Source organism: Haemaphysalis longicornis, unplaced genomic scaffold (assembly GCF_048455015.1).
Source record: "Haemaphysalis longicornis isolate Haplotype H1 unplaced genomic scaffold, Haemaphysalis longicornis Haplotype H1 scaffold_265, whole genome shotgun sequence".
Classification (NCBI taxonomy): domain Eukaryota; kingdom Metazoa; phylum Arthropoda; class Arachnida; order Ixodida; family Ixodidae; genus Haemaphysalis; species Haemaphysalis longicornis.
Genome location: NW_027526323.1, coordinates 175,001 through 298,549, shown reverse-complemented (window position 1 = coordinate 298,549; position 123,549 = coordinate 175,001). Strand labels below are relative to the sequence as shown.

General features: G+C 49.5%; 4 protein-coding genes across 4 annotated transcripts; 3 read left to right on the top strand and 1 right to left on the bottom strand.

Moving 5' to 3' along the window:
• Positions 1–8,768: 8,768 nt before the first annotated feature.
• LOC144172898 (uncharacterized) lies at positions 8,769–26,050 on the top strand (the record flags this gene model as incomplete). The annotated part of the gene is given in 2 exon segments (XM_077701488.1): positions 8,769–8,991; positions 24,272–26,050. Coding segments are annotated over 2 exon segments (1,486 nt in total), but the record flags the coding sequence as incomplete, so codon positions are not given.
• Positions 26,051–42,115: 16,065 nt separating this feature from the next.
• On the top strand, positions 42,116–52,606 carry LOC144172897 (uncharacterized). The gene is made up of 2 exons (XM_077701487.1): positions 42,116–42,627; positions 51,218–52,606. Exons 1-2 carry the CDS (start codon positions 42,340–42,342, stop codon positions 52,478–52,480), a joined length of 1,551 nt encoding a protein of 516 aa, XP_077557613.1. The 5' UTR covers positions 42,116–42,339; the 3' UTR covers positions 52,481–52,606.
• Positions 52,607–61,099: 8,493 nt separating this feature from the next.
• Positions 61,100–68,674, bottom strand: LOC144172899 (uncharacterized). Its single transcript, XM_077701490.1, has 4 exons — positions 68,243–68,674; positions 66,896–67,973; positions 64,244–64,363; positions 61,100–61,176 (listed from the first exon to the last, which is right to left on the bottom strand). Exons 1-4 carry the CDS (start codon positions 68,672–68,674, stop codon positions 61,100–61,102), a joined length of 1,707 nt encoding a protein of 568 aa, XP_077557616.1.
• Positions 68,675–95,955: 27,281 nt separating this feature from the next.
• On the top strand, positions 95,956–102,031 carry LOC144172896 (uncharacterized). Its single transcript, XM_077701486.1, has 2 exons — positions 95,956–96,377; positions 100,619–102,031. The coding sequence occupies exons 1-2, from the start codon at positions 96,090–96,092 to the stop codon at positions 101,882–101,884; spliced, it is 1,554 nt and encodes a 517-aa protein (XP_077557612.1). The 5' UTR covers positions 95,956–96,089; the 3' UTR covers positions 101,885–102,031.
• The last annotated feature ends 21,518 nt before the right edge of the window (positions 102,032–123,549 follow it).

Sequence of the window (123,549 nt, the reverse complement as noted above, 5' to 3'; positions counted from 1 at the left end):
CGTGTTAACGTTCTTCTTCGTGAGGCAGCTGATGTGAATGTCAGCATTAGTGACCGCTCTTGGAAGCACTTTAATCCTGAAGACGCCCATTAATAGTTGCTCGCAGCCCAATATCATGCCCTGATTTCGGGCTGAATTTTGCAGCGTCCATCCGAGAGTGCTCTTCACAGGGACCAATCCCTGCACCTCCGTGCTGTGAATTATTTCGCCACTCCCTAACTTCCACAGCTGGTCGGACCCTATGAGTAGGCTGATGCCTCTCTCACCACATCCTCGAGAGAGAGAGAGAGTGAGTTGGTCCGGCAGTCCGTAGATTTTTTCGCGCAACTTGGCTGCGAAAACGCATTCTATGTCGTTAGCAGGGATATCATGGCAGATTGTTAACATTTCGTTAAAAAGTGGTTAAGATTTCTCCCACAGAAGACGATGTTGCCAGCAAGGCTTATACGGGGGCTACTTGGTTGCAGCCAAATCTTCATGGTCTATAATATTCGCAACAGTGACAGCTTCGTTGACCCTCGTTGCGGCAAGCATCAGGCATAAGGAAAACAGCATTCTTGCTGCCTTCACGCTGCAGTGGTCACTTTGCATCATACGTGAAATGGCTAAGTTTGATAATGGTATTTTTCCATCCTAGGATTAAGCCCAGCGCTGCGTGACCTCTTTTTAGCACAACACAATTTTTGAAGGTGTGCCGAACCAACGCAACGCACACTGTGTGAAGTCTACTTCACCTGCAAGCTTGTTCTGGGAGTACTTTTTTTTTTAGGGGGGGGGGGGGGGGGCGACATGCAGTAATTTAGACAGGGCTTTGCTCTAAGAAGCAATTTTTTTGCCTCTTCAATGCTCCAAATCCGCATATATGCGCTACTCGGCCTTACTTTTAGGTTTCTCGCCAAGCTTCAAAACTATTTCAGAACGAATAAAGAATGTATGCTCGGCCCCGGAAATTTCTCTGAACTAGCCATATAATTTCGCATCGGAAAGCCTCATTATGCTTATTCGCACGTGAAAGGCAGGTGTTCTGAATATTTCGGCAGTGTTTCCCAAAATGGCCCTTAAATTTTCAGTGCATATCTCTTTAGGAAACAATATTTTGAGCTTTTTTTGGTGGCGCAATTTTCCAGAAAATTTATGGTCGTAGAAAAATATTTTCTTGGTAAAGTTGGTTTTCAGCTACGGAACACATTCTGGGAGAAGTAATTCTACATCGCATACGGCTGAATGTCGCGTAGACGCTCACCATCACCTTTAAGGTGAAACAGACCACATCCCCACTCTCCGCACGCTGCAATGTGCGCGAAACCCTGCACCACCTGATCTGCGGATGTTCTACGAAAGAGTGTCCCCCGCAATGTCTTTGGAACTTCTGCTTTCCGTGGCCATTCAACTCAAAGACGCCTTAGGCCCGTGGGCGTGTTACAAACGTGATTCACGGGCCACAAAACCTCTGATCGCGTATCTGCCACAAAGGTCTTGACGAGTCTCTGCAAATGACTGATCGCTTTCATGCGCATCAACTTCTTTGACATCATCCTCATCATCTCTATGATTGTCACCCCGCGTATCTGGCGTAGCAAGCAAGGCGTTTTAGCCCAGCTAAAATTGCCAGACTTTATTACAGGTAGTTCTCTCTCTGTCTCTATCACAATTTCTCTTTGTCATTAAAGCGCTAACGTCGACAAGGACTCAGAAGACTCATGTGACAAGCGCGGACTTTGAAACGTTTATTTGATGGATAAAACAAGTACACATATCCTGCAAATACGCTCAGGCGCGACGTTATTTTTCAACGTGTGCGCTGTAAGTCGTTCGGTAGTTGATGGCGCTGTTTTAGGGCGCAGTCTTTTAGCGGCCGTCTCAGGGTAAACCACGTCGCCGTCGTAACCGAGTGAACGATGCCAAGACCGAATAGCGAAATAAATCACAGGAGAAGAGTGTGGCGAAATTGTGGGGGGACGGCGCTTTGCCGTGGCCGCGCGAGCGCTCTCCGAAAGTGCGCGGTGGGGGAGGGGGGGTGGCATATGCTGTAACGAGGAGAGTGTCGCGAAAATGTGAGGGGACGGCCATTCGCCATGGCGGCGAACATCCCTCGAAGGGGGGGGGGGGGCAGTAGGCTGTGCATGCACGAGACGCTCGTCTACGCGACACTGGCGAAAACGTGAGGGGGTCGTGCGCGTGAAGTTTGTGTGCGTTACCTGCCTAAGACGCGGTTCGCGCTCCCTTTCTGAGACGTACTTCGCGCCGCCGACGCAGAGGCTCATCATCGCTGCCGTCGAGAGAACCACGAGTGAGTGCTGCCTCAACGCACTGCTGCTGCGCCAAAATCTCGCATCAGGGAGTATCGTAATCGCCAGCCAATTGTCGTTCTAAAAAGAATTTGCTTTAACGCATCTGCCTGGTTAAGGTTACTTTTAACGCCTGCTTATTTAAATTGGTTGATAAATTGTACGAAAGGCTTGGTGCGGCCGCCACATACCGCGCATGGTAGTTTTTCTTCTTTCCCGCTTTATAAAATAATTACCGACTTATCAACCGGATGAACGATGAAAAGTGTGCTAATTTGAGCCAGTCTACGCAGTGCAAGCGAAACCGGGAGCTTGACAAATTCACTTCAGTGTACCTTTAAAGGGGCCGTGAAGACATAATGCAAGTTTGGTTCGTTCAAAAAAATGCCTAGTAGAATCATGCTGACACCGCTTTTAACGTAAACATCGCTCAATTAAGCTGTATAATTAGGAAAAAAAGGAAATAGCCATGCGGCCCACTAGCTCATTTCCCTCAACAGAACGTATCATGTCGTACGAGCCAGCTCTGGGATTGGCGGAGGCCGGAAAAAACAAACGCCAATTAGGCAGAGCTTGTAAGCTTGCCGAACGTGCGATTTGCGCTTAAAGTTAGGGCACATTCTTTAATATCAGTAAGAATGGTGGGACAAACAGGGGAAGTTACGAAAGAACACGTAAACATAGAATTGCCGATGCGTACTGCTGTTGGTACTGCGCGCACTATGCTTGGTTTAGAGGCGCAGCACTGCGGGGCTGTGGGGGTGTCTTAGACGACGCTGGCGAATTGACGCAAGCCACGGTTTCTTACGCGACCATATCTGTCGCGCGAGCACCGTGTTTCACGAAACGAATATTGTCTTCATGAACAAAAACAAGCCAGGTTTAAATGCGGTTACCAACAAACCATAGGCAGAAAACGGCTTGCTTTCCGCGGTGTGGTGGCGCAATCTAGGTTGACTAACAGTAAGCCAGTCTCCACTCCACACCAAGTTTGTGTTAAAGACATGTTCTTTTGATGTCATTGCAAACGTCGTTCAAACATACATTTTGGCGCGAGAATCAAAATTCTAGCTTAAATTGATTAATTTCGCAGTGAATAAAGCGTCGTTTGCTCCTGGACATGCACTGGGGGCACTATATAACACGAAATCTTTCGAATAAGGCAAACTTGTATTTCGTCTTCGTGACCCCTTTTAAAGTGGGCTTCACTTCTGGAATGAATGCTTTCCTGGGAAGACATTTTATGGGTCAATGTGATGCGTTTTATATTACAATATAAAACCTCTAGGATCTTCCCTTTAATTTTTAGATTTTCTAACCTATAGAAAGCTGCTCGTGTCATGGTGTCACGCTCTCTGTTGAGCAGGCTTGTGGAGCAGCAGTATTAATGCGGCTGCTAACACCTGGTTAGGTGACTTGGCAACCTGGTTACGGGTGAATCAACTGCAGATAAATGTTGCAAAAACTAAATATGTCGTGTTCAAGTAGTAAACCGGATGATACTGAAATCGAAATACATTTTCAAAATTGTGTTGTAGAACGTGTCTATTCATACAAATTCCTTGGAGTTGTTTTGGAAGAAAGCCTGAGTTGGACGCCCCATATAGACAAGCTACATGCAAACGTGTCAATATCTATAGGAATGTTGTATAAAATTAGGCAGCTGGTTCCTGAAACTATATTATGACAATTGTATTACGCATTGGTGCAATCTCACTTGCACTACTGCTCGTTATTATGGGGCACGGCGACTACAACGAAGATGAAACGAATAATAGTACTACAAAAACGAGCTGTTCGATGTATTGAAAGACTTCATTACTTGGAACATACCTCACCAGCGTTCTCTGAAATAAAATTGCTAAAAATTACGCAGCTATTTGATTTCAAGCTCTTAATACGCATTTTCAACAAACATAAACTCTATGAACCCGCCTTTTATAGGCAGTATCAACCACCCAACATGTATTATACATTTAGGCACGAACTATACAAAACCCGAATGATCAGACAAATTATGGTACCCAAACATTTGCTTATTTAATACCTTGTTTCTTGAAGAAACATCCTGATATTCCGAAAATGATCCACGAATCTCGTTCGATACAATCCTTCAAACGCGATGCCAAGCAGTATCTTCTTTCCCGTACTATGGAATGAACTCTGCTGATGTTGCACCGGTGGTATGATTGCTGTTTTGCATTTATGTATATTTGCTTGGCTGAATTTTTCTTTCAGTGAAGTTCTTTGCTATTGATGTTGTTTTCTTGCATTCTGTACTTTGTTTATGTTCGCTGCTACCGCTGTTAGCAATGCTCATGTACGGGTGAATGGGCCTTAGTCAGGCAGAGTCTATCTGACTTTAGCCCATTCACCCTGGAAATTTTGTCTGAATAAATCAATTTGGATAAAAAACAAAAAACAAAGAGAGAGTAACACAATACGAGAAATCTGCAACATGCCCATTCTCATGGGCCGTTTGAAAGAGTTCGGCAATCGTAATAGCAAATATACGGTACCCATTCTTGGCCTGAACGTTTCATATGAGCTCTAGGGCTGGCTTTGAGTATGAGCAGGCAACCCACCTAGCACTTTCGTGGCAATAACTTTTACAGCCTCTAGAATGGCACAGAGTTCCGCAGTTGTCGAGGTACGTGGGGCAGTCTGAACATGCGCTCCTCACCCAATGCAGGCACTGCGAATACGCAAGCGGACATGCTTCCATTGCATAACCAACCGTACACACATGTAGCTTGTCAACATGAGCGCTGTACATATGCACCAGCGCTAGTTGGACCAATCCGGCGGACGGAACATTCGCCTTCTTGTCGATGATTCTCTTCAAAGAGTGATGTCAGGCTGCGGAAGAAGCCAGGACGGGCTGAAGTAAGGCCAACGTCTGAATCCAGGAAGGAGTGCCTTATAGTGGCCCGGCATAGCGGAGATCCTAGAACCAGTTCGCGCGGCTTTATCGCGTTTGCTAGTGGGTGGCAAGCGTGTTGCGCGAATGTTCTGAGCGGGTTACGAATTATTTCTCATAGCCGCAGTACCGCAATGCCTTGGAACACCCCTTCCCCCCGCGAACTCTGGGGATTTCGCGGGCAAGGTTCTTCTTCTCTTGATTCACGAACCACGTGCAACTACGTACCGAAGGAACCACCCTTGCGGGCCGGGCGTTCAAAACAGGGCTGCCCCTGCGGGGCACCGCGGGGTTAACGGGACTTCCAGCAAGCGCAAACCCCCGAGAAGCCGGGCGCGAGGCCGTGGAACGCTCGTTCCCATTTTTACCGGTGGGTGTCCGGCAGTGGGTTTCGAACCAACCACCCCCCGAAGTCGCGACAGACGCCCGAGGCCACTCGGCAACTCAGAGACTTCTCGCTAAGAATACGATGAGTTTTTCTCTCCAGAAGGTAACAAACCATTCAGAACTGGCGAAGCGTATACGATAGCGGATCTCACAATGAGCACCATGCAGTTTCAGGAGAACATCCGTGGAGGTTCCCCAATATATTGAACAAGAGTTCCAAGCTGGGCGAGTAGGTAAGGATCCATGATCAAAACAGCGCAAGGACAGGACGAGAAAAGCTGACCAGTACGGGCGCTGACTGGCGACTAAATTTTATTGAAATATGCATGGCCGTTCCGTACAAGCCTGACGATAAGTCAGGTAATGCGCCCGCCTTGTGGCAAATCGTATCATAAACAACGAAGAAGGCGCGCAATGCTCGTGGCCGGCGCGACTCCCCTTCCCAACTTCTCCATGGACCGTGCTTCCAACGCAGTGATTTGTTCTCTTTTTGCCTTTTTGATATGCGCGGCCGTGTTTCCAGGCTGGTGACAACGTCAAAGAAATACCAGGCGCAAGTGGAAACTGTACGCCAATTCGAAGAGAACCCGAGGAGGAAGCGCGTGGAATTGGCGTGTGAGCTCGCCTTGCCAGCGCCAACGCTCAACACTATTGTCGGTCAGCAAGAGTAACTTCTCAAGAAGCAGCAAGTTTTTGTACCTGGTGTAAAACAAACACCAGGTGCGAAGCATGAGCAAAAGGAAAGCATCCTGCTTACATGGCTAATACCCGTGCTACACGAGCGTTTCGAAGGCCTTTGAGTCAAATGCCATTTGACTCGAATGACTCCTTTGAGCTGCTACACGACGTTTTTCAAAGGCATTTTATCAAAATGCCATTGGAGTGAAAGGAGGACGACATCTGACCTTTGAAATTCTCAAAGGCCTTCGAAACGCGAATGGTCCTACTCTCGGGAGCAGTTTCTGCATTCCGTAATTACAAAAACAATTATTGACGAGTAAAAATTGGGGTTTAAAGTGCACAATATTCATAATATCTCCCTTGTTTTTGTTTTCTGTCCCTCGCTTTACGGTCACAAGGTAACTTGATACTCTCAACACCAGCGCTGCAAAAAAAAAAAAGAAAGAAAAGAAAATCTGGCTGTCAGCAGATGCTTTGTGCACGATTGTAGAATGTTATAAATTTAAATGCTAATAACTGTTTTTTGCTCATTTTAACTTTAAAATCAAATTATTGTCAATAAGAAAACAGGGCAGCAGTGCCGACACTGAAAACATGGCGGGCGAACGCGGAATCTTTCAACTGCCTTTGAGAAATGTCGTGTAGATCGGTGGAACTCTTTTTAGTTCGAGTGACTTTTGAAATTTCGAAGGCCATTCGACTGAAATGTCCTTTCAAACGCTTGTGTAGGACAGGTATTAAGGAAGTAAGAGCTTCAGGTGTGAACTTCGACGCGTCAGTTCTACGCGAAGCAGTTCACAACATCGTGCTCTCCTTGGGTATTCAAAACTTTCAAGCATCCGGAGGCTGCCTTCACCGATCTACGGCACGACACGGATTGTCGTACAAAGCAGTGTCTGATACAGCAACAAATACCGGCATCTTCTTTTTGTACCTTTTAGAAGAATGTACTCCTGGACATTTAAAGAAGAAATGGCAGTATAAATTGAGCAGTTACTTCAATGTTGCTCCATAAAAGGGAGTTCCTGATGGAGCATGCATATTTTCCTTATTTTGTACCCTATTTGAATAATACGATTTTCGGATAATACGCTTTATTTTCCGGTTCCCGTGAAAAATGTATCAACGAGATTTCACTGTATATATTCCCCTTTTTGGTTACCCCGAATTGGTTGCCCTAATAGATAATATAAGTGAAACAGGTAGAGTCAACCAAAAACGCTCAAAAGGGTCCTTCAAAAGCAGTTGTCTAGCGGCCGAGAAGCGGTGAGCGAGAAAAAAATGTTGAAGATCTCCCCGACCACGGCACGCGCACTGCGTGTACCGTCTATACGCCGACTCCTGTCCTCTGAGAAGCGCCTCCTCGCACAAGTGAAAAATCCCAAAACAAATCCGTCCTGCACATCTGCATCTCGCATCTTTGCGAAAATACAAAATTCGTTAAGGTGGGCCCGTAGTCGCCATAATGTGTAAATGGACAATGTGGGCGAAGACAGGCAAAGGAAAACCTTCAAACAATAAATACCCCAATGTATTTGACTACTCATCGTCAAATCTGGATATGAAAAACTCAGAATGAAGACAAGAAGCTCAAGAAAGCTACGCACGCACGTTGTAGACAACTTCCTTTATTTCTACACAGTAACCCATCTGACACGCACGCACGTAGGCGTGCACGCACGCACATTGTAGCCTCCGTGGTGGAATAGTTGGTATGGCTTCGTACCGCGTACTCCAAAGGTCGTGGGTTCGTAGGTCCTTCAGGGGAGCCGTCTTTGTCCGCTTTCCTTCGTCTGAAAAAATGAACGTACTTCGACCAAGCTCAAAAAACTGTTGAATTTCTCCTTCGTCTTCCTCGGTATTATTGACTTCTGGCCCTCATTTTTTTTTGCTCCTTCAACACGCCGCTCATGCCGAATATGACTCTTCGCAAATTTGTTTTTTTTTAATTTCCGCCGTAGCCACCCTTTTATTGCACTTACGTTACGCCTATTTCAGTAACACCAACCCCAAGTTGGGAAATGTTTGCCTAGTTTTGTGGTGTAGGGATGTTTTCATGGTACCCGAAATAAGTAAAGTATGTGCGCTTTCGGGGCGACTACATCGAGCAAATGGAGCGCTTTAAATCCTGCTATAAGCACGTACGCTTGCCTCAGTGACTTGGCTACACAGGATTTTCTATCACAGAAAGGTGTTTCGCCAATCTCGCTCACATCGCGTGAGTGCACACCACGGAGAGGTGCACACCGCCAGCACAGAATAGATATCCGGCGCCGGTCTGCTGCGACGGTTATCTGAGCTGTTATCATTCAAGGGGCGTTTCGCGAACCCTGAGCTGCTTGTCAGTACTCCGTTTCATACTCCGCCCGTTGGCTGAGTGCTGCCGTAGGGCGTACTACTTCGCCAGGAAGCGTCGCAGACGGAGCTGTCGCAGACGGAGACGCCCCACTTCACCGAGTGCAAGGCCTCGTCAGTGGCGCGAGCTGGCGAGTCACCAAGTTCGCTGCACCAGTGCCTTCTCACCTTGCGTGCGCACTGTGCGGCGTGATTCCTCAGAGGACGGTTATACTGCCTTGTCTCCACACCCTGTGCGAGTCGTGCGAGAGTCACAGCGTGGAGGACGGAAACATCGTGTGTCCGCTTGACCAAGAGTCACTCGCTGTTGGCGACAGTCAGAGGTTGCAGTTACCGCCAGCAGCTGTTGACAAACTGAAGGTAAGGACTTCCTCCTGGTTTAGTTTGAACATGCCACAGTTTTCCTATGCCTACCATACTCCGCACCAGGCTACATATTTCTATCTTTCCTTTTTAAGGCACGTTCTTGAAGCGTATTTCAGCTTCGCACAGGGAAGTTTGCGAGGGTTATGCATAGGCATGCTGGTTTTGCAATCCTGATATCTAAATAGTGATGAAGTTTAATCTTTAACTGAAATGCCCAGTACGTTAACGAAAATTTTCCTGAGCCATTCAACGCTGCTTGCGCGTTTTAAAGGCGAAAGCACGATGATACTCATTTCAAGATTTGGGCTGAAACGAACCGAGTCCTGATCAGTGTGAAAAAAGAGTTACACTGTGAAATCCAAAAACTGCACCACTGCCCCGGTGCTCTAATTACTCTGTCCCTTTTCCTTTCCCCTGTTTTGACCAGCGCTCTCCCGTTTCAATAAAATTTTTACTACTACTACATCTCTTGTGCTTTTCTTTATTTCGTGTTTCTTTCGTGTTTTTTGCCTTTTGGCGCGTGTTTCTCCGTCCGGCTGCTCTTCTGCTACAGCATCTTTGAGTCACTTTTTTCGCTTTCTATGACAGCGCGTGGCACGTAGTACTATGCTACAGCGTTTAACTTTCAAATTAACAGCTCTTGTGAATTTTCAGAACCAGGCGTATTAGCCACCTAAAGGTCCTTATTTCTAGCCGTCCTCCGCAGTGAATATGCGCAACGGAAAAAGAAAGAAGTATAACTTCTTTTCGACCGCTGGCAATTTGCGCTGAAAATGGAACACCTAGGTTCCATTGGAACCTAAACAATGGAATTCTCTCCATTGCTTCATCAGTTGTAATATCGAAACCGATGCATTTTGCTTGGGATACCGGTTTTCAACGCAGAAGGACGCGTACAGATGCCGTTAGGAGTAATTGGAGCGCGGGAGCTGTGGCCGAACCGCATAGGAGCGCCGTGTAGCTTTACCGGCGGTAAACGAAAGGACGAGAACACGCATGCGCGCCTGCCGACGGCGATAGCCCTTTTATACCTCGCAAACCACTTCTTTTAACTTAGCTTCGAACATTATTCGCAGCATACTGGTCTCGGTGATAGCGCTGATAGCGCACACACATAAATATGCTTGAAAGAAAAACTGTGACTGCAGATTCCTGTGATAGCGCGCCGTTTTTCCGGCCAGCTCGCGTGCGCTGGAAGTGCGCCAGAGATGTTTTGGAGATGCGACTCTGCTATCAGCGCCATCGCCGAGACCAGGGGCCCTATTTCCGACTGCACAAATTGCCGGCAATTCAGGCAATTTTCCGGAAGTCTTTTCTGATTGGCTTTCAATTTTGGTCACGTGCTTCCGGTTGACAAAGCGGTTGTGTGTGCTGTCGTCATTTTGACGTTTCATGTCGTTTACGGACACCAGTTCTAAAGTTTGCCTTATTTCTCGTTACTAAAGTCGCATAATTCTTGGCCGGCAATGAAAAACCAGACTAAATGCAGCGGACATGACAACGTAAGCCTGTCTTTGCTATTCAAGAACAATCCTGCTTGTAATACACACCCCCTCTGTGATTGGCTGAGAAGGCGTGACGTATTTAAACAGTTGGCGGGAACGATTACGCCATGCATTGGCAACTTCAGGCTGCGTAAAAGTGACGTAATGCTACGTAACAGCTTGAAACTGGCGGCCTGCTGCAACTTGCCGCATTATTCGCGGCGCCGTAAGCCGGGGCCATTTTTTGCCCTATTTTGCTTGTATTTTTCGACATGTTTGTCGCAAAATACAAGCAAAATATGGCCCCGGCTTACGGCGCCGCGAAATGTGCGGCAATTTTCAGCAGGCGCAGTTTCGCATGCGCGCTGTGTAAAGCATGTTTCCTAGAGAAACAAATTACAGTTTCAACTGCTTCCAAGTCAGCGATCATGGAGCAAACAAATAACGTGCAGTATTTTGCTTTTATGTTTGGCAATAAAATAAAAATTATTTGTTTGGCGTAACCCGTGCGTAACCGCAACGTAAGAGGGCAGTACAAGCCTCTCCATGACAAAGAGAACCCAATGCTTGGCATTTGTCCATACTCGCCCTAGTAAGCTGTTGCGTCACATGATCGAACTCAATAGAAAAATAACAAAGAAAAGTGACTATTTGGTTCATTACAGCGCTGATTGAAGTCGAGCTTGACGAATGAGTGTATCGGCGACATCGGTGCGCTCCGCGGTTATCAGGCGTAGCGCTTCGCTGCTCTTATGTGTCATACAAGCGATGGTATCGGCCGTCTTTTTCTCTGATCACGCCATAAACTTGTAACATAGCAGCAGACGATGGCGTGGCGGCGGTGGCGGCAGGGAAGGTGATAACGCAACAAAGCTTGCATTGGAGCAGAGAGCCCAGCTATGTTACTAAAAGCGATTGAAAGAAATAAATAGATAGGGTAAAAAAATTGTGTGATGTTCTTGAGCTTGAAATCCGCCTTTCGCTTGCTTTTGGATCAACGTTACTCGATTGCCTTGTGGTGTTGACGCCAAATTTGACCTCCAGAAATGTGTTTTTTTTGTCAGCCCCAGCTACCGTCTTAATTTTTATAGTACATGCCAAGTGTTTTTATATCTTTCTGGCACAATATCTGATACCTTGGTAGCGATCTTTATGAGTGACTCGTCAAATTACGCTGCATGTCGTCATAGCTATATAGGTGCAGCACGTCACTGATTGCTTACGTCGTGCTTACGCAAAAAAACATGGGCGAAATGCCAGCAGTTTGTGCAGTCGAGAATAGGGCCCCAGTATGCTGCGAACAATGTTCGAAGCTAGGTTAAAAGAATTGGTTTGCGAGGTATAAATGGGCTATCGCCGTCGGCAGACGCGCATGCATGTTCTCGTCCTTTCGTTTACCGCCGATGTAGCTACACGGCGCTCCGATACGGTTCGGCCACAGCTCCCGTGCTCCAATTACTTCTAACGGCACCTGTACGTTCAGATGGCAGCCTACGCGGTAACAGGGCATTGATAGGTCAGCTGGCTTGTTTTCGCCGTAGAAATGAATAAGCATACTACTTTTAACTACGGCACCTTGTTTTAACTATTGCTTCTCATTCCGATCAAGAAGTAACAAGCTCTACATCGCTTTTCGAAGCATAAATAATCCCTCAACGAAACATAGGTTATTCGTTGTTACTGTAAACACAGCGCCTTACTCACAACTGAAATTTTTAATGAAAAGTAAGCATATAAATTCATTAAAAATTTCAGTTGTGAGTGCAGCGCTGTGTTTGTAGCCTTCCTCGTCTTCCTTGCGCTGGTTGTTTTTTCCTTATGAACCCGTACCAACTCGCCCAAATCTGCACCTTGGTTTCACCGTGATTACTGCCCTAGAAATAGATTCCTTATATAACAAAATTATATTTTCTTCAACTTTGAACAATAAGTTCGCTCGTTTTATGGGCGTGTTCTCTCAACATGCTTCTACTGACCAACTGTGAGAAGCAGTGGTAGCCTCTTACGAATTAGCAGCTGAATGTTTTGCCCGTGCGCTCCTGTAGTAGTGCGGTGCCTAAAAGAAGTCAGGGCGCCGTCGCAGAGGACTGGCAATTTGCATTATCATTGGTGAATCACTTACAATAGTTCACTGGTTTTGCAAGGAATCAAGAAGCAGTGGTTTGGAATAATTCGAAAAATTCACCTTTCATTACAAATCGCCCAGCAAATCGCCTGATTTGTAATAGATCACTAACAATAGTACATTAAATTGCGCATTTTTTAAATTTTTCAAACGCTGCAATTAGTCAATCAGGCCAAGTACTTTCGAACGTGAATTTTTTAAGTTCAACTTGTACAATGCTTAAATCATAAAACACCTGTTTGGGCGTGGAACCTGCAGCTTTGAACTAAAATATTCAGTGACCGGGTCACTTTAAACCCATGTGTGCGTGCGATACAGTTGCTTAGAACCTGGTCAGGCAAGATATTGTCGCGAAAAATAAACGTGGATGTCCCCAGACAATTGCGCCTGCTACTCCATTAGTTCGAACCAGTGTTGCGGAGTTACCAGTCCGGAATTGGAATGAATCCGGAATCATTCCACATTTTCGCGACCCCGGAATGGAATGGGAATGGAATGACGACAATACTTGAAGGAATGGAATGGGAATGGAATTAAGCGCATTTTGCGCGGAATGGAATGGGAATGGAATTACGTGCATTTTTCCTTCTACGCGTTGTTTTTTGTCAAAATATGCAAATATACGCAAAAGATCCCACCAGCCCAAGTTCAAGCATTAGTAAGCCGGAGCCTTCCAGTACTGTTAAAATCGATTGGTTGATTACAAGCACGGTATATTTATAAGCAACGATTCTACTACAATTATGTCCTTAAATACAGCGCTGCTACGAGGTTCGTCCCGATTCTCCGCCTAATAAACGCGGCTCTAAGCCGTTGGTATCCGTCGTGGGGAACTACCGCGGTGGTATCCCCACCCCCTATATCTCCCACCAACTTCGCCTTGTGATTTTTTACCTTGGCGGCGCCTTCGCCCCGGCTGCGAGCTGTCTCCCCACGCTTCACTTTTGTTTTTTGCGTCCGGATCCCACCTCGCCGTCATCGGGACTCTGGCGCGGTGCTTGTGTTCACTGCGAAATTTCGCATATCAGCTTACGCCCCATCTACCTTCGCGCTCCCCCCTCCTCCCCCAGGACGTTTTGCAATACTGGCCCTCCTGTCTAGACACTCGGACGCCTTTGCCCGAAGCAGCGTCTACGAAGGCCTAAAATATTGGTTCGAGAATCCACCCGAAACGGGAGAGCCCATGCGATAGGAACTGCGGTCACGCCTGCGCCTGCAAGCTGCACGCTGCAAGCTTTGTTCCTAAACGGTCCCGACCTAACGGAAAGCGAACGCTAGCCACTTTCCATTGCTTTCCTGACTCGCAAGGGCAGTTTCCGTTGTAAATGTGACGTCAGCTGACGTGGAACGCGTGTTTTACACGGCATCTCTGTTAGTGACAGACGAAGCAAAACCGGCTCTCAAACACCTCTTTTAAGCAGCTCGTTTGTCAAGCGCAACACACAGGCAGAAGGCAACTGTATTAGTTTACTTCTTTTTGTTTTTAGAACTGATCGTTGAAGCAGCCGTCATTTACACTTCGTGTTTTCAGAACTGAACGGCGAAACGCCCATTTGGCTCACACCATTTTGTTACGTAATTTTGATGAATGAAACCAAAATAAACTTTTTTTCGCCCTTTCAGGCAGCTTGAGACCTGTATTGCAGCATATAAAATTCACGAGGAGACCTAATTGCGCTGCTGAGCACGAGGTCGCGGTTCGATTCCCGGCCGCGGCGGCCGCTTTCCTGATGGAGGCGAAAAGCAAAAACGCCCGTGTGTACGAGATTTCGGCCTAAGGTGGTCAAAATTAATCCGGAGCCCTCCACTACGACGCGCCTCATTGCCTGCGTTGCGTCGGCGCGTTAAACCCTACAATATATCAACGAGGACAACTACGCACTTTTTTCTGGCGTAGGGATTTCCACAACACTAGACTGACCGGCTGCCGAACGTGTCATTATCGTTATCATTTTCCTTTACATCTTTTCTTTCAGTTGATCGCCCAGACCAGATGACACTTGGGGGACCTTCATTGCTACTCCACTGCATGCAAAGTCTCAAATTAAGTCTACAGGTCTCGGTTATACAATTAGTTACGCAGGCCTTGGACTCAGTTTTGCTGAGTCCATGGCCGCAACGCATTCTCTAAGTCCTTCTTCAGTTAGCTAGAGCCAAAGGTTGCGTGGTGCTAAAGTGGGAACAATCTCCCAATTTCTAAAAGAAAAAAAAAACAAGACGCAGATTAGTATACGAATTAATGCAGTATCCCAGTATACACTAACGAGAGAAAAAAGAATTCTCCCTGCGCATTGGTTCTCATCGAGACACCCATACAAAGGTCGCGCATACTCTATAAGCACAGCCTGTTCGAACTTTCGCTCGTGCGCAGTGGATGATACCTGACGCACGTAACTAAGCTTTTCGACAAGGGTGACATTGCGTGCCTACCTATACGCACACGCAAACACAGGAAGTTCTGAACCTATCCGTGCTTTCGAGGCGCGCTTGACATGCGCGAGTGCTGACGACCTGTGCGGCCCGTGATCCGTATTTGGTGCAAAGGCGGGAAAAGGTGCTCGAGCGGTAATTCTTCCAACTGATACCACCAGATCCGGAGATTCTCTTCCTTGTTAATAAAACTATAGTTCTAAACATGCTCACGACCGCTCCATACGCGTGTTAATGTCTTCTTCAACCATACTTTTGTCAACACAAAAATAGAGCATGTCGTCACGTTAGCCTTAAAACATTCACACTTAAACAACATTAAAGCATTGCAACTCGTAAATACGTGCTGACCATGCAAATACTATAATAACTACCTGGAGAACTGTCCCTGTGGGAATTAGTAGGGTGATTGCACTGAACGAGATATGCCACAAAGCCACTATTTCTAGACCTTGGTTACGTGTTTTGCGTATTTTAGCAGTTCTTAACGCGTGTAATAACATCAGCTTAATGGTGGGTTCATTGGTAACTTGATAATCACCCGATAAAACGTTGAGGAATTAGAGGAATGGAATTGGACTGCCCGGCAATTCCCGGAGTGGGAATGGGCGAAGTTCCGGCATTCCGAGGAATTGAAAGGAATGGAATTTAGTCAACATGTAATTCCCCGGAATGGAATTGGAATGGAATGGGGACGCCCATTCCGCAACACTGGTTCGAACACATACCTTAACTCTTAGTTCGAGTACATACCTTAATCGGTAAAGGTCAGGTAATGGTTAATGAGAATGAACAAACTATATTCCGGAAAGGGGGGGAAACAACATCTTTACTCGCCGGCTAAAAGGTCACGGTGGCTCTCACTCCCTCGCTAGGAGGGGGGTGCCGGCCGCGACTGCTGGCGTGTGATCGCCGCCAGCGCAAACTGCGCGGCGGCTTTCTGTGCGTCCTTGTCCGTCTCGCGCACCGCACGCGCGAGATGGGGCGGTAGTATATTCGTTCCCGCTTCCGCGTCGTTGCACTCCCACATCATGTGGGTCATGGTCGCCCTCGCGGCCCCGCACACCGCACACTGGTCCGTGATGTATCGTTCGGGCGTGACATGCACGGCCCACACCGGGGTCCACGTCGCTCCCACTTGGAGTTGTCGGAGGAGCGCCGCCTCCTGCCGGGTGAGGTCCGGGTGCGGTGCAGGGTAGCGTTTACGTTGCTCCCTGTGCCATTCCAGGACCCCTCCATACGTTGTAATCGGGGCGGGCTCCTGTTCTTCCACCCCCTCGTCTTCTGCGTTGTCGTTGTCGTCTCTGGCGTCGTCGTTTTCTTTGGCCGCACGAGGTGACGCGGCGCGCCGGCCGACGGGGCGTCCGGTTAGCGCCCTCGCCGCCCTGTCCGCGTCCTCGTTGCGGTTGCGAACGGGTCCCACGCTGCCCACGTGGGCCGGGAACCATCGCAAGGTTATCGGCGTCCGCGAGTCCAGGGCTCGACACACCCTCACTGCGTTCACACACACTTGGTTCCTTGCGAAATTGGCGATTGCCTCCCTCGAGTCACTTAGCACCGTCGTGCATCCTCTGGCGGTTGCCGCCAGCGCTATGGCCGTTTCCTCCGCCTCCGTGGCCGTCTCGACACGCACGCTGCACGCCGCGACGACTTTGCCGGTGGTTGCTTGCACGACCGCCGCCGTGTAGGCATGTCGGCGGTTGTCGGGGTATCGGGCCACGTCGACGTACATGGCGCCGGCGTCGTCATCGTACGTCTCTGCCAGGGTGCGAGCCCTGGCCAGGCGACGCTCATGGTTCTCTGTTGGGTCCATGTGCCGTGGGATCGGTGCGACGCGGATGCTGTCGCGGGCCTCGCGCGCCAGCGGCAGCCGCCTCTTGCTCTCCCGCAGCCTCGTTTCGTGTCCTACCGCGACAAGGATGGCCCTGCCCGTGCGCGTCGTTTCCAGTCTGGCTATCTGCGCCGTTGCTTGCGCCTCTATGATCTCGCTCAGCGTGTTGTGCAAGCCTAAGTCGAGCATGTTCTGTGTATTTGTGTGGGTGTATAAGCCCAGCGCAGCTTTGTATGCCCGGCGTATGAGAGCGTCGAGCTTATTGCGTTCGGCCGTGGTCCAGTTGTGAAAGGCGGCCACGTACGCCAGGTGGCTTATGACGAACAACTGGACCAGCCTCAGCGTGCTGCGTTCCTTCATGCCGGCGTGCCTGTTGGCAATCTTCTTGACGAGGCCGAGTGCTCGGCTTGCTTTGATTTGCAGTAGCTTGACGGTGTGAGCGTTGCGTCGTTGTTCGTGGATGTGTAGTCCGAGGACTCTGATGGTCTCTACCTCGGGTATGGCCGACCCGTCGCCCGTGCGCACTTGGATGTTTGCCGCCTTCCCGTTCTTGGGGCTTCGCGGGGCCTTCAGGATTAGTAGTTCCGACTTGGCGGGGGAGCATTGCAGCCCCGTTCCCTCGAGCTGGTCTTCGACCGCTTTCACCGCGCACTGGAGCGAGTCTTCGATCTCTCCGTCGCTGCCGCCCGGCACCCAGATGGTGATGTCGTCGGCGTAGATTGTGTGGTTGACGTTGGGGGCGGTGCCGAGGCGTTCCGCAACCCCGATCATCACCAGGTTGAACAGCGTCGGAGAGATCACCGCTCCTTGCGGCGTGCCCACGCTGCCCAACGTTTTCGTTGGTAGTTCTAAGTCTCCGGCCACGATGGTCGTTGTGCGTGCCGTGAGAAAGTCTCTAATGTAGGCAAACGTCCTCCTTCCCATGTTGAGGCGGGACACCTGCCGTAGTATGGCGTCGTGGCGAACGTTGTCGAAGGCGCCTTTTAGGTCCAGGCCCAGGACGGCGGCGTTGTCGACGGATCTCTTATTATCAATAATATCGTGCTTGAGAAGCAGCATGGCGTCTTGCGTGCTGAGGCCCGCACGGAAGCCGAGCATCGTGTTGGGATAGTGCTCGCCGTCCTCGAGATACCTTTGCCATTGGTTAAGTAGTACATGCTCCAGCACTTTGCCCACGCACGACGTGAGCGAGATGGGACGCAGGTTCTCGATGTCTGGCGGCTTGCCCGGCTTGGGTATTAGGACCGTGCGAGCCTCCTTCCACTTGGGGGGTAGGATGCCGCTCCGCCAGCACGCGTTGTAGAACGTCGTGAGCGCGGTGATGGCCTCGTCGCTCAGGTTTCGTAGTTCCTTGTTGGACACGCCGTCCGGGCCGGCCGCCGACTTGCAGTTGAGCTTTTGCAGGACCGCACGCACCTCCCACTCTTCGATGTCGGCGTCGAGCGCCTCGTTGGGCTCGCCCTCGTAGTCCGGTAGCGGAGTCGGCGGCGTGGCCGGCAGGTACTTAGCGTCCAGTCTGCGCCGCACCTCGTCGTCCCCTAGCTCCCTGCGAGCCTTGAGGAGGGTGCGGGCCAGGACGTGCTGCTGCTCCCCTTTGGTCTTACTCTCGTCGAGGAGGTGGCGCAGCAGCTTCCAAGTCCTACTCTTGTGTAACTGTCCGTCGGCCTCTTGGCATACGGCGTGCCAACGTTGGCGGTTGAGCGCTGCGCAGTGCTTTTCGATTTCCTTGTTAAGGAGCGCCACGCGCTTGCGAAGCGTTCGGTTGCGCTTCTGAGTTCGCCATCGGTGTTTCAACGAGTCGCGCACCTCGATGAGGTGCGCGAGCCGGCTGTCTACCTCGTTGACTTCGTCCTCGGCTTCGAGCTCGGTGGTGGCCCTCTTTGCTTCCCGGCGGATCGCCTCCGTCCACCTCTCTATGTCGTCTATGACGTCGGGTACGTCCGCGAGGTTGGTCCGGAATGCGTTCCAGTCTGTGTGCTTGTGTGTGCGTTTGGGGCTCGCCCTGCCTTTTAACGGAACGGTTAGCTCGAGGAGACAGTGGTCGCTGCCGAGCGTCTCGGTGGTGTTTCTCCACTTCACCTTCGCGTTGTTACTGAAGGCGAGGTCCGGGTTGGTGTCCCGGTGCACCGACGTCGGGGCGTGTCTCGTCGGGATGGAAACGTCGTTGACGAGGTGGTAGCCGGCCGCTTGCGTTTCCGTCAGCAGACTCTTTCCTTTTGCCGTGTCGTGGCCGTAGCCCCATTCCGTGTGCGGCGCGTTAAAGTCGCCGCAGAGCAGCGTCGTGTGGTCTTCGGCAAGCCGCTTGAGCTTCCCCACGATTGTTCCGTATGGTTGTTGCGCGTACCGGGGTTTCGCGTATGCGTTGGTGACGTAGACGTGCTCCTTCTTGCTGCCGCGGCCTACCACCAGCTCCACGGTTAGGTGCTCGACGTTCGCGGTGTGCGCGAGCGTATGCTCCAGGCTTGTTATGCCTTTCTTGACGAACGTGCAGACCCCGCCGCTCACTCGGGCTCCGCGTTCCGGGCCCTTGGGGTGTGCTAGGGCGTAGGTGCGGTACCCCGGCAGTGTCGGGGCGTGGTCGCTGTGAGTCTCTTGCAGCAAGATCACGTCCGGTCGGCGTTCCGCTTGCGTTACGTATTGCGCGAGCGTCGCCTTCCTCCCTCGCAGGCCGTTGATGTTCCACTGCCATACGAGGAGGTCGTGTTGTTTCGGTTGCGTCGTCGTCGTCGTCATTACGGGGACGGTCTGGGTGACGGTGTTGTTGAGCGCGATCGCGACGTGAGCTTCTTGCACAGGACCGCTAACATGTTCTCTATCTTGTCGGACCGGGCTTTGAACCTCGACAGCATCTCCGCCTGGGCCGCTTCCACTACCGATAGCCGGGTGTTGAGCGTATCAAACTGTCTATTGGTGGCGTCTTGGTAGCTTTGGAGCTCTTCCCTCGTTACGTACTGTTGCCGCGCGTCGTCTTTCGCCTTCGACTTGAGCGCGCGCCTCCTCTTGACGGGCTCGTTCTCGGCTTCCATGTCATCGTGCATTGCCTCGACGTTTGCGCCTTCGTTTGCGGAAGGGTCGTCGTCTTGTGCGTCCTCGACCGGTTCGAGTGGTATCCTCACGCGCGAGCGGGCGGCCGTCGGTGGCGTCGTCCTCCCCGGAGAGGATGTCGGGGTGCTCGTCTCCGGCGACGATGACGGTTGCCATTTCTCGAACACTTTCTCGAGCTTGCGGCACAGCTCCGCGATGGTATCCTCTTGGCGTTCCATTTGGGCCCTTAGTATTGCGTTTTTACGCCTTACACTTTGTAGCTGTCTTTCGAGCGCGGAATCGCGTCCGAGGCCGTTGTTGCCATCGCGGGTCGGCTTGCCCATTGTTCCCGCTCCCGATGTCATCGCCGCCCACGTCACTTCGGTTGGCGGGTGCAGTTGCACTCTCCTATTTTCCATTGTTCCGCTCGCTCGCGTTGACGCGGACATTGGCGTAGCTGCTGACGTCGTTGCCTTAAAGTTGCCGCCCCTCTGGCCCCGCGGTGTCGCGAAGGGGGCGTTCCCGCTTTGCAGCTCTGGAAAGTTCTCCGCCGTTTTGCGCGGGGGGGGGTTTGCTTTTGTTGCTTTACTGCTTCTTTCTGTCGTTGCGCGCGCTCCCCGCGACGCTGCGCCACCACGTGGGGAAGCTTGAAACGGTTCGTGCAGCCCGTGGCGCCCGTTGCGTGAGCCCCGTCGCAGAGTTTGCAATGGGGTCTGCACGTGGCCTCGTGGTTCGGCTCTGGCTCGCGCTTCCCACACGCCAGGCATACCCTGGTCTTCGGGTTGGGGCATACGTCCGCGCGGTGTCCTAGCTTGCCGCAGCAACGGCAGAACTCGTGGTGTTGGCGATATAGGCTACATTTGACTATCATAGCGCCGTACTTGACGGAGTTGGGCACCTTGCTGCCATCGAAGGCCACTATCACTGTGGAGGTGTTACCTATCCTGTGCGCCTCGAGCGCTAGTGGGTTGGCCGCATTGACTATGTTGGCTTGTAAGTCCTGATACGATTCGGACGTTAATATCCCTCTGGTAAATTGGAGTACATTTTGGTTCTTGCTTCCTTCAGAAGATGCACCGCCGTGTCTCACCTCACCGTCAGGACAGCGGCAGATTCTGAGTCGTCAGCATGTATGTACAAAATTGTATACAGGACAACTAGCAACCTCCCGCAGTGGGGCCTACAAAATGCTTTCCTGAGTCCAACCGCCGTCGACAGGACACTTTTCAGCTCGGCGGGGGAAAGGGACCCTCGGCGAGGCAATGGGAAATACAAAGGAGAAACGAGACACCAAGGCCGGGTACCATACGCACTGACGGAGGAAGTGGCGTTTGGAGAAAGTACTTCTTGGTCACACCCACCATAGTAAAATAAATGGAAGCTGCTTAGCTCAACTAACCTTGGATGTGTAAAGCAAAAGCTTCGCTTAGTCTGTTTAAGACTTGGTTTTGCTTGGTTAGCATTTGATGTAGCTGTATTGCCAACCACAGCTCACAGCCGTTCGGTCCCGTGCAATGCTCACAGACGGACGCCGTGCCTGGCTTTTATTCTCGGCGAACGTGGCGTTTCTCTTTCATGGCGAACGTGGCGCAAAATGAGTCACATCGCCCGAGACGCCCCAAAGGCGCATGCGTGGGAGGCTGTGGGTTTGGTCGGCTGCCGATCAGCTGAGCCGCCACTCCGTCGCCGCCGCGACGGGAGTGGCCGCGATCTGAGCAGAACGACTTACAATGGGGCCTTGAGTGCAGCGCCGACAGCGGGCCCGGCCAATCACGCGAGGCGCTTTAAGGGGTGTGTCGTCGGGAATGTGTCTCCGGTCAAAAGGTCACCTTGCGCGTCCTCCGCGAAACCGCTGGACGAAAGTAGCAAAGCTTTGCTTTAACAAAAAAGATGAATTTTTTCCCCAGGAGGACGCTGCCGTACTCGCTTCCGCACGCACCTCGCTTCCAGGCGACGTAGTTGTAGCCCTTTTAAAGGGTGACGACGTCTCCGCATTTGAGCAGTACAAAGACGAAATTAAACCACGGCCCTCCGCGGAAAAATATTTACACGCGGGGAGTACAGGGGCAGCCGTGGTGTTTTTCCTTCGGTGAATCATTCATGACCTCTAATATATCGTGCCGTTTTTTCAAGCGAAGCTTGAACGGGCTGACTTGTGCCGTCGGTGTGGCCCTACCTCAGAACCCTCCCTCTCCTCATGCCTTCCACGACCGCCTCTGGTGCTCCTCATCCGTAGCTGGTGGCGGCACCCACAGGTGGCGTGCCGGATCACGCCATACTCCCAGGCAATCACTGCCACTCCCTCACTCGGTAGGAGGGAAAGGGGAGTTAGGTCGCTCCGCGCGGCTTTCTCGCCAGCCAGGCCCATAACGGCTCTGCCATGCACTCTAAAAAAAGTCGTGGCACTTACTAACAGAACACTAAGCAGTTACTTGTCACAGTATCCATTAAGTATGCTTAGTATTTTACTAACTGGTCATTCATAACGCAGTAAAAAGAAAAACATCCCCCTCGCGAGGGGCACGATCAAATGCAGAGCATTTCCGCGGGGGGCGCACCTGCAGATCGTATGGATTACGTATTGGTTGTTGTTGTAATTGTTGTCTTCCAGCGTAGACATTGTCGATGAAGTCGCTGGTGAAACGTGAAACGTGCCGTGAACCCCCTGCCGCGGCTATGGCGCAACGTGGAGCGGCTATGACGCAACGTGGCGCGGCTATGACGCAACACAATCCAACACAATCCAATCCAATCCAATCCAAGCCAAGCTAATCCAAGCCAATCCAATCGAATCCAATCCAATGCCCCTCGCGAGAGAGTGTTATAGCGCCAAAATCGCGCCACCACACGAACGCGTGATGTTGACGTCACGATGACGCCACAGATATTAGCGACCCGAGCACGCGCGAACGACGTATGTGGTTTAAGCGCGAACCGACCGCGGCGAGAGAGCGCGATGCGAGCGCCCCCACCTGTTCTTGCGCGCGAACCGACTGTTGATCAGCGCGAACCCAATGCGATGAGAGAGGGTGTTGCGCACGTCCCCACCTCTTGTGCGCCCGAACCGAACGCGGCGAGAGAGGGCGTTGCGAGCGGAGAGAAGGCGAGGAGGACGCGGGGGAGAGGGCGCACCTGTGGCCGACGGTTGAATGAGTCAAGGATATAAGGCGTGTTCGTAACCTTCCATTCTGTGTCGGCTTTGTGGTGCAGTGGGTAGAGTACCATGTACCTTGCGTTCCGCCCGCAGAGTCGTTGGTTCGAAACCTGGCGCCGGTAAGTATTATTTTTTTATATAGTGTAGGGGGAGCGATGCGGACTACGGACCCCAACGCGGGTGACATCGTGAGTTACTGAAGTGGTCTGCATTTAAAAGCTACGCGTGACAATGTGGATAGCCTGAGCGCGCAGCACGACATGGACGCATCCGACATGCACATATCACACTTAGACTCCAATAAATTGAGCAAGAAACCAACGGGACGCATGAGGAGAGCGAATATAACTTAGTTACCTTAGAAATACGTCTGCTCTTCCTTTTATAGCCCGCAGCGGAACGTCCTGTCAAAGGCATAAATCAAATAATTTAGTGATTATTTTAGAATTACGCATTTTAATGTGAGCATACACAAGTGAGCTCGTGGATTTGCAAAACCTTCTTACTCGTGATTTGGAGTGGAAAAAGTGCTGTATTTATTACGTTCGATAATTCATGTCATTTCGTACTATCAGTGGAAGTTAGTATCAAACAATCACCTTTTAGTAAGTGCATGGTCCTGACTAGTAGCGATAGCTTTAAGGTTTGCATACTTAGTGGCAGGAGCTGCGTACCGTTCTGGGGGTAGTAAAGTTCGTAAAGAGTTAGTAAATTTAACCCGTTGCTACCTTTCTATTACATTTTTTGTTCAGAGCATGGGTAGGCTGCGCCGTCCGCTCCACCGAATGGCAGCCAGACCAGCAACAACGCCAATGGGAGCGGGCCCGTAAATGTCCACCAGCTCGGCGAGCTAATCGTTAGTTCCGGCAGTCAGAAATCCAGGCAATACGGAAACGACGGGCGGCTGAAGGTGTTTGGCGAGCAGAACCAGAAGCAAAACGACGATGGGTCACTTTAATCAGACCTACGCCAACAGTTTCACGTGCACCCCTGTTGCCGATAGCGAAATGGTTGGGAATCTTGCCAAACTCATTTTGCACTTTCTTATTGGCAGGTGGGCGGTTTCAGCTTGAGCTCGGTCCGTTGGCGTTATAAAAAAAAACGAAGAAGAAATACCGAGCGCACGTGTGTGTGTTGCTACATAGCACTCCCCCGCGATTATAACTTGTGAAAAACAGTCAACCACTAGTGCTAATTTCGTATTCCTCTATTTTTCTTTTTTCAAGGCTTGCTGCTGGAACGAACCACAGGGCTGCACATTCGCCGGCACCCTTCAAGCTGTCCTGACACATTACGAGCAGCAGTGCACTTTCCACCTGGTCTCATGCCCCCGCTGCAGTGGCTCTGTACTACATCGAGACCTACCAAGACATTACAGGGCCGGATGCCAAGGCGACAGCATTGCGAATCCGCCCGACCAACCAGCGTTGCGCCACGGGCTTATGCTTAGCCCTCATGACATCACAACTACCATGAATGAGTTGAAGGCGCTCTTCAGGGACCCTTACCAGGATCGTCTGCCGGAACTTCAAGGCAACATAAACGAAGTTTTCGAACAGGCGAGAAGAATCTCCACCCAGATCGAGACAGTCGCGAAGGCTATCACTGACACTGAGCAGAGGCTCGCGCAAGCCTTAGGGGAGCAAGCAAGGACAATTGGAGTCAACCTTCAAACGCTAGTAGCTAAACTGCGCAATAATCATAGTGATGCCATTCCCAGGGCATTGAGGGAATCCGACCAACGGCTGAGTGAGCAGATCGCCCAATCTAGACAAGAGCTCTCGACAACCTTTGTCCAAGAGCTTCGATCTCAGCTACGGGAGCTGTCCACTCATCTGACGAAAACTTCAGACCAGAGGACGGACGACGCCCGTGAGGAACGGACGGCGAGTGTGAGTGACATGCCGTGGGAACTGGAAAAGAGGCACATCCTTCGAAAGTTGGAGCTTGTGGCAACGGAGTCGCACGCTTACCTCGAATGGCTGCGTTATAGGGCCGATGATCAACGGAAACAACCTATGGCAGAAGTAGACTCTTTCTTTTCTGGAAATTTTGAAGGCATGAGAGTTGGCATGTCACCCTTCATCAGCCAACTGGAAACAGAGGAAAACGGATACGTCGTGCGTGTCACCAACGTCGACAGCATAATTAAGTCCAAGAAGGTTGTTTTACTCTTTACACGATGGTATCGCCGGGATAAGTATTTGCAAGTGGCCGCGGATGGAGACAGTCCTGGTTACCTCAGTGTCTATTGCAAGTGGGGTGGAACTGTGCAAGGCTCTTGCTCCGCATCAGGCCAGGTGGACGTGCACCTACGACATCCTGAATACCCATATAAGAGCGATCGCCCCATGGCGCGCAGCTGCGTTGAGAACAGAGCAGCTGTGTTAGGATTCCAGGATTGTTTTTTTGAGTTCATACCAGCGCTCAGTCGCTGGGGATATTATAATAGCGATATTATGACATTATTTGTCTCTTTTAACAAATAGCACTGAAGATTCGCGTGCCAGAAGGAGCTGTGCCAAATGCGAACAATTTGTTTCTGTTCCCTTGAAAGATACAATAACTAGCGTGCTTGAAGCGCGTGACTTCTGTGTAGCAGTGGTTTTATTTTAGGACTTTGGTGATTTAGAGCTAGGGAGTCTCACTGCACAATTTGTAGTGGGTAAATTTCACCGGAAACTCATCAAGCAGCGCGTAAGGTTCAATATATGAGAGTAGGGCACCATTTTTTTCTGTCAGAAACCTCAAAACATATTTGAACAACCATAATTGTACGTTCTCAAATTACATTTCAAGCCTTGCTGAGCCGGCAAACACACAGCAGTAACCCAATCACAGCGCCGAGTAAATTAATGCTTTGTCGGACTCTCGATGGCGGCACCGTGTGATGCGCATTAGCCCATTCCTGATTATCCAAACCAATGAGCGAGCATTTTTAGGATGTTCATATTGTTTGTGTCAGCTCTGTTAAAACATACTTCAGCGAAGGGTTGATTCGAAATGTGTTTTTTTTTTTAAAGAAAGGACACGTTCAACAACAGCACCTTCACCTCCACTACCGCCACAAAAACACACTCCTCCCTCTCGTTTCCTTCATGTTTGTTTGTACTGAATCAAGTGGCACGTGCATTGTCTGCTCGTGTATTTTGGGTGAGATGCTTTTAGTTTCAAGCAGCCTACTGCGACCTTGTTCTGCGGTGACATCAGTAACAACCGCCTTTATTAAGGTCTCTGATCGTAGCAACACATATGGACGCACTACAAAAGTTTGGCGATTCTCAGCGCATAAATTCGAAGAGCTTTAGGCATTTTGTACACCGCGTTCCCTTGGCAACACTCTTCCTAGTAAAGTTAAACCTGGATATAGCAAAGGTGACAGAAATTCGCACTTTTTCGTTACATCCAGGCTTTCGCTAAATGCAGGTCCCGAGTAAAGGCTCGCGGGAATGAAGCAGAAACGAAACCAATATGCTAGACATCAGTGGTGGTGAACTCACCCTTGAAGGACTTTTCTTCAGAGTGGTTTCAGCATTGTTTCAGAGTGTTTTTTTTTTCGGAGTGGTTTGCGTGGTTTGCTTCCTGCTGCTGTCCCACAAACTTAGCCACTGCACGGCACTTCAGAGAAGCGAGGTGACTTACCCCCGTAGTCATAAACGTAATTTACGTATTACTCTAGCCTTTTGACACTTTTCAGTGTCTTAACCCGTCTGAAGGACCAAACGTATCCTGAATGTGCGCCTTCTCGCGAACTTTATGCTCTTTGCCGTACTCAGAATTGTTGAGAGGGTACTAAACGGGGCGGAGATGCTCTTTTATCATGCCGGCGGATAGGGCATTAAAAATTAGGAGTCTTGAAAAGACAAAACATTTTGTTTTTTGGCACTAGAACTCCTCACCGACGAACCGACACCACAAAGAGCAGGAAACATGCGCAATTCAAGAGAGAGAGAGAGAGAGAGAGAGAGAGAGAGAGAGAGAGAGAGAGAGAGAGAGAGAGAGAGAGAGAGAGGAGAGAGAGAGAGAGAGAGAGAGATAAAAAGTAAAGGAAAGGCAGGAATGTTAACCAGGCTACGGCCTAGTATGCTATCCTGCACGGGGGAAAGGGGAACAATGAGGAAAAAGAGGAAAATAGAAAAAGAAGGGGAAAGGTACGGACGGAGCATGGTGTGGTGTGCCCAGAATACAAGCCGACAAACAGGCCTAGCACCTAATCGACACAGCTGTCACACAGGATGCGCATGGTTATTTGAAGTGCGGGAAAAGTTCGCTAAATTATTGCATTTCTCGAGCCGAGTTTTGCGAAAATGTGCAAAAAATAATGGGTCATCAGCGTAACGAATTTCTTACATCAAGGTGAATCGTCGCACCGCCTTCATTATATAGAGCTCGGACACACATGGGCTGCAATGGGGCTGACAATGAGGCATTGAAAAACTTTGTAAAATCGAGGAATTCGTTACATACAGGTTCGTTACATCCAGGTTATTCTGTATTTGATCTGACAACGCCCGGTCGCACTGCGCACGATCAACACATCCCCCACAGAGCGATTTAAGCATCACACCAGCCAGAGAAGAGTTATTATAACGCTTACCGAAGAATAAGAAGGTGGATTCAGCACGGGGTGCCACTAGACTTGCGTAGCTTTCTTCAGGGCAACCAACCAAGTGAGCGTATGGACGTCGCGGCTCGTACTACTTCCAGCCCCAACCCACGACTGAGCTGTGTATATACCAGACGAGGGACGTTCGGCTCCGCGCCACTTGCCTTCTGAACGGGCAAAGGGCAAGTACATCAGGCGTTCATTCCCAGCGGAAGCCGCATCAAGTGCATGCGAGTTCACGAGTCCAGAAATCAATGTCCAAAAAGATGGCAAGAGCGGACGCGGTTAGACAGCGAACCTAAGGGAAACGATGTCTCTTTAAGGCGGTTACTAACTGGACAGAGGCTGTCTCCTTGCGCTTGCTAGGAAATTGCGCGTGGTACCTTCGAATTCTTTTTATTGGCTTTTGTTTTTTCATCCGTGGCCTCCAAAACGATAAGAAGCAAAAACTTTAAAAGAAAGGCCATCACACGGGATTATTGAACCGCATGATTTCTTGACAAAAAGAATGAAGTACAACGACGCACAGAAAATAACAAAGCTCCGTAATCGGTTACCCGGGCGGGATTCACACTGCGGAAAGAAAAGAGAGGTTTGGGAACACTGGAAAAGAAAAGCTCACACTTGCGGTAGAACATCAAGCGCTCGAACATAACGCCGCACATTATCTTCAGCCGCACTACTAAAAAAATGGCAGTATCTCCACTCCGTGGATCATAGCGAGGGTGCGGAATACGTTGGACTCAAAATGACATCCATGTTGCGCCCCGAGTGACATCCGATTGGCGCCCCGACCGTCATTCGACTTGAGCTGTGAGTTGCACCCTGATTATTCCCTAAATGAAACTGCAACTCACGGCTCAAATCGAATCGCTCTTGATTTTCGCTTGATGGTGGTGTCCGCCGGATGGACGCGGACGGACATTGGGTGGTCCAAAGGTACTCCTCACAGTTACAGGCCAGGGAGTAAGCCGTTTGACTGTCGGGCACTAACTCATGGTCGTAGCCCAGTGAGTAAGACGACTGACCCTTACTCTGTCTGGTCTTCCAGACACAGGCTCCAATCCTGCCGGTGCCTGTGCGATTTTTCCGATTGTAAGTGCTATGCGCACGGCCGCGAACGGATATTGTGGGGTTCTAAGTACTCCATTAAACAAAGCTGTTGGACAAGTTGATGCATTGTGATTGAAAGATAGAACGCGACTTGGACAACGAAAGTAAAGAAGGACGACGGGACAAGCGCTCACTTGCAACTAACATTTATTGAAGCATCGTCTCATATTTATACATGTATCATTAGGAGCATGCGCACTAGGGTACACTAAATAAAAGGCATCAAAGAGAGGACATGATCAAAGTGACGTTTTCAAGAACTCAAAGTCGCTGGCACGCAAAAGCACAGATGTATCGCTGGCGCACGTGTCTCCTTTCTGCTTAATATAAAACGCTTCAAAGAGCTCCCTCGTCACTGTATTATAACTCCTGCCGAGTATTCTAATCTGCTAAAAGAAAGGTCTGCATTTTTCCAAAGAACTGACAAGCCTGCAATAGAGTTACGCACGACCTAAAGAAAGTGGCAGAACGGTACCAAGGGCCGGTGGTGTTTTCTGCTCCACAAACACTTGGCCGCCTGTGTGCGCAAATTTCCGGTAAGGCCAAACCGAAAAAGTTCGAAAAGAAGCATGCCAAGCGCTTTGTGCCCTGTGGCGTCGGGGTAGTTTACTAGATACCGCTTTCATGCGGGGCCGCCTACATCAGCCAGACGGGCAGACGTGTGAATTACCGGGCTTGCGAGCATAGTTCTTCCCTTAATAATAATACGCGTGCGCATTTACCAGCGGATTGCGGAGATTGCAGGCCTGTCAGTCCTTTGGAAAAATGCAGACCTTTCTTTGAGCAGATTACAATTCTCTGCAGGAGTGATAATACAGTGGCGAGAGAGCTCTTGGAAGCGTTTTATCTTAAGCAGAAAGGGGACAAGTGCGTCAGCGATACATCTGTTATTTTGCGTGCCAGCGAGTTTGAGTTTTTGAAAACGTCACTTTGATCATGTCCTCTCTTTGATGCCTTCCATTTAGTGTACTCTAGTGCGGATGCTCCTAATGATATATGTGTAAATATGAGACCATGCTTCAATAAATGTTTGTTGAAAGTGAGCGCTTGTCCCGTCGTCCTTCTTTACTGCCGTTGTCAAAGTCGCGATCTCTTAATATTTCAATCTAAGGTACTCCGCACCTAAAAACAAACCAAACACCAAACCAGTGGCCAACGCGCAACGCCTCAGCGATACAGATGTTCGGCATGTGCTGGAATACGAAGGAAGGAAGGAAGAATGTAGAAGAGAGGCAGGAAAGTTAACCCGGCTAGGGCCTAGTTTGCTATCCTGCACGTGGGAAAGGGGAAATGGGCAAAAAAGAGAGAGGAAAACAAAAGAGGAAAAGTTGGACCAGACACGTATGCCCAGCACTGAGGCACTGACAGTGATTGACACTGGAGGCGTTCAGTCTATAGCCTAGTGTTCAAGTTCGTCGCCCGTAGAAAACGTAATAGTTCCTTAGTCGCCTTCTGAGCGGATGACTGAGAAGGCCAGTGGCACAGAATCTTCTCCTCCGAAAATGGCCGCCGAGAGTCTAAGCTCCTCAGTGCTGATGACAGCAATACTCGATTTTCTTGGCGGTAGACTCCACTTCGAGCGCCAAAATGTATATTGAAGAAGTAGGGAATATTTACCTTATCCAAATACGCGGGTCCTGTTTGACACGGCGGAAAGTCTACAGTTGCCACAGTGCCGCCAGTCTTCGTGGTGGTCGAGTGGTCAGATCGCGTCCTCATTAGCAAGTCTCGATACCTGTCACTTTAACAGTAGCAGCACTCAATATATTATTGCAAGGGATAACTATTCTTGGAGTGTGTCTGTTCAACACTGACTGGTCTGCCTGACCGAGAAACTCCAGACTGCGTTGTTCAGTCGCCCTGTGCCTGCCGCCGGTATTACGGGGCGTAAGCGAAATAACACCACCCGAAAGGAAAGTGCCCTCGCTATTTCTGCGCGGCTAATGAGCACCTATTCTGCTCGCATGCCATCACGTTCACGTGCCACGTGACACGCACTCATCTACTGCTTCCGAGCGGCGAGTTCATAGTTTCGTAAATTTGTGCGAATTTCTGGGAACCTAGCGACACACAAGTATTTCAAAGGTCCCGATTCCCGGCCGATGAGCCCAAATCGATGCGTGCCACGGGAAAATTACACCAAACTTAGAGTACGCAGAGATCGCAGGGGTAGCGCATTGGGCGGCTACTGAGGAGAACGGGCTTCAAATCCTGTGGGATCAGAAATCAGTTTTATTGTTTATTGTGGAGCTTTGTGTGGCACAAAAGACTAATATAGGTCGACGCGAAAGGCAGAAATGGTTGCCTTCCTTATTTTTGAGTTATGCGACGCTTTTGACCACCTACACCAACTAGATTTATTTACTCTTTAGATCCGCTGCCATCTTCTTGACAAGACAACGGGGAATCAAAAAATAATGTTTTTTTTTCTAGAAATGGGGTAGTTATCGTTGAGCCTTAAACAAGCTACGTTGTCGTTAGAATCGCAATGAATTCATGGGTAACACCATGGCCACGTGATGAAAGCTCTTTCATTGAACGGCCGTAGCCAGCACCACGGCCACATGCCTGCTTTTTCAGCCCCCGCGGAGACGCTACCTCCTCAACGGGATAGAAACAGTACGCCCACCTCGTGTTAAAAATTTGATGCCACAAGGAAATTTGGCAAAAGGGTTGAACTATTGCGATTTGTTTTTCAAGTAACTGAGACTGCGATTTAGATGTCACGTATCGAGTTTTGGAATCATTCTTCCGGAGGAATATAAAACAAAACACAAATCTAGACTGCAGTTTTCTGCAAACAAGGCTTATTTGTGGAACCTACGCTCGACAGCAGATACACTTTCACGCCATTTTTTTTTCTTTATTGCCTGCTTGGCGACAACACAACACGCACTGTTCAGTACACAAATTACTAGCTACGGCCACCAATCGGCTGAAGGGAGTGGCTTAAAACATCTTAAATTGCGCTAGAATATCCAGAATGGGTAACCACTCAGGCTCTTCCTGCATGACTCGATAAACCTCTCTTATATAAGCAACGCTTTCAATGAAGAACTCTCGCACTGTGCGAGCATCCTCTTCGGCGTTTTGAACCGCCATGCGAGTTTTCCACATAGAAGGCCGACTAAGTGCAATGAACATATCACAGGCACGCCTCCATCATTGTTTACGGGCAAAAAGCGAATGCCATAAGGCGTTAATGGTAAGTCTTTTTTCAGGGTTCGTTGGAGGATGTCCCGGTGAAACACCGCATCCCAACAGTCCAGAAAGATGTGCTCAATTGTTTCCAGCTTTTGGCATAGTCTACAGTTAAGTGTCAATGGCTGTACATATATAGTCCTTTTTCCTGCAGCCAGGGTTTTACCGGTAGCGTGCCGCTATGAAGTTTAAAGAATAAAGATTCAACAGATGAACGTACTGGCATTCGTTTCACTCTTTTTAGAACATCTTTTCCTGAACCCACGGCATATAACTGACTTTCACGCCATTTGTGTTTCGAAAGCAGCGGAAATTCGGTGCTTATTCGCTGCGGTAGATCACTGGCTTAGGCGTTGTACTGGTGAGCCCAAGGACGCGATTTCGATTCGCGGCCGCGGCGGACGCCTTTCTGATGGAGGCGAAAAGCAAAAACGCCAGTGTGCACGAGATTTCGGCGCACGTTACAGATCCCCAGGGGGTCAAAATTAATCCCGAGCCCTACACTACGGCGCGCCTCATCGCCTTCATTGCGTCGGCCCGTTAAACCCCATAATCAAGCAATCAAATACGTGCTTGCCAGCTAAAGCAAAGAACTAGCCAAATAACTGGATGCATGTATGCACACACATTTCGAGAACAGGCAGGAAGCCAGAGACAGAGCTCACACACTATGCGTCTGCATTTTAACAATTGCTTCCGTGCGAAACCGGCTGAACCGCCGTGCTGGACCGAGGCGATGGCTGGACCCGAGCGCTTGACGGTGCAGTCCTGATTGCCAGTTATTGCCAGAAGGACTTTCGCCCATAGCCGCCTTTGTATGGCTGCCACAGAACCTCAGAGAAACAGATTTGTGCCTAGTCATCGTCATGTACATGGCAGACTTGGGCAAGCTACCTTGCCAGAGCGCGCTTCTGTATTAGCCACGGAGCCACTGCCTATCTTTGATACCGGCTGAGCGCTGCACTGCCAGCTCCGGATACCCACGTCCTTATGCCTGGCAAGGGCTTTTCGAAAGCCGTCGAAGCTGTTATCGTTCGCAGGATGTTACATGACGTCGGCGTTCTCCCTGTGTCATTTCACATTGGGTTGTCGACTGAGAGTTGTCGACGAGAGCACTTCCCGCTGCAGAGTCGACGCCACAGCTGCGAAGCCACGACTTGCGATGCCCGACCATGACGTGTCCCTTCACTGAGTGCGGGGTTTTCTGAGCGGTGCGAACTGGCGAGCTTAGGAGATGGCTACACAACTTGCGCCTCACCTCACCTGCTGCCTTAGCGCGGTTAGTGCACAGACGATCTTTGCACTGTCCTGCGTTTAAACTCTGAGGGAGTGTGAAATATAAACAGTGAAAGCAGGGCAGATGTGCCAACAACAGAACTGTTTGCGCTGCCCGCGATCTTTCGGAAAATATTTCGGTCGTGCCTAAGGCGGTCGCCGCATTTCCGGGTCATGGGTCATTCACAGCTTTCTCAGTAAAAATGACGAATCACTTCCAGAACACTGTGCGAAAAGAGAACGTCCTGGGCGTTCAATGGGACAGTAATGCTTTCGCTTTCAGAACCGCTAAGAACTGCTTAGGAGTACTTGGACTTTTAAAGATTATAGAGCCCTGGGCAAGACCTTGTGCCTGCATTGCAAATCCCACAATAGGAAGATATCGACTTTCCAATATATGGCACGTGGGCATTCGAATGCGGGAAATGTGAATTGACTTGATCACACATCCACTGTGTTTGTCCTTGGAAGACATTACAGAACGACCCCACTGGGAGCACCTGCCGAGGATGGCTGTACGTCCTATCCCCCGCCACATGAGTGTGGAAAATCACCACGAGCGCTGAGCCCACAGACCGCGTGCCACCCGCCATTTAGTGGCGCAGAAGATATACCAGGGTTATACTCCGATCTACACCGATGCCGTCGTATCAGACGACGGTATAGTTGCTACCACCGCGTACTACGGGAACGGAGAAAGTACTCGTCGGTTCCTTGAAATTTGTTATCCCGGTCATGCCGAAGCGTCAGCTATAGCAGATGCCATCACGAACTTTACCGGCTGATGGAAACTACTCATACTGACTGACAGCTAGGATGCGATCCGCTTCTTCTGCCGCAACAAAATAGCCGCGCACATACGCAACATCCTCGAAGTGCATCTAACCACCCAACCAGACCCTTAGGTTGAACTCCCCTGGATTCCAGTTCATCAAGGAATACCTGGAAATGTGGCGGCTCACAAACTCGCGCACGAAACTCTCTCCGCGAGGGTGAGCCTCCAATTGCGCTCCCGGATGAATACGACGGCTATACCAGCTGCGTCGAAGAAAGAAAAGCCAGCCACCAAAACCTGTTTGAGTTGCACACAGATCGAAACACACATTGATTGATTGATTGTTGGGTTTAACGCGCCGACGCAACGCAGGCGATGAGGCGCGCCGTAGTGGAGGGCTCCGGATTAATTTTGACCACCCGGGGATCTTTATCGTGCGCCTAAATCTCGTACACACGGGCGTTTTTGTTTTTCGCCTCCATCAGAAAAGCGGCCGCCGCGGCCGAAACACACATTGCGTTCCCCCCATCTCTTGGCCGCGATCGAAGGCAAGCTGCATGCGCCGAGCTCAAGCAGGTCTCCTACGCACCCCGCATAATATCATCCACTACATAGAAAAAAAAAACCTGGCCACCCTAGCTGCCCACGCTGCGGTCACAAGTACTCTAACAACCAGCACTACATGTGGGACTGCGTAGAGATTATACAGACAAGGAGCATATACGCAGACTGCCTCTCCCCTTCTCCTGGCACTTGGGCAGAGTGGCTAGACCCCCCAAAGGACCCCGCAAAACAGCCCCAACTCGCTCTCCCCAAGCGCATGAAAAGCACCGGCCGGTACCCACCCTCAGCCAGACACTTGACCATTTTCTCATTAAGACTGACAGAAGAGGAGCACTGGGAGGCCCTCCTCCAACACATAGGAGCGACTCGTTGCAGCAGCCACCCCCCCCCCCCCCCCCAGCAACGCAGAAACCTTTATAGAAGGGCAAATAAAGATCTTTTTTCCCTTGTCCCCCAAGGCGACAGGGGAAAACCGCGAGACCGGGGTGTGGCGAGAAAAGGGAGGCAGTTACGCGAGAAACGCGACAGAAAACTATCCTCTTTAGGTGTGCGGTGAAAGGAACAGATACGCGATCATCTTTTTACTAATCACGTCGTGTAACTTGGCTAGGTAGACCTTTGTTTCTCATTCGTTAATTTCAGTTTTTAATTTATCATTCGTTTCAGTTTTTGTTCCGTAGTTTTCATTCTTCGTCATTTTATTTACCTTTTCTCTCCGTTTTTGTTACGCCACGGCAAAATTAATGACATTCCACTATGTTCCTCACAAAAAAATGTACCGCTAAAACAGAACATACACAGTAAGGGAGACAAAAAATGCCCTACCCACAACTTTGGATTTGAAGCGAAGCAAGGGGCTAAATATGTTCCTACCATCGCCTGTTTCTACATGCAGATAAAAAAGTAAAGCCACATAGTTAGAGCGATGAACAGTACTAGTCACAAGTCCGCCTACAGCACTCTGTCTAAAAACTGAATTCATTAATAAAAAGTCATGACGATTGTTCACTTATTTCCTCTTCGTGATTCCTTCGAGTAAAGTATACCTCGCAAAGCTTATGCGCCCCAGTGTCAAATATTCTGTCAAGGATAACGGTTTCTCTGCAGTACGGCATACAACCCCAAACGCGACAATGAAGAGGCAACTGGAAGGTAGGGCCATCTTGACTGACAAATCGTGTTCTCGGAGGCCATACTTTACGCATCGAATACATTGCCCAAGGTACGCCTTTTGGCGTGTTAAGGGTATCTGGTAGAAAATACCAACTTCACTGAGTGTTAGCGTTCAGTTTTAACGCTGCCTTTTGCATTTATTCTGAGTAGTTATTTATGCTGTCGGCGACCCTGAGCCAGGCTCCTTCGCCGCGTTACGTGAGGTAGCGTAGTGGTGAGTGGCCAGAAAAGGCTGTTGCCTTGGTGATGACGACAAGAAGACGAACACAAACTTAACTGGTTAGCTGCATGGCGAGAGATGAGCCGAAGCAATACAGGAACAGTGCACTTCCGGACAAGCTTACAGCAATGCTCGAACAGAGCGACAGAGTGTATTCACTGCTGCAAAACGAAATGAACTATCCACAGAGAGGGTGGGTTTTATACACAAAAGCAGTGTCGGCTCGCGGCTTTCCCAGTGCTTCGGTGGACACGGCTAGAAAATAGTACACACACAAACGATACTCTTTTCGAGTTCTTGAGGGGCGGCAGCAATGGTGATCATTGAGCCTGAGAGAGGGGGGAGAGGACATCTCGGCTGCTGCATCCGGGACGCCGGGACGTGTGTGTACAGGAAGACCCGTTGGCTTCGTGTTTCGTAGCTGCAACCACGGCCGGAGTAAGGGGGGCGGGGGGGGGGCGGGCTACGGGGGCTGCAGCCCCGGGCCCCCAGCTGTCAGGGGCCCCGCTCAATCATACGAAAAAACAAATAGATTGAGTGTGCTCGCTGCCCGCATTGAAAGTTGAATGTAGGAGCTTCAACCTCACCTTCACACCGAAGCTGACTAGCTCGTGACAGCTGGGGAGGAGTGGGGGGCCCCTCATGTTACGGCTGACAACCTTCGAGTCCATTTCAATTTAATTTAGTTATTCCTATTCCTATTCCTTGTTTTCCCCGAAATCTATGAGAAGACGTCTTGTACTAAAAATCGTGGGTACACAGCATGACCGGGCCTAGGAAGCCACATATAACAGGGCCCGAGCTCGGCTCTGGTCTTTTTCGGCACAGGTCGTTTCGGTGGTCTTTTCGGTACACAGACATATAAGTACGCCGACGTTTCGTAGCGCGCGCTTTTCGATATAAGAAAGGGTCAGGCATGCGAATAATGAAATAATGTCTGTAGAACATTTTAAATTGTTTAAGTTTGAGGGACCTCATATGTAATTATTGACAACTTCAGCACTGCCGTACGGGCTCATACACAGTTTCTGCCAGAAATTTCAATGTATAGCGCTTGACAAGGAAGTTCATTGCGATGCCGACCCGCTCAATAAAGCTAGTGGGTTAGTTCAACACCATAAGAGTGATTGATATCGACTCGATATTTCTCGCTGAATGGTCAGCGTAGATATGGTTATTTAAATGTTCACAGGTTGTGTAGGCCACTCGAGGGGTCATTCGGCTGCAGCCCACGCTTCTGTGCTGTAGCCTCTGCAGGCTGTCTGAGCAATAAGCGTTGCGGAAGCTACATGTCCGCGCGACTCCATTCGTAGCGTAATTCTCTAGGCGCCACCCCGTGTGGACGCAGAGGCCGCCGGGCCAGCCCGACCCTAGCGGCTTTCTTCGAGCTGGGGAATCAGCAGGCCTAGGCGGTGTGAAGAACTCAGGCGTGGACGCCAAACAAAGCAACAACAGCGTTTGTTGCCTTTCGGGGTGACGAAAGCTATGTCCACTTAAAAAAATTCCCCCGCATTTCCCCGAGGGGGAGAATGAATGTGAAAGTGCGAATGCACGGTTGTCGGCCCGCTTGCGGCGCTTGCGCTCGGCCCCCGCAGCCCACCGCCTCGCCGCCTTCTCTTCCATCTCTTCCATCGGGTTTGTAGTATCACGTGTACAACACGCAGTTATCAAGCCGCTATAACGCCGCTGAGTCGCCAACGCACGCCGCTGACGACGTAGTTTGAATGCGTTAAAGATATAAGGCGCGTCTAACACTGATATCACCGTCGCGTCCTTGGCTTGGTCGGTAGCGCGTCGCGCTGCGGCCCGCAAAGTCCTCGGATCGAAACCTGGCGCCGGATGCTGTTTTTTCTTTAAAGAGCACTGCGGACGCCGCCGCCGACGCCGGCGGTGGATGGTTTGGGGTCGCTTATAAAGAGATTCGCTCTTAAAACGCATCCTGCATGCGGCCCCTTCGATGCCGTCTTGAAAACGTACATCCGCCGCGACTCGGGGACGGTAAGCCGTTTGTTCCCGTGGGCACTTTTCGCTTTGGAATGAGCCGGCTGACGGCGCGGGCCAAAGGGCGGCCCGCAGATCTGGTCCCGCTTGGCTGCGGCAGCAGGAGGAGAGGAATCCCCGAAAAAGCGCGGGAAAATAGTGAACGCGGCAGACGAGTCGAGGACTCGAAAACGAGAGGTCCACCCATAATCGCCTCCGTCTTAGACCCCTAATCTAGACGAGTAGCTTCAGCGTCTTTTCACTGCCAGTTACGACCGAACAACGACCCGACCGATCGACAACGAACTACTGACTGCTGGAAGTGTTGCGCGGAACCGACGGGAGCAGCAGCGTGGGGGTGAGCAGAGACATTCTATCCCTAATAAACTGCTGTTCTCTAATGCCATCTCTCGTGCTCGCCTGTCGCTCTCCAACACAAAGGGGCCCCGTTAATATGTAACGGCTTGCCGACTAGCAAGACCACCAGAGCTGCGCAACAGGAGTTCACTGAAAGTGCGACGGCCATGCGCTAACCCATGCACGAAGCGGACCGCTCCTCGGCCCAAAAAGCGACATTTTTCTGCTTATCGTCTTTGTGCTAATCGTGCTGCGATAGGAAGGTTACGTTGCGCGACACGTCGAAAATTCCGCCCTCCTTTCTGCATCCTCGCCCATTTTCTGTGGCATTTTAGTGTGCCGTCAGGAGGAAGGAGATGGCTTGGCTTGACTGAGCTACTGCACGGCTCGCCGACCTTCCGGCAGAGTCAGTCGGCCCAGCGTTTAGTCCGCCGGCCGGCGACGGTACGTCGCAATTTGTTCGCTCAATTGAAACGAAGCCGCGACACGTTTGTGAATAGAAGAATGTGCCTTTCTTTAGTTTGTTAGTTTGTACACTGTATTTAGCTCCAAGTTAAGGTCGCTCCACACAAGCGCTCCACAAGCGCACATGCGACGCTTCGCTGAGTGGTACGCTAGTAGGAAAATCTAAGGCCACTTGAAGGCGGGAGAAGAGTCAGCGAAGTCAATATAACTACTAAGGAAAGAAAATCAACTGATACTTTTACCATACTGCGTAAAACTAGGGAGCACGAAGCACTTCTTTTTTGCTGGGAGAACAAGCACAGCGGTCAGCAGCATGACCACACCTCTGTGAAGGCTTTTCCGCCTCAGAAATGCAATTGCTAGACGTGAGATATGGTGGAAATTTGGGGGACGCTTACTGCACGAGCGCTATACAACAAATAGTCACCTAAGCTGCTTGAAATGCTAAAACTATATAAAAGTGTAAACTGGTTATACATTATATACCTTATATTTCCATCGCTGGCAGCGCTGGAAATACAAGGTATATTTCCAGCGCTGGCCGAGTGGTATGGAGCGCTAGGTATGTTATTTTGCAAGTCACAAGTTCGAATCCCCAAGGGGACGTTTTTTTGTTGTAAGTTGACTTTTTTGTTTGCGGCCGATGTTCTATATAATGAGTGCAGCATTTTTGATCCGTAACGTTCACTGCTCCACGAACTAGTTCACAGAACGCGCACAGGCTTACACTCACGCGCTAGCGAGTTCTCGTTGGCGTGTTGTTGCCATAAGCACCGACTGCTTGCGGGCAATGGGCACAGGCCAGAATCAACAGACCCTTGGCCTGGTGCGAACACGCTTTTTACGATACAGGCATGAGTGAGGCAAGCTCCAAATATGGCGGAAAAGCGCATGGCATTTGAGCGTCTGCGGTGACGCGGAGGGCGTTCATCTACTGCCTAGGCCTCGGCTAGTGATTTCTATGATTCCAAGCCGTCCTTGGAGGCTTATCTTAGGTATTTTACAGCCTAAACATGACAGAAGCGCGGTACGACGATTACCGAGATATCGAGAATGGCCATCCAACGATGCCGTCGGATGTAAAACATGTTGTTTTACAGAACCCAAACCCAAACCGAATTCTAACCTTGGACATCGTCCAATCAAGGTGCATCTCCTCCCGTCATCACAGCCTTTAATTGGTGCGGCCGCCGCATACCGCGCACGGTATTTTTTCTTCTTTCGGGCTTTATAAAATAATAACCGACTTATCAACCCGATAAACGATGAAAAGTGTGTTAATTTCAGCCAGTCTACGCAGTGATTTACTTCAGTGTCCCTTTAAAGCAGGGCTAGTATTAAACCAAGAGAATGAAACATAGGTATATAAGTCCTGTTTGGTAAGATGACACGTCATTACCCCCCTACAAAAGGGAATACAGTAGCATCATCATCATCGGAACAGCGGCGCGTTGAATCGTAGCACTAGGCACCATTGCAACTAGGCCAACAGCACATTTTACTGAAGTATCACTACGTGGCCTACAAGAAGGCACCATGCGGGTCAACTGTGACTTGAGGGGGCAGGAAGTCGGTTCGGTGCGATAAGCGCCTCAAAGCTATCGCCGTTCGCTATCCGCTCAACTCCGTATCAGGCCTTTGATCTCCTTTTAAATCGAAGCTTTATTGCCTTACTCGTGGCATTGTACGCCATAATGCACTGCAGAAAAGACAACTTTAAACAATAGGATGGGCCTGATTATGATGGTATTGATAACGATGATGCTAAAACGTGAAGATCTTTTAGGATAAAACGCACTGCAGAAAAGCTATCTTACACAATGTGTTCCCTCAAGGGCACATAAAGCGCCTCAAGAAAAAACGCTCCCCGTGGTCGGAATCAAACATGGATACCTCGCGTTATGAAGCAGACGTCTATCTGATTGCACCATTAGGTCGCGGTCGAGATGGTTTGGATATTAGACTTTGACTTTGACTCAGGTTGCATCGGAGAAAGCTTCGCTTTGTTACCATATTTCCCATATTAAAAATGTGCTTTGATTTTTGTTGAGGCTCACATTCTGTAGCTGTGAATCAACCAACTGAAAAAAAAGAAAGTTTCCAAAGTAACCTTTAGCAGTCAGCTGTGCGGAACCAAAACCTTTTGGAATAAAATCTGCCAGAAAATCAGCCCTGTGAACTATCGAACAACAACTTGCAGCGCCCGCGTTGACAAATAATATTGCGCCTTCGCGTGTTTGCAAGGTATGTGTACGTGCGTCATTCGTCAAATAAACAGTCCAAAGTCAGCGTTGTCCCGTGTTCCTTCCAAGCTCTTGAAAACGTTCGCGCTCGGATGTATTGTACAGCTGAGTACCAGCTTGTCCTTACTACATTTTATAGCAAAACTCTCCCTCTGGGACCAACACCGTCCTGTCCAAAAACCAATGCATTTACCCTTAGACCGGTTGCGCGATCGAAGAGCTCTTGTAAGATCTCTGGAGACACGACGCGTGGGTAAAACCGGTCTTCCACAGCGTCAAAATAGTTACTTGAAAATCGCGAAGAAGAAATGGTTCTCTGTAATGTAATATATACTGCGGGTGGTCTCGCCTCTCTGGTCTCCTACACAACAGTGTACATTACAAATAAGACAATGCAAGCATCGATCATGAAGGAGGACGACAATAGTATACCTTTATCTCATGAACAAAGTATCGGTTTAGAGCGCAAAAATTGCCGCATGGGTTCGTTTATCGTTTGCGATTTGAGTCGTTGAAGGCTTGACGATCAATTGAACACCCTTTTAATTTTTGCGCTTCTCTCTGCTTTCTTTAAGAAGGGATGGTAGATTCTTGTTCTACCGCCATCAACGTCTTTGAGAATGCGTACGCAATGAAAGCTCCAAATTTGGGTTTATAAAGATACACTGCGAATTGTAGGGCTTTTTTGGGAAGACTGCCAAAATATTCAGAACACATATGGTTGAATAACGTGCGCTGAAACGTAACAAGGGTTTTTCGTGCGAAATTTATGTGGCTAGTTAAGAAAAGTAAGCTTGGCGGAAAACCTAAACGTAATACCAAGTAACACATGACTGCGGATTTGGGGTTAATAAGGGGCAGTTATTAGGTGTTCTTCAGCTCCAGGAAGAGATTGTCCGGATTGCGGGATTTCTAGAACAAGCTGGCAGATGGTGGCAGAGCGCACACAGAGTGCGTTGCTTTGGTTCTGCACGCCTTCGAAAAATTGTGCCAGTAAGCTGTCACGAAGCGCTGGGGTTGACCGTAGGATGAAAAGCCTTCGTTATCAAACTGAAGCACTTCGCGTATCACTGACACCGAGTGAGCGTTGCACCGCCAGCGCCGCCGGAACAAGAGTGTCGTCCTAACGCCTGGTGCTTATCAGAACAAAGGTCATCGAAGCTGTTATCGTTCGATAGGCGCTTCCTGGCGCCTCTGCCACGCTTTCCATCACCTCTTTTCGCGTACGCCCCGCCGGTTCAATGCTGCATAGGTCCACGTAGCGTACTACTCCGCTTGAAATCGTCGCGGCCACAGCTGCGAAGCCAAGAACAGTTGCTGCGATGCCCGACCAAAACGTGTCACTTTACCGAGTGCGGGGCCTTGTCAGTGGTGCAAACTGGAGAGCTACTAAGTTCGCTACTCCGGTGCCGCCTCACCTCACCTGCGGACTTTGTCGGGTTATTTCGCACACGACGTTTCTGCTGCCGTGCTTTCACACTTTGTGTGAGTCGTGCGTGAGTCTAAGCGGAAACGACGGGAGTGCAGTGTGTCCGTTCGACGAGAAGTCATTTGCTGTAGATGACTGCCCGAAGTTCCCCTTGCCCCCAGACAGCGTAGAGATTTTGCAGGTAAGTTTTGTACCGTCTAGGAACAAATACCATAGTTCTCAAACGTGCACCAGTCGTGGGGCATACTGCACCGTCATTTCCCTTTCTGTTTTTGCAAGCGAGGTCTTGAAGCCTGTTTTCTGCCTTCGCCGGGCAAAAGAAGTTCACTGCGGATGCAGGTCTCAGACTTGGAATCATGTTTAGCCTTTGTGTCAAAGCCGCGGTGCACTGAAAAATACCCGTTGCAGTGTGTGTTGGTTGTAAATACAAAGGTATTTCGGTAGGAATACCTGTTTCTGAACGCTGAGTGGGAATTAGACGCGCATTGAGACATACCATCGTTTACAGGGGCCGTCACAAGTAATTAGAACGCGGGAGCTGGGCTCAAACCGCATACCAGCGCCGTATAGCTACAGCGGCGGGAACAAACAAACGAGACTACGCATGCGCACGGGCCGACAGCGATAGCCTATCTATCGCTCTCAAACCACTTATTTTTACCTAGGTCCGAGCATTGTTCGCAGCAGTGTCACTAGATAGGGTTACAGAGTATCGACACTCTTGTCTGCTATTTCGTGCCGCCCCGTGATCTTTGGTCAGTTCCAATCACGTGACATTTTTTACACTGCAACGGTTCCTGGGCACCGACACTTCGTTTTTTATGCGTTTTCTGTCGGTCAACTGTGGTAGTGTCAGCGTGTCCTCCCTGCTCGGCGTCCGCGCGGCTGGAGTCGTTCTGAACGTGAATCAAAGATAATGCGCATCACAGCATTTCAGCAGCAGAAATTTGTCGGAAGATGCCGCATTGTTGCGGCTTCAGCAGTGTTTACAAATGACCTCTTCAAAGTTGACGGTGAGGTTGCAGAATCGGCAATCTGGCAACACTGATAAACACCGAAATGGCCACTGTTGTTCCCTTGCGTGCCTGAGTGAGGATGGTCTGTATTTTATCTAGTGACACTATTTCGCAGCATTCAGGTCTAGGCGGTTGCGCGTTAGCATACACGCAGAAAATATTTGAAAAGAAAATAATGAAACAAATTACACCATCTTCCCGTGTGGAACCCTGATAAGGATGCGAAGCATCGTGGTGGTTCCGTGTGGTTCCATTGTGTTGCCGTTATGTTGAGTGATCTGGTTTTTACTAGCGCCAGAGGGAATTCCGCGTCCGGGTCCACACCGGTGGCAAAGGCACGCAAGTGCTGTTGTGTTACGGTGAGTAGGCGGTGGTTCTCGAGGCGCCGAAACTCGTCCATCATGTTCTTGTCGATGTTGTCTCTGTGGTAGAATCGGTAGTCCCCGTCAGCTTTGGTGAGGTAAAGGTTGTTGACATTGGTGCACTGGCTGAGAGCAATGTACACGCGCTCCTCTTCGCAGCTTTGTTGTTGTTGTTGTTCCTTCACAAAATGGCGCATACCCAATCAGGGGATCGGCCAAACATCAGTTGCTAATTCGAATGAGATTGCTGCCTAGGTGAATGATTCGAGGAAAGTTAGAAAATTTTGGAAGCTTTTTTCTTTTTGTTTTTGAGGAATCGAGATTGGAAATTAGTCAATATTGAAACAAAGTAAATAAAGAAAGAAAGAAAGAAAGAAAGAAAGAAAGAAAGAAAGAAAGAAAGAAGAAGAAGAAGAAGAAGAAGAAGAAGAAGAAGAAGAAGAAGAAGAAGAAGAAGAAGAAGAAGAAGAAGAAGAAGAAGAAGAAGAAGAAGAAGAAGAAGAAGAAGAAGAAGAAGAAGAAGAAGAAGAAGAAGAAGAAGAAGAAGAAGAAGAAGAAGAAGGAGGAGGAGGAGGAGGAGGAGAAGGAGGAGGAGGAGAATAAGAATAATACAAAAAAAAAACGGCAATGGAAACGTTTGTAGGGCTCTGGTGAGGTTCCAGAATAAGATACGAAGTAGGTTGTGAACCTTTTCGAATTTTCTATGAAGCGCAGAAGAGCAGAACAAACATCCCGGCGGCCATATCCAGTTTCTGAAGCCCCAAATGATAAAATAACCGGCACTGATAATGCCAACCCCAGGCGATGAAGCGGCACCTCAAGGAGCTGACGTCTGAGGCTTGAAAATCGTCGACAGGACAAAAGGAAATGGTCGACAGACTCTTCTTCATTACAGTAACTGCACATGGCAGACTGCGCCAGACGAGACCGGGGGAGGTATCTGTTCAACTGGGGCACAGGACATCGAAGGCTCGTTACTATCACCTCCAGGTCGCGTGAGGGGCACCAATTCGGTTTCCAGGAGAATTTTAGATGACAAAAATCTCGCAACGACAATAGGACTGATTCGTGCTGCCTTTGCAGTTTCAACAATCTACGGAACCTTGCGGCAGCTAATAGAGGCGTAGTCTCAATGACATCGACAACAGGCCCGGAGAGTGTTACCCTTGCCAGAGAATCTGCGGTTTCATTAAAGGTGATTCCCGCATGCCCAGGGACCCAAAGAAGGTCAACTTCAGTAATATGAGGTGGCAGAAGTGACCGAAACGTCCGTAGAAGAGGTGAGTCTTTCGGAGAAGAAAGGGCTAAGCCTACGGATAGGGAATCTGTAATTATGAGTGGAGATGATACCGATATGTCAAGCTTTCGTAGTGCCAACACAATTGCCAAGAATTCCGCATAGAATATTGGGGTAAAATCCACCAGACGAACCGAAAAGTACCAATTCAGGGAACGGGAAACTATACCTATTCCGGATTTTTCATCTCGTTGAGAAGCATCTGTATAAATGATAGTATCTTGCTGAATTGAGGCCAAATGATCTTCTAGGATACCATTGAGCAGTCTGGCAGGTAGCATTTTAGCATTTTGGGGAAAGATGTTCGGGAAGTTGACCGTTATCGTATGACCCCTATCAAGAGAGGGAAGTATGTTATTGAGCGCAACCCCTAATGGAGACACCAAGCTTTATGCTAGAGTAACTTGCGGTCGATAGGACCTGGGCCACTGGGCCGCCAGAAACACAGCTGGCTCAGCTACAAAGATAAATTGTGCCCTGCTAACCCCCGCGCCATAGGCTCGCAAGAAAGTCTCCACCGTAAGTATTCGAAATCGGTGAATCAGAGGGGGAACTCGGGCTTCCAAATAAAGTAACGCATTAGCTGCATGTTTAGGTAGCCCTAAACAGCAGTGCAGAGCCTGGCGTTCCAGAAGAACTAGGCGATGGAGCTTATACGTAGCAGCACCCGAGAATAGAACACAACCGAACTCTAAAATAGGCCGCACGTACATATGGTATATCATCAGAAGAGATTCACGGCGCATTCCCCTCTTTCTATGACTGAGGCGCCTCAATATGCCAACAGCACGTGCTCCTTTAGTAGCTATACGCTCTATATGTGGGCTCCAGTCAAGTTGGCTGGTGTATACTACACCAAGGTATTTTAAAGAATCAACCTGGGGTATGATGTGCTGACGATAACCGAGAGAGATATTAAAGGAAAAAGTCGACTGAAAAACTAGCACAGAGCATTTCCTGGCATTTATAGTGAGAGAGATGCTGTCTAACCAGGAATCTAAAGTATTCAGATACGACTGCATTAATACATACAGTTCGTGTATGTCCGAAGGAGATGCGAAAAACGCGATATTGCCGGCATAAACATAAGTCTGGACACCCGAAACCAAAGGGACCGAGCTTAACAGGATGTTAAAAAGAACCGGCGAAAGGACAGCTCCCTGTGGTACACCTCTTTTCTGCGAGTGCCGAGAGGAACAAATGTTTCCTCTCACACACCAAAACTGCCTGTCCTTTAGGAATTCACACAGCCATGCTATAATGTATCTCGGGAAATTTAATTTCTGTAAGCGAGACAATAACACCGGGTACTCCACGCTGTCGTATGCTTTTGCTATATCCAAGGTCACTAGAGCCGCAACCTGCTTATATCGACGGGCAAGTTTTATACGACTTTCAAGGTCGATGTGGGCACTCCAAATAGAACAACCTGGGCGAAATCCAATTTGACTCGGGCTGAGGATATTATACTCAGACAAAAATTCCATAATTCGGTGAAGCAAGATCCGCTCAATTAGTTTTACTACGTTAGAAGTCAGAGAGATAGGCCTGATGTTATGAACAGCGAAGCCCTGACCAACATTCTTCGGTATAGGAAGTATTTTTGCTATCCGCCACCCATCGGGTATCCAAGCATTCCTGAGAGAATAATTAATCATACTCAGCAAGTCATCCGGTGCCTGATCGTATAGTAGTTTTAACATTTCAGTAGTAATATGATCCGGACCAGGGGCCGCAGCTGGCATTTTCGACATAGCGTCAAAAAGCTCCGCATGCGTAATTTCTGCGAAGTCCTCTACCACTATAAATGGAGGAGACGAGGTAGCTAGAGAAGACGAAAAACGAATTTGCAGACCCCTAGCAATCAACTCTAGAGTCTCGGAGATTTCACTGGAAGATAATACTATAGAGTCTGAATTTTCAGATTGGGAAACCACTTTCCTTGACCGAAGAATACGAAAAAGGGCCCGCTTATTATTGGGTCCAGAAAGAATTGAGCAGCGGTGACAGTCATAGGCCTGTTTGGCATTAGAAACTGCTCGTTTGAACATCGCGGAATGATACTTATAATTGCTCCAGTTCAGCGGGCAATGATTATAGCAAAGCTTCTTCCAGGCTACCTTCCTGCGTCTAAAGCAACGTGTACATTCTTCATTCCACCAGGGACTAGGTGACACAGCTCCCCTAGATCATACTTCAAATAACGAGGACTGTGCCGAAGTGGTTAGGGCAGCACAAAGACCCGTCACCCGTTCAGTTGTGTCTTCTGCGGACAGAGAAGATATGGCCTCCTTCAGGGAGATTTGGAATTTCTTATAGTCTACAAAAGTGCAACTTCGTCTTCTCGTTCTTCTTCTTCTTCGGCGCTTCCCCTACGGGAAGATGACGACGGTGGTTGAACGCGAACCTATCTCGTGAAGGATTCTTTGGTTGGCCAATCCCTAGGGGCATCCTGCCACAATCAGCATCAGAGGCGCTGCGGACGGGGCTGGTTGAGCTGCAAGGCGCGTGGCGCTTCCCGCCACAGCTTTCCCACGGGAAATTCAGCATCCCCTTCTAAAGTTTTCAGTTCGTCGTTTCCGTTGACGTTCAGCTTCGCGTGCCTTCGTTGTATCAGTAGCTTCTTGACGTAGTTTGAATGAGGCAAGGACATGAGGCGCGTTCGTAGCACTTGTTCCTGTCCGGGATTTGTAGCGTAGTGGGAAGAGCACCGCGTACCTCCCGTTGCGGCCAGAGAGTCGTGGGATCGAAACCGGGCGCCGCTATTTCTTTTTTTTATAGTGTAGTATCGCGGAGCTGTGGGTGTAAGGAGGAGAGTTGCGCATGCGCTGTGAGCGTGTGGACGGCGCTGCCATCAACGACGGAGGACCAGGCGAGCCTAAGAAGTGCTCCGCATTTAAAACTGGGGCTGCTGCACATTCCTGTATTAGCGCCCCGGTTTTCCGGCAGCTCGCGTGCGCTGAAAGTGTGCTTAAAGGAGCCATGAAGACAAAATACAAGTTGGCTTTATTACAAAGACTGCTTAGTCCCGATAACAATGATACCAATATCATTGCAATCTTCCAACAAATAACGGAGATATTAAAGCAAACGTGTGAAGCAGTCGCGACCCCCTAGCCAATTTCCCGCAACTTTTCTATGACGTCACGGAACCTTGTTTGTGCGGTTGCCGGCCGCCTAACTGACCTGTCGCGACGACACATGACTGGACGTCTGTAATGGGGCCTCTAGTTCCATTTGACCGCATCACTTGAATGCTAAAGGGCAGTTAACGCACTGAAAATTATGTTTTATTGTTGGCCCGTATGACGTCATTCTTGCTCATAACACGTCACTGTGGCGCAAAATTTGAAAGTTTTTAAATACTTTTTGCTTTTTTTCCGTTAAAAAACATATTTTGTGGCTGTAATGGAGCTGAGTGAGAGACTGAATCCTAGTTCTTTCAAATTAAATGAAGTTGTATTTTCTCTTCATGGCCCCTTTAAGGCACTGCCACATGCATCTCTGCTATCAGCGCCATCACCGAGCCCAGTATGCTCCGAACGATGCTGGAAGATAGGCTAAAAGTGGTTTGAGAGGTATAGATTATGGTGACTGGAAGGGGAAGTGTGACGGGCGGAAGCGAGAGGCTGTACTATGGTGTCTACAGATCAGCGATTACAGCTCTTAGGTGGCGTCACAATGGAGGAGGGGAGCTAGCGCTAGCTCCGATACGCTGCCACCGAAAGTACGGAGTACCGGCGGTTGGCATTGCGTTTCTTCCGAAATCACCCTTGATAGGCGGAAATTTTATTTGTGTCCGTGAATATGCTACGCAAAAAGGGTGCAAGCAGTTCCTCAATTGATGAAACGACTAAAAGGACGATGTAATTTGGAACTGGCGCTGACACATGTTGCGTGCAGACGGCTTCGTTGCTACGCTGGTTCTTTTGCGTCTTTCGGCACCTAAGCAGACGAGCTCCTTTCATTGTCCAGAGCTAGAACGGCTGTCTGTTCGATGCAGTCATTCACTAACAATGCTGCGCCTAGATATTGATCCAGGTGCATTGGTAACTTACGCCAGTATTTTATTGCCATATCGCGGCAAAGGCAGTTTTTGTGCGCATGCGGGCGAGCTTGGAACATGAACGCATACTGAATGATGAAAATAGCGCAAATAGAAGACGGGCCCCATTGCTTAGACAAGAGCTATCTTGTCTGCGTCGTGCCAATGCATCGGAGGCATTGGCGGAGGCATTGCTCGTGCTGTCGGTCTTCCTTCCGCGCTGTTTTTCATTGTGAACGGACACCAACTTCCCCAACTCAGTACAGCACTTTCAAACGTGAATAAGACAATAGAAATGAAACGTAAACATATATAGTAGCTTGTGGAGGAGGAATACAAGCGATGTTGAATAACACTTTTAAAGGGCAGTCTTTGCGCCTTCAAAGCGAAATAATCTGGGATAGTATCAACCTTTCCCGGCCTATGCGGATGATTGAACTTTGCTTTTCGTGTTTCAGCTCTTGATCGCGGTTCATTTGTTACTGATGTACAATTATTTAAAACGAATTATCTGACATCCAAGAAAACAATTGCAATGTTTACAATAGCAAATGTCGGGGAAATAATTGCAAGTTCGCTGGGAATCAGTATAAACCTGCAACATAAGTACACATAAGCACAATTTGAAGGGCATGTTCCAGTTTATTTTTTGAATACACTTCAATAAAGCATGTAGAGTGCATAAATTTGAAAGCGCAACGTCTCCGAAGCTTTAAATGGTTTTTCCTCCCGGCCGCGGCGGCCGCTTTTCCGACGGAGGCGCGCAAAGCAAAAAAGCCCGTGCGTTCGAGATTTCGGCGCACGTTAAGGATCCCTTGGAGGTGAAAATTAATCCGGAGCCCTCTACTACGGCGCGCTTCATCGCCTGTGTAGCGTCGACGTTTAAACCCCGCAATAATCAATCAAATGCTTTTGCCGGCCGGCGGCTCAACTCTTTCCTTATTCAGGGCCTTACAGTGAGCCTGACAACAGGCTTGGTCGAATTTTAGGCAGCTTAAGGAAGCGATGAAATCATGCATGCTGAACGCATGAAGTTTTATCCTATGAGAAAAACATTGTAAACGCCTCCTGTAGCACCAATACAAGCTTGCCGTCCGTGGCTTCGGCGGAATGATGTGCTTGAAGGTTTCGCTACATTCCTGCCAATGCTGATCGACAAGGAAAACGCACAACGTACATTCAAAACGATAAATACGGTACGCGTACAAAACAGGCAACATCCACAGCACAACACCATAGGACACCACGCTCGGCTTAAAGGTGAACACAACGCCGGCGACGCATGCGACGACCCTTCCAAGGCCGCTCCCCTCCCTCGTGCAGCGCCCCTAGCGGACTGCAAGGTTTTCATCGCGTTTCGTGCAGCAGCCAAGCATGGCGCGCATATAGCGCCCGTCACACTTCCCCTTCCAGACACCATAGTATAGATGGGCTACAGCTGTCGGGGGGCCCGCATGCGTGTTCTTGTCCTTTGGTTTCCCGCCGGTGCAGCTATCCGGCTGGAAACGGGAAACTTCTGACGGCACCTGTACATGGCAACAGCTGTTAGGGCTTTCTTGGCCCAGCGTGAATCACAATGCATGGTTTTCCTCGTTAAACATAGTTGTAACTTGCTTTCACGCAGATGTAACTCAAGAAAAGAAATGTAAGCCAAATGAATATTAAATGGTCAAATGATCCATTACACTAACCGTGGCAACAGGCACCGATGATGATGCTGATGAATAAAGTACTATATTCATACTATAAAGAATTAGCGGCGAAGAAATAACGGTCAAAAATTAAAAAAAAAAACGTAAAGTACTCCGTTTGCATGCCTTTTATCATATTGCCAATAACTGCTTTGGGTCGAACTGTCCGCATTTAAGATGTCCCAATTCACAAACACCCCACTTTCTACTCCCAGTTCCCCCACTTTACGTAGAGTCTTCCTGCCACAATAAAGGCTGCCTCTTCCTCCTCAATTCAATACTTCACTATTACGCACTTACACAGTGCCCTACGTACCTGCCATTCAGCTTATCTCGTATTCTTCTTTGTTTTATTTCAAGGCATGCTGCTGGAACGAACCGCAGGGCTGCACATTCGTCGGCACCCTTCAAGCGGTCCTGACACATTACGAGCAGCACTGCACTTTCCACGCGGTCTCATGTCCGCGCTGCAGCGCCTCTGTACTACGTCAAGACCTTCCAAGACACTACAGGGCCGGATGCCAAGGCGACGGCACTACGAATTCAACCGACCAACCAACGTTGCATCAAGGGCTTATGCTTAGCCCTCAAGACATCGCCACCAGCCTCGATGAGTTGAAAGCGCTAATTAGGGAACCTTATCAGGATCGTCTGCCAGAACTTCAAAGCAACATAAACGAATTTTTGGAAGAGGCTAGAAGTATCGGAACCCAGATGGAGACAGTCGCGAAGGCTCTCACTGACAGTGAGGTGAGGCTCGCGCATGCCTCAGAGGAGCAAGCAAGGACGTTTGGAGTCAAGGTTCAGTCGCTAGAAGCCAAACTGCGCGATAATCAGAGTGATTCCGTCGCCAGGGCATTGAGGGAATCCGAGCACCGGCTGAGCGAACAGCTCGCCCAATCTAGACAGGAGCTCTCGAAAACCTTTGTCCAAGAGTTTCGATCTGAGCTACGTGAGCTGTCCACTCACCTGACGAAATCTTCCGACCTGATGGCGGACGACTCCCGTGAAGAACTGACGGCGACTGTGAGTGAGATGCCGTGGAAACTGGAAAAGAGGCACATCCTTCGAAAGTTGGAACTTGTGGCAACGGAATCGCACGCTTACCTCGAATTGCTGCGTTATAGGGTCGATGAGCAACTGAAACAACCGATGGCAGAAGTAGACTCTCTCTTTTCTCACTCTCATGGAAGTGTGGCAGTTGGCATGTCACCATTCATCAGCCGACTGGAAGCAGTGGAAAACGGATACGTCGTGCGTGTCACCAACGTCGACAGCATAATTCAGTCCAAGAAGGTTGTGTTACTGTTTACACGATGGTATCGCCGGGATAAGTATTTGCAAGTGGCCGCGGATGGAAACTATACTGGTTGCCTCAGTGTCTATTTAAAGTGGGGTGGAACTGTACAAGGCTCTTGCTCCGCATCAGGCCCGGTGGACGTATACCTAAGACATCCGGAATACCCACGAAAGAAGGATCGCCCCATGCAGGACAGCTTTATTTGGAACAGAGCAGATGTGTTGGGATTCCAAACAGTATTTCTTCTGGGCATAAATTCGCTCCATCAAGATAGATATTTGAATGGTGATTGTTTGACATTGGTTGTCTCTTTTAAGAAATAGCACTGCAGGTTCCTGTGTCTTAAGGCGCCGCGAAAAATTTCAACAATAAATATGTTTGTTTGCTAGTTAGTTTCAAAAATGGGCATGGTTGAATCGCGTTACTGACCCGTAGCAGTCGTCGGTACTTGTGACATAGTGCGGCTTACAAGACCTCGGTACTTGTGACATTGTGCGGCTTACGACACAATTCATGGTGCATTAATTGCGCTCCGCAAACATTGCGCAGCGCGGAAGGTTCTATGTACGGCAGTATGGTACCATTGATTTGATTTTGCTGTAGCAGAAACATTTTTGCATTTCTTTACGACCGTAATTACATGTTGTGCAACGATTACGTTTCGGGTCTTGGTGATGCAGGAAACAGTGAGCAGTGACCGAATGACTGCTTCGAGTACACCATTGTTTTGTCGCAGCCATCACGGTGACATTGTGTGACGCCCATACGGCCATTACTGATATCCGATACAATCAGCGAGCATTTAAAGAGTTTAAATTGTTTGTTTCAGCTCTATTAGACTTCGGAGAAGTTTGAATTCAAAATTTTTCTGTTTGAAAGGAGACATTCCACGACAGCGCCTGCATCTACCCTTCTCCTCCCCCCTCACACAGACACTTTGACCTCTCGTTTCCTCAAATAGGTCATTCGGGTGATATTTGCTTACTTTCAAGCGAGCTATTAGGAGCTGGTTTAATGGCGACAACAGTAATGACGACGTTTCCTAGGAAGTGTGATCGTATCTTTGTATATAGACAAATCACGAGACCTTGGGTGCCAGAGACCAAAACTTTAGCCACAATGCCTATTTTTTCCTTGAGTCAGTTCGAATTCTATTCGGCATATAAGCATAAACTAAGGAAAATTGAACCCTTCAGACAATATTGCGGCTATAAGTTCCCATTTTGAAATTCGTTACTATATGGGCTGTTTAGCGCAGTGTGGGACACTCTCCTGCATTTCATATCCCGACCCACTATTTTTCCCTTGCTATTTCCCACCCATACCTGTCGGGAACCTTACCTTCTCGCTACCCCTAAGGGGGTCTGATGCACTAGCAAGAGACCCCCGCGTGTTTTTTCTACATTTCAATAAACATTAGAAAAAAAGGCCTTTTTTTGGGTTATGCATTTCGTGGGGATTTTTCCGCGCCCATGTTCCGCCAGAACTGTTCTCGTTTCAGAAGCTCACAGCTCTTCGTTTGTCTCGCGCTGTTTCCGAGGAGAATCCACGCGCTGGGCCATACACTACGATTCGCGGAAACCCGTGCTCGAGCTGCGGCCACTTCGTCTGGAGGTTACCCTCGAGCAACTAAACTAGTTTACCGGAGGCACGAACGCAGTGATACCCCAGTAACGGCCGCTCGATGGAAACAAGGTACGGCCAGCCGAATGCGTCTCTCCGTCGGTGACGGCGCTAGTTTCCTTTTCCGCCACAGCGTCGGCCCTGGTGCTTGTCATCGGTGAAAGGTATAGCTCCCGCAGGGAGCTAAGAGTGGCGCGACCCTTTTCCACGCCCCGCAGTGATGACGTCACTCCGGTTATCCATGCCGCGCAGAGAAGACCCCACTACGGCTGCGCCGCCGCTGCCGCCACGGGCGGCACCGCGCCCCGCCTTGTAACAGCAGCAGGAGCAGCAGCAGCAGCAGCATGAGCGATATCGCAGGAATCCAGCGTAGCCGCAGTAAGGCGACGCCCACTGAGTATCTTCGTAAGTATACTAGAGAGGAAACTGCGCCTCGAAAGCCATGTCGTCAGGGGGGGGGGGGGGGTTCATGGGAAGACCCCCTTTTTGGCTTGGGCTTGGCCTGCCAACTGGATTCCTAAGCGGTTTTTGGGATTTGCTTTCTTCACTATGCATTAACACATTTATGAGCTACAAGGAAGCCGAACTCCTCCCTGTTCTGTGGTAGCCGTGTTCGGCAAAACAGCAGGCAGTGCGTGATCGCACCTTACGTTGCTCATGCTGCAGCCGAAGGACGTATGACTGAGCGGGTAATATGCCGCCGCGAAATTTGTAGCCGACGAAAAGAAGGTACAAAACGTACTTCGGCGAAGACATGATACGACAGATACGGGCGCTTGTATGCGTCCTATCTTGTCATCGTCCACGACTGTTTAACGCCAAGTTTTCTTTTTTCTTGTTGAACTGGCTGGCGCTCGGTGCACCGGTTCCCCACGGAGGCAACGTTTTCATAGGCACGCTCAAAAAACTTTCCAAACTCTTCAAACCACTTACTATTTGAAATAATGGTAAAATAATAAAATCAGAGCCTCTAAAGTGTTTCCCCCCAAATATTAACATTGTGGCGCAGTGGGTAGAGCGTTGCGTGCTTTGCGTCCTGCCCGCAGGGTCGAGGGATCGAAACCTGGCGACGGATTGTAATTTTTTTTTATATAGTAGGGACAACGACGGTGCGGACTACGGACGCCAACGCGGGTGACATCGTGAGTTACTGAAATGTTCTGCATTTAATAGAGTTCCTAGGTGAGCAGAGTTGCGCGTACATCCGCCATCTTTAGTTTCAGGTCGTGCGGGGAAGCCACTCGTCTCGCATGTAGGAGCTGCCGCCGGGCCGCCGCGCCAGCGGCAGGGGCGCGACGAGTGGCGGCGATGAGCGGAGCGACAAAAACTGGCGCACCATCGTCCGCTGCTTATGAGCTGAGCGGCCGCCGCTGCCGCAGCTTCCGCAACCGCCGATGCTCAGTTCAGCAGAACTGACTAAATACGGGATCTTGTGCGCAACACTGAAAGCGGGCTTTCCTGTCGAACTGGAACCCGCGGCATGTAGCAATCAGACGCGAACTCTTGCGCTACGCGATATACAGGCACTGACTTGTAAGAACCGCAGCGGCGGCCGGCCGCGGAAGCTAAGGTTCCTAAGCTCTTTCGAAGCGCCACTACCATCCTAGACGAACCGCCGTAATTGATCACATGGTATTTTCTTTAAAGTATGCGGTGAGTCGTGAACGTTGCTTAATGATCAATATTTCCAAAGTAGTGACACTCAGTTTCTAAGTGCTATCAGTCAGAGCGCTTGATTGCTTTTCCTCGCAGCGCGACGTGGCAGAATGTTTCTTCAGCACTTTTCAATGATTGTACATGTGATGTTTGGCGCGTCATGGTGTTGTGTTGATGAGCACTGGGTTGAACCATTCCTCTGTTGATATTTCACACACTGCGGGATCATCAAGAGACGAACAGGGAGGATCCCAGCCTCTTTGTTACTTGCAAGATGTAAAAATCATAAAAATGCTGGTTTCTGTAAAGTACCGCCAACTTTTAGAGCGCGTTTTACAACTGTGACCATATTTTTCCCCTTCTTCCTTTGTTTGCGTTTTTAAAAGTTTCGCTAATCAGACAAATAATCGCCCGTGGGATTGCAATTGCTCCGGTTGATTACCAAAAATTAAGAAGCAAGACATTTTATTAGCGTAAACTTGCTGCAAATTGTTAACGGGTAACATTTTGGTAACATTTAAAAGAACCTCCATGGTGGCTATATTTTTCGATACAGTAATACCTCTTCCGGAGGCATTCGGACGGATTGTTTTTCGTGTGATGTATTGTTATAAAGCCGAGCGCACTTCTAAAAAAGCAGTCAACCATCAAATGAAAGTTTGCGGGTACCACGGTTATAATCTTACAAGCAGTAGAACTTTGTGGGGCAACATAGGAGGATGTACGGGAGGAGGAGTAAGGGGAGGAAAAACATCGCTTAACAGGGGGGTTGGTCGGAAAGGCGTTTTGGTTACATCACCAGACAAGTTTGAAGCAGTGTCCTCAGTTGTTTTCTTAGGAACACCTTACATATTTTAAGGCTGGGTTGTGTGGGTTTCTGCTTCTGGCACACTACTTAAGCGGACAGTCTTCGAGGCGTAAAAAGACGTTGTCACAAAAAAGTCTGCAAATTTTCACGCGATGCTGTATATGCGTGGACTCTGCAGATTCCTCCATAAATGTGCATACTAGTTTGCAAGCCCGACAGCTACCGCGTGTGGCTAGCTAAGCCTGCCTTTGGGAAGTACACACGAACTGACACTAACTGTCATGGAATATATATATTTGCTTTCAAACACCCCTTGCATTTGGTGCACATCACCGCCAATTTTCGATAGAAAAAAACGTTTCTCAACTGAATATACTCGCTACTAGTGATCATCATTGGCCACAGAAATTGCTTCAAATATAAAACTGGCTAATCGGAGTCGACGAAGAGCGAAGCAGTCGCAAGTGCGTCAACAAATAAAAGACGCATTTAGGGATGTTCAGCGACAGCTCAATACCCCTGGGGAACACGTGGTCAATTACACCATCAGGTTTCAAGAAGGCATTGCGCGCTTAACTGCGCTGTTTTTGCGAACAGGGAGCGATTCGGCGCCTTTGAATACTGCTGCTGCGTGGTCAACATGCTCGTTTCGGCCATTGAGTATCGAAAGCCGCTGAAGGCTAACTCCATCGTATCTCCGTTGAGAAGTCTCATTAATTTAAAAATTAATCAATAAATGTCTGTGAGGAACAGCAACTTCTGTATTTCGATTGATTGTGACAGTTAACGCGCCTAAACTGCACAGGCGATGAGGCGCGCCGTAGTGGAGGGCTCCCGTTTTAATTTTGACGCCCAGGGTCGGCAAGCCCCCGACAGTGCGAGACTCCTCCCGGTCCGTATCCCTGACGTCGGCTGCTGGGAGGGTCATGGAGAGTGCAGCCCTGGCACATCTCGAGTGGATTGCGGACCACAGCGGCGTCTTCCGGGAGCAGCAAAGCGGCTTCAGGCGGCACCGCTGCACGGATGACTCCCTGGGGGGCGTCATCTCCATGCTGGAACAGGTCCGCTACGACAAGGAGGTCGCCTTCCTGCTCCTGCTGGACATGCGGTGGGCATTCGGCACGGTTGCCCACGGGGCCATCCTGGAGGCCCTGGATGGCATGGGCGTTGTGGGGCACCTAGGAGGCTACATCCGGGCGGTCTTGCGTGACCGGACCCTGCGGATGAAGGTAGACCGGACGACCAGCAGTCCTCGAGACGTCTGCTCCGGGTGCCCCAGGGAAGCGTGCTGAGCTCGTTCCTTTTCAACTTGGTGCTGGCTCCTCTCCACGAGTGCATCCCTCCATGCTTGCGACACCCAGTGGAGGTGGCGGTGTACGCTGACGACGTGGCACTCTGGACCCATGGCCCCACCAAAGACTGCCACAGAGTCAAGCCGTGCCTCCAGGAGGCTCTGGGCTCAGTTGCAGTCTTCCTCAAGAGCCGTGGCCTGCAGCTCTCGGAGGCCAAAACGCAGGCCCTTATGCTGCACCCGGGAGGATGCAGGGCTCGACGGGCAACACCGCCCATCACACTCAACGGGCGGACTCTTCCCTGGCGGCTGACCGTGAAGTAACTGGGGCTGCTCATTGACTGCCGGCTCACATGGATGCCAGCTGTCAAGGCCCTCAGGGCACGCAGCGCACGGGTGCTCGAAGGGGTGCGGCAGCTTCTGTCACGAGGCAGTGGCTGCTCACACCAAGTGGCGCAGCGAGTGTTCCACGGCATGGCCTCCGCAGCTGTGCTGTACGCGCTTCCACTCACCTACATGGGACCACGACGCTGGCAGGAGCTGGAGATCGACCAACGCCGCGCCATCTGCCTCTGCCTGGGCCTCCCCTCCACGTCGCCGGTGGCGGGCACTTACACCGAGGCAGGCACATGGCTCATCGAGATGCGCGCCTTGCAGACGTCGCTGCGGCACATCCAGCGCCGGCTGACCGTACGCGATGGTGCTCCGCTCCTACAGAGGCGGCGTTGCGCCCATGGGAGCACTGCTCACTATCTTCGAGGAGGGCATCGAGGTTCCGAACCGACCCCGTCTGGAGCCGCCACCACCAGACACCGGGGAGGCCCTGCAGATCACCACGACCCTCCGCGGGGTCTGCAGCAAGCGGACTACACCACCCCAGGTGTCAGGAGTCAAGGTGCGAAGACGGCGGAGACGACGACGAAGAAGGGATAAGAAGCGAGAAATTTCTGGAAGCTGGCGGAGAAAAGGGAGAGGGAAAAAACGAGAAGGAAGACGACGAGCGGGTGGACGAGGAGATCGTGGTTCGAGGCGACCGAAGGAGGCGGGACCCGAGGTCTGGGAACCCGCAAGGCACCAGCGGCACTGCCCCGTTGGCCTCCTCAAGCATTTGACGCGGGTGCTCCTGGGCAACGGCGGCTCCGCTCGGCTGGCTTCAACACCGGCGTGCACGGGCACACACGCACCAGCGGCTTTGTTCCACTGGCCCCGTCACCATCTTCACGGCGCGGCGCTCAGAGAACCGCCCCAGCGACAACGGACACTCGACTGCTTCAAGGTTCCAGGACGACGCAACAACAAAAAGTGCGGTAGGGAAATGGCCTTGAAGAACATGTAGATAGAGCGCGAGGACTCTGTTGTAGTTATGAACTGAAAGCTATTTAGGGTTTTTTCTGTATGAGGGGTATTTCCATCACTTTTATTGTCCTTTTGTTTTACGTTCGCAATACCTTTGCAAACCTTAAAGTATCGTCTCAGCTTGATCCCTCTGTGTCCGGAGCCCATTCTTCTACCGAGTTGACGCGTGACAAAAACATTGGCGAGCCTGCCAGGATCCCTTTCCCCATTGTCACCTGTTTACCGCGGTGGAAGAGATGGATCTCGAAAAGTTAATGACATTGGCGAGTAGCTTGGGGTTGACTAAGGAAGAGATGTTGGACCTGTACGAGAGGGAAAATCAGAGACGCCGAGAGGAAAGAGCAGCACTGAGGGACGCGAATCGAGAAGAGGAAGAGAGAGCGAAGCGCATGGCGGATGTAGAAAAAGAAAAGCTAGCCCAAGAGAAAGAGTTGGTCGAGTTAAAGCTACGTTTAGCAAATGCCAGTGCATCAAACCAAAGTGGTGAACAATCCCCAGTATCTCCAGTACCACAGATGGCCAAGGGTCCAGAAATTTGCCCAAGAAAACTCATGGCTCCTTTCGATGACAAAAGAGATGACCTCGATGCTTATCTCCATCGCTTCGAACGAGTAGCACTAGGGCAAGGTTGGGAGAAGAGTCAGTGGGCGACAGCATTGAGTCTCTGTCTGGTCGGCGAAGCACTTAGTGTCTTCGGAAGAATGCCGGCATCAGAGTCTATGGACTACGACACTGTAAAGACAGCACTGCTGCAAAGATTTAGACTGACAGCCGATGGTTTCCGCGAGAAATTTCGCAGCGCAAAGCCAGAGGATGCGGAGACAGGAAAGCAGTTTGCTTCGCGTCGCCTGAGTTATTTTGACCGGTGGTTAGAGATGTCCAACACAGAAAGGACGTATGAAAAACTTCGTGAGCGAATGGTGACAGAACATTTTCTTGCGTGTTGCAATTCCAAGTTGGCAGTATTTTTGAAGGAGCGCAGCCTAAAGACCCTTGAAGAGATGACTACTGCCGCAGATCAGTACTGTGAAGCTCAGAGGCTTAAGAACTTGGGCAAAGTGATGGAAGAGGGCATGGCGGCGAGCATAGCATCACCGGAAAGTATGACACAAAGGTTCGCTCCGAGGGCTCCATCGCGTTGTTTTCTTTGCGATCGCGTAGGGCATCGTGCCGTTGATTGCCGAACTGTTGCTAACTCGAGGCAAGCACCTTCAACTTGCCAGGTGTGTAAGAGAAGAGGGCATGCAACAGAAGAATGCCGTTTTCAAAAGCAGGAGACGTCAGCTTGTGCAATAAAAGCGAACGAGTTCGGCCCAGCCCCGCCAAAGACAATCACAAGCACCAAAGAAAAAGAGACAACACTTAGAGAAGGAGAGGATCGGGCGACACAAGGATGGCAAATGCCTGTTGTAGATGGAGAGCTGCGGGGAGAGCGAATCTCAGTTCTCCGGGACACCGGAACGAACACGGTATTGGTGAGGAGGAGCCTTGTCACGGAAAACGAGTTTACTGGGAAGGAGGCACAAGTGGTTCTTGTAGATGGAACGGTAAGGTGCTGGCCGGAAGCAATCATTCAAATTTCGACCCCTTACTACACGGGAGAGTTAATAGCGAAATGTGTAGATGAACCACCGTTTGACGTGATTTTAGGTAACGTGAGAGGCATTAGGGAAGTGAATGACCCTGACACGAAATGGACGAGCAAGTTAGCGGATATGAATGGAGAACGAAGACGCCCAGATGAAGAACGGAAAAAGGATAAAGAAACAACAAAAGCAATCATTTCAACCGCGGTAATGTCTATGACAGCGCGAGCAATGGCCGCAATTGAGAAAAAAGAATCGCTACATGAACTCGCCGATTCAAGTGCACCAGCGTTGGACAGGCCACCCGAGACAATCACCCGACAACAAAAGAAGGATCCATCTTGGAGAAATTGGTGTCAACAAGCTTATTGCGAAGATCGCCGGCGACATTTCCAAAGTACCACACGACGAGGTTGGAGAGCAGACAACAGTAAGAGCTGCAGGGCATACGGCAACCCCTCTCAACGAGGCAGAAACTTTTGTCAAGATGAAGTCGCACAAGGAGGTCATCGATACCGGAGCAAGGATGAAACCTGCAGTGGACCACGAAAATCTTATAACCAAGTAGAACAACGAAGGGGATCGCGAGTAATGGTTCTACAGAGCGCAGCAAACGGTCGGCTCAAAGTTCGTGGCGCAACTCAAGGACGTTACCAAGCTTGCTGGGGAAGTGGAGATGCAGGTCAACGGGCTGAAGAACTGCGAGGACAGAAAGAGTTTCGAGGAACAGGGTGTGTCAACCCAAAACAGTACCTTGTCGAAAGACATTATGCCGGACAAGCTTATGGACGCAAATACAATGGCTTTTCGAGACAGGGCGGTCTAGATCGTAGAGATAGAGTTTGCCAATGATGTAAGAATAGAAGGAATCCCTAGCTGAGCAGAATACTGTGAATTGGTAGATTAGTGATGTAGTAGTGTATTTTGCTGAATGTCCAAAATGAGAAAGATATGTTAAATTAGCAAGTGAGCAGTGCACTAGATAGACGACAATGTAATGCTACAGCAGATTTTATGAGTGGAGTGCCGTGATTAACCAATCAGTAGTCTGTATGTTAGGCATTGCTGGCATAATGCCTGAGAGAAAATGTTTTTGTGAATTTACACTAACGCGCACGGAAAGTGACACTTTCGTGAACTTTTCAGTGATTATACCTTTGTGTCATAGCTGTGGCCCTTAGGACTGAACTGAACTGTGCTGTGAGAAAGTGACTCACTGTGATTCGTGATGTGAGTGCGTGTATCATCGACCACAAACGTGGAAGCAGTTTTTCATGAAAAACTCTTGAAGACGGGGGCAAATGTCAGGAGTCAAGGTGCGAAGACGGCGGAGACGACGACGAAGAAGGGATAAGAAGCGAGAAATTTCTGGAAGCTGGCGGAGAAAAGGGAGAGGAAAAAAACGAGAAGGAAGACGACGAGCGGGTGGACGAGGAGATCGTGGTTCGAGGCGACCGAAGGAGGCGGGACCCGAGGTCTGGGAACCCGCAAGGCACCAGCGGCACTGTCCCGTTGGCCTCCTCAAGCATTTGACGCGGGTGCTCCTGGGCAACGGCGGCTCCGCTCCGCTGGTTTCAACACCGGCGTGCACGGGCACACACGCACCAGCGGCTTCGTTCCACTGGCCCCGTCAGCATCTTCACGGCGCGGCGCTCAGAGAACCGCCCCAGCGACAACGGACACCCGACTGCTTCAAGGTTCCAGGACGACGCAACAACAAAAAGTGCGGTAGGGAAATGGCCTTGAAGAACATGTAGATAGAGCGCGAGGACTCTGTTGTAGTTATGAACTGAAAGCTATTTAGGGTTTTTTCTGTAAGAGGGGTATTTCCATCACTTTTATTGTCCTTTTGTTTTACGTTCGCAATACCTTTGCAAACCTTAAAGTATCGTCTCAGCTTGATCCCTCTGTGTCCGGAGCCCATTCTTCTACCGAGGTGACGCGTGACACCAGGCCATCCGCCACGAGGCGACCGCCCTGCTGCAAAACGAGCTGAGCAGCTACCTGCATCTCTTCATGGACGGCTCCGTCAAGCACAGCACGTGCGAGGGGGCGGCTGCGTGCGTGGTGCCTGAGCTGGGAGCCAGCTGGAGCTGCCACCTGCCCTTCCCCACTTCCTCCACACGGGCGGAGCTGGCAGCGCTGCACCTGGCCGCCGACCTCCTCCTAGAGAGGGGGTCCCATAACCACCGCAGGGCGGTCATCCTCATGGACTCCAGGACTGCCCTGCTGCGGCTTCACGCGGCCGATCAACCCAACAACAGCAGCGGCTACCCGGAGCGCTCCCTTGCAACCAAGCTGCGCACTGTGGTCTCTTGAGGCTGCGACCTGCGGCTCCACTGGCTGCCGAGCCACAGTGGCATCCGGGGCAAAGAAGACGCCGACGCCCGTGCCAGGGAGGCCGACCAGGAGGGCACCCCAGTATCCCAAGACGTCACCGCGTTCGACGAGGCCCGCAATGCCCTGGCCCGCATGGTGCAGACGATGCACCCCGACCCTCGGGTCGTGAGCGGCCTGGCGCCCAGACCGTTGCCCGCACGCATCAGCAGGGACGCCCGCTGCCTGCTTCTCCGCATGCGGCTCAACTGCTGCAATGTGGCGGAGCGTCTGCACCGACACGGGCGCAAGGACAACCCTACATGTGCGGACTGTTCCGAACTAGCGACGCTAGAGAACCTACTCTGCGTCTGCCCCCACCACGCGGGGCCGAGCGCAGAGCTCTACCGAGCGCTGCAGCGTCGAGGCCTTCCCAGCGCCGGCATGGAGGACCTTCTGTTCCCGAAGGGGCCTGCGGCAACCCAACGGGAAGTCTTCGCTTATCTACTTCATTTCCTGGAGACGACCGCCCTCACGCAGCGTCTGTAGCCCAGAGTGCAGTGATTGACTGATGTGCCCTGACTGACAGCTTTCTAGGACTGACAGCTCTCTTTATACGTTTCTCTCTTTCTCTCTTTCTACTTTATCCTATCACTAACCCTCTACTTCCCTTCCCCTGCACTGGGTTGTATGCAGGTGAGCTCCCTGCCGAGCTGAAAATATCCCTAGTGAATTTAGTGAATTCCTTTCCTTTTCCCGTCGCAAACCACAATTACCACTCACCTGTTTAACTTCGGTATTTCATTTGTGTGTGCGTGTGTGAGTGGGGGGGTGTAACTATAAGTGAGCAAGTGAAATACTATGTGGAAATTTTATACTCGACTGACTGTGGCGGATCAAGCAAGGAAAGCAGGACCCAAACGTCCGGTTCTCGTGTTGGTCACAGAACACTCAAGCTCGAGCATGCGAGCGCGGCCGATCTTCTTCTTCTGATCGTGCCACGCCCCCTGCCCTGGCTTGTCTCACCCGCCCATTCCACCTTAATTTTCTTCACACTCCCCGGCCCGCCAAGAAGTCTAAGGGTTGGCTTCAAGGAAGTAGAGCCGTTGAATGGGCCGCCTGATTTCTTGACCAGTGGACAGGCGGAGTACACAGGTTCGGGCGATTCCGTCGCTTCCGGGTAGCAACTTGGCCACACGGCCGAGTCTCCAAAACTTTGGGGCGTATCCTTCATCGTGAACTACAACCACGTCTCCGAATGCCAGTTGGTGTAACGCATGTAAGGGCTCTTCGTGAGCGTACCGCAAAAGCAGCAGGTATTCATTCCGCCATCTTTGCCATAGGCGCTTTATGTCGTTGTGTCGGTGCCTCCAGCAGCGTGTGAACCCGGAGCTTGTCGACGATGGCTCGAATGGCCCGAGGTTCGGGGGGAGGCATGTGTTCGGCTTGCCGAGCCAGAAGAGAGCCGGTGTTATGGGATGAGGGCCGTCGGCATCCGTGGTCAGGTACGTCAAGGGCCGGCTGTTGATAACTGCCTCCACTTCACACAACGTGGTTGCCAGTTCCTCAGCTGTCAGGGAGTTGCGTCCAAGGGTACGTCTCAGCGTCTCTTTTGTTATCCGAATCACTCGTTCCCACCAACCGCCCCACCACGGTGCCTTCCCTACGTTGAATTTCCAAACAATGCGCTGTCCGCTGCAGAAATCTTGGTGTGGCGTCGGTGAGGGAGTGGAAGGACTTCGCACAGTGTTTAAAGCGAGGGCGTTGTCGGAGTATACCGTGGCAGGTATTCCGCGGCGAGCAATGAAGCGCCTGAAGGCAAGCAAGAAACTTGACGCTGTCATCCCCGTCGTCAATTCCATTTGTAGAGGCCGCGTGGCGCCGCACGAGAATACGGCGACGTATACTTTGACTTTGGAAGGGTCGTTGGTGGGGCAGTACAGAGTACCGCAGAAGTCGACGCCCACAATAGAGAACGGGCTTGTTTCCGTTATGCGGTCGCGTGGTAATGGTGCCGTCGGTGCTGCCTCCGGTGTCAGCCTGCGCCTTCGGCACGGCAAGCACTGGTGGAGGGCTTTCTTCACAGTCTGGCGTCCTCGAATGATCCAATAGCGCTGGCGGATCTCCGTGAGCGTGGCTTCTGTTCCAGCGTGCAACAGGCGCTCGTGGGTTGCCAGAATAAGCAGCCGGGTTAAATCGTTCTTTCCATGCAGAATGACCGGATGTCGCACTTCGAAAGGAGATTGTAAGCAGTGTAGTCTTCACCCCACGCGGATAACGCCAGCGGAGTCCAAAAAGGGCTGTAGGCGAAGCAGTCGGGAAGTCCCCATACCAAGCTGGCTGTTCCATAGAGCTTCCCGGTCTTGGGGGAATGCTTCCTGCTGTACCTGGAGAATCCAGTATAGTTCAGCTTCTTGGACTTCGTTAGCAGCCAGTGGCCTGGTCATTGACTGCCGTTGCTGTAAAGCGTTATTTACGAAGCGTCGAACCCAGGCCGTCACTCCAAGTAGCCGTGAGTAGCAGCTGTAATCTGAAATTTGGCATAGCGGTTCCGGTGGCGAAGACCCCAACGGGCAAGATGACGCCAAGCCTGGTAACGGGTCGACGAAGTCAGCGACTTCCTGGAGCTGGTTCAATGGCCACAGGTTTTCTGGGTGGGCGATCCAAGATGATCCATGCCACCAAAGCTCTGAGGTTCTGAGGATTGCTGCACTTATTACGCGTGTGATGAGGTCGGCAGGATTGTCCTTGCTGCTGCAATGCCCCCATCTGCATCCCTTGGTCAGGCGCTGGATCTCTTCGAAGCGATTCCGGACGAAGGGTGGCCACCGGCTAGGTTCCCCGCATATCCAGTGCAGAGCGATCTGCGCGTCCGACAGGAAGAACGCACGTGTGGCTGATAGGCCAGGAACTCGCATTAGGTAGTCGTAAAGGCGCGCTGCGATGAGGCAGGCAAGGAGCTCGAGGTGAAGCAACGTCGTCACCTTAATAGGGGCCACACAAGCCTTGCTCATCAGCAGATTTGCCTCAAACGAGTCACCATGCGCGGAGCGTCGGCGGACGTAGACGGCTGTGCCATATGCTCGCGGGCTAGCGTCGGCAAAGAAGTGGATTTCGATGGACTGCTGCGGGTAAATTTGGTCGTCTGATACGTTTCGTGGCAAACAAAGGTGTTGCAGCTCGGTTAGTACGGAGCACCATGCGTTCCAGGCGGTGAGTTGCTCACGTCGTAGAAAACTGTCCCATGGGTGCCGCAGCTTCCGTAAATCTTGAAATATAACCTTTGCCCGGACCGTGAATGGTGCCAAGAAGCCTAGCGGATCGTAGATTCTTGCAAATGTTTGTAGCAGGGTTAGCTTGGTGGTGGGTTTGGTGTTGATAAATGCGGCCACGTTTCCTGTGCTCATGAGCAGCGTGTCGTCAATGTGGTTCCAGCACACCCCGAGAACTTTCCTTGTGGTGGCTTCGCCACCTTCATCCTCCAATGCGAGCTTATCTCTTATGAACAAGTCCCGCAGGGAAGAGATGTTGGAAGCCCATTTTCGGAGCTCCATTGCCGCTTCGGTCATTACCGCCATTGCTTCCGAATATATCTGATGAGCTCGGTTGACGTTGTTCAGGCCAATGATGACGTCGTCGACATAGAAAGACTCTCGCAAGATGGCGGTGGTGTCCGGAAACATTTGTGAGACTCGCAGGTGATGGTGCAAAGTGGCGGCAAGCAGGAAGAGACTCGACCTCGCACCAAAAGTAACCCGTGTTATTCGCCACCTCAATACTGGAGGAAAGGGCTCCTTCGGTGTAGCAAGACGCTCGACCCACAAAAAACGTAGCGCGTCCCTGTCCCCTTCCCGAACAATCATCTGAAAGTAGAACTTCATTATATCTGTGAGCATGACCACGGGATAGCACCTAAATTTAAAAATAAGCCTGAGCAGGTCCGCAGCCAACTTGGGCCCCTTACAGAGGATGCTGTTCAGCGTAGGTTGCCCCGAAAAATGTGACGAGGCATCGAAAACCACCCTCAGCTTGGTTTTGACGGCGTCCCGGCGAACCACACCGTGATGCGGCATGTATTACCTGGTTGTCGAACATTGGTCACCGTCATGCTCGGGAACTCGTTCGGCGTGGCCGTCATTGAAATAAGTCCGGATTGCGTTGTCGTACTCGGACAGCAGCTCTGGCTGACCACGAAAGCGCCGCATCTGCACACGCAACCGCTGTTCTGCGAGTCTATAGTTGTTAGCGCTGGCGTCCAGTCCTGGCTCCTGGATCATGAGTGGAACCTCGTACCGCGCGCCATTTTTGCTCCCGTCACTCTCGAATTGCTCTACGGCTGCACGGTCCAGCACTGACGCATCAGGTCTTTCTTTGATCACGATAACATCCAGTCGCCACAGTGACGATAACTCGTTATCTGCCGCTGCGTCATCCAGCGAGGGCTTCATGAGGGCCAGGAATAAAGCAATAGATAATCCCGAAGTACAGCCAGTTTTGTCGGAATGTGCACCCTGGAGAGTCCAGCCGAACAGTGTTTCGACGGCGGTCAGGAGCGGAGTCAGCCGTGAAATGTTCCCCGAGGTAACTTGCCAGTAGAAATATGACCTAATTAGGATGCTCAGGTGGTCGTCCAAGTAAGCCAACGTGGGCGAAGTGTCAGCGGCGAAAAGACCATGGTCGTGCATTAGTCTGAGCGAGTCATCGGTGATTGGGGGACTCGTAACGACGCAGATACATGGGCCCTCCAGGGCGTCGAAGGCCACCTGCTTGCCGTTGTTCTGGCTGGCCACCGTAACTGACACGCGAGGATACTTCTCAGCTGCTGAATAGTGGCTCTTGCCGAATGTGACCAGCTTGAGTTCCTCAACGCCTTCAAGGGAGCAGCCCAGAGCGCGCGAAACGTCCCGCCGAACGAAATTTCTCTGGCTGCCCGTGTCTAGCAGAACCCTCACCAGAAGCTGACCATTGGGCCCCGTCGCCCATGCGCGGCAAGTCTGCAGGTAGACTGGAGTGGGCCGTGTGGTGCTAATTGGAGCTGTAACCACCGACGATTGCGCGTGGAACGGTTTGGGCACTGTGGGTGGGCCCCTTGACCAGCCGAGTGGGCAGACCTGGTAGCGTGCGCGGAACCTGGCTGAGCCACGTCGCACAGTGACGTTAGATGCCGGCACGAACAGCGGCTGCAGGACAACGTTCTAGCAGCCTGGCAAGCACGTGCAACGTGATTCTGCTTGCCACACCGGAAGAAATGTCTTCTTGCTTGCAGTCGCCGTCGCTTCTCCTCTGGTGGCACATTCACGGTGCATCGCGCAATCCCATGGCCTCGCCCGTCACAAAGCGGGCAACAGTCACGACAAGGAGGCGGCGATGACTCCGCATATAGCGCTGCGGCTGACGGTGGAGAACACTCTTCATGCGGTGTCGGGCGGGGTGCTGGAGGGCGTCGAACCTGAGGACCGGTGCTGTCCATGTGGCCTTCTTCCCGAATTTCCACCTGAATACGGAGAAAATCCAAGATCTCTTGAACTTGCTTGGCATCACCGGTCACCTCATTCGTGGCTGATTCCTTCATCCGTTGACGGTAAAGAAGGGCGATGTCATGCAGCAACGCCTTCAGCAGGAGCCGGCGGATTATGACGGCGTACCGGTCGGGCGCGATGCCTAGTGCTTCCAAAGCGTTTAGGCGACAGCCGATGTCGTCATGGAAGCGCCGCAGGCCCTCGACGTCCGCAGAGGTCTTCACCGGAGTTATGGCGAGGAGGGCATTGACATGATCCGCTATAAATAGGTCTCTGCGGCCAAAACGGTCGTTAAGGATCTTGATCGCAGCGTCGTTTTTCCGCATGATGCCCTCAATCGCGGTCTTATCGGGGCCGGTCATGTACGAGCGGAGGTACTTGAACTTATCGATTTTCTTCAAGTGTTGGTTTGCATGGATGGTGGCGTCGAATTGTTCCCAGAATCCCTGCCAATCGCGATGGTCCCTAGAAAACGGTGCAATGCGCAGCTTGGGGAGGGCGACGCGGGGAACTAACACGGCGGGAGGAGCCGTGGATTCACTCGCCCTTCGTGGATTCGCTCGCTCCCCAGCAGCGGAGCTCGAGGGACCGGAGACGGCAGAAGGCGATGATCGGGCGGTGTGCACGCGGGCGCGAATTTCGCAAATTCTATGCTCGTAGTCCCATGCTGTGGGATAGTCCGCCTGAAAGCCCTCGTCTGAGATTTGAGTCTGGATCTTGGCATCTAGGGCGCGCAGCTCTGTCTGCTTCTCAGTAAGGCTCTCTTTTCCGTGGGTACGAGGTACGAGGTAGCGTCTGCATCTCTCTACCACGTATGGTGACTCGGTGGACGGCGGATAAAACATAATGGCGATGAGGTAACCCTTTTCGGCTGCGGGCGGAACGCCACGTCAGTACTCAAGTACGGCACACGGCAATCTTCAATGGCACTGACGCCGCCGCCGCTGTTACTACCGACACCGGGAAAGCCCGCCATACCGTGAACGCAATGGCGTCGGCGGTTCGAGAACTACCTCGTAGCGTCGGCAAGCAACGCGTACCTGCCAGCATGCCGCAAGGCGCTCCTTCTACATTGCTTGGGGGTCAAGGGAAAACGAATCTACTACACGCTACCAGAGAAGCAACCTACGGAGGACGACGACGAATTCAAGACTGCTCTACAGATGCTCGGGGCCTACTACGCAGCAACTAATAACGTAATTGAACGACAGCAGTTTGGTCAACGCGTTCAGTTGCTGGGTGAGACCGCGGGCATGTTCGTTTCTTGGCTGCGAGAACTTTCACTTTCCTGCGCCTTTAATGACAGGGCCGACGAGTTTATACGCGTCCGACTCGTCGCCAAGACGAGCAACCCCTTACTTCAGGAGCGGCTACTTTTGTAAGGCTCCTCATTGATGTCGGACAGGGCCCTCACAATTGCTCGAAGCATCGAAGAAGCTGCAAAATATTCCAAGGAGCTGTCATCAGCTAGCCCTGCAGGGTACGGGCAAAAAGTGGATAAGCATTTGGGACCAGGGCCAACCGACCGTGCCTCGTCGGAACAAAATAGTAGGACTTGCTTTCACTGTTGGCTCTGCGAAACACTTAGCCAATTCTAGTATTTGCAAAGCAAGGATAAAGACCTGCAACAATTGTGGCAATATAGGCCATTTTCAGAGAGTCTGTCGTAGCGAGAAGCTTAGCAAGAAGTCCCTCGCTGTTCAGGAAGTCCAGCACCGCGATCCAACAGCTCTCAGCGTACTGCAACTTAACGGGGAACAGAGCACCAGAGTGCGCATACAAGTACAGGTTTAAGAAACTACCGTAGATTTTCTCGTAGACGCGGGTTCTGCAGTTTCAATTATTGCTGCTTACACGTGTAGCAAACTGAGGCCTCCACCACCACTCCAGCCAACATGGCAACATTGCTCGATTTTTCACGTAGAAAAATCAACATTCAAGATGCTTCGCCACTCCAGTCCAGTATCGGAACCGGCATGCTCAACTCCTTTTCAACGTGGTACCACAAGGCACAAATATCCTGGGCATCCACGCCAACAACACAATGCAACTACAGATAAATGGTACGTCATTGAGCTGCTTCCACACTTCTTGTAAAATGGAAGGGCTCTCTCCCGATCTGCTATCCCAGTTCTCTCATCTGTTTGACGTGAATTTGGGTCTGGCAAAGGGCTTCGTGCATAAAGTCAAGATACGCAAGGATGTTGCTCCTGTAAGTGCTAAACTACGACGCTTGCCGTTTGCGGTGAAGAAATCTGTGGAAGCTGAACTGAATCGGCTAGAACAGGCAGATGTGATTGAGAAAACTGACAGTTCCCCTTTGGTCTCCCTAATAGTTGTAACGAAGAAAAAGAACGAGAAAATTAGGATATGTGTAGGCCTGCGGGAACCTAACAAAACAATCATTGTGGACTCCTTTCCACTGCCCCACACTGAAGAGTTGCTACACAAGCCGCATGGTGCAAAGTTCTTTTCAAGACTGGATTTGGCCTCGGCCTATTATCAAATGACTGTTACCCCAGACAGCAGGGACCTAACTGCTTTCATCACAGAGCATGGGCTGTACATGTACAAGCGTGTCTGTTTTGGACTCGCTTCGGCACCATCTGCTTTCCAGATAATGATGAGTACAATCTTGCAAGGCTGCAAAAATACTCTCTTCTACATAGATGACATTGTTGTGTTTGGGTGCACAAAAGAAGAGCATGACGCCTGCCTTCGGCAGGTTTTGAAGTGCATTGCCCACGCTGGGCTAAAACTGAATGACAAGTGAAATTTTGGAGTGAACGAGCTTAACATTTCGGGTCACAGATTGACTGAAGAAGGGGTTCGCCCACTTGTGAGCAATGTAGAGTCCATCCAGACAGTTCCAGCCCCTACAAATGTAGCAACGTTGCGCTCTTTCCTTGGCATGGTTGGGTATTAGGCAAAATTCATACCGCACTATGCTCAACTCGTTGAGCCTCTACGACAGCTCTTACGGAATGGAGTAGGTTTCACTTGGACGCCGGAAAGGCAAGCCTGTTTTGACCAGCTGAAGCTCCTCTTGGCAAGTAACTGCTTACAGCTTTTCGACCCTTCTCTGTTCATAGTGGTTACAACAGATGCTTCTGGCATTGGCGTAGGAGCTGTACTCCAGCAACAGAAGGGTGATGACTTGCGTACCATTGCTTTTGCATCAAGGCGCCTAACACCGGCTGAAGCCAAGTACTCGGTAGGCGAACTGGAAGCACTAGCCTGCACGTGGGCATGTGAGCATTGGAAAAGGTACCTTTGGGGCAGGCACTTCACGTTACGCACAGACCATCAGGCACTGGTGTTGCTGCTCGGTGCAAGTGAGCGGACCGTCAGCCTTTCAGGATTGCCAGATGGCATGCCAGACTGCTGGCATACAACTACACAATAGAATAAAAGAAAGGCACTGAAAACACTGTCGCAGATACCCTTTCCCGGTTAGCGCAGGAGAAGTATGGAGCCCGTCCGGAGCCGGAAGATGCTGTTTGCTTTGTTTCTTCATATTTACCTCACGAATAATTCGTAAACGCAACTCCAGAAGCAATGCCTTTCTACAGGGTTCGGGACGAACTCTCAGTGATGAATGACCTGCTGCTCCGAGGGGAACAGTTCGTGGTACCTTCATCGTTGGTGAGCAGACTTCTGGATACCGCCTATGAACCACACCCAGGCATCACGCGTACAAGGCAACGGCTCCAAGAAAAATACTGGTGGCCTGGCATGAGCAAGCTCGTCGAACAGCTGATGAAGTCTTGTGCCGTTTGTCAGTCTGTTGAAAAATCAGCAAAGCCAGTTGTGACGCTAATGCAGCCGGTACCATTTCCTTCAGCACCGTGGGAGAAGATAGGCATCGACATCTTTGGTCTTTTCGCAAGGGCTCCTCAGGACTGTCGTTTTGCCATTACTTTAGTAGACTACTTCAGCAAGTGGCCAGAAGTAGGGTTCACGTCTAACGTCACTTCAGAGACGACCATGTCCTTTTTGCGGAGTATATTTAGCCGTGAAGGCTATCCGAAAGAGATAGTGAGTGACCATGGGCCACAATTTACATCCGTCGAGTTTGAAGAATTCTTGTGGAATAGAGGTATCCACTACACATTCTCTGCAGTCTATCATCCACAATCAAATAGACAAGTGGAACGGTTTAATCGTGCGTTAAAAGGCTGCGTTCAGGTTTGTCTGGAGGAACACCACCCACTAAAGGAGGCTGTCACAGAGTACCTTGGGATCTACCGCTGCACTCCGCATGCAACTACGTGAGGACACGTACGAGCTGAGCGACGGTCGCGTTTGGAATCGTGAGTGGCTCATTCCATACACTGCAGCCTGTAATCCTGATACAGATGCAACCTGCGTTTCCCCTGGGACTCCCGGCTCCGCAGCAGCACATTCCCCGAGGGCCCAGATGTTCCAGCCACTTACTACCTCGGCCAAGACCGAAAGAACGACAGCTCCAACTTCAACTGCAAGTGCTGGTGTGCCGAGTGTTGTCACGGACATGAGTGTACCAAGGAATGTGTTGGGTGGGACTGTGGCAAGTGCTGAATGTGAGGCTCCACGGCAATCCACCGGAGACCGACGCAAGCCTGCGTGGCTTGCCCAATATTACTTATGAGACATTGCAGGGACTGTGCGTGCCCCTTTTTGGGAGGAGGGGATGTTGTATTGTGGGACGGTGTGCTGCCCCTTTTTGGGACGAGGGGATGTTGTGTTGTGTAATGTAGTTCTATTCATGCCACTAGGTGGCGCACAGTGCTAAGCTGGCCAATTCCAGTATCATCATCAGTAACTGCAGCCCGGTTATGAATAGCATGTAACAAGACTAAAGGCTCTCTTTTCCGCGGGTACGAGGTAGCGTCTGCATCTCTCTGCCCCGTATGGTGACTCGGTGGGTGGCGGATACAACATGCGGCAATCGCCTTCATTTTGGCGCCGCGCAGGGACCCCCGAACTCGGCGTTCGTGCTCAATGAAGGAAGGAACCGGGAGCCTGGGCGGGTTTTCTGCACCAGCGTGCGGCGGATCAAGCAAGGAAAGCAGGACCCAGACGTCCGGCTCGCGTGGTGGTCACGGAACACTCAAGCTAGAGCACGCCAGCGCGACCGATCTTCTTCTTCTGATCGTGCCACGCCCCCTGCCTTCGCTTGTCTCACCCGCCCATTCCACCTTTATTTTCTACACTGAATTTACCGAGAGTGTATATATACTCCTGTGACCTTCGTCTTTATTGTCATCACGATTGTTGCGTGGGTCCTTTTGCGCTGGTTTTCTTGTTGCATATCTTCAATTTCAACGTCAAACCACGCAAGCCTCCCGTCGTCACTTTCAACAAAACAAAGTGCCTCGTTTTCCACCCCGCTCTGGTTTTTCACCCCGTCGGGAAGGTCGTCCCACAAGGCAACGTTTTTTTTTCGGCAAATCAAATTGTTGAGCCCTAATACTTGGATATCTGAGCCATATTACCTAGCACGGCAAGACAGGTTGAGCTGCTAGGACACTCAAACTACGTTGGTCAAGCTTAAAATACGTTTGCTTTCAAATTGCGCTTAAAGAAGCCATAAAGAGAAAACAAAAGTTTGTTTAATTCGAAAGATTAGGTGTTTCGTAGTACCCTAAGCGCTTTCCCGGAAGCAAATGATGCTTTATTCACTGAGAAATACGGCAATTTAAGCCAAAATTTTAAATCTCCCGCCTAAATTGCACATTTCGTGACGTGAACAATGGCGTCATACGAGCCGGTCCATATAACAGATACTTAGTATGTCGACTCCATATAGCACCCGCACGCGGGAATCAAACAGGAACCGGGCGGCCATTTTAAAAATACTAGTAAAACCTAGTGCACCCACAGCGCTAGTCATGGAATCGCCTGATCCGGAGAACAAAACCCTCGCCGAGAAGCTCGGGCTTGCATTTAACAACCTCACACCACTTGAACGCTCAATGCTTCTAAGTGCACGAGCGGTAGGAGTTGTGGGATACGAGGAAGGACCGGAAAGCGACCATTCCGCGATAGCCACAACAGACGAACGCCCAGCCGTCGGCACCGCTGCCTCGTCAGCCCCGTCGCGACGGACGAATACAGACTGGTACGTATGTACCGTATTTTTATTACGGTTAATAATAGTTCAATTTCAGTAGTAGTATCGCTTATGCCAGTTGGCCGATGTCGTGTATGGAAAGCCGTTCGCGCGAGCTCTCTGCTCCGACCAGAAAGATACGAGCGTCAATGTGCCTTGTGTAAGGCATTTTCCCCCCCAAGGCCAGAGCGCTTTGACGGCGATTTGACGAAGTCGGCGACGAGCGCCAGCATGTCCCAGGAGTGAGCTAACGTAAGGATCCCTGCCGTAATCACTTCCTCGGAAATGAAGCGAGCACACTCGTGCTTCCTTTAGCTCTCTTTCTCCTCCGTTTGCAAAGTTCACAAAACGTAGCCACTTGCTTCGCCGAGGTTCGTCGTTGGGCAGCACATGAAAGGAGATCTCCTCACCGCCGGGGATGTCGCACTCCCTCGACGATTTGCCCGTACTACATCGGCATTTCAAAACGCAGCAACGAAATTTCATTGTAAAGTACTCGAACAAACTGAAGTTTTCAGTGGTTGTAAACTGGAAACGAGCTCCTAACAATAGCAGCAAGCCAACACCATTCCCAAACTGCGACGACTGTCACTATCTCGTCGCTGCTCGCTGTTCCTTACTCCCCTCGTTTCTAGTTTTTACCTTCGCTGGTTGGCGATATGACGGCAAACCTCCTGTGAAGGGATTACGATACCAAGCAAGGTCGCGGCTGTGCGTGCTGGGACGGTTCGTTGGCCCCGAAGAGCCTCGAACCGGAAAATTCGTCTGCGCGACGGTGGCGACGGCGAGATGTCGAGTTCGGCTGGCGATAGTTTCGTACGCATTGGCATACACGCTTGCGTGTTTATTCGGAACTTCAACCGTTTACTCCGCCGTTCTTATCGTCATAAAAGGAATGTGCAGTATGTTTAACGGGCATAGAGCTCACTATGCAAACTGGTAAGCCCTGCCTAACTTGCGTTTGCTTTTGCCGGCCTCCGCCAATCGCAAAACATTCTCGTGTGACATCATAGGTGCTGTGGCGGGAAATGAGCTGGTGGGTCGCATGATCATTCCCTTTTTTCCTAATTATGTAGCCTATTTGAGCGAAGTTTGTGTTAAAAGTGGTGTCAGTATGGTTCTAACGAGGCAATCTTTCGAATGAACCAAACTTGTCTTTTCTCTTCATGGCTACTTTACGGATAGCTTCAAAAAATTACCCCACCTTCCCGCGAGAGGAACCCTGTGGAGATGCGACGCATCTTGGGGGTTCACTTAAGGTTTCCGTTGGGTTGATTCTCTAATTGCGTGAAACGTGTGAGGAACGCGTATGATGTATTCTTTATTTAACACGTGGCGTAACGTTAACGATGACGGCCTTGTGGTCGCTGAAGTGTACGGGTAGTGGGTGGTGAAGTAACGGGACCACCGTGCAATTTGCAGCGAAGATCAAGTCTATGCACGTGCCCGAAATCGGAACGCCGGTGCTGGAACGACCGCGGCTATGACGCAACGTGGCGCGGCTATGACGCAACCCAATCCAACACAATCCACTTTAATCCAATCCAATCCAATCCAATCCAAACCAAGCCAAGCCAATCCAAGCCAAGCCAAGCCAAGCCAAATTCAATCCAATCCAAGCCAAGCCAAGCCAAGCCAACCCAATCGAATCCAATGCAATGCCCCTCGCGAGGGAGTGTTCGCTATCGGAGAGGAGAGGGGGTGAGCGGCGGAGAGCGCAGCTCGCGCGGAGAGGAGAATAGGGAGGGGTGTGGACGGACAACAACAACGCCGTATAGAGGGACAAGGCGAGTGAATGAGATGCAGTCGCATCTAAAAATTTCGCGTAATAAATGCCAGCAGTCATAGTTTCATTATACAGCATACACTTAAAATAATTTTAAACCAAATTCGCATTGCAAGAGGCTGCAAAGCCGTTTTCCCAAACACCGCGTGGCAGCTGAACCGCTGCTGAAGCGGTGTCGTCATCGCAGCCGTCTTAAACCACGATTACCATTTACTGACAGCATTTCATAGATCACGTTTCTAGAGACTGCAGAGTCCCATTTCCGGTCCGTGGTAACAGTATTGCTTTCCATATACGCGAGACAGGACGTTAGTTGAAGCCGCGTTCATGCGCGATGATCCCGGCAACTCCGAAGGCGCTCCGAAGCGGTAGCCGGGTGAGCCGTTAGCGATGAGGGACGCCCCCGCCGAAAGCAGCGGCCGCAACTGGAAACTCCGCAATCACGCGCACCCGCAGCGGTGGCTGAGTGGCTAAGGCGTTGAGCTGTTGAGCACGATGTCGCGCGTTCGATTCCCGGCCGCAGCGGCCGGTTTTCTGATGAGGGCGAAAAGCAAGATTTCGGCGCACGTAAAAATCCCCAGGTGGTCAAAATTAATCCGGAGCCCTCCACTACGGCGCGCCTCATCGCCTGCGTTGCGTTGGCACGTTAAACCCTTCAATCAATCAATCAATCAATCAATCAATCAATCAATCAATCAATCAATCAATCAATCAATCAATCAATCAATCAATCACGCGTTCGCCCGTTGTCAAAGCGCGATTCGGCAGGCCGGACGTTGTTTCCACCGAGCGGCCCTGCCCCAGATAACATAACCGTCAGCATGAGCGTGCGTCCGGATATCAATGGCAAACCTTTTGCAGGTATGCCTTGTCCATTGCTAGTGAAATAAACACACGCAACGAAGGGTGCAAACGTGACACAAGTGCGCATGTACCGCTAAATCTTGTGCCTTCCAAGGGAAACCACGGACGGAACTCACCCGAACGTTTAAAGGTGATGCCACAACAACGTGCACCGCCAGCGACCGACCGCGGGCACATCGGCAGCCGTCAAGACGCGGCACGTGTAGCACGAAGTAAAAATGGGAGCAAGAGATTATAGAACGAGAATCTCAACACTTCTTCAGCCTGGTCGCAACAACTGTCATCTGCCACGGCGGTTACCTTTCAGGGACGTTTACTATGTAGCTCTAAAGGTTGGTTGAAAATTATCCAGCGTGCTGTCAAGCGTTGTTAATCGGTAAAAGAGCGCAGCTACTGAGTGGCGGTGTTCCCAGTAGCTTTGGTGGGCATCGAATTCGAGGGAACTGGATGACTGAATTCTTGAGCCCAAGTTTTAGAACTTTACTGCGATTTATATATGAGATTCATCGGTGTTTCGATACTGTACGTTTAAGATTCATCCGTGTTATCAACAAGGAGCAGTTAGATTGTGCTTCATCCACCAGAGCCTGCTGGTACCCCCTGGGAACGTCGGTAAGGTTGCAAGATTTCTACAACGAACACTACGGAATTGTTCACAGCTTCGAAGCAGGCAACAGCGTCGTAGCCCGGACTGTTCTCAACCACGCTCGTAACATGGCACATTGTGTGCTTATTTCGCATTCTGAGCAGAAAGCATCTAGCAGTGGAAAACTTCGGCAGGACTCATACCAGAACGATGACCTCATTTCGAAGGTGAGAGACATATTTGCCGCATTTCCAAAGAAACAGTAGCTGACACAGCCATCTCGGGCGTCCAATCGGTCTTGGAGTCTCGGCCCCGATACTCTGTGCGTAAAGAGCGTCCAAACAATCTGAGAGGCAAATAAATATTCCACATGGAACTAGATCATAGATCGTTCCAAAATACTAATACGGTCAGCCAACTTCAGTGAACATAATGTGTTGTTTTTTGCGCATAAAATTCAGCTGAAAGGAGGCACAACTTCATACCGCAAAATAATTGTCACGGCTAGATTTGCACGGCGTCCATCTAAAGTTCCAATTTCAATCTTCGCAACACCTGCAGTTCCCCTCTGAGAAACTGCAGGTTCTAGTTTCCCGCCACCTGGGTTGCGGGAAATTAGAACCTTCTTGAAACTGGAACCTGGAAACTAGAAACTAGAACGGGCCGAAGAGGGGACGAAGAACGGCGATACGGTGGTGGAGATCGGCGTCGCCCCACTCGAAAGTCGCTGACAACGGTTGGTTGGCCAGGGTGAGGGGCTATTGGCCGATAGGGGGCGTAAAGGATCGAGGGTGAATGCCATAACCAGGACGAACGTCATTTGACTCGTAGGTGTCGTAGCCACGTCTTTCTTCTCGCTGGTGCCGCCTGCAGAAACGGTAGATTTGGCCACGAATTCCACAGTAATAGCACGCAGGTCTACCTGTGGGAAGGTCTTGGCGGGGATGTCGCCACTTCGGATAGTAGGTCTGTGGGCTCAGAGCCGGAGGAACTGCTGCCGCAAAGCGAGAGTTAGGCAGATTCGTCACTGGGGCCAACGACAGGGGTGGGTGGGCTGCAACATCGGAATAGGACGGGGAGGGCACAGATGCTGGCGGGTCGGGCGGCGAAACACCGTACTTAGAGGCCAACGCCTCCTGAACCATTTCGCGAAGCCCACGGGTAGTGGCTTGGTGACCAACACTGGCACTACATTGTGAGGGCTGGTGGCCGATATCTTCTCGAATTATGGCCCGAACCCTCCTGCGGAGATCTTCATTGCCGAGATAGGGAGGGGCCAGGGGGTCATTCTGGATGCGGACAAATTGAAGCTCCTCCAGACATTGACACGTCGCCACCACATCCGCGACTGTAGCTGGGTTCTCCACAGCCAGGGCTGAAAGTGCAAACTGGCTGACCCTTTCATAATGCCTCGCACCCGATCTGCCTCCTGCATATTGTTGACGTGACGGCACAGCACAAGAACATCATCTATATACGCCGCATACGTCTCCTGGGCATGTTGCACGCGACCGTCGAGCTTTTTCTTCAGGCCGTCAGAACGCGGAGCGGTTGAGCGTATCCGGCGTATCTGCCCGGTGAAATCGGATGAGTCAGCGATGCGGTGCTCGTTGTTGAGAAACCACGTCTTCGCTACTTCATTCCGGGACCACGAGACGTTTAGGAATTTTGCGTGGTCGCCCCAGGTGTTAAAGGCGCTGACGCGTGCGTAGGCATCAAGCCACTCCTCAAGGTCCTCACCACGAAGGCCAGCGAGCGATGGCGGATCTCGCTGGCGGGCCGTAACCATACACTCTGGCGGTACCGGGGTGGCCGCAGTGTTAGCCGGTTCTTGTGTCATGGGCATGCTTTCGTCAGGCAAACCGCAACCGCACAGAAGTGGGACCGAAAAGGCACGAAGCGGGGCCAAGACGCACCGTCCACCAGTTGAGAGGCGACCGTATTTCTTGTTGTTGTTGTTCCTCGTCTAGTGGCACATACCCACATAGGGGATTGGCCAAGAAAGGGGGTGGCTTTTTGGGGCTAAAACGCCCACCTCATAGCCCACCTCATAGTCTGTAGGAATTGGCGAGACGGTTACCGAATTATACAATAGATCTGATGACAGGCTCATGACAGGCTGAATAGATCTCATGACAGGCTGTAGACGCTCGAGTCACGCCCCGGGGGTTGAAAAGAAGGTCCCCTTCTCTCCGTGTAGTCAGAGTGGCGCTGGCTACCACCCTCAAGCGTCAGATACACTTCTAGTAAATATAAATAGCCCAGAAAGTGAAGGAGAACACAGTCGCCCAGATAGCCGAATTGGTAAGGCATTCGACATGTAATCGAAAGGCGTGGGTGCGGTCCCCACTCTGGGCGCGTGTTTTTCTTTCTTTCTTTCTTTCTTCTGTATATTAAAAAAAATGTTTACTTCATTAACCGAAGTGAAAAAGAAACGAGCCTAACCACACCCCTATGTCTCCTTTGGCGTTGTAGACTGCTGCCCTATCTTTCTGAATTTTCCTCAACGAGCCCCTCATTTCCTTACTATATTATTCTACGAAAGCCTAGCGAGGGTCTCGGTTCTGGCAGCCTTGATGCCTAGGTAGCATAAGAGGGCTTCCCGCCAGTTACCCGCTCATGACAGGCTGTAGACGCTCGAGTCACGCCCCGGGGGTTGAAAAGAAGGTCCCCTTCTCCCCGTGTAGTCAGAGTGGCGCTGGCTACCACCCTCAAGCGTCAGATACACTTCTAGTAAATATAAATAGCCCAGAAAGTGAAGGAGAACACAGTCGCCCAGATAGCCGAATTGGTAAGGCATTCGACATGTAATCGAAAGACGTGGGTTCGGTCCCCACTCTGGGCGCGTGTTTTTCTTTCTTTCTTTCTTTCTTTCTTCTGTATATTAAAAAAATGTTTACTTCATTAACCGAAGTGAAAAAGAAACGAGCCTAACCACACCCCTATGTCTCCTTTGGCGTTGTAGACTGCTGCCCTATCTTTCTGAATTTTCCTCAACGAGCCCCTCATTTTCTTACTATATATATATATATATATAAATATATATATATATATATATATATATATATATATATATATATATATATATATATTGTGAGACCAGTGGTAGCCTCGTTTGTGGAATGTCGGAACGCTGAATGCAATGTCCCAGTGGAATGCCATCTTCACTGGCGCTCGGTTGCGGCCACGGCTTCTTCATCTCTGTATATACTCATCATCACCGATTCTTCTACCTTCTCGAACGATCATCATCGGTAACCTGGTTCGGTCGCCATCTTGCCGCCTTGCAGCTCGGCCTGCGAATAAAGCGGTTTGTGCGTACTGGTCTGCCTCGCCTAACATCGGCCTTACAAGTGGTGGAAGGTGCGTTTCGGTCCCGTAATCCACCTCTCAAGCTGCCCCACTGGAGCTCCGTTCGGGTCGCCGCCTAATGCCGGAAACTACAGCGATGACGCTGGAATCGGCGAACGCCACGGCCCCACCAAACCCCCAGTGCATCATAACGAGCCCCCAGCGTGAACCTCCTTTCTTCGCTGGCCGTCGTGACGATGATGCCGACGAGTGGCTGGACAACTACGAAAGGGTGAGCGCATTCAACCGCTGGGACGATAACCTCAAGCGGCAAAACGTTTCGTTCTCCCTGACCAAGGTTGCCGAGACGTGGTATCTAAATAACCGGCATACCATCACCGACTGGGCCGATTTCGTTGCTCAGTTCCGCCGGATTTTCGGCTCTTCTAAAGCTCGGAGCGACAGCGCGAAAAAGAAACTCGAGACCCGTGTGCAACAGGCGCATGAAACGTACACCTCATATATCGAGGACGTTCTGGCGCTGTGTCGTCACGCCGACAATAACATGCCGGAAGCTGACCGTGTACGCCACGTTCTAAAAGGAATCGGTGAGTTCGCGTTCACCACACTGGCAACGCAGAACCCCACAACCGTGTCGGACGTGATCTCCACTTGTAAGCGTCTCGACGAACTACAGTCCGTCCGCCTTCGTCAAGACACGGCTCCTACCCACCATCTGGGAAATGAAGACCTGCGTGCGTTGATACGCTCTATAATTCGCGAGGAGATGCACGCCAATATTTCCCAGTGCACACACTGTGTCCGCGAAGCTCCTTGTGTGCCTGGCCTACGGGATATTGTTAAGGAGGAGCTTGCGGCTATGCCCGTACTTCCGCCTCCCACCCAACCTGTTTCTGTGGCAACGCCATCCTACTCGGATGTGGCTGGTCGGCATCCTCTACCGCTCAGTCCCATTACGACACGGGCCCCGCCCGGCTACGTGGCCGCCATGCCTCGATTGCATACCACGCCGACTTATTTCCCGCCACACCAAGACCCCAACGTTGGCCGGCCAGTCTGCTATTATTGTGGCATCCGGGGCCACATCTCCCGATTTTGTCGAAGGCGCCAACGTGACGAACGACGCGGCTACGCAGCCTACGAACGCGATTATGTACGTCCGAATTACTTCGACTACGTGCATCGTACACACCCGTCTTTCTCACGCCGTTCACCATCGCCACCTGAGCCACCAACCGACTTTTCTCGTAGGCCGCGCGATACGCGACGCCGCTCTCCATCGCCAGGCCGTCGGGCGCTGTCACCCCTTCGGCCTGCGACCTACGTCACTGACCAGCACTCGGAAAACTAGTTAATGCAGTTTTGGGAGGGGAAACTGCATCACGTGGGAAACTTACAATGCCTCCGGAGCGTCCATCGAACATGTTGTCAGTTTTGGTTGAAGGTGTTTGTGTAGATGCCCTTATTGACACTGGTGCCAGTATTTCGGTGATAAGTATGGAATTGTGTGCCCGACTACGCAAGGTTCGAACACCCTACAGTGGACCTTCTTTGCATGGCGCCAATAGCAGCACGATCAGGCCATCCGGACAGTGCACGGTACGAATTTCAGTCGGTCAACTTCGTCATCACGTTCAGTGTGCAGTGTTGTCACCGTGTGCGCATCACCTCATCTTGGGCTGGGACTTCTTGTCATCCGCATCCGCCGTCATTTCGTGCCAGCAACCGCAAATTGAACTCGCAGATACGGAGGACACCAACATTCTGGAAGAAAAGCCACAACTGAATTTGACAGCAAGTGCCGATTACGTTTTATACCCGGGCCACGATACAGTCCTTTCAGTTCACTCAACCCAAATTCGTGACGGTTATGCGTTAATCGTTCCTTCTGCGCGTTTTATTCCCCAAGGAATCATTATCGCGACCTGCTTTGTCCGTTTTGCACGCGGGTCTGCGCCGCTCATTGTTACAAATACCACTTCTGAGACGATACTCCTCCCTGAAGGCACCACGCTCGCTTCCGTTGTGGCTGATGACAGTCTGTCTCTGGTTCCCCTCTGCTCTGTGTCTTCCGTTCCCCTGTCTTCAGATTCCGGGTCCTCACGTCCCACCCTGGCAACCACGATTAGCGAAGACCTCACGGTGTTCGAAACGAGACTCCTACTTGAGCTGTTGGAAAAACACAAAAACTCATTTGGCTGCATCTCTACCAACCTTGGACAGACGTCTGTTGCAGAACATCGTATTGAGACAGATGGGACTCACATTGTTCGCCGCCGCCCGTACCGTGTGTCGTCGTCGGAACGGAAAGTCATAGAAGAAAACGTCGCGGACATGCTTCAACGAAACGTTATTCGACCTTCCTCGAGCCCGTGGTCTTCTCCTGTTGTTCTGGTGAGGAAAAAAGATGGTTCCGTACGCTTTTGCGTGGACTATCGGGCTTTGAATAGGATTACCCGGAAGGATGTGTATCCGATGCCGCGCATAGATGACGCGCTGGACCGTCTACAAGGGGCTGAATATTTCTCTAGTCTGGACCTGCGATCTGGCTACTGGCAGATCCCCATGCGCGAGTCTGACAAAGAGAAAACGGCGTTTGCGACTCCAGACGGCTTGTACGAATTTAACGTAATGCCTTTTGGCTTATGCAACGCCCCAGCCACATTTGAGCGCATGATAGATACGGTCCTTCGCGGGCTTAAATGGAAAACATGCCTGTGTTACCTTGACGACATCGTCATCTTTTCGTCAAGTTTTGCGGAACATCTGCAGCGTCTGGACGAGGTGTTGACTTGCCTGGCAAAGGCTGGTCTGACTCTGAACACCAAGAAATGTCGTTTTGCTAGCAAATCGATAAAGGTTCTTGGTCACGTCGTCAGTAAAGATGGCATACGCCCCGACCCAGACAAAATTTCTGCTGTAGCCAATTTTCCTCGACCTCAGCAACAAAAAGCGCTGCGTAGTTTTCTCGGCCTGGCGTCCTATTTTCGCCGTTTTGTCCGCAATTTTGCTACTCTCGCTGCACCTCTGAACCAGCTATTAAATTCTGATACCCCCTTCGACTGGAGTGATGGCTGCGAAAAGGCCTTCCAAGACCTCAAGCATGCGCTTACTTCCGCACCTGTATTATGCCACTTTGATGAATCGAGACCGGCGATCCTCCACACCGACGCTAGTGGGCATGGCATTGGCGCCGTTCTGTTGCAGCGCGATGTTCACCACCGCGAGAGGGTTGTTGCTTATGCCAGCCGCTCTCTAACACGAGCGGAGACGAATTATACAATTACGGAACAGGAGTGTCTGGCCGTTGTGTGGTCTGTGCAAAAGTTTCGGCCATATCTCTACGGCCGACATTTCACCGTCGTCACAGACCATCACGCTCTGTGCTGGCTGTCTTCATTGAAAAACTTGTCGGGACGCCTGGGACGCTGGATTCTGCGATTGCAAGAGTACGACTTTACAGTTACCTACAAGTCCGGACTCAAGCATGTAGACGCAGACGCACTCTCGCGGTGCCCACTGATGCCATCTTCAAACGACATGGCGTCGCTTCCTCATACACCGCCATTATCAGTTGCACCTGTCGACTATGCACCGGCTGACGACCGCCGCGACTTGGTCGATCATCAACGAGCAGACAGTTACTGCCAGAAAATAATGGATCGGCTCGCTGGTTCGACACGTTCACCGAATAGCCGCCTACGTCGCCAACTGCGGCAGTTCCAGCTCATAGACGGTGCACTGTATCGCAGAAACCACCACCCAAATGGCGCTACATGGGTCCCAGTTGTGCCTCGTTCTCTCCAGAGTCGCGTCTTGCAAGCTTTTCATGACGACGCCACCGCCGGCCACCTTGGCTTTCAAAAGACGTACGACCGCATTCGAGGTCGCTTCTTTTGGCCAGGACTCTCGACCAGCGTGGTGAAATACGTCGCATCCTGTTCACCCTGTCAGCACCGCAAGCGCTCTACGGCACCCCCTGTCGGTCTCCTGCAGCCTGTTCCGTGTCCAACTACGCCGTTTGAAGTGGTCGGTATTGACTTGTATGGGCCCTTACCGACGACGTCCACTGGTCACCGCTGGATCGTCACGGCCGTTGATCACTTGACTCGCTACGCGGAGACAGCGCCACTTCCCTCGGCTAGCGCTGGCGACGTCGCTGCCTTCTTTTTGCGACACATCCTGCTACGACATGGAGCCCCTCGCGTACTGTTAAGTGACCGCGGCAAGATGTTTCTAACCGAGATCCTTGCCGAAGTCCTTCGTGCCTCTAATACCTCCCACAAAATGACATCAAGCTACCATCCACAAACGAACGGGCTCACCGAACGCTTTCACCGCACGCTTTCTGACATGATATCAATGTACATACGACCTGACCACAGAAATTGGGACGCTATATTACCTTCAGTCACCTTTGCCTATAACACGGCAGTTCAAAGCACTACAGGGTACGCGCCTTTCTACCTTGTCTACGGCCGTCATCCATCGCACGTGCTTGATACCTGTTTCTTTACCGCTCCTGTGTCCGCTTCTGCATCGTTTCCGGAACAATTCGTGTCTCGGATCGACCACTGTCGGCGCCTGGCCCGCATGCGCACAGAAGCAAGCCAACAAGACCGAAAAGAACGCTACGACGCTGTTCGCCGGTCCGTTTCTTTCCGACCTGGTGACGAAGTCTTGGTCTGGACACCGGTTCGCTCTCCAGGCCTCTGCGAAAAATTCCTACACCGGTTCCTTGGTCCTTACAAGGTTCTTGAGGCTACCTCACCGGTGAACTATCGCGTCACCCCCGTTTGCGGAAGTTCGGACCGCCGTCATCGTGGCACGGAGATTGTCCACGTTTCCCGGCTCAAGGCGTTCCACCGGCGTAATTCGCAGTAAAACGCGAACAGGCGGCCGCTCTCGCCCCGGGGGGGAAAATATTGTGAGACCAGTGGTAGCCTCGTTTGTGGAATTTCGGAACGCTGAATGCAATGTCCCAGTGGAATGCCATCTTCACTGGCGCTCGGTTGCGGCCACGGCTTCTTCATCTCTGTATATACTCATCATCACCGATTCTTCTACCTTCTCGAACGATCATCATCGGTAACCTGGTTCGGTCGCCATCTTGCCGCCTTGCAGCTCGGCCTGCGAATAAAGCGGTTTGTGCGTACTGGTCTGCCTCGCCTACCATCGGCCTTACATATATATATATATATATATATATATATATATATATATATATATATATATATATATATATATATATATATATATATATATATATATATATATATATTGTGGGGATCGGGACTTTCACGCAAACCCCTTTCTGGCTAGCTTCCCATCGCGGCCGGCATTGCACAACACGCCTCGCTCACGCGACGGGAGCCATACGGAAGGGCGCCAGCGACCGGAGGGTTTGTTGTCGCTTGGTTGAGGTGACCCTTTTCCCCTCTGCCTTACCCGAGAACCAGTTCTTCCTCCCTACTAGTGCCACCAAATCGCAAGGTCTGGTGAGATGTTGCATGACGAGAGGACGCCTCTCTTGTCTTGGGGACGCGGTAGTGCGCGGACGTTTTGGCACGCTTGTCAGGACCTGGGGAACGCGCCTCAAAAGGACGTTTCCGGGCGAGCTCGGAGACTGCACCCACGCTCGCACGCGCGGCGCCCCGCTGCTCCGGTATTCCATCGGTGAGTCGAACCATCTCGATCTCTAGCGTTCTTTAATGTCTCGCCCCCAGTGTTACTGTTATGGCCTACGATTAGTCTGTATGCAGCGTATTTGATGTGGACATTGCGATAAATGCTGCCATTGGTGTTTTGCCCTTGTCGCCTCCTGCCTCTGTCTGCATCTGCAAACTACGGACCCGTCCGCAGCCGGCGCTCGCAAGGCATGTTTGCTGAGCACGATGGCTGCGGGGTGGGAAATGCGTAGTGTGTGAAATGCAGAAACCCGCTATATATATATATATATATATATATATATATATATATATATATATATATATATATATATATATATATATATATATATATATATATATATATATATATATATTCGGACGCTTATTATTCTGCGAATGTGTTTTCACCACCGGCTGGTCTGCTTGACTGAGCAACTCCACACTGCCTTGGTTCGGTCACCGTGTGTCCACCGGCGGTATAACGGAGCATGCGCGCTGCTACTCTACAAAACAGGGAAAAATACCTCCGGATCACGCCTGTTTTTATTTAGTGTGTAGCTTCGCATAGCACAAAAATAACATATCTGCAGTTACACGAAGCAGGTACGAGCGGTTGTGTCCTTGTTTTTGTGCTGTGACAAAGTATCGCCGTCAATAACTATCCCCAGGCCACACTATTCTAAGCTTTATTTACTTTTTCCAGGGGCGGGAATTTTATTGTCGAAGTAACCACAGCAATGGTTTTCCCCAAAATGCGGTAGTTGAAGCTTTCACCTTGAGAAGCCTTCGTCGTGGTTGCAGCCCGCGCGAATGCTTTGCTAACGTACGGCCACCCGATGAAAGCTCTTTCATCCAACGGCCGTGAGTAAAACCACAGGCACACGTGTCTTTCATTGTGCGCCCTTGGTAACAGTATCCTCTCAACCGGATAGAAACACTACAGGTGCCACGCGGAAGAAAATGATACCAGTAAGCAACCTTACCCGCGAATTCAACTGTTGTGTTTGGTTTTTGGGCGACTGATGACATTTAGGTGTCACATATTCAGTTCATTTTTGCGGAAGAACACAAAATAAAACACAAATATACACCGCAGTTTTTTGGAAACAAGGTGCATTTATGAAATTTAAGAACGAGAGCCGATAGACTTTCGGGCCATTTCATTTTCGAAGGCAGCGGTAATTGGTTTCTTGCCAGCTGGAGCAAACGACTAGTCGGCTGACTAGATGCATGCATGCACTTTTCAAGAACAAGCACGAAACTAGAGATAGAGTCTCACCTCATGCTCCTGCCTTCGAACACTTGCTCGCATGAAAAAGCGGCTGCACAGCTCTGCCGGCATTCAGTGCTTGACACTGCAGTCCTTGTTGTCAGACGGACGTTCGCCCGTAGAAAATCGTTCGACTTTCGTGCCCGCACTTAAAAATACATCAACAATGCCGAGCGCACTTTAGCGCGTGCCATTTGGCGACAACCCAGCGTCCCCGGCACAGGTTTGTCTAGCCAAACATACCCACTTAGAGAGATTGGCTACGATTGGCAAAAAAAAAAAAAACTCAAGCATTCGCCGTAATCGTGGCAACAGTTTTGCTATCGCAATCACACTGTCCACGTCATTCGCTAGTAATGGCTCCGCCCACGATAAAGGTCTGTGTGTTCGTCATTCACACGCGCTAGCAGTTAGTATAATAGTCCATCTTGTAAGTGCGCCCGTTCAGTCGCAGGGATGTGTCCCCCACGGGTCGTCCACACGGCCGACGAGGAGGCCGCTCGCGGTCTGTATGGAGAACGGAAACGATTACAGAGAGCCGTCGTGATGGTCGTGCAGGTTGCGTGCAGCTTGGCTATCATGAAGCCTCAGGCGTTAGTGTGAGCTTCCGTCATTTTTTAGGTGCGGAGTATCTTAGGACCGCACAATGCCCAATGTACGTCCGCGTCCGTGCGCAAAGCATTTACAATCGCAAAAAATCATCCGAACACCGGCGGGATTCGAGCTTGTGTCTGGTAGACCAGAGTTAGTGTCAGTCGTCTTACCGATTGGGCTACGACCGTGAGTTAGTACGAGAGAGTCAAACGGCTTGCTCCCTCGCCTGTAACGGTGCGGAGTACCTTAGGACCTCGCAATGTCCGTCTGCATCGATCTGTGTGCACACCACCATCAAGTGAAAATCAAGCGAAATTCGATTTGAGCCGTGAGTTGCAGTTTCATTTAGAGAATAATCAAGGTGCAACTGACGGCTCAAATCGAATGGCGGTCGGGGCGCAAGTCAGGTGTCACTCGGGGCGCAACTTGGATGTCATTTCGAGTCCTCGTACTCCGCAACCTCGCCATCATCCACGGAGTGGAGATGCTGCCATTTTTCCCCCGAAGTTTGTAGCAACGACGCCAGTGCGACGCTAGAGACGATTGCGAGTGAGATGCCGTGGAGACTGGAAAAGAGACACATTCTCCGAAATTTGGAACTTCTCACAACGTACTTGCACGTTTAGCGGGAACTTCTGTGCGCGAGAGCCTGAAAACAACAAGCAGAACCTGTTACACATGCTGACCCGGTTTTGCTCGCACACGTAGTGAATTGACTGTGTACATCTTACCATTCTTGGGACACTGCACAGCGATGAAGATGGTTATCTGTTTACTCTTAGAAACATTGACAACGAGCGTATTCTTGAAGGCTCAAGTTTATGCGAAGGCACCGTAGGAGCAGGTGTTTGAAAGTGGCCCCGGAGTTGGTAAGGAGGGTCAGGTGCTACATCTACGAGTTTATTTGAAGTGGGGTGAGAACTTTCCAAAACTCTTTTCCTGCATCACGTACCGTACATGTGATCTTAACCCATCACCTATGCAGTGAACAAAATGTGTTCCCATAACAATGTCCAGTGCGGGCTGTAAATCTGAATCCGGGGCCTGCGGATTCCAAGATGAATATTGCATGTAACTAGACAATTCCATAAAGTAAGGGTTTGTTAAATACAAGAGGCTGATATTTGTTGTCTCATTTGCCGCATAGACTGCTTAGTTTTGAACCTCAAGTAGAACCACAGATTTTGAATCTGTGCGGGATTTTCTTTCACACTAGATTGAAAAACGGGTAGGGTCAATTCAGTATATCCAGTACAGTTAAACCTGGATGTAACGGACCTCTATGTTACGAGTTCCTGTATTTAACGAAGTTTCTCAATTCCACATTTCTAGCCCCATTAAAACCCATGTGTTTGCGACCTCTATAGGCGTCGGGACGGTTTACCTTCATATAACGAATTGGCTACGCCGATGAGCCTCCTTTTTGCACTTTTTTTTACATATCGGCTAAAGAAACGCATACGTTTTGCGAATTTCGCCCGACCCGAAAAATACCGTGCGTTTCCACGTGTGAACGCGGTGTCAGTCTTTTGAGGTGCTAGGCCGGCCTGTCGGCGTGTATAGTCGCCCGTCTCCACTGGTACCTGCCTGTGGTTTCGGCCGGCGAGAAAGAAGAACTTCGCCGCCGGGTACAGTCACCAATTTTGAGTGCGGAAAAGGACATGAAGTTCGCGAAAGGACACCCTCTCCGCACAAGTTTAGTTCCTGAAACTAGTTAAGACACAGAAAAGTGTCAAAAGGCCGAGGTACTACTTAGGTTACGTTTGTGAATAAGGGGGCTGGGGACCTCGCTTCTTAGAGCACTGTATAGTTCCTAATCCCGTACGACAGCAGCAGGTGCGAATCACGCAGTATTTAACTGGGAAATAAATACTTGAATGGTGAGTTCACCTTCAGCGATGCCCACCATTTTGGTTTTGTTTCTGCTTCATTCACGCTATCCTTAACTCGAAACCCGCATGTAAGGAAAACGTGGACGTAACAAAAAATTGGGAATTTTTGTCAATTTTGTTATATCCAGGTTTAGCAATATCATTCTCAGTATTCTAGGGAGTGCCGCACATTTCAAACAAATACAGCAATTTTGGTGTGAGTAGCCTGGCTTTATGAAATTTTCGTGCCGTTGGTGAAGCAGTTCAGGTACTGCACTTACACACTCTTACTATATTATAGATTTCAGAGAAAACCGCGTTTCCACAACCCTAATTGTGTTGCGCTTTAGCTCGCTGCTTAGGTGGAGGTAAGGGGAGTTTTTAAGCTGTAAAACTGTTTACTTTTCGTTCCATTGAAGAATGTGTACTTGCAGTGGTCGATTCCAAATGTTTCATCAAAGGATCCACCACTCAACTTGCGCCAGCTTCCCCCAACACGGACTTTTGGCTTCATATCATGCATAAAGTCATCGATTCAGTTCTTCTTACGCGTGAGCGTTGTTAGGCTCATTGAGCCTACTTTACCAACCACCCCCACAGCCTAAAGTCAACCGTCCTACAATTGAACAAGAATGCATGAATGGCGGGGTTAAAGAGTTTATTCGTTATAATAGCGTAAATGCAGGTAATTGGTCTAACATGTACAATGTTAAAAATACGACAAATAATGTGATTATAAATGTGAACTGACCAAACCAAGAACATCCGTATTATATCCCTCCGCCAAAAACGAACACGAAAATAACAAACCCCGTGAAACAACAGAAACACAGCTAAAACAATCAATAAAACAAATGAACTGTGCACCCGCAGCCGTGTCTCAGTGGCTATGGCGTTGTGCTGCTTAGCCCAAGGACGCGGGTTCGATTCCGGGCCGCGGAGGTCGCTTTTCTGGTGGAGGAAAAAAACCGAAAACGCCAGTAAGTTCGAGATTTCGGCGCACGTTAAAGATCCCCAGGTAGACAAAATTAATCCATAGAAGCCTTCCACTTCGGCGTGCGTCATCGCATGTGTAGCGCCGGCGCGTTAAGCTTCACAACCAAACAAATGAACTGTGCAGATTTTGCTTTTGCACAAATTCCATGATTCAAATGGCCTTATTTTCGGAATTAATTCATGGAATCTGGTTACCTGCGTACATGGAGATAACTGGGGGAAGAAATATTTGAAGAACAGAAGGACAGAAAAAAATGAAAGAGAACAGAAAAGTGAACTTACGAAATCACAAACATGCACATTATATATACATAGCGAAGCCAAAAACACGTAGTTTCAGGAACGAACAGGAACGCGAATGAAACAAAAATGGGAAAACGGGTCCATCGAAGACGGCGATTGAATCCCAGTAAAAAAGGCAGAATTCGTGAAGTTGAGGTGGCCTGTGGTTGCTGCATAGCCTGGCGCTTTGTGCAGCAGCGAGATGATGAAGATGATGACGCTTGTATGCTGACTTTACTCTGGTTGCTCAACTTCTATGTCCTACAATGCAGTAGCCGCCCGATTTTCCGGATCTGGAGGGGAACAAAAAATAGCACGAATAAAAGATCAGTCCAAAAAATTCTTGATTCATTACTCCTAGGTAAAGTTCGAAACATCCGGCAGTTCCTTGGCGGTTCCTAGGGAAAGTCTGAAATATCCAGCAAGTCCGAATTTTCGGAGTCCAAAATAGCGGTCGGCTTCTGCAGGTGCTCCAAAAATTAAACGCAGCACGAGTGCGGTGGTCGGAGCGGGCAAAAATAGGGTGCCTAGATGGGAGAACCGCCGTACAGAGTGGAGACACCTTTTGAATGGTCCCGTGCCGGTACTGTTAGGTCAAAGTTGTCAAAGCGCTCTTCTTTCTGTTTTCCACGAGACCCAGCGGCGCGAAAGAGATAACATTATACAAATTTCGCCAGTAAACCACGCTGCGGTGACAATGTTAGTGCGGTTTGATACAATGAGTTGCGGCGGTGCCGGAGAGTGAATGACCCAAAATGGCGGCGCCAGCGTATACCTGTCTCCACCCTGTAGGGCGGACGCGTGAATCGAGGCACCCTAGGCAAAACTGCATGCATGTCTACGGCGTGATCTATGAATAGATGCGGCGCAGATAGCGAGAGTGCGTGGGCACATCCGTCTCGCCCATCTGGACATTCCGACGCTCGCCTTATCGCCGGCTCAAGCGAAGCTGCGCCGCTGCCATCCCTGCTTGCCAGGCGTGATTCCTAAGCTTTGTGCACGAATCTGTATGCCCGCGTCGGAAAGAGAACTGGTTCGCCAGTGCCGTATGGATTCTGTTTTGTTAGGAAGGCCACCAGTTTGTCCATGTCTCTGCCGTGGTTCGCGATTCCCTCGGCGGCAAGTCTGATGTGCCATGAGGTTTAAACGCTCGGGAACCCTTCAGTAGCTGCGGCGATAACCATGCTTGGCTGTAGGTAAGCATAAAAAATCAATGAAACAAACAGTTCGTGCGTGTATTGGCTGCATTGCTTCCATGGTTTGAATAGGCGCTCAAGAAAATTGAGGAAGCGAGCCAATCGGAGACCACCTGCTTCGAAAGAAATCGTTTTTGTGACACGAACTTCAGGGAATTATGCTGGAAAATACGGGTAAACCAGCTTGAAAAGCAATTGAAGTGCCCCTGGCGAGCAAGAATGGCAGCCGCGAAGCTGCGCTTGAGCCGGCGATAAGGGGCGTCCATAGAGTTTCTTAGTAAGTATACTAGAGAGGAAACTGCGCCTTGTAAGCCATGTCGTCGTGGGGGTTCAGGGAAGACACCCTTTTTGGCTTGGGCTTGGCATGACAATTGGATTCTTAAGCGGTTTTTGGGATTTGCTTTCTTCACTATGCATTTACACGTTTACGAGCTACAAGGAAGCCGAAATCCTCCCTGTTCTGTGGTAGCCGTGTTCGGTGAAACAGCATGCGGTGCGTAATCGCACGTGACGAATTGCTCTTGCCGCAGTCGAAGGACGCATGACTGAGCGGTTAATATGCCGCCGCAAAATGTGTAGCCGACGAAAAGAAGAAACAAAACGTACTTCGACGACGACAAGATACGACCACGGGGTTACGACAGATAAGGGCGCTTGTATGCGTCCTATCTTGATTGATTGATTGATTGTGGGGGTTTAACGCGCTGACGTAACGCAGGCGATGAGGCGCGCCGTAGTGGAGGGCTCCGGATTAATTTTGACCACCTGGGGATCTTTAACGTGCGCCGAAATCTCGTACACACGGGCGTTTTTGCTTTTCGCCTCCATCAGAAAAGCGGCCGCCGCGGCCGGGAATCGAACCCGCGACCTCGTGCTCAGCAGCGCATGCGTCCTATCTTGTCATCGTGCACGATTGTTTAACGCCACGTTTCCTTCGTCGATGGTTACTGAACTCACGGCCCTACGTGCTGCATTGGAACACATTTTAACTGCTCCAGTTCAGGCATGGGCAATCTTCACCGACTCTCGAGCAGCCCTTCAGCACCTCATGGTGCTGCCACAAGAGCAGCTTGCTCAAGAAATTAATGGCCTGCACACGCAGGCAATAAACAACCACCACGTCGTTGCTCTGCGGTGGCTTCCATCTCACTGCGGTGTGGCTGGCAACGACGAAGCCGACAGAGCTGCTGCATCAGCGCATTCCAGCCCAATTATTACGCCAGTGCCTTTCACAAGGCGAGACGGAGCGACTCTGGCGTCATCGCTTGCCAAGAGTTCTCAGCGATTGCTGTGGACCGACCCAAATAATACCTACGATCCGTTGCACACAATAGACCCAGAGTGTCGATTTCGGATGCCAAGCGGTCTGTGCAAGCGAGATGAAGCTGTCCTGCATCGAATTCGACTGAATGTGGCGTCGAGTTTCGTCGAGTTTTCTCACCTACGTCGAGTTTCCTCACCTCTGTGCCCTGCCTGTACAGTTCGCGAGGACCTGAAACACGTTCTCTGCGCATGTCCTCGCTACGAACTTGAGCGTACAACGGCAAAGCTTTCTCTGGGCCTGCCCGCGTCCGCACAGATATCTTCGAGTCACCTCCTTGGGCCCTGGCTTACAACCGGCATGGCAAGTCGGGCAACAACAGTGCTCCTAACGTTCCTCCAGAGCACTGGACTTGTCAGTCAGCTATGAACTCTCAGACAAATGACTATATCGCCTGATTGTGTGTGTGCTTTTTGTGTGCGTCTGTGTGTTCGAGTATTCATGTGTAAGTGAGAGTTTTCATTAATCTTCATCACACCTTCACCCCCATTTGGTGTAGCAAGTCGGGCGCCCCACCTGGCTGACCTCACCTGTTCATTAAAGATGTTTCTCTCTCTCTCTCCTTTTTTCTTGTTACTAGTTGGCGGTCGGTGCACCGGTTCATAATGAAGGCAACGTTTTAATAGGCACGCTCAAAAAACTTTCCAAATTCTTCAAGCAACTTATTATTTGCAATATTGGTAAAAGTAATAAAATCAGAGTCTCTAATAAGTTTTTTCCCCAAATATTAACCCTTGGCCTGCGGAATAGCAGGCACAACCGTTCCGGCAAAAATACGCTTTACTTCCTTTTTTATTAGTTTTAAAACAGCCTGTTTTTATTGTCCAATTACATAATTGCACACTATTCTTTGCGTTTTTGTGGCACTTTGTTTAAATTTGCGGTCGCTAACACGTCTCAATCCAAGCCAATGATGAAACTAAGGCGAGCGCGATGTATAATGGCGGTCCATGACGACACAGACGGCCTTGATGTTAGCCGCATAGACGCTAGCGCCAGATTCCTCACTAGTGTATACTGTAAGAAACTCTATGGGGGCGTCCGTATATCGAGATGGACCAACCGGATGTGCCCACGCACTCCCGCTATCGGAGGCGCATGTATTCATAGATAACTCTGGCGTGCAGTTTTGCCCGCTCCAGCCACCGCTCTCGTGCTCCGTGTAACTTTGGAGAACCTGCAAATATGTTATTACAGCCTCCCCCGGTAGCCTACCTGGTATGGCTTTGTTCCGAGTATTCCGAAGGTCATGTGTTCGCATCCCCTTTCCAGGGGGCACATCTTTCTCCTCCTGCCTTCATTTAAAGATATCAATGTACTTCAACACAACACAAGGAACGGTTAAAATTTTCCCTCATCTTTTTGACTTCCGGCATTATTTCTTTGGTCGTTCGACTGACCCGCCCATTAGCAATTCTGAATCTTCCTAATTTTATTTCTTTCTGCTGTAAACTCTTTTTGAGTGCACTGCCTTTATAGCTCAATATCGCAAACCTCGGGCCGGTGACTTTTTACCCAACTTTCTGGTGTATGTATGTTTTTTTTCATAGTACCGAAAAAAAGACGGCGTACGCAGTGTTGGTGAGGCTGTCTTCGAACAACGGCCAGCTTTAAAATCTAGTTCGGCAGCGACGCTTTTCTATCTTAGCCTTTCTATTGTAGCAAGTGCTTTCCGCAATCTCTCCACTATCGTGTGCCTGCGCAACGGCCTTGTGACACCGTCAGCGCCGATCAAGTACCGGTGATTTAATGGCCGGAGCACGACTCGTGCAAAGGTTATCTATGCTGTTATCGCTCGGGGGGCGTTTCGTCAAACCTGCGGTGCTTGTCAGTACCTCTTTTCACATCCACCCATGTAGTGAGCACTGCTTTAGGGTGCACTGCTTCGGCAAGAAGCGTCGCGGACTGAGCCACGAAGCCAAGAACGGTCGCTACGATGCCCGATCAAGACACGCCGCTTCACCGAGTACAAGGCCTCCTTAGTGGAGTGAACTGGCGACCCACCAAGTTCGCTGCACCAGTGCCTTCTCACGTAACGTGCGGACTGTGCCACGTGATTCCGCGGAGGACTGTTGTACTGCCTTGTCTCCACACCCTGTGCGAGACGTGCGAGAGTCACAGCGTGGAGGACGGAAACATCGTGTGTCCGCTTGACCAAGAGTCCTTCGCGGTGGGAGACTGTCAAAAACTTCAGTTGCCTCCAGCAACTGCTGATAGGCTGAAGGTGAGTGCTGACTTGCTTAGTTTAAACACACCACCGTTTAGTTTAAACATGCCAGCGGTAGTTCGCTGGCTAAGGTTTTGTACTCCTGAGCCAAAGGACGCAGGTTCTATCCCAGCCTCAGTGGCTGCTTTTCAGATGTAGAAGAAAATTCAAAACGCCCTTGTGTCGAAATTTCGGCCCACGTTAAAGAACCACAAGTTGGGAAAATAATTCGGAGATTTATGCTACGGTACTCTTCATAGTCCAAGTGCAGATTGGGCATGGTAAACACCATAGTTATTTATTCAGTATAGATTAACATTCACATACAACCATTAAAACAACACACATTAAAATCAATTAGAAACAGTAAAATAGAGTTATAGGTGGCTTCAACCCGAGCATTCAGGAAACACCATTAAACAGATTTAGAGACTCCCTGCATTTGACCCACCGGGCGCCTCACCCAGGCTCTTACGTCTCGGAGATTAGGAAACCGCTTCTACAGTTTAGTTAAATACGCAACTGCAACTACTTCTGCGACAACCGCCGGCTTTTTCCAGCCTCTGCAAAGTGTCTGAACACAGCCGATGAACGAATAATACGGCGCCTGTAGAAACACTTTTATGTACCCTACAGTAGCAAAGCGTTTCGACATTAAAGGGACCCTGCAACACTTTCGATAAACGCTTTCACTCTTTCCTTCGCGTCTGGCAGCACTGAGGAAGCTACAGTTATCGCTGGTACGGGGCGGCACTGCGTGATCTGCTCGTCGCACCAGATACGCCTTCCGTTTCTGCATTGTTTTTGTGGCTTTTTTTTTAAAGGTGCCATCGAAAAGCTTTCATTGCTGCAACTGAAGGAAAACCGGCCAACTGCTGCTACATGGCCCCAGGGACGTAATTCGGGCCGTCGAAGAACGTCAAAACCGGGAAAGAGAGAAAAATATTTTAAGCAAGTTTAATGGTTATCTGATTGGCGTAGAGTGGTAATTTTTGTCTAAGGTAATGTGTGACCCCTAATCTAAGTACTGGGTGTGTTGGGTGACTACGTTCTGCAAGCATTTAAGATTTCAATAAAAAAAAACTGTGAAAGAAGTGCTGCAGGGTCCCTTTAAAACATATGGGTGGTATCTGCCCTGAGGGAGGTGTCCGATACGTTCCACATGGTGTGAGTGTCTCAGAAAAGTCCTGCCTTACCCCCAGTCATTCCCCTACCAGATAAGCGTGGGAGGCGGTCCCGGGCGGGAGTCCTGGGACCGACTCCCGGAGCTGGAGTCCGGAAGGGCTGTAGCTCAACGAGCGAGAGCGGCGGCCTCGACCAATGGTTTCCTGGGATAGGGCTTGCACCTGGGCGAAGGGCCACGGGCCCTAACTCTGTTTTTTTTTTATATAAGGTTGCATTCCACCTTATCTTCCGAGTTGTGTTTTTGGGCAGCGGATTAGGACATCATCCGCCAGTGGGCAAAAATATTCTGTAAAGACACTTAGATATTGCCACGAAGGGGTTGGGAAGTTACTGCTACTTCTTCTGTTTTAAAGCCGACAGTCTTTCTTGGGCTACTTAAACACAAAAATTTTGTTCTGTCTGTCTGTGACTTGATTCAGCTACCCAGCCAAAGTGAAAGAAAATATACTCAATAGTCTTATATACTTACAGCCAAATCTAAACTTCTAAGTCCGGTGTCAATGTTCATACTTGTCAACACGTCGAACAAGAACAGGACATTACGCAAATGTAAGACATAAAATTAATACATGAGTGATATTTACAGTTTTCCTGTATAGAAAAAATGTATATATGCTTGATTTTCGCGAAAATAAATACTACATCTATTGAGGAAAAAAAATTCACTCCGTCGCATGCTGTTTCCCGCGCAACTATAGCTTCTGGCGGCATTTTAAGAAAGCAAGCTGCAACCGTTACAAAAGGTACTACAAGATCGGTTCCCCGTTCTGCTTGGACCGCAGAAGGAGTAGGGCAACGTGGTTCTATAAACGTTGAAGTTTGGCGCCTCGATTCACGCGCGTCTCCGCCGTACTGCAGCGCTGGCTTCGAGGCACCAGGCCTGCAGCAGTGGAACGTAAATTTCAATTGACTTGTGCAAACCTTTCGCCTGTTTTCCTTGGGAGGAGCGAGACGGAAGAAGAACAGCATGAGAGGCGAGCGGGAAAGCGAAGGGAGACATTGACTTTTGGTACGAAATGGGCAGATACGTGGCCAATTTTTTTTCCTAAGTTGAAGTTTGCCACCAATTTGGTATGATTGTTATCGGTGGAAAGAAGTCTTTATAGAAACCAATGTTGTATTGTCCTAATCATCTATCTAATCTTCCCACAATCGGCACAATGTTCCACGACTTTCTCAAATGTTGCTTTGAGGCTCTCGATCCATTCGAAGCAAGTGCTTCGAAGACGACAGGTCATCACAGCTTTCCGCGCAGTAATGCATACATTGTAGTCTAGGAACATCATTGTGAAATTGAGGATTGTGCCTGCAAAAGTTGTTTTTCATTTTGAGTCCAGATAGGTGTGAAATACTTTGAACCGCTACAAACGGCATCTCTACGTTCATTCGCCAACCGGAAGGCTGCAGTTATCAATAGCGCCAGGAATGATGCGTCGGAATAAAGATGATACAATTGGTTTAAAAACGCGACTCTGTGTTAGTTGCCTCAAAATGTTCCCTTGAGACGACCACAAGTGGTCCCACACCGAACGTTTGGTAGTACTTTCAAGTAAGAATGGAAGGCAAATCAAAGACAGTGCTTGGAAATATACAGTGCGCCATTAGCAAAATGTACTCCATATCTAATACTACTACTAAACAGGAACAACACAGGTTATAAATCGGGGCCCGGGTGGTCGGATTAATCTGAAAAAAAAAACCGAAAAAAAACTCTCCGGTGAAATTTTGGACCATTCACGGTAAGAAAAAATTACGATCTCAGTTCAGACTTCGGAATATCCGGTAAATTATCGGCATCAATGGCCGTTGGCACTTTTCGGTGATAAAATATACGAATGGGCACCGGTCCCACAAGGAGGCTCCTTTGTCCTCTTTCAACACCGGTGCACTTCTGTTGACAGAGGGCAAAGTGCACGAGGGTTAGTTATGTGCATTGATATAAGCCAGCTTACGAAAGATTTGGCCAACTTCCACAGCTAGGAAATAAGCAACATTTTTGAAACCGTCTCGTTTTGGAGAGTACACAATTAGCACTGGCCTGTGCTTTTTAGCTGCGCTCTGAGGCTTCTAACCCCACCTGTTTCTTGCGAAAACGTTGAAAGTGCATTTTTTTATGCTGGAATCATAAATTGAAACCAGCGCATTTCCATCAGCGACAAACATCTCGTAAAATATGCTAGCGTTTATATTGCAACACGCTTTACGGTTGTAATAGGAAAAACGTACATGTTTTGTCTTTAACTATTCGTTCTCGTGTATGCATATGTGTCTCTGCCATTCGAACCTTCGATAAAAAAATTTGCCCCGAACGTTCTTAGGTGTTATTGATTGACAATGAGGTAAAACTCGCCGACGCCAACAGGCGATGAAGCACGCCGTAGCGGAGGACTCTGGAATAACTTTGACCTCCCTGGAATCTTTAACGTGCGCCGAAATCGCGAACAAACGGGCGTTTTCGCTTTCCGCCTCCATCAGAAAAGCGACCACTGCAGCCGGGAATCGAACACGTGGCCTCTGGCTCGACAGCACGACGCCTTAGCTCGGCGTCGGGTCTCTGAGGTGTTCGTGTTCAGATATAGTTTCACCTTATGATTTGTAGTACCTGCATTGGAATGGAATAAAATACAAATTTCCGATAATTGAAAACACCCTCCCAATTTTACCAGAAATAAACTGCGAAATCCGGGAGCCCTAGTTATAAAACATTTTCGAACGTGAATTTTTCCCGTTCCTCTTCTACGAAGCTTTAATCAAAGAACACCTAGAGTACAATAGGGGTGGGAGAAGGAGCATAGGATTAAAGAATGGCCGTTTTTGTTTCATCTTCTTCGAATTATTCCCCATCCCGAACATTCGGTGGCGCTTTTGAAATAAACGTAGAAGTTTCAATTTTTCACGTTTACTAACTAAAGTTATTTTTAGCCGATCGTTAAGCATTGCTTCTGTAATATTGTTAAACAAAAAAGAACACGAAATCGAGTCTACAGTCTACAGAGCATTCCCCTGCGTTTGTGCACTTCTAATAAGGTGTCAGTTATACGTATTTATTTTGTTTTGCCCTTTTTTTCTTCTAGGCTTGCTGCTGGAACGAATCTCAGGGCTGCACATTCGTCGGCACCCTTCAAGCCGTACTGGCGCATTACGAGAAGGACTGCATTTTCCACATGGTCTCATGTCCGTGCTGCAGTGTCTCCGTACTACATCAAGATCTTCCTAGGCACTACAGGGCTGGATGCCAAGGCGACGGCATTACGAATACAACCGATCAACTAACGTTGCGTCAAGGGCATACGCCTAGCCCTGACGACATCGCAGCCAGCCTCGATGAGTTGAAGGCTCTCATGAGGTACCCTTACCAGGATTCTTTACCGGCACTCCAAAGCAACATAAATGAAGTTTTGGAAGAGGCTACAAGCATCAGAACCCGAATCGAGGCACTCACGAGGGCTTCCAGTGAAAGTGAGCAGATGCTCTCACAGGCCTTAGGGGAGCATTCAAGGTCGTTTGCCCTCAAACTTCAATCGCTAGAAGCCGAACTGCGGGATAACCAGAGTGATGCCATCGCCAGGGTATTGAACGAATTTGACCACCGGCTGAGTGAACAACTTTCCCAATCCAGACGGGAGCTCGCGACAACCTTTGGCGAAGAGCTTCGATTTCAGCTGTGTGAGATTTCCGCTATCCTGACAAAAAATTTCAAACTTTTGAACAGCAACGGCACAGAGGCAGAGACGACGTTTGGGAGTGAGATGCCGTGGAAATTGGAAAAGAGGCACATCCTTCTAAAGTTGGAACTTATGGCCACGGAATCACACGCTTGCCTGGAATTGCTGCGTCACAGGGCCGATAAGCAACAGAAACAACTGCACACAGAACACGAAGGTTTTTTTGCTGGTCATCTTGAAGGTATGAGCGTAGGGATGTCACCTTTCATCAGCCAACTAGAAAGCAAAGAAAAAGGTTATGTTGTGACCATTATCAACCTACACAACCTAATAAAGTCCAATAAGGTTGTGGGCCTGTTCACACGATGGTACCGTCGGTATAAGTATTTGCAAGTGGCCTCTGGTGGAATCTTTGCTGATATCTTCTGCGTCTATTTAAAGTGGGGTGGAGCTTTGCAAGGCTCTTCTTCCCCATCAGGTACTGTGGACGTGTCCATAAGGCATCCGGATTACCCAAAAAAGGAGGATGTCTCCATGATTAAGGACGCCGACGTTTTTAACAAAGCAGCGGTTTTGGGATTTCAATGCGGCTTTTTTGCGGACATATCCTGGCTCCGTGACTCAGGATTTCTGAGACGTGATAGTCTGACAATGGTTATCTCTTTTGACAAGTAGCTCTGCAAGGTTGTGAGCTTCTAGAAGTGGTGCGGAATCCGAACAATGAGTATGTTTGCGTTTGTTTGTTAGATATCATAGCGGGCGTGCTTGAAGCACGGGACTCGCCTGGAGCAAACATTATAATAAAGTCATGAAACTGGGTAATTTTGATGTAGGCCCGCTTATTGGACAATTTATGGCTCGTACACACATTTTATTTCCCTTCACACACACTACGTAGCGCCGGAAGTTCGATACATGGCAGTATGACACCGTTGGTTTGTTTTTGTTGTAGGCAAAGCCTCAATTCATATTTCAACAACCGTAATCGTACGTTTTACAAACAATACTTTTCTACCCTTGGTGATACATTTAAAACATAGCTGTAACCCTGTCAAAGCATCGGGTACATAAGTGCTTTGTCGGAGTCTGCATGACGAAATTGCATGATGCCAATTAGGTCCGATCCAATCAACGAGCATTTTAAGGGTGTTTAAATTCTCTTATTTTCAGCTCTTTCGAAACGAATTCCAGCGATGTATGGCACCAAAAGTTTCCGTATGAAAGGAAAGCCCTCCACTTACCGTATATATCAAAACTCACGAAAGGACAGAGCACAAACCACTATCAAATTCCACCGAGGAAAGTTCCAAGATAACGAAGACATAGTACACGCCGAAGCCGGAACGTGGGAGAGTAGAAAAGCAACAATTGTCGTAGTGGACTATCGTGACAATCGCTGTGAGGGCATTACTCGCATACACACATGAACGGGAAAAAGTGGAAGTCTGAGACATCCTTGTGGCGATCCGCACAGTGGAACTATAGAATAGTTGCTTAACCATCATTACAAACGCTCAAAGGTCCATTAGTGTTTTGGCTGCGGGCAGAGTACCTCAATGCCCGACAAGGATTCAACAAAAACAATGACGTTTAATTAACTTCACATTGTATCCACACACAAGCGTCTGAAAAAAAAATTCCCCCGCATTTCCCCGAAGGGGAGTATGAGGAAGTGCGAAGCACGGGGTGATGCTATGAGGGGGAGTTTGTTGAAGTTTGGTGGCATTTTGCCAGTTAGTTACATTAACACCCCCTCGTGATCACGTTCGGCTTAACACGCCTCGTTTGTCCCTCTGCGGAAATCTTGGTGAATTAACGTGTATGTTAGAGAGGAGGAGCGCACCGCACCGCAGCGCACCGCAGCTGCGAAGCGCCGACCGGAGTGAAGGGAGAGGAGGCGCAGTCACGTGAGAGAATGCAGAACTAGCGGGTTTGTAGTATCACGTGTACACCACGCAGTTATCAAGCCGCTATACGCCTCGAGCGCGGCCTGTAGACCTGCCCTTCAGGAGAGGAATTAACCAACCTTCTGTGCGGGTGAGGAGCATCGCTAGGCGGATGTGACGTCACGTTTGCTCGCAGCGTTCCCGCGCGGTATGTTTACATTTTTCCGAGTGCTGCCTACACGGCGTACGTGCCGTAGCGATTCAAGTAGTCGCGTTCGACTTCTGCGGTCAACGCAAGAATTCATAAACTGGCGATGGTTGTCGCCTTGTCAGTCGTCGTTCAACAGCTCCAGCGTCTTCTGGCACTACAGCTTTGCAGTTATCTGTGGGCGTTCAACTGTCCACCATCGGCCGACCAGGTGAGTGTTTTTTGGCGGGTTTGCAATCAGTTCGCATATCTCCTACTGCAAAGCGTGCTTTCTGCTTGCGGCAGTTATATTAGCGACGTTTACGAAATTGTTAACGGCGCGTTCTCACCGTCTTGCATTATTGTTGCTGTTTATGCTGCTCTGTTCGCGTCTGTCGGCGATCGCAAGCTGTTGGCGGTTTGTTGCACGGCGCGGGAACCCGTCTCGCCCGTGGCGCTTCTTTGTCTCTTCTTCAATGTGGCGTCATTAACATCGCTTGTTATCCTTGGGCTAACCTATCTTAATGTTGTAACGAAAATGAACTTGCTGTGCGAACTGAGCGTGACAGAACGCTGTTGGCAAGGTTTTCGTGTGCGCGTGTGGTTCGTGAGGGCGTTGTAACACGCTGCTTTGGCCTCTTGCACCTTTTTTCATGCATCTAGTACTCTTCATGATTGACAATCCAGCGCGCGAAAACACGGCACAAAAAAGGAACGAGAGTTAGACAACTCTCATTCCTGTCTAACTCTCGTTCCTTTTTTGTGCCGTGTTTTCGCGCGCTGGATTGTCAATCATGAACTTTCACCAACTCGCCCAAATCACAGTCCTCTTGATCTAGTACTCTTGCTTGCCAGGAGTGCCTGCCAAGGGATGGTTACTTCGTTATGTGTTTTCATATTTAATAGTGAACCACTCAGCGTTCTATAACTGATGCAAATGCAGGCGGAACGACCCCGATAACAACGCAGGGCAGGGGCAGTGCTTGTGTGGTCTTCTCTGTGGTTTGCCCTTCTTTTCAGTCCTCGTAGATTATTTACTGTTGTGTGAACGTTGTTTGATTCTTCACGTTTCATTTTTTTCTTGCAGCATCTCCTGACTGCAGTCACGGTGCCCCTAGCCTGCGTGCAGCACTCATCCTGCCATTCTAGTCGGAACTGATGTTCGCAGGCCACTTGTCACAACCTAACGGGTTCCCGCCCTTGCCTGGCTTATAATTGATGGTATACTTCAGATACACTGCTGCGTTCTCTCTCTGCATACATTTAAAGCGAGTGTTTACACTAACACAGCAGTGGATAACCATGAAGACAGCAGCGTGTGTACTGGAAATGCCAGTGAAAACAAAACCAAACGATCTACAGATCTATGCCAGCTTGACCATTACAAACCTTTCAGCGAGTGTCAAAGCAATGGACAGCTGGGGATATCTCGTGCGCTAAATTGTGTTCTTCTTTCTGTTTGTTTTCTATTTGCTGGTATAAATTTACGAATTGATAGTATGAGTAAAGTAGACAGAGAACAAAGTGATTGCGTTGCTCTTAGAAATGCCTTACACGAAATAAAACTGCTTCCTGCGAGTTCGCACTGCTCAGTGCGGGGAAAAAAGGTTCCGTATAACAAATAATTTGGTGCACCCAAACCCATCTGTGATGAACATATGTCATGCATGGATTATTTAAGGGCATGTTATTAGCTTTGGCAAAACAAGAAAGTGACCTCTTTCTTGTGCAGAAAACTAGTTTAGTTGTAATTTTGGCTCTTATCTGTCCAGTGTCAACAGGAATAGTAGCCTTGATGTGCGACTTTGCGGACACTTTCCTGTCTCCTTCCTTCAATGTCACCACAGTGGTGGTGAAGACTCCTGGGCAGTCGAAATCGCATGATGACAGGCAGTTATATTCTACCACGAGAAGCACCCTCCACAAGCCATGAGGCCTTGCTCTGTTTTCAGCTGGGACCCGCCGCGGTGGCTCAGTGGCTAAGGCGTTGCGCTGCTGAGCACGAGGTCGCGGGTTCGATTCCCGGCCGCGGCGGCCGCTTTTCTGATGGAGGCGAAAAGCAAAAACGCCCGTGTGTACGAGATTTCGGCGCACGATAAAGATCCCCAGGTGGTCAAAATTAATCCGGAGCCCTCCACTACGGCGCGCCTCATCGCCTGCGTTGCGTCGGCGCGTTAAACCCCACAATCCATCCATCCTGTTTTCAGCTGGGGCTCCTTTCGTTGCCAAGTGCCTTGGTCTTTTGGGGTAAAGCTCCCAAAGCAGGGTGGTCTTGTCCCTGTTGGAATTGTCATGTTGATCATACTTTTCACCCACAGCTTTCTAGTTCATTTCACTTTTCTAACCCAATTCTAATGTTATTAGTGTAGGGAAATCTGGTGTCCAGCAGCTTGCATTTCAAAGGGAATAGATGTAGCAACTACATCAAGCACTAGCTGATTCTGATGCTTAGTGGACTTTGCTGTGAGCCGTCCAAAGCACCACAAGAAGAAGCAGTGCTAGTCTTATGTAGTGTACTACTTTGGAGCTGCAAAATTACAATGCACCTTTTATTACAATGCACCTTTTTTACCTCAATTTTTATGCTGCAGTGGAAATCATGCGAATACATGTTTGTAAATGTCCATTCCACCAACAAATTCACGGCATGCCTTGACAGTAGGCGCAGTTTTATGCATCTAGATAATCACCTGTACCCATTTATCACAGGCCTGCAATTTGCACATGGTCGGATTTAAGCACCCTAAATGTGGCAAGTGTAACCGACCGTAACACACAATCTTGAAAACTCTACCTTATCAACGCGAAAGCAATAAGTGGCCCATTGACTAAGAAGCCACTATCCGCTGTCTGTACTAGCACAACAGCTCCTAAACCGGCCGGCAGTGCAAAGAGAGCAAAGAGTGGATTGAGTTCAAAACTTTGGGAAGAGTTCAAACCACATGGGAATCAAACCCAGGACATCCCTAGTGCAAGTCCAGCACCACATCCTTGACACCACTATAGCTCAGTGGGTCTAGCTGACTAAAGGTGGACCCAGGGAGCGCATTATGACCTTAAACTGAAAAAAAGTCCACTGGTACAAGCAACCCGACATACAATGAGTTTTAAATTTCTTGGCAATTCATTAGGGCAGCACATAGCCGTAACATCCCCACTCAGGTGAATTGGCCAGTCACGATGATAGCTGCTGTCAAGCTCATGCATGGCTGTTTCACCAATTCCCGTTTGTCTTAAAACAATGCTGCTTAAATTACACACTGGCCAACTGCACCTCATCGAGTATATTTTACGCTCCTAGCATTCTGCAGTAGCCTTGTTTAGTGTTAAAGAACTACGTATTTGATCACATGTGAAGACTGCGATTTCTGTTAGACCATTTTGTGCTTTCAACCTGAATTGGTTGACGCTCGTCAATTCAACACTGGCTGCAAACTTTTATTGTGGTGTAATAAACATAAAACCTAGATAGAGTAAAAATACTGAAGAGTACATTATGTTAGGCTTATACATTGCACAGCGTAGCTGTAGACATCAAAATTCAACTTTTTAGGTTTCACGAGGAAAAGCTCAGCATAACTTGGGCCAGCTATGAAGGGTAACTGCAGTGTAGGGCTATAGGTTAAGTCAGGCCACCTATAAATCTTTGACATGCTTCGAAATCTTGGCACACAGGCATTTTTTTTGTTCTACCTAAACCAATGCTTTGGACTTTGGCGAAATGTTTTGTACGGGTTAATCTGCACAATGCAATTGCAAATAAGAATTGAACAAACGTCTGTTGTGTCCATTCGAGAATCCAGTGCTTGCCTAATATCGAAAATTGCATCCAGCAATCGACTCAAGAAATCTACTTGTATGTCCAAGAGACAAGCTCAAATAAAAAGTTACCCTACTTCAACTGCATTCCTTGCATATTTATTTATTTGAAAATATTTAGCACGAAAACAACAGAATGGTACCAACAGGCAGTGCTGTCACTTTTCGTGCTCTCTCTCTTGTGCTGTGTTGTTTTTCCAGTTTAATAATTTTAAAAATATGCCACATTTGCCATTTTAGTTGGTTTTATTTGTTTTGATGTTATGCTGTGTTGCCAACGAAACTTTGTAAATGTCTTCCTAAGAAAAAAATAAGAATACCTAGCATTTGTAAGTGTATGCTTCTTGATGGATAGCAGCTCTCACTATATGAAAGTGAAGCCAAGAAAACACCAAAGTCATCACAAACACTGAAGAATGTTTATTGACATGGCATCACATCACTTGCTGGACAAGCAACAAGGCACCATAATGCTGCTCACACGAGTGCGAAGTATGCGCCGTGGCTAAAACCACTTGATAAAAATACAAGCAGGCGCTTATCTGCCCCAAGGTGACCCTGAATGAAAATGTGACATGCGCAACACTGGAAATCAACAAAAGTTGTTGGGTCAGGCATAAGTGAAAAGTGCGGGCAAAAGTCGAGGGCACTTTCATGTGTTGGATGACGAGACTGCTGGCACAAGACAGGAAGGATCGAAGGGTGCTAACTCAGTATTGTATGGTTACAAATACGTGCAGATTGCTACTCACTGGACCAAAAGTGCTTGAAGACCCTGATTTTAAAGCAAAACTTTCTATGTCTCACCAGTGGAATATGCCATGCCAAAAAGGCATTACAGAAAAGCCAACTTTCTCTGACAATGATAATGATCGTGGGTAAAGAAGTGCAGAAAAAAAAAACGCTTCCTGCAGTCAGAAACAAATCAGGACCCTCGCGGTGTGAAACCAACATCTATTCCGTGACACCATTGCAACATGGTCGAAGTAGTTTGAATCTGGATAGCGGTGCATCTAGATGCAAAATTAGACAAAAATGGTGCACCTCACATTCTAATGACGACGACAGTTTGACTGCGAAGCTTTCGTCGAGCAAAATCAAGTGGCGAAGTTTCAAAGCCACTGCAATCAAAAGTCCAAACAGCATTCAAGTAAAAGTGATAGCTCAAACAGGCAACGTCCAAGCTCAGATGACAATCTAGCAAGAAATCCCTCGCGAGAAAACTGAGTTAAACTGAAAGACAATTTCTCCTAGACACCCTTCCCACTAACTTACAACCAAATTCCTTAAATGATCTCTTGCGTCCCTCCTACCCACCTAATTTAGCGGAGGCAGTGTGGGACACACTCCTGCATTTCATATACCGACCCACTATTTTTCCCTTGCTATTTCCCACCCATACCCGTCGTGAACTTTAACTAATCGCTACTTCTAAGGGGGTCTGATGCACTAGCAAGAGGCCCCCGGGTGTTTTTTTTTTTAACAGTTCAAGAAACGTTAAAAAAAAAGCCATTATTGTCATAAGACAAAAGCGTGCACGTTTTTTTTCCTTGCAATTAATTACAGCAACTAATGAACACATGACAGAACAAGTAACAGAGAGCAATGATGAAACTGACAACCACAGATTTCCACATAACTGTGGAAAGGAACTCTCTGGATAGGAGACTGAGCAATAGAAGAGCACAGCAGCTGCGGCTGAACCTTCCCACGCAGCTGAACAGAGACGAAGAATATGGCAAATGGACAAAATTAAGGGTTGGGAGTCTTAGTAGCCACTGTACTTTCTTATCAACCAGGCGTGTGGCTGGATGGTATAGATGAACAGCAACGTGGGAGCTAGAGGACTGCTTGCTGGCGACACTACTACCACCCAGTAGTCTGTACTCCACAGTACACAGTAGGAGGAAACAAACTGGAAGTGGGACTGCGAATTGCCATGATGTTACAAATGAAAAAAGTGCTGCGTGGCTGTCACAAGTCAAGGTCAATCACCCTTAAGGGGAGGTGCCAAAACCCCTTAGAGAGAGGATGAAGACATGACATTTGAATCTAGTGGCTAAAAATGAACCATTCATGTAGCACCCCACCGTAAAAGGGGATTGATCTTCACTCATTTCCTGAAATAAAGTTTAAAAGCAGTTCATCCAGGGCAGTTGCCACCAGCACCCTAGAGTAGTATGGTGGAAACACACCACAATCTTTGCTTTTGGGAGGTCTTTTACCGGGCTGTCTACCAAAAAACCCAAATTCTTTTTTTCTAAGTGGGCACCTGGTCTTAAAAAAAAAAAACATGGTTTTTACAGTTAGGACGATAAAAATTGGGTGGTGCATGTGGTTTTTCATTGAAATTGTAGATATGAAGTTTGTTTCTGTGTAAAACAACTACATTAAACTTTATTTGGCTTTTATGTTTGATTTTTTGACAGCCTTTGTAAAAAAACTGCTTGAGGGATGCAGCTGAACAAGGTACCGGTGAACTGTGCACAAATCAAGGACTGACTGCCATAAGACTAACATTATCATTATATATGGTCTGTAGCAGAAGTGACAGCTGTTTGAAGTTTGGGCCTGGACGGCAACACCAGTTTTCCTGGTTCCCATTTTCTAGGCCCAAACTTCACATGGCTGTAACTTCTGCTACAGACCAGATAGAATGATAATGCTAGTATTATTGCACTCCTTGACTTGTGCACAGTTAACTGGTACTTTATTCAGCTGCGCCCCTCCAGCAGTTTTTTTATAAAGGCTGTCGTAAAATCAAACATAAAAATCCAAATAAATGTGAATAGAGTCGTATTACACAGAAACAAATTTCATATCTACAGTTTCAATGAAAAATCACATGCATCCCCCGATTCTTATCATCATAACTGTAAAAATAAAGTTTTTGATCAAAAACTGATGTTCCTTTCTAACTCGAAGCTTTCTGGCCAGCTCCGGCCTCGAAGGTCAGCTGCGCCTGATCAAAAGGACTGTCAACGCGGCTTGAGCTCAAGGCATCCTGGAATGAGGACACCTCTCTGAAGCATTTTGCGCATTTAATTAAAGTTTATTCTCGCTCTCTCTCTTGCGACTTGAGTCAAAGTCCAAAATCTAAACTGCTTCGACCGTATCAGAAGGGCGCAGTCTGACAGACAATGGTTTCATAATGCAAGGGACACTGGTTCCATTATGACCATGGAAAGCGTTTTTTCTTGAGGTGCATGTGCTTTTGCTTATCATCCTCATCACTTTGTGAAAATCACTGTGTCAAGTTAGCTTTCCTGCAGTGCATTATGTAGCCACATTGAATGCAATCAGTGAGGTCCTGAAAGCTTCACTTTAACAACAACAGGAGTTACGTGCTCGTCAAGACCCTCATCTCACAGCAAACTTCTCTTCACCAGCAGGCACAGGCTAGAGCCCAGTCAGCAGGTGCTGCAAAGACATGATGAGAGTATTTAAGCACGAACCTCAAGATGGAAAGGAGGCGGAGCAAAGAGCAAGAAAAATGCATCAGGAGGAGACTGCAAGCTCTGGGATGAGCAAGCTAGGTGTGGTGCTGTCAGGACACTGATGTCGCAACCCAAGCCTGGGAACAAGCGCAGCCAATAGCGCAGTTGTTCCAGCCTCCTCTGGAACAGTGATTCAGCTGATATGCCAATGACACGCCAATTTATAGTTATATTCTATATTTATATTAAATGAAGCCAGTGCACGTGATGCCATCTCCCGAGTTGTGCCATGCTTGCACCGCTCACCCCCTTGCTGGTAGCCATGTGCTCGTACTGTGGTCAACCTCAAGTCTTCACCCCTTTCCTTTGAAATCCTTTGTGTGCACGCACAACTCACCACATGCTGTCGAAAAAGAAGAAATAAAAACGTGCATCACTAGAAAGCATAGCTGCTACCCCAGCAACAAGTGGAGGGGGCACCCTTTTGTTTGTTTTGCCCGAGACGACTGTCCAGAATGGTGGATTACCAGCCCGCGCATGTGCAGATTGCTAATAGAAAAAGGTCCATTACCGCAATCTCGCGGAGTCCGACGTATCACAGACGCTGCGGCACATACATGGCGGCGCACACACAGGGTCGCCCACTTGTGGGCCACACCAGTGAATACAACCTATGAAGTGCTATACCCATCACCGATATAGCATTATCTAGCTGCAGTCAGCAACACTTTTTTATATGTTTACACGTACTTTCAAGTGTTCGGAGGGTCAAAATGGCTGCTTGTCACTGCTTCTGACCGATCATCCATGGGTCGATCCCACCAATCTGGCTGCCACAAATCACAGTAATAACGCGGAAGTCTTCAATTGTGGGCCGGACTGACACACACGATTCGCGCCAGGGCTGTCAAACTGGCGTGGCAACTTTCTGATCGCGGCGTTAACTCGCCACAGTGGTTCGAACACTTGCCCAGTATGAAGGTAGCTATTTCTGTCGTCGTTGGTTTGTCGCATAATGCATGCTTTACTGATGTTTAAGTGCAAGACCTGGCAAGCTTCTCTAGCTCGCCCAGAATTTCTCGATACGCAACTCTGAGCTGATGTGTGAGCACGTCTGTTTGTCGTGTGGTTCCTTGTTAATGAGCCAGACCATGCAACTGAACGGTGCAAATGCAGATTTGATGCTTTCAGCGCATTTCACTCCTATCTTCGATCAACAAGAGAGAAACTGTCAGTAATGCTCGTAGAAAGATGGGGCGAGTCAGAAATGCTGCTTGGACACTTCCTAGTACCATATAAATAGTGTACTTAATCTTACTGAGAGCCAAAGCATCATTTTAGGTTGTAGTGAAGCAGACCAGAAAACACCCCTGCCCTTTTTCTTGTCCTTTCTCTTTGAAGCACTCCTTTGTTTATGTATTAAAAACCAATTTGTGCAGCGGCACACTTCATTAGTTATTTGTGTATATGGCTAATTTTTTACATTTTAACATTTATATGTTCTCATTGTAGTATGATACTAATCCTGATCAGTGCATTTTTGAAGCAGAGGTGGTTTTCTTCAGGTGGCAGTTCCTTTTCTCTACAAAAAAGGGCTTGCTGTAAACAGGATCAAACAACAAAAAAGGAAATCTGTTTTAAGTAAGGAGGAAAAAGGTTCACGTCAATTTATAAGGCTGAGACAAAGATTATGGCAGTCACTACACGTGCTGCAGTTCCCGTAGGGCTAACAAGCGATTTGCAAAAAACTGGACAACACTTCCCATGGTGCGGAAACCAAAGATGTACTCCTGCAATTAAAACACGGAATTATCGCTGCCCCTTCAAAGGTAGATAATTGAGCCATTTTGGCACTTGATCTTTAGAAAGCTTCGATCGCGTATCACACCAGGCTATTTTGTGTAACGTTGCCACTTTCACTCCGTGTCGCCGCACATACAACTATATCCGTAACTTCCTTTCGAACCGCACGGCTGTTATTCAGCTCGGTGACCTACAATCCGACACTATCCATTTCCCAACCATTGGCACGCCTCAAGGTGCAGTATTATCCCCACTCCTATTTAATATTGCCCTAATCCACCTTCCCAGTAAGCTCGCCGCGATCCCTCGCTTACTCCACAGCATATACGCCGATACTATTACGCTGTGGACCACCAGAGGCAGCGACTTTCAAATCGAGGAGGTTCTCTAACAGGGAGCTGAATTAGTTACCGCCGCCGCGCAAGTTGGGCTTGGATGCTCACCTGAAAAATCTGAGCTTTTAATCCACCCTACCAAATCAACCGGCAACCCGGCCCAGACACCCACCATTGAGGTCCGCATTGATGGTAGGGATGTTCACCAAGTGTAAGTCCTGAAAATACTTGGGCTCTGCATACAGCGCAATTTCACAAACATTAAGTACCTAGCACAGCTGAATTCTCAGGTGAATCAGACGATCGCCCTCATCCGTGGGATTGCTGCCCGCAAAAAGGGGCTCAAAGAAACGGAGCGTATCTGGCTGATACAGGCATTTGGGCTCTGCCTTCTCACTTACTCCCTCCCGTATCTCTTGCCCTCGTGTACCGAACTCTCTAAAGTCAACTGCCTCATTCGAAAGACCTAAAAAACGGCGCTACAAATCCCTCAGAGCACTACCACTGCCAGACTCGAGAAACTCGGCATTTACAATACTGCGGAGGAACTTATTGAAGCCCACCTTATCGGTCAGCTAAATAGGCTCTCATCCACCCCCACCGGTCACACTCTCCTTGTAACTCTTAACCTTAAAGCCCCTATCCTCTGTGATGACAGGCTCCCGGTACCAGCCGACATTCATGGCTCCCTCACTATCCACCCTTTACCGCGCAATATCACCCTGTTTTCAACAAGCAGCCTAGGGAACTACGAGCACAAGCACTTACAGAGAAATACCCCGTCCACCCCACTACGGTTTACGTGGACGCAGCTTGCTATCGATGGCAGGATGCATACGCTGTCGCAGTAGTAATCAACCATCCCAACACTCCTCCTCTTAAATCCCTAACAGACCGCACCAACTGACCGCTGAGGCGGAAGAGGCGGCAATAGGTGATCGGTAAAAAGTGCAAATGCTCATGGGTGCACTGTCAGCTCCCGCGGAGTTCTGTTACTTCCGGTTCGAGAGCTCTCCTGGCCTCCCATATGCCGACGGCTTTCACGCGCGCTTGTGCTTGTTTATCTGTTTCCACTGAAAAAAACAAAAAAAACCGCTCATGCATCGCACATTCAATGTGTAACAACAATGAATTCTACAAGGGGCTTCTCTGAAAGGTTAGCACTCTGTGACAAATAAACAACACGCACACACGCGCGTGAAAGCCGCCGGCGTACGGGAGGCCAGACGAGATCTCGAACCGAAAGTGGCTGGAGCAGACAACGTACCCATGAGCCTTTGCACTTTTTACCGGTCACCTATCGCGCTAGCCCTTACACATAGGCCGCCCCCTATCACTATCATCTCGGATTCGAAAACAGCCATTCGAAATTACGCCAGAGGCATGATCTCGCCCCTGGCGCTCAAAATTCTCCTCAAAAATCCTCCTACCATACAAATAAAGCTGATCTGGACTCCGGCCCACATGGGTGTGGGGGGAAATGAGGCAGCACATAGGGCGGCTCGAGAGCATACCGTCCAAGCAGGCCCTAGCCTCGAACCCTTTCACGGAGCCCTATCAGCTTGGGACAGTCTCTTGACCTTCCAAGACATTACGGCACATTACCGCCTCTCACGCCGCCAGCTCCCCCCCGCACACCCGGATTTATCCAACAGGGAAGAACGGCTATGGCGACTGGTGCAAACCCATACCCTCCATGTCGCTACCACCTGCACCGTATTTATCCTTCCGTCTACCCCTCCACCAACTGCACAGCCTGTGGAGCAGTGGAAACACTGGACCATCTTCTTTGGAACTGTCCCCACAACCCCTATCCTCTCTTAGCAGACGGTGGGCACTGGGCTGAGGCACTGGGCAGCTTCGACCTGTCTACCCAGCGGGTGGTGACGGCGAGGGCTGCTGCGGACACCGGTACGCCGGTCACCACGTCCCCTAAGGGGCCTTTAAAGGCTCAATAAAATGTTTGTCCTCCTCCTCCCATGGTGCGGTCACATGCGGTTTTGCACAGATGGCATCTGGCCCCATTTTGTCTGACTGGCAATGAAAACTGCCTGCTTCAAAATAACTAAGACATTTTTTAGCCACATTTATATTCAGGCAGAAAGTGCTGTGCAGCCATTGCATGTAATGTTGCCTAGTATGAAAAATTGTGCTCAATAGGTTTCTGAGGAAAGCTGGTTTCGAGAATTGCATTGTGCCATAGGACAAAACAAAATTAACTATAAATGAAAAACAACACAACAAAAGCCCTGAGTTTTGCCATGCATATTTTTGTGCTCCTTTTCTATCATTGTTAATTACATTGCACCTTTGGTCTCATAGGTCACCCAGAAAGGAAAACAACTGAAGTCGATTAAGTAGTGTAAGGAAAATTCACTTTATATTGTAAAACAACAACAGTATTAATGTATTCTTGAAAGCGTAAGAAACAACAGCCTCGCCTGGACCTTTTGCAAATGTAAAATAGTTTCTTCTTGTCTTCTTTTTATTTTATGGTGAAGGAATGGGGCTGCTTCTTTTCCTGCAGCTTGTTAAGTTGGCCAATTTTTATGTGATCAGGTATCTAAGCATTCAGGAGTAGACGTGTCTTGATCAGGTATATCTCGAGTCCAACTGAGTAAAGCGTATTCTGATTTTTATCATGCTAAGGGTCATATTCCGAATGCTCCCCATGAGCACAAACGAGTTGCTGTGAATGAATGAAGATAGCACGGAATTCTTTTATCAACACGTAAATGCCTAAGACTAGTTCACATACTTGAGCAAATCACAAGCACGGCATAAACTTAATGCGGTTGCCCAGCAGTTGGGCAACACGCCCCTATTTAAACTAAATGCATATGCTACTCGATAGTTTCCCTCCAGCTTAGAGACTGCCTTTTCCATGTGTTTTCTAGTTCATAAATATACCATAGAATGCTTGGCTGCAGCAGCTCTCATAAATTACAAAAGGACAAGAATAAGATGGGCATTGCTTCCACAGATGATCCCTTTGTATCATTCCTGACATGAAATAGCCAAGTGAATCTTTGGACCTTGGTAACAAACTGTTTCAAAGCACAGTGCAAACCGTGATGAACATCAAACAGCATTGCGTCAGGTGCATAGCCTGCGACACTGTGCAGCTGAAAAAAATATCTATGTCTTTCTGCTTCATTTTCCTGTGTCTACATATGCAAAGTGCCTTTATTAACAATAAAAGCAGGGCGGTAGGAGGGGTGTAAAACGTTTAAAGAGCTTACGGCAAAATAATGTGACACGCTTTTTTTAAACATTATGTATGAGCTGCCTCACGTAAGAGGCATTTCTTACAACATTCTTAGCCCTGTATGGCTTTCTCACACAGCTTAGATGTCGTGCGAAAAAGGCAACTTAGTCTAACAGCTCAAGGCGAGGTAGGTGCACCTTCTTCTGTTTGCACTCAAGAGTTTACATGAGAAGGCATTAAGTAATTGCATCATAATCGAGTAAACTGAGATCACTTCGCACTATGAGGCACAGGGCAGTGTGGTAGACCTCTCACTCAAGGATCTTTAGCGTAAACCAAGACATTGTGTACAGAAGGTTATTTTTTTTTGGCTTTATAAATTCAATGCAGCCCCGGCAGCCAAGAATCGAACCCAAGACATTGTACATCCCTGCAGCCATAGGAAACCATGTGAGATCTGAGCAATCTGGCACCTGAGAAATCTCATTACGATGAATAAAGCTACCGTGCGATATTACTTAGTGTTTACAAAAACCAAGGATAGACAGCATAGGGGCACTAGATACATCCTTAAATTAAAAATATTAAAAATTAAAAAATAGTAATAAAAAATTAAATAAAAAAAAATAAAAATTAAAAAATATATATATATATGACGCGGCCATCCGAGGCACGGTATATCTATGGTGTTGACTAACACCATGTACTGTGCCCTGGCCGACGACGTAATTTATGTTCCTGCCTCCACTGGAAGCTGGAAAGCACTGTAAACGGCCCTGCGGTCAGCCATAACCCATTACACGCCCAAGACTACAGTGCAAACTTTGTCGTGACGGAAACCACGTACGGTGCTGTTTGCACGAAGGTCACGCCAGCCCACCTCATAGATTGTGCTATATCGGTAGTGCATATAACAATTTCTGGTGGGACTTCACTAGGTGGTACATATAGCATCATCCATAAATTTTCAACAGTAAAAAAATGAAGGTAGTAATTAAGCAGTGCATGAGCTATCCCTACCTCTTCATTGTTTCAGTAGCTACTGAAAGACTTGTATTTGAAAATGTCAGGCTGGAATGGATGCATAGACCAGGTTGGTTTTTTGACATTGACATAAATAACTAAACTTGATTTTTAGTACACACGCTGCTGTCTTCATGGCTATCAACTACCGTGTTACTGTAAACCCTCGCTTGAAATGTACACGGAGTGAGAACGCACTGGTGGATCTAAAGTATACCATCAAATAGAAGCCAGGAAAAGTCGGGAACCCGTTTGGTTGTGACAAGTGGCCTGCACTAGAATGGCAGTTCCCACTAGAATGGCAGGATGAGTGCTGCAGGCAGGCTAGGGGCACCGTGACTGCAGTCAGGAGATGCTGCAAGAGAAATAAATGGAACATGAGGAATGAAGCACCGTTGAGGCAGCATTAAATAAACAATCTAGGATGACTAAAAAAAGGGCAAACGAAAGCGAATGCCACACAAGCAGTGCTCTTGCCCGCCCTGCGTTATCCGGGTCGTTCCCGCTGAATTTCCATCGGTTATTGAACGCCGATTGATGAGATGAAAACACATAACGACGTAAGCATTCCTTGGCAGGCACTCCTGACAGCAAAAGTGCTGGATGCAGCAACGAGTGCAACAGGCTAAAGTAGCGTGTTACAACGCCCTCACGAACCACACGCACACACGAAAACCTTGCCAACAGGGACCTGTCACGCTCCTAACTTCACCAACAGATCGTACTGCAAGTTCATTTTCGTTACAATATTAAGATCGGTTAGCACAAGGCACGTTGTCTAGAAAAAGCGTCGAGGAAAACAAGTGATGTTAATGACGCCACATTAAAGAGACAATGAAACGTCATGGGCGAGACGGGTTTGCAATGCGAGCGAGTTTCCGCGTCGTGCAACAAACCGTCAACAGCTCGCGATCGCCGACAGACGCGAACGAGCAGCATAAACAGCGACAATAATGCAAGACGGGGAGAACGCGCCGTTAAGAATTTCGTAAACGTCGCTAATATAACTGCCGCGAGCAGAAAGCAAGCTTTGCAGTAGGAGATATGCGAACTGATTGCAAACCCGCCAAAAAACACTCACCTGGTCGGGCGAAGATAACTGCAAAGCTGTAGTGCCAGAAGACGCTGGAGCTGTTGAACGACGACTGACAAGGCGACAACCATCGCCAGTTTATGAATTCTTGCGTTGACCGCATAAGTCGAACGCGACTACTTGAATCGCTACGGCACGTACGCCGTGTAGGCAGCACTCGGAAAAATGTAAACATACCGCGCGGGAACGCTGCGAGCAAACGTGACGTCACATCCGCCTAGCGATGCTCCTCACCCGCCCAGAAGGTTGGTTAATTCCTCTCCTGAAGGGCAGGTGGCCTGTAGGGGCGCCACTGAAATCCCCCTAGCGGCCCGTTTCGAAAGCAGGCGCGGGAGTCCGCGCCCCGCTCCCCAGTGTCGCCGCTGCTTTTGCGGCACGTTCACGACTGAGATTTACCGTTTGTGGGCGTTTGAAATTCATGTTTGTGTGGAGCAGTCACTCTGTTCGCAAATGGGGTGTCTTTACGAGAGTGTAAATGTTTCCGACGTGATCTTAGTGTGGTATTTTCGGTCTGTATAAGCGCCAGGTGTGTGTCACAGGCCAGCGTCGCGAACTGGCGTATGATGGAGCCGATTGTAGTTACACTGACCTGAATTTACTAGCCGTGTCTCCGTAACCACCGGTTCCTCAGATGTTCAGGCTGTGGCTATACACTGCGATTTAAATCGGTTTTGTGCGCTTACATAATCAGCGGAGCACTCATACCTGACAGCACACCAGTTACGTTTGCCAATATTATACGTCAGATATTGATCACCACCATTTACAAGCCAGTCTGTGTTAATTTCGGGAATATTTAACAATAGTATGATGGACAATGCATAATTATACTCGGGGATCAGCACACGACAGAGTCGTCTTGTCGTGAGGTGCGCGCCCGCAACCTTCATCTGCTACATATATCCTCTGCGAGCACCGCGGAGACGGGCTTACAATATAATCCGCGCCCTCGACTAAATGCTTCTTCGAAATATCGTCATATGGCACACGGAGCCTGCAGAATAAACCAGAAACTGAAATGAGAGGGCCTTATCACATACCACACTCTTCCAACGACACATTTCATCGCTTGTTGAACAGCCTACCCTGTATACTTCCAAAAATGCGTCCGCCGTACGATCAGCTCTTCGTTGAAGTAGAAAAACAAAAGGAAAGTGAACGCGAGATTTATGTGTGGGATTACTAAAACGTTCATTGCTGGATTCCGCTCCGCGTTTGTACACGGCGTCCCCCTCCCAGCCCTCCCCCCCCACCCCCCCACCACCGATTTCTCGCGAAATAGCAGTGCATTTCGCGTATAGTTGGTCTAGTGAAACCTGCCTGGCTTAAGTTTAGACGAACGTCTTTAGCATGCCAGAAGCTGCACTGTTTTTTTTTTTTTCATTTCCGTTAGAGCTATTATGTTTCTAAATTCCGCATTGGCACAGCATTTATTTTTCTGTGGTTTCATTTCCTTGGTTCTTGCTATATGTCGTGGGTGGGCACATACTTAACGACGCACAGGCTTGGAATATACTTTACATTTTCGCATGGTTGATATTCTTCTAAAAGGCATAAGTTATTGTCCGGGCTTGGGTAATCACATCCCCGAAACATATTTTTCTGCGGCGTATATATGCGAAACGAAGCCGCGTTCGTTGTCCACGCTGCAAAATGAAGCCAACCTCTCATTGTCCCAGTATCAGGTCTAAACGAGGCGTCAGTAGAATTCATTTGTGCCGGATGTTTACGAGGTGACATGGGTGATATGTTGCTGCCGTCGCCGACGCACGGAAGAGCAGCGACGAAGCGCGCAGAACCGCGTCCCCGGGTAGCTCTTGCAGGCGATCGCGTACTCTACGAAGACGCAGCTGCTTTTTAAGTGACCTAAACGTACTCTTTGCCTATAGTCGCCACCATAACAAGTTTTTTTAGGGCGCGGAAAGGCGAAAAGAAGCGAAATAGAACCAAAACACTGCACGAGCCCCTATCAGTCACGCAGCGCAGATCCCGTCAACGCCGCGGAGAAGCGGCGGCAGGCAGCTCAGCGATCGCGAAGCTCGAGGCGTATAACGCCGCTGAGTCGCCAACGCACGCCGCTGACGACGTAGTTTGAATGCGTTAAAGATATCAGGCGCGTTACTAACACTGATATCAACGTCGCGTCCGTGGCTTAGTCGGTAGAGCGTCGCGCTGCGGCCGCAAAGTCCGCAGATCGAAACCTGGCGCCCGATGCTGTTTTTTTTTTATATAGTGTAGTGGCCTGGCTGGCGCGCCGAGAGAGGGTGTTGCGAGCTGGAGAGTAGTAAAGGGGCTTTAGGAGAGTAGGCGAGGGGGGAGAGGAGGCGCTATGCGAGCTCGACGATTCAGGCTCGCTTAAGAAGTGCATTCGCACTTATTCCTGGCCAATCTCCCACGTGGGTATGTGCCATGTCAGCGGCCAGGCGGCGCGCGCCCATCTCCCCCCGTTGCTAAGGAAGACGAAAAGCGCGCGCACCCGCAGCTGTTGCTATGCGGACGGCGGAAGGTTCGGGGTCGCTTATAAAGTGCATTCGCACTTAAAAGAAAGACGAGCTGACGAAGTTATGCGCCAACTCGCATACCGTGCTTCGTGTTGACCACGACTACCACAGTCTCCTCCTGGAAAAAGAATAAAAACGGCCCCTCATCCTGTACATATACGTACAGCATCATTCCACGTGCCACACGGGGATCTCAACGCCGAATAATCGCGAACTCTGCACCGGATACACACCAACACATATATCCACAAATCCCCATACACGAAGATGTTTGGTATAAAATGTCTGACATCAACTTAAAACTGCTAAACTCGGGGAAACACCTAGTCCCTTCTATACAACCTCGTCCTACCCAAGGATATACTCAGGGGTGAACAATTAAAACATTACGTATTCCAGTTATATCAAACCATGTCACGATTCTCTGGCCAGCTTGTCGATTCGAGATCAGCGTGAGCTAATCCTGGGGACCTGGACTTCGTGTTCAACACTTCGGGGCTACCATCTCTCTATTCCCAATTTTACAAATTTCCACTAAAGCGCACTCGACAAACGCCTTTCACTGCGTCTGTTTTATATAAAACCAAAGCGTTCCGTCAGGCGAGGACAATTCAAAATAAACACTTCTTAACGCTGACACCCTCGCCTTCCCGCTCAAACTGACCAAAACTCCGCAGCCGGTACGCTAGCGTAGATGTTTGCTGACTCTCCTGTGCCGCGGTGATTAAAAACAGCTGCGCCTAATCTAGATCTCGTCACTGAATTTCAGTTTTTTGAAAGAATCTATGGTAAATGCCGAAACACCTTTCCAAAACGTTCCCTCGGCAGGTAAGTCTGGTATCGCATCACGCATCTTAAGATTTAAATGCAGATGTCACCCGGAACTATATCTTGAAAAGCCACACATAAGTGGCATACGAAACTATTCATCACCGACACCAACTATAGCCCGGGCTCGCATAGGCTTTATTTACTATCACTTTATTTATCACTAAGCTTTATTTACTCTTCAGTTCTTTGCAGCAGGCGAGAGTGAGAAAGATCGGCTGTGCTAATCGTTGGAAGAAGACGACGGCGATCTCCTTTCTTCTGTTGGTACCGAAGGGCTCTGTTCGTGTTGTCTTGCGGGTACTACAGCGCTACAAGTGGACACTTCTCGACTGTTTCTGCAGGCTGGTACGGGCAGTGCACATAACGAGAAAATTCGTCGTAGCACCAGTCGTCCACCCGTGTACTTCTCTACGCACTTGTTAATGCGGATGTGCAAATGGTTTTGGTGGTCCTAGTAATCGTTTGACTACACAAAAACATGTTTGCATAACATGTGTGGCGCAGTTTGTCCTTCGGCACTGATTTAAATGCAGAGTCAGGGGCGTAGCCGATTGGGGGCCGGGGGTTGACGGAGGGGGGTTTCGGTGTCAGAACAGCCCCCGAAATTTTCTGCGGGGCACGTTCCCCCTCTGTCCTCTCACTATTGCGGCATTTTTTATTCGTCCACGGTGTTCGCACCCCGCATCGGCATATCATTATACGGCATAAAAGGAAGCAACCTAGATAGAAAAAATAAAAATTGAATGGTGTTTGCACGCAGGCTGCATTTCCTCTGAGGTTTTTTTTTTTTTTTTTTTTGCTGGTGGGGTATAACACCCCCGTGAAACATTCGTGGCTGTGCCGCTGTGCAAAGTGTTTGCAGAGATAGAAGTCGAAATAAAGCCGGGCAGTGCCGTGTAATTTTTCATTTGCGCCTGAACCTACGCCAGCATTCACACGGCTTTCCTTGGCGTTTAATGGCAAAGGCGAGGATCACCATGCCATTTCGCTTTGCTTTGTACGAGTCTTTGATGCAATGCTCTTTCGCTTTCTTCGTGCACGTGGTTTTCTTATAAACAGCAGGCTGGTCGCGTGCGAAAGTGCGTGGTTAACAAGGTTGAGAATGTAATTGAGTAAGATCCTGAAAATATTGTTACGTGGCGGCCGATGACACGAACCATGTGGTGAGGAAGCGATATATTTACATGAAGCGAACAACTATTTTCATGCCGCCATAACTGAGCCCGGGCTGGCTGCACCCCGCACCGAGCTTCATCCTTGTCGTCTTTTGTTGGGAGGACCATGGCGGGGCGGAAATTGTCCTCTCCCATGGCAATATTCATACTCCTTCCTGTAGAACGTTGAGAGCAACGCGAAAGCGAAAACTGCGCCCAACCTTCGCTGAAAGTGCGTCTAATCGAACGTCAAACCTGCAAATGCCCAAATCGCAAACGAGCAACGAACCACTACGACGATTTTTAGCGCACTAAGTAAACACATCTACGAACGATCTAGGTGAATAGTAGTCAGCAACGCGGGCTGCATGCGATCCCCGTGACGGTATTATTACGGTTATATGGACCGTAGTATTATGCGGCTCCTGGCTCGACGTCAGACTGCACCTCTCTCCCACCCCCACCCCTATTCTTGTCACTTCCTGCATGGAAGACTACATGACACTTTTGGCATTCCAGTTTCTATTTCATCATTCCAATTCCTGTTGCGTTATATTCCGCTTTGGTACGTTACTTTAAAGTTGCAGACACCCCCCCCCCCCCCCTCTATTTGTCGGCTTCACGCAACCTTAGCCTCCGTATCGAAACGTTTCCGACCCCCGATCTAGATGGTTATGAGATAAAGGTATAATATTAGACTACGTCTTCTTAGTGATCGATGCGTGTACTGTCTTATGCAGAACCGCTCCTCTTTAGCGATTTGGAAGTAACCGTTTTGACACAACGAAAGCCCTTTTTAACCCACACGCCGTGTATCCAGAGATCCTATCATAGCTTTCCGGCTGACCAGTCGGTCAATGGGGCAATTCATTAGTTTTTAAACAGAAAGCCATCGGGCCCCAAAAGAAACCTTTTGCTTTAAAAGTGAAAAAGAAGAAGCAGCGCGAGTGAGACGAACATGAGATGAACATATCAAACGCAGGAAGTAGGTCGCTTTTGTACACGTGCGTAAGCCATGCGCATTTGCCCTTGTCTCAGGTTGTCCTAAAATGAAGCACTTTGG

Bases quoted from the DNA above. Each gene is read 5' to 3' on its own strand.
- LOC144172899 (XM_077701490.1), bottom strand. From the start codon at position 68,674: ATGACCGGCCCCGATAAGACCGCGATTGAGGGCATCATGCGGAAAAAC. The intron at 67,974-68,242 runs GTTCGACGCCCT...GTTGTCCTGCAG, and splicing joins TGGACAGCACCGGTCCTCAG to CCGCTGTTCGTGCCGGCATC. The intron at 64,364-66,895 runs GTGACCAATGTT...ACTCCCTGACAG, and splicing joins ACGAGTTCCCGAGCATGACG to CTGAGGAACTGGCAACCACG.
- LOC144172897 (XM_077701487.1), top strand. From the start codon at position 42,340: ATGCCCGACCAAAACGTGTCACTTTACCGAGTGCGGGGCCTTGTCAGT. The intron at 42,628-51,217 runs GTAAGTTTTGTA...TTTTATTTCAAG, and splicing joins ACAGCGTAGAGATTTTGCAG to GCATGCTGCTGGAACGAACC.
- LOC144172896 (XM_077701486.1), top strand. From the start codon at position 96,090: ATGCCCGATCAAGACACGCCGCTTCACCGAGTACAAGGCCTCCTTAGT. The intron at 96,378-100,618 runs GTGAGTGCTGAC...TTTTTCTTCTAG, and splicing joins CAACTGCTGATAGGCTGAAG to GCTTGCTGCTGGAACGAATC.